The sequence below is a fragment of the Macaca thibetana genome, chromosome 12, assembly GCF_024542745.1.
Source record: "Macaca thibetana thibetana isolate TM-01 chromosome 12, ASM2454274v1, whole genome shotgun sequence".
Classification (NCBI taxonomy): domain Eukaryota; kingdom Metazoa; phylum Chordata; class Mammalia; order Primates; family Cercopithecidae; genus Macaca; species Macaca thibetana.
The window spans coordinates 14,863,603-15,003,602 of NC_065589.1; the positions used below are offsets into that span (position 1 = coordinate 14,863,603).

The 140,000-nt window shown below is 42.5% G+C and overlaps 6 protein-coding genes and 1 pseudogene across 13 annotated transcripts in view; 3 read left to right on the forward strand and 4 right to left on the reverse strand.

Annotated features, from left to right (window-relative positions):
• Nucleotides 1-11,802: 11,802 nt before the first annotated feature.
• On the reverse strand, nt 11,803-12,177 carry LOC126932288 (small cysteine and glycine repeat-containing protein 2). The gene has a single exon (XM_050751024.1). It carries the CDS (start codon nt 12,175-12,177, stop codon nt 11,803-11,805), a length of 375 nt encoding a protein of 124 aa, XP_050606981.1.
• Nucleotides 12,178-24,125: 11,948 nt separating this feature from the next.
• Nucleotides 24,126-24,452, reverse strand: LOC126932871 (small cysteine and glycine repeat-containing protein 7-like). The gene has a single exon (XM_050752126.1). The coding sequence runs from the start codon at nt 24,450-24,452 to the stop codon at nt 24,126-24,128; it is 327 nt and encodes a 108-aa protein (XP_050608083.1).
• Nucleotides 24,453-28,122: 3,670 nt separating this feature from the next.
• Nucleotides 28,123-28,452, forward strand: LOC126932870 (small cysteine and glycine repeat-containing protein 3). Its single transcript, XM_050752125.1, has one exon. It carries the CDS (start codon nt 28,123-28,125, stop codon nt 28,450-28,452), a length of 330 nt encoding a protein of 109 aa, XP_050608082.1.
• A 7,022-nt stretch (nt 28,453-35,474) lies between these two features.
• On the forward strand, nt 35,475-62,569 carry SLC19A3 (solute carrier family 19 member 3). Of its 7 annotated transcripts, none has more exons than XM_050752115.1 (7): nt 35,475-39,572; nt 40,227-40,355; nt 47,115-47,266; nt 50,176-51,004; nt 53,217-53,409; nt 61,059-61,200; nt 61,807-62,569. In XM_050752115.1, the coding sequence occupies exons 3-7, from the start codon at nt 47,117-47,119 to the stop codon at nt 61,981-61,983; spliced, it is 1,491 nt and encodes a 496-aa protein (XP_050608072.1). In that variant the 5' UTR covers nt 35,475-39,572; nt 40,227-40,355; nt 47,115-47,116; the 3' UTR covers nt 61,984-62,569. The 7 variants fall into 7 exon arrangements, with proteins under 7 accessions (XP_050608072.1, XP_050608070.1, XP_050608071.1 ...); XM_050752113.1 differs by lacking the exon at nt 40,227-40,355 and having other exon boundaries at nt 35,475-39,027; nt 39,435-39,572; XM_050752114.1 differs by lacking the exon at nt 40,227-40,355 and having other exon boundaries at nt 35,475-35,942; nt 39,435-39,572.
• A 23,192-nt stretch (nt 62,570-85,761) lies between these two features.
• Nucleotides 85,762-86,070, reverse strand: LOC126932876 (small cysteine and glycine repeat-containing protein 7-like). The gene has a single exon (XM_050752130.1). It carries the CDS (start codon nt 86,068-86,070, stop codon nt 85,762-85,764), a length of 309 nt encoding a protein of 102 aa, XP_050608087.1.
• Nucleotides 86,071-106,200: 20,130 nt separating this feature from the next.
• Nucleotides 106,201-140,000, forward strand: part of LOC126932867 (thiamine transporter 2-like) — a 42,214-nt pseudogene continuing 8,414 nt past the window's right edge.
• Nucleotides 109,163-140,000, reverse strand: part of LOC126932880 (COP9 signalosome complex subunit 9-like) — a 249,397-nt gene continuing 218,559 nt past the window's right edge. For both annotated transcript variants that reach the window (XM_050752136.1, XM_050752135.1), the window contains exon 2: nt 109,163-109,500. In XM_050752136.1, the coding sequence (XP_050608093.1) occupies nt 109,310-109,483 (174 nt within the window). In that variant the 5' untranslated portion in view covers nt 109,484-109,500 and the 3' untranslated portion in view covers nt 109,163-109,309. The remainder of the gene's footprint in view (nt 109,501-140,000) is intronic.

Sequence of the window (140,000 nt, forward strand, 5' to 3'; positions counted from 1 at the left end):
TGGAGGCAGAGCTTGCAGTGAGCTGAGCTCCTGCCACTGCACTTCAGCCTGGGTGACAGAGTGAGATTTTGTCTCAAAAAAAAAAAAAAATAGACTGGGCACAGTGGCTCATGCCTGTAATCCCAGCACTTTGGGAGGCGAAGGCAGGCGGATCATTTGAGGTCAGGGGTTCAAGACCAGCCTGACCAACATGCTGAAATCCTGTCTCTACTAAAAATACAAAAATTGTAGGATGAGGTGGCCGAGTGGTTAAGATGATACACCGCTAAAAATATAAAAATTAACCAGGCATGGTGGTGGGTGCCTGTAATCCTAGCTACTTGGGAGCCTGAGGCAGGAGAATCGCTTGAACCTGGGAGGCAGAGATTGCAGTGAGCCGAGATTGCACCACTGCACTCCAGCCTGGGCAATAGAGTGAGACTCAGTCTCAAAAAGAGAGAGAGAGAGAGAGAAGCACAGAAGCCTTCAAATGACCATGAATTCCAAAGGAGAAATGCTGATATCCATATGAAAACTGTTGACCCACTCCTCGTGTCACAGTTAAAGAGGCATGGAACAAAAGCAGACTGAAAATGCACCCAGCAAAGCTGATGGGTAGGTACCCGGCTGGGACCTTATGATGACTGCCCCTTGGAAGAGCTGCATCTGGCTGAGGTCCACGTAGGAATTCAGCGTGGTTAGAGGGAGGCCCAGAGGCATTCAGGCCTGAAACAGTGGCTAAGGCTACCAAGCCCAAACAAGGCAGTTCAGCCAGAAATTGTTGTGCACACATCTAATTGAAGAGACACCCTGCGTCTCATTGAAGAGACAGGTTAAGCCTGAGCAGCAAGGCTGTCTGTTCACTCAGCTGCGAGGAGGCTGAGTCCAAAAAGAGCGTCAGCGGAGGGTGGTGGCATTGCAGTTAGTTTTACAGGTAAAGGGAAAGTAGTGGAAAGTTACAGTTAGCGACAGTTTTTTCAGTCAGGGGAAGAATGTCACAAGGTGCATAGTCACGAGGTGAGGGAAGGTCACAAGGCACAATATCACAAGGTGGATTGATTAGTTAGGGTTGGGCAGGAACAATGGTGGAATGTTGCAAGGTTGGTTAATCAGTTAAGGCAGGAACTAGCTGTTTCTTCTTCTTTAGTGGCTCTCCTATTGCTGCAGGCTTTGGGATTCCAGGACGCCTGTATGTGTGGGTCACAGGGCTCACAATGGCTCGACCATGGTGTAGCCCGTTCAGAGGACCTTACAGAAGTGATCAATTTTTTTTTCTTTAACTCCCAAAGCAAGCCAACTCTTAAATCCTCTGACAAGGGTATCCTCTTAAAAGCATTTGCTTAATTATTTACTTAATTAAAATAAACTCTACTTTCTGAAAGACCTAGCAATTATGAAAGCTTTCCCTGGCTTGGCGCGGTGGCTCACACCTGTAGTCCCAGCGCTTTGGGAGGACGAGGCAAGCAGATCACCTGAAGTCAGGAGTTCAAGACCAACCTGGCCAACATGGTGAAACCTCGTCTCTACTAAAAATACAAAAATTAGCCAGGCGTGGTGGCAGGCATCTGTAATCCCAGCTACTCGGGAGGCTGAGGAAAGAATCACTTGAACCCGGGAGGCGGAGGTTGCAGTGAGCTGAGATCTCACCACTGCACTCCATCCTGGGGGACAAGAGTGAAACTTCGTCTCAAAAAAAAAAAAAAAAAAGAAAAGAAAAAGAAAAGAAAGCATTCCTTGGTCAGCACTGGATTAGAAGAAATAGAATTTGAACAACCTTAACATCTACGAGGATTGAGCCAGATGGGTTCGGATTTATTGCAGAGACGAACCTGGCAAAAAGACCACAGGGTGGAGGCCACCTATGGGTGTGATGGGATCCTGCCACTTGTCGTCCCTCAAACTCTGCTCTCGGCCAATGCCAGGCAGGCCATCCCTCCAATTAATCAGCACATAGTAGGCTGGACTCGGTGGCTTATGCCTGTAATCCCAGCACTTTGAGGGGACCGAGGCAGGCAGATCACGAAGTCAGGAGAAACCCCGTCTCTACTAAAACTACAAAATGTTAGTCGGGCAAGGTGGCGGGCGCCTGTAGTCCCAGCTACTTGAGAGGCTGAGGCAGGAGAATGGCATGAACCCGGCAGGTGGAGCTTGCAGTGAGCCGAGATCACACCACTGCACTCCAGCCTGGGTGACAGAGCGAGTTCGTCTCAAAAAAAAAAAAAAAAAAAAAAAAAAAAAAAAAAATCAGCACATAATAATCACAGGAGTTTTCAACAGCACTAGCACCACCATGCACAGAGTACATCAAACATCCCCTGGGCCTCGGCCAGGCACCTCTCAAAGCTCTCTGCGAGTGACATACACAATTTTCTCTCCAGAACGTTGTTGGAAGATATTACTATCCCCATTTTACAGATGAGGAAAGTAACAGAGGTTCGTTAACTTTGCTTAACACATATGAACAAGCAATTGCCAGAAAAAGGAGCAGTGATGCGGAACTTATGTGAGGAAATGAGCCTGGGATCCCTGACACTCAAGGAAGTGCCTCGTGCTCCTTCCAGATTGGCAAGAGAAATAAATACCCAGTGTTAACAAGAGTGAGAAATGGGCAATTCAGATGCCATTAGCACAAGTTCAAATTGTAGCAACTTAGGTGAGCCTATCAGAATTCAAATTTCAACCTGGGAAATCCATTTTTAGCGTCTATCATAGAGAAATATTCAGGAATCTAAAGCAGAAATTCTTTAACTTCTTTATTTCTTGACCTGGTCCTCTTAGCTCTCAGACCTCATCTCTGGCCATTTGTCACCCTGTCTCTACTAAAGCACCTCTCTGCTTCTTATAGAAGGCAGCATCATAAAACACGTAGTTGGGGTTCGTCCCTTGTTTCTGGCACAGAACTCCTAAAACCTTTAAAATTTGCTGAGTGACAGAAGTGTCTTTTGTGCCTGGGCGAGATGGCTCAGGCTTGCAATCCCAGCGCTTTGGGAGGACAAGGCGGGTGGATCACTTGAAGTCAGGAGTTCTAGACCAGCCTGACCAACATGGTGAAACCCCATCTCTACTAAAAATACAAAAATTAGCCTGGCATGGTGGCGGGTGCCTATAATCCTAGCTACTCAGGAGGCTGAGACAGGAGAATCGCTTGAACCCGGGAGGTGGAGGTTGCAGTGAGTTGAGATCATGCCATTGCACTCCAGCCTGAGCAACAAGAGTGAAACTCCATCTCAAAAAAACCAAAAGAAAAGAAAAAGATATTCTATACATATACAGACCCCTGTGGTAACTGAGTATACCATTCTGTTTCTTACCTTGATTTTCTCATCAATAAAATAAAATAAAAATAATACATAGGCAGCTGCCTCCTTCTCATTTGTTACTATATTTTATTTCTTTTTACACATGTACCAAGCTTAACTAAGTCTTCCTTTGTTGGGCCATTAGGTAGTTTCAAACTCTTTTCTTCTATAAACAATACAACAAATATTCTTGCTCACAGGTATCGTGCCCATGTAGGAGTAGGTACGGGATTTACACATCATATGTCAACTTTCCCCACTTCTATTCTTAGAGATTAATTAGTCTGGGGATCCCCTAATTCTACGTGTTTTGTTCAAACTACTCCACCTTTGTGGATTTACAATAATGATATGTGCTATGGACTGAAGTGTGACCCCTGCCTCTGACCAAAATTCATATATTGAAGCCCTAACCCCTGATGTGACTGTATTTGGAGATGGGGCCTCTTAGGAGGTAATTCAATTCAATGAGGCCCTTAAGTTGGGACCCTAATTCAATATGGCCAGCGTTCCCATGAGAAGAAAAAGGCAAGCTGGGCGCGGTGGCTCACGCCTGTAGTCCCAGCACTTTGGGAGGCCGAGGCAGGCAGATCAGGAGGTCAGGAGTTCAAGACCAGCCTGGTCAACATGGTGAAACTCCATCTCTACTAAAAATACAAAAATTAGCTGGGCATGGTGGTGGGCCCCTGTAATCCCAGTTACTCAGAAGGCTGAGGCAGAAGAATCATTTGAACTTGGGAGGTGGAGGTTGCATTGAGGCGAGATCACGCCACTGCACTCCAGCCTGAGCGACAGGGCAAGACTCTGTCAAAAAAAAAAAAAAAGAAGGAAGAAAGGAAGGAAGGAGAGAAGGAAGGAAGGAGGGAGGGAAGGAAGGAAGGAAGGAAGGAAGGAAGGAAGGAAGGAAGGAAGGAAGGAAGGAAGAAGAGAGAGAGAGAGAAAGAAAGAAAGAAAGGAAGACAGAAAGAAAGAGAGAGAGAGAAAGAAAGAAAGAAAGAAAGAAAGAAAGAAAGAAAGAAAGAAAGAAACAAAGAGAAAAGAAAGAAAGAAAGAAAGAAAGAAAGAAAGAAAGAAAGAAAGAAAGAAAGAAAGAAAGAAAGAAAGAAAGAAAGAAAGAGGCACCAGAGATGAGTGGACACAGAGAAAACGCTATATGTGGACATGGCAGGAGGGTCATCTGCAAGCCAAGAAGAGAAGATACAAAAAAGACCAACCCTGCTGGTATAACCACCCAATGGGTTTACCTTGCCTGCTGCCTAGACAGAGCCAATTTATCAAGACAGGGGAATTGCAGTGGAGAAAGTAATTTATGCAGAGCCGGCTGTGCGGGAGACCAGAGTTTTATTACTACCCAAATCATTCTCCCAGAGCATTCAAGCATTCAGAGATCAGAGCTTTTAAAGATAATTTGGCAGGTAGGGGCTTGGGAAGTGGGGAGTTCTGATTGGTCAGGTTGGAGATGGAATCATAGGGGGTCGAAGTGAGTTTTTCCTCTTTTTTTTTATTTTGTTTTGTTTTTTTGAGGTGGAATTTCCCTCTTGTTGCCCAGGCGGGAGTGCAATGGTGCAATCTCAGCTCACTGCAATCTCCGCCTCCCAGGTTCAAGCAATTCTCCTGCCTCAACCTCCCAAGTAGCTGGAATTACAAGCTCGCAACACCACACCTGCCTAATATTGTATTTTCATTAGAGACAGGGTTTTGCCATGTTAGTCAGGCTGGTCTCGAACTCCTGACCTCAAGTGATCCACCCATCTTGGCCTCCCAAAGTACTGGGATTACAGATGTGAGCCACCGCGCCTGAACCGAAGTGACTTTTTCTTGCTGTTCTCTGTTCCTGGGTGGGAAGGCAGAACTGGTTTAGCCAGGTTACTGGTCTGGATGGTATCAGCTAATCCATCGAGTGCAGGGTCTGCAAAATATCACAAGCACCGATCTTAGGTTTACAATAGTGGTATTATCCCCAAGAACAATTTGGGGAGGTTCGGACTCTTGGAGCCAGAGGTTGCATGACCCCTTATCTGTAATTTCTAATCTTGTAGCTAATTTGTTAGTCTTGCAAAGGCAGACTGGTCCCCAGGCAAGAAGGGGGTCTTTTAGGGAAAGAGTTATTATCAATTTTATTTCAGAGTCAAACCATGAACTGAAATCCTTCCCAAAGTTAGTTCTGCCTATGCCCAGAAATGAACAAGGACAGCTTAAAGGTTAGAAGCAAGATGGAGTTGGCTTTCACTGCCATAATTTACTCAGTTGTAATTTTACAAAGGTGGTTTCACTGGCATCTTGATCTTATACTTCCAGCCTCCAGACTGTGAGAAAATACATTTCTATTGTTTAAGCCTCAGCAGCCTGTGTGTTTTGTTATGGCAGCCCTAGCAGACAAATACAATATGCTACTGTTGGTAGATAATGTGCTTACAAAAAGTTAGTTAAGAAATTGTTTACTATGTTATACTGTATTTCTGAATAATTGACCTTTGGTTTTTGGGGGTTTGGTTTTTTATTTTTGAGATGGAGTTTCACTCCGTCGCCCAGGCTGGAGTGCAGTGGTGTGATCTCCGCTCATGGCAACCTCTCTGCCTCCTCCAGCCACTTCTTCTTCTATGTGTACTTCATTTGCATAGAATTATAACTTTGTTACTTCACCCTAGCCAACCGATTGGTGCAAAAAAGCAACCAATCAGAGGTTTGCACTGAAGAGTGACCTTTGTAACTTCCCTTCAGCCTCTGGTTGGCTGCTGTCCACAGCCAATCAGACTGGTTGTGGGCTACCACTTCATTTACATGAGGTGAGTATGAAGTGGCCAGTGGGAAACTTCTAGGTGGTATTTGAACCCAAGAAGATTCTGTATCTGGGCCCTTGAGCCACTGCTGGGCCAGAACCCACACTATGGAGTGTACTTTCATTTTCAATCAATCCCTGCTTTCATTCTTTTGTTGCTTCATTCTTTTTTTTTTATTTTTTTATTTTCTTTCTTTGCTGGGCAGTTTGTCCAGTTTTTTGTTCAAAATGACAAGAACCTGGACAACTTGCAGTCATGACCCTCTACTGGTGACAAAACCAACCGTCATTTCTCCATGTGCACCTTCTTACAGCATATACTCACCCTTTTCACAGACAGCTCACTAGCCAGCCAGCACAAACACAAAATTCAAGGATTTTTTTTTATATTTGAGACAGAGTCTTGCTCTGTTGCCCAGGCTGGAGTGCAGTGGCGCGAACTTGGCTCAGCTGACTACAACCTCTGCTTCCTGGGTTCAAGCAATTCTCTTGCCTCAGCCTCCTATGTAGCTGGGATTACAGGCGCCCACCACCACACCCAGTTATTTTCGTAATTTTAGTAGGGACAGGGCTGCACCATGTTGCCCACACTGGTCTCAAACTCCTGACCTCAAGTGATCCGCCCACTTAGACCTCCCAAAGTGCTGGGACTATAGGTGTGAGCCAATGGACATTCTTCATATAAGTACATACAGCAGATCTTGATGCCTTTGCTTTGTCTGGATTGAAGTGCCTAAAGGACTTTTGGATGGTAATACTCTGACCTGTGAGAACCTCTGGTAGAAGCCGCGGAGCATAAAGTAAACACAAGGGTGAAGTCCCTGCAATCACAGTTGACCCAAAGATCAGAAAGGAACAGACACAGTGAGGTGGAGGCAAGCCTTAACAATGGAAACAATGTATTCGAGAACGTATGTTCCGAAAATTACTAGATTTTACAAAATCACGTGTTAAGTCACAAAGTTTAGACTCTGAGAACATATATGTGTTATACATACACACATATGTATATACATATAACATGTGGATGTGTAAAAAATTGTGTGTAACATGTACAATCTGAGGTATATATATCTGTTATATATAAGTAACATATGTATAACATATATATGAATTTCATATATAACATAAGTATACTATAATGAATACAAGTAACATATACAAACACATATATAATCTATATTATATATATATATCATATATATGGTTTTATTTTATTTTATTTTATTGAGATAGAGTCTTGCTCTGTTCCCAGGCTGGAGTGCAGTGGCATAATCTCGGCTCACTGCAACCTCTGCCTCCAGGTGTTCAAGCGATTCTCCTGCCTCAGCCTCCCAAGTAGCTGGGATTACAGGCACATACCACCATGCTGAGCTACCTTTTGTATTTTTAGTAGAGATGGGGTTTCACCATGTTGGCCTGGCTGGTCTCAAACTCCTGACCTCAAGTGATCCTCCTGCCTCAGCCTCCCGAAGTGCTGGGATTACAAGCGTGAGGCACCACACCTGACCTACATGTAGATATAATGTATATAATATATATAACATTTGCTCATTCTAACAATATTTAGTGGCAAACTATACATGTGCCAAGCCCTGTGATCCCTATATGTGTGTTATTAGTCTACAACCTGCATCCGAACATTCTTAAAATGAATGCAAAAGATCAACATTCAATAAGTAGGAGGTGGCTGACACCTGTAATTACAGCACTTTGGGAGGATAAGGTAGGAAAATTGTTTGAGGCCATGATGTTGAGACCAGCCTGGACAACAGAGCAGGACCCTGTCTCGACAAAAAAAAATTTTTTAATTAGGCGGGTGTGGTGGTGCATGCCTGTAGTTCCAGCTACTTGGGAGGCTAAAGTAGAAGGATTGCTTGAGCCTAGGAGGTCAAGGTTGCACTCCAGCCTGGGTGACAGTGAGACCCTGTCTTGAAAGGAAAGAAAGAAGGAAAAAAAAGGAGAAAAGCTTAGGAAGAAAGGAAGGAAGGAGGGAGGCAGGGGGGAGGGAGGGAGGGAGGGAGGGAGGGAAGGAAGGAAGGAAGGAAGGAAGGAAGGAAGGAAGGAAGGAAGGAAGGAAGGAAGGAAGGAAGGAAGGAAGGATTCATTTAAGTAGACTAAAAAAGCAATTTTTGGCTGAGTGTGGTGGCTCATGCCTGTAATCCCAGCACTTTGGGAGGCCAAGATGGGTGGATCACTTGAGGTCAGGAGCTCGAGACCAGCCTGGCCAATATGTTGAAACCTCATCTCTACTAAAAATACAAAAATTAGTCAGGTATGGTAGCATATGACTAGTCTCAGCTACTTGGGAGGCTGAGATGAGAGAATCACCTAAACCTGGGAGGTGGAGGTTGCAGTGAGCTGAGATCCCGTCACTGCATTCCAGCCTGAGCAAAAGAGGAAGACTTTGTCTCAAAAAATAAATTAAAAATAAATAAATAAATAAAATAAAAAAGCAGGCCAGGCACAGTGGCTCGTGCCTGTAATCCCAGCACTTTGGGAGGCCGAGGCAGGCAGATCATTTGAGGTCAGGAGTTCGAGACCAGCCTGGCCAACATGGTGAAACTCCTGTCTCTACTAAAAATATAAAAATTAGCCAGGCGTGGTGGCGCATGCCTGTAATCCCAGCTACTCAGGAGGCTGAGACAGGAGAACTGCTTGAGCCCAGGAGGCAGAGGTTGCAGTGAGCAGAGATCGCGCCATTGCACTTCAGCCTGGGTGACAGCACAGGACTCCATCTCAAAAAACAAAAAAAAAAGAAAGGCAATTTTTTTCAAGCCTAGATCTTTTCAGATCAGCCCAATGTAGCCAGTCAAGCAGACCTGCCTTTTCTCCAAATAACTATTTCACACTGCATCTGCGATAGAATGAACACGCCAAGATCGGGATCAGTGATATGTAAGGGAGTTGTCATGCACATGTATTAGACAGCATTTTTAGATTATCAGCTCCCTTTCCTGCTACATCTTAACAGAGCGAAAAGAACAACTTTAAAGGAAATGGCCAATTCCTGACCTAATTGATCATATTTGATAAGAATTTTAAAATGGGGGCCAGGCACAGCGGCACACACCTGTAATCCAAGCATTTTAGGAAGATCACTTGAGCCCAATTGTTTGAGACAAGCCTGGGCAACACAGCAAGACCTCAATTCTATCACAAAATGTAAAAAGTGTGGTAGCATGCACCTGTGATCTCAACTACTCAGGAGGCCGAGGTGGGAGGATTGCTTGAGCCCAGGAGGTTGAAGCTTTAGTCGGCCATGATGGTGCCACTGCACTCCAGCCTGGGCAACACAGCAAGAACTTGTTGAAAAAATAAGATAAAATAAAATAAAAATAACAAACTGGGATACCTTGTACAATTTCTCGAATCTCTAATAAAAGAATAGAAGTCCCAGTGCATTGTTAAATCACCATTGTCATCTTGCCTGTTTTGTCATCGCAGAAGTTCCCCTCATTTGTTGGGTTTTGTGTTATGCCTTAACTCCCCACGAATACTCTTATACTCTTGCCATTCCCACTCTTCTGTTGTCTTGGGCCCTCGTTGCTTTGCTCAGGATTGCTGACACTGCTCCGTTCTCCCTGTGAACCGATTAATTCTGCGCATTGCTGTCCAGGTAAGTGTCCCCTCACAAAAGCCTTCCCTAGCCCATAGCATTGCTGTGTGTGCAGCACCCCCGGCAGCAGTTATGTACTTTGAGCAAGTTTCTTAATAACTTCTCTGTGCCATTTCCCTCTCTGTGCAACATGATACATGTATGTGCTTAGAAGAATGCCTGTCCCCTTTTCACTCTATCACCCAGGCTGGAGTACAGTGGCACTATCATGGCTACTGCAGTCTCCACCTCCCAGGCTCAAGTGATCCTCCCACCTCAGCCTTTCAAATAGCTGGGACTAAAGCCACATGGCATCACGCCCAGTTTATTTCTGTATTTTTTGTAGAGACTGGGCCCCGCTATGTTGCCCAGACTGGTCTTGAACTCCTGGGCTCAAGTGATCCTTCCAGCACTTTGGGAGACTGAGGCGGGCAGGTCACTGGAGGCCAAGAGTTCAAGACCACTCTGGCCAACACAGCGAAACCCTGTCTTTACTAAAAATACAAAAATTAGTCAGGTGTGGTGGCGCAGGCCTGTGATCCCAGCTACTTGGGAGGCTGAGGCATGAGAATCACTTGAACCCAGGAGGCAGAGGTTGCAGTGAGCCAAGATCACGCCACTGCACTCCAGCCTGGGTAAGAGATTGAGACTCTATCTAAAACACAAAACAAAACACAAACCAAAGTGCTGAGATTACAGGCATGAGTCACCACGCCTGGCCAGAATACCTGGCTTTTAAGGGCAACGTGAATGCCAGTTACTGTTGCTTTTGTTCTTGCTGTTATTCTTAACCCCTCAGCCTTCCAAATCATAGGACAGCCTTCCTGTCATTGTTGACTTGTAACTATTTATATTAGCCTACTGTAGGTCAGATTCATGATTTGTCCCATGTATGTCTTGAACTTTTCCATTCTCGCATTTTTGCCCTTCTCAAAACATCTGCCCCAACCACCTCCACCTGTCAAAACCTTACTAATTCTTCAAAACACACTCCCAAATGTCCCTTCCTTCTTGAAGTGATCCGAGTTCCTTTGAATGACACCCATTCCCCATCCAGCAATGTGGAGTTGTTCCTGCCCATGATGTGCACATCAACATAGAACTTTTAACACGTTCATTATTTTTCTACCTCATGTTTGTGGTTATTTGTGTATAAATGGAATGTAAACCACGCAAGGGTATAATGATGTGTGTATCCTTGATGGCCTCCAACCCGTGGGAAATCATAATTAATGGAAGTTTAATGGAAAATATCTATAAGAATAAAACTAAGGGAAACTGTTCAGAGTTCACTTTTACATTTTATTATGAAATTTTTCATGAAGAATCGTTGATTAATGAATACAAAAATACAGTTAGAAGAATCAACACCTAGTGTTCAATAAATCAGTAGAGGGACTATAGCAAACAATAATCTATTACCCATTTCAAAACAGCTAGTAGAGAATAATTTGAATGTTCCCAGGATAAAAGAAAAAGATTTAAGGTGATTAATATCCCAATTACCCTGATTTGATTATTACACATTATGCAAATATATTAAAATATCACATGTACCTCCCCCCAAATATCTACATCTATTATCTATCAATTTTTTTCAAGTAAAAAAATAGAGATGGGTTACTACAAAAGGGAAAAAAGATTTTTTGGTGATGTAATCAAAATTATAGCAGTAAAATAAAGACCATGAAGTAGCAAAATTTAAAAACAAAAAAAAGAGAAAATTTTAGAACACCTAGAAAAGACTCTATGGCCACAGAAAAGACAGAGCATATGTGGAACACAGGAGAAGACCTAATGCCTAGAGAGAAACGAGTTCAAAGAAGAAAACACGGTCAAAATCATGATCCCGCTTTGCTGAGCTCAAAACTCAAAATGTCCTGTATCTTCGTGCTTGAATGACATTGTACCAGATGTCCATGTGACTATCTTAACAATAGAAAGAATTCCTTAAACTACAGAGATGAGAACCAAGCAGAAAAGTGCCATGAAGTCCAGGTGACGGGGAGACAGCAGGGAGCACACAGGATGGGATGGAGGAAAGCCACAGCAAGGGGAGCAAGCTGCCTCCCTGTGGCACCTGCAGACCCACAGTCTTGCCAGCAGCATGAGCGCCTGCAGCCCCTGCCCAGAGGCTGGGTTCCCACCTAGCAGCAGCATTGCTTCTGGCAGCAGCACTTCCGCTGACAGCACCCCTTCTGCTGGCAACAGCCCTTCCCACAGCCACAGCCACACGAGCTGCAGGTGCGGTGGCAGCAACAGATCACGGGCGTACTACAGCAGCCCCCACAGCAGCCGCGGCAGCAGGGGCAGCAGCTGGAGCAGCAGCCCACCCGGTAGCACCTGCAGGTGGTGCAGCTGCCACAGCCACCACCACAGCCACCGCAGCCACCACCGCAGCCACCACCGCAGCCACCACCACAGCCACCACAGCCACCACCGCAGCCACCACCGCAGCCACCACCACAGCCACCACAGCCACCACCGCAGCCACCACAACTTCCACAACCACAGCAACCCATGGTGTCAGTAGAGAGGACTCAGGAGAAGTGAGGATGGAGGACTCAGGAGAGATGAAGAGGTCTGATGCCTCCTTCTGTCCGGGGAAGCCCTTATATAGCAACTCCAGCAAGCCAAGCCCAATATGTGGCCCATTTCTTGTTGTTGTTTATCCCATCTCTTGTTGTTGTTTATGAGATCTCGTAAAAGATCTCATGAGTTGTCTTATGCCCTACCTCGTGAACGTCTTAACAAGCTAATAATGCTAAATTTAACTTTTACTCATCTCTTGAGAACACACCTCTAAGACGTTTGTGTTCGTAAGAACTTAAATATGTGTATAGTTTTTGCCCCAAGGCTTAAAATAGTGCCCAACACATTGTAAGTATTCAATAGGTATCTTTTGAATTAAATAAATGCCTAGAACATTTAAGGATAGTCTTCATTTCTTTATAACCATGAGAGACTGAATCCAAAGCCAGGTAAAACTCTTGTGTTTCTGTTGATACTTCTCAGTTGTCACAGGTTAGACAAAACATTGTTTTTCTCTCTATTGGAATTCATCACACAGTCTTAGGATCTATTAGAAAAAAAAAAAAAAAAAACAAAAACTTCTCGGCTGGGCACGGTGGCTCACTCCTGTAATCCCAGCACTTTGGGAGGCCGAGGAGGGCAGATCACCTGAGGTCGGGAGTTCGAGACCAGCCTGACCAACATGGAGAAACCCCGTCTCCACTAAAAGTACAAAATTAGCCAGGCATGGTGGCACATGCCTGTAATCCTAGCTACTTGGGAGGATGAGGCAGGAGAATCGTTTGAACCTCGGAGGCGGAGGTTGCGGTGAGCCAAGATCGCTCCATTGCACTCCAGCCTGGGCAACAAGAGGGAAACTCTGTCTCAAAAAAAAAAAAAAAAAAAAAAAAAAAAAAAGAAACAAAACAACAACAACAACAACAAAACCTTCTTGAAAGAATTAGTGAAAATCAGAATCAAAAGAAAAAAGGCCAGGCGCAGTGGTTCAAGCCTGTAATCCCAGCACTCTGAGAGGCCAAGGTGGGCAGATCACCTGAGGTCAGGAGTTTGAAACAAACCTGGCCAACATGGTGAAACCCTATCTCTACCAAAAAATACAAAAATTGGCTGGATGTGGTGGCACATGCCTGCAGTCCCAGCTACTCAGGAGGTTGAGGCGGGAGAATCCCTTGAACCCAGAAGGCGGAGACTGCAGTGAGCCAAGATCGTGCCACTGCACTCCAGCCTGGGAGACAGAGGGAGACTGTTTTAAAAAAAAAAAAAAAAAAAAAAAAAATTAGACCAGCTACTCGGGAAGCTGAGGCAGGAGAATCACTTGAACCCAGGAGGCAGAGGTTGCAGTGAGCCAAGATTGTGCCATTGTACTCCAGCCTGGGTGACAGAGTGAGACTCCATCTCAGAAAAATAGAAAGAAACAGAGTAGGCATTTCTGAATGTATTATCTTGCACATTATATCTCACCTTAAAACACAAATATTCTCTTTTCTAGCTCCTTGGAATTTTTCATTCACCAGAAGAATTGCTTGATCATTAAACATTCCAAAAACAAATATTGTGCTATGTGAAATCCTAAAAATACAATTATGTAGGGCCTACTCCTAAGTCATCTGCCAAGGGTGAGGTTTCTGTTTGCTGTTTATCTGTTAAATAATTGGGAAAAGCAACAAAGTTTACATTTGGTGGCTGGCCTGCTCTCGTGCCTCTCTCGCATTTAAGACCCATGGAGAGGCTCCAGGCTTAGGCCTGCCCACACACTAATGGAATGTGTATTTGGAATGATCCCCTTCAGTCCACCTGACTCTACCTGTCAGGCCTCCATTTCCTGCCCCAGCTAGCCCGTGGGCGTGAGTAAGTCAGTAGGGTAAGGTTCTTGCCTGACTAAATCCAGAGTTTAAGGTCTGCCCGGCTAATCTCTGTTCTCCAGACAACTCACAGAAGAGGCTCGTGCTGTGGGGACCCTGCAGTCCCTCTTGGAACTTATACTGCAGGTTCTGATCAACAATGACCAGGCTCTGCAGCGGCTGCCTGTCCCCCGGGATGTCACTGTCCATGGTTTTACAACTGGCACCTCTTTCATAAGCTGACTTTTTGAAAGCAGAAGAAAGGCTTAAGACACCCTCCCCTGATACACCTCTCACAGGTGCGGGGCTGCGAGGATTCCTCCTGCTCTCCGTTTTGGCTGCCCAGCGCCCCACTTGAGACATTCATGTAATGTCTATGATGCCCACGTTAGAGACAACAAGGACCAGACTCCCTCAATTGGTTCCTGCTCCTTCCAAACCTGTCTGCCCTGCTGTATGAGACGGCTGTTCTTTTTGTTTTATTTTGTTTCTTAACGTTTTGACACAGGGTCTTGCTCAGTCAGCCAGACTAGAGTGCAGTGGTGCAATCACAGTTCACTGCAACCTCAAGCTTCTTGGGTTCAAGTGCTTCTCCATCCTCAGCCTGCCAATAGCTGGGACTATAGGTCCATGCCACTAGGTTCAGCTACAGACGGCTGACTCCGGACTCTGTTTGGGGACCTTGTTTTTGTGCTCTTCTGTCTTTTTTTTTCAGACAGAATTTCGCTCTGCCACCCACGCTGAAGTGCAGTGGCACAATCTTGGCTTACTACAACCTCTGCCTCCTGGGTTCAAGCAATTCTCATGCCTCAACCTCCCAAGTAGCTGGGATTACAGGCGTGCACCACCACACCTGGCTAATTGTTGTATTTTTAACAGAGACAGGGTTTCACCATGTTGACCAGGCTGGTCTCGAACTCCCGACATCAGGTGATCCACCCGCCTCAGCCTTCCAAAATGTTGGGAGTGTAGGCATGAGCCACCGCGCCCAGCCTGTAGTGTGCTTTTGACATCACAGCTAAGAAGTATTAATGACCTCAGTAACCCCCAACCAGGCAGAGCAGTGCTCCTAATTCTTCTACTTTCCTGGACCTCTGTGTCCTCCAACACACACACAGTAGCTTTGGGGCTGGGCTGGGGGATGTCAGGCAAAAACAGCGGCAGTGACAGCACACAATGGCTGCCCTCCTCTCTCTGTGGAATGCAAATGTCTGATTTTTCAATTGGCCAAAAACCTCAATGTCTCAGGGTGCCTGTAGGTTGAAAGTGAAGTAATTTGGGGGAAATATCAGGGGATTCTTGGGCTCAAGTTTGCTCGAGCCATAGGTTTCAGTAAGTAATTCACCCTAATCTTATTCTCTGCAAGTATTCAGCATTTATTTTTATTATCATTAATTATTATTATTTTCAGACAGAGTCTCACTCTGTTGCCCAGGCTGGAGTGCAGTGGCGTGATTTCTGCTCGCTGTAACCTCCACCTCCCAGATTCAAGTGATTCTTTTGCCTCAATCTCCTGAGTAGCTGGGACCACAGACACGCAATACCACACCTGGTTAATTTTTGTGTTTTTTTTTAGCAGAGACACGGTTTCACTATGTTGGCCAGGCTGGTCTCGAACTCCTGATCTCAGTAATCCACCCACCTCGTCCTCCCAAAGTGCTGGGATGACAGGTGTGAGCCACCTCACCCAGCATGTCTTCAGAATTCTTATAGGTCATGCCCAGAACATCTTTGCTCAGGGAATTAGACCACACCTACAACCATTGCTTAGATTCCCAGGGAAACACAACCTAGACGGGACACCTACCTCAAAACACGTTCACAACAGAGCTGAGGGTTGTTCCAAAATGCACACTGTGGATAGTAACAGCACTTTCCCAAACACCTCAGAAGGTGCCACATCTAGACATCAGCAGTTGCCTCTGCCTCTTTCCCGAGTCCACGTGTTGTCATGTCAGGTTATGGAAATTGACATAGAACATTGAAAAAGAAAAATGGGGAAAATCGAGTGGTTTTTCTCTCCTCTAAGTTTTTTTTCTGAATTTAGAATAATAAATATAAGTTCATTATAAACAATTTTAAAATACAGAAAAACATAAAGGAGAAAAGTAGTAGTGCCTGTAATAACCTCTTTTACCATTTTGTCGTATTTTCTTCCATTATTTTCCTATGCCTTTTAAAAATGGAGATGGGGTCTTGCTATGTTGTCCAGGCTGGTCTTCAACTCCTGAGCTCAAGCAATCCTCCTGTCTTGGCCTCCCAAAACGCTGGGATTACAGACATGAGCCACTTCACATTGCCCATCATTTTTCTATGTTTTGTTTTTTCCCAATATTTTTATTTTGGAGAATCTTAAACCCACATAAAATGTGCAAGAATATTACAGTAAAATCCTGTATACCATTTACTTAAGTTAGCCAGTAGTTAACATTTTGCCATACATTTCATTTTAGTTATCTCTCTTTAATTTAGTTTAATTTTATATTTTTGTAGAGATGAGGTCTGGCTATGTTGCCCACACCGGTCTCGAACTCCTGGCCTCAATTCATCCACTTCAGCCTCCCAAAGGATTGAGATTACAGGAGTGGGCCACTGCACCTAGCCTTCTCTCTCCCATTTGAATGAAAGCAAGCTGCAGAAGTGGCATTTTACCCCTACAAATTTTAGTAAGTGTCTCCCAAAAGGGAGATTTTCCTGTAGAACTACAATACTATTATCACACTAAATTTCCCTAATTATCCCAAGAATGTCCTATAATTCAGAATTGCATTTTTAATAATTTTTCATGTTAGATCCAATCAAATATGTATGTTTATTGAACTTTAATCTAGAATGGTTTTCCAGCATTTTATTTTTGTCCTGGAGAGTTGTTTTGCAAAATAACCCTCAATCGAGATTTGGCTGGTTGTTTCCTCATGGTCAGGTTCTGGTTAAACATTTTTGCAGAAATATTACACAGTCGATGTGTTTTCCTCAGTGCGTCACAACAAGTGTGTGACGTTAATTGATCCCATTTCTAGTGATATTAAATTTTATCACCCAATTAACATGGTGTCCACCAGATTTTGCTGTTACTAATCTACTGTTTTTTCTTTTTTTTTTTTTTAATTAATTTTTTTTTCTTTGAGATGGCGTTTTGCTCTCGTCACTCAGGCTGGAGGGCAATGGTGCCATCTCAGCTCACTGCAACCTCTGCCTCCCAGGTTCAAGTGATTCTCCTGCCTCAGTCTCCCAAGTAGCTGGGATTACAGGCATGCGCCTCCAGCCCAGCTAATTTTTATATTTTCAGTACAGAGGGGATTTCACCATGTTGGCTGGGCTGGTCTCGAACTCCTGACCTCAGGCGATCTGACCACCTCAGCCTCCCAGACCACTGGTTATACAGGCATGAGCCACAGCACTCGGCCTCTTTTTTTCTTTTTCCTTTGATTTTTTAATTATTTATTTATTTGTTTATTTATTTAGTTTTTTGAAACAGAGTCTTGCTCTGTCGCACAGGCTAGAGTTCAATGGCGCAGTCTTGGCTCAGCCTCCCGAGTGGCTGGGATTACAGGCACGTGCCACAATGACCAGCTAATTTTTGTATTTTAGTAGAGAGAGGGTTTCACCATGTTGGCCAGGCTGATCTTGAATTCCTGACCTCAGGTGATCTGCCCACCTTGGCCTCCCAAAGTGCTAGGATTACAGGCGTGAACCACCGCGCCTGGCTATTTCCTTGGATTTATATGGCAAAATTAAAAGCATTGTGAATCTATAATTTTGTATCCCGGTTTTAAACTTAACATTTAATCATATACAATTACCCTCATTATTAAATATTTGGTTTTCAGAAACTGTTTCTTAATGACCACATAATCGCCAATTACATATATAACTTCTGTAAATTACCTCATATTCAGTACTAAGCTCCCTAAGCAATTAAACATTTAGCTAACCATCTGGAAAAATAAACTTGGATACCAACCACCACGACCACCACAACAACAAAATGACAAAACGGGTTTTTTTCCTTCTTTTTTCTTTTTCTATTGAGACAGGTTGTCACTCTGTCGCCTAGGCTAGAGTGACAGTGGCACCATCATAGCTCACTGTACCCTCGAACTCCTGGGTTCAAGCAATCTTCCTGCCTAATCCTCCCAAGTAGGTAGGACATCAGGCATGAAACACCACACTCAGCTAATTTTTAATTTTGTTTTGTTTTGTTTTGTTTTTTTGTAGAGACAGGGTCTCACTGTGCTGCCCAGGCTGGTCTTGAACTCTTGGCCTCAAGTGATCCTCATGCCTCAGCCTCCCAAAGTGCTGACATTACAGCTGTGAGCCACTATACTCAGTGGGGTTTTGTTTTTTTTTTTACTTATTTTAAAATAATAATAGACTTTTGGTTGCAAACATAGCATAGAGAGGGCCCACGTACTCTTAGTCCAGCTTCCGTCAAGGACATCTTACACAACTATAGTATGACATAAAATGATTTTTTAAGTAAAACCCTTGCATCATGCCAAATCCCCATAAATTCCAAGGATCAAGTATTGAAATATAAAAAAGTAAGGCAACAGGGGTAGTATAAAAAATATGGGAGAATAGTACTATATTCCTGGACTGTGGAATACCTTGCTTAATATGGCAGCAATACCAAAAACCATACAAGCTGATGTCATCAGACCCAACACCAGGTCATGCGGGCGACGAAGTCCGTTGGAGTCAAAGGATTGAGAAAAAGACAGTTTGAGAAGTAAAGTGGGACCAGGGGGCCATCGTGATTGTGGAGGCTGCCGAAGGCCCCGAGCTCTGGGAGCCCACGCTATTTATTGGTAATCCAGCAAAAAAACAGGTGGTGAGAATGTGGGGATCAAAAGGGCAGGTGCATGATCTACAGCTGTGACAGTTTAGCATTTATGAGGAACATGTTCTGCTACTTGAGATAATGGGAATACAATCGATCTAGGAGCCTAGAAGCAAGGAGCCAGCCAGTCCAGATACATTCCAGAGGACATTATGTCACACTTGCAAGCCCTGCCTCGGTTTTTTCCCCAATACTCAGCTTTTTCCCAACAATACGGAAAAAAAATTGAGAGATGTGACTTATAAAATGTTTAAATTTCTGAGAAAAACAAAGCTTCAAAATTTCTAAAACTGGGGAAAATATATATGCATATAGGACAAAAGATTAATACCTTTATATGTAAGGAACTTTTATAAATTCACAAGGGGAAATATGCAAAGGAAAAATCAGGCATTTTAAAAAGAAATATAAATAACAGCTCCTTGAAAAATGAATGATTCCAGGTTGGGCACGGTGGCTCATGTCCCAGCATTTTGGGAGGCCAAGGCGAGCAGATCACTTGGGGTCAGGAGTTCAAGACCAGCCTGAACCACATGGTGAAACCCCACTCTACTAAAAATACAGAAATTAGCCAAGCATGGTGGTGGGCACTTGTAGTCCCAGCTACTTGGGAGGCTGAGGCAGGAGAATTGCTTGAACCTTGGCGGGGCAGAGGTTGCAGTGAGCCAAGATCATACCACTTCACTACATACAGCCTGGGTAACAGAGTGAGACTCCATCTCAAAAAAAAAAAAAAAAAAAAAAAAAAAAAAAAAGAAAGAAAGAAAAGAAAAGAAAAGAAAAATTAATGATTCCAGGCCAGGCATAGTGGCTCACACCTGTAATCCCAGCACTTTAGGAAACCAAGGTGGGCAGATCACTTGAGGTCAGGAGCTTGAGGCCAGCCTGAGCAACACGGTGAAACCCCGTCTCTAACTAAAAATATAAAAAATTAACCAGATGTGGTAGCCTGTGCCTGAAGTCCCCAGCTACTTGAGAGGCTGAGGCATGAGAATTGCTTGAATCCAGGGGGCAGAGGTTGCAATGAGCCAAGATTGTGCCTCTATACTCCAGTTTGGGTGACACAGCGAGACTCTGTTTCAAAATTAAAAAAAAAAGATAAAGAGATTCCAGATTTGGGGCATAAAATGTATGGGACAAGCCTGGAATATCTTGTCACGACAGAAAACAAGGAAGCTACCAAAGGGTAATGGGTTCATATCGAGACAACAATTTAAGCATCAAAGAGAAAAATGGCTGCAATGAGCTAAAGCTTGTGTTTGTTATTCCTTTGCATTTCTTTGGACATGGTTTTACTACATCTACTTGCATTCCATTTCTGTTCATTTACTATCCAGATGATAGGAAGTCCCGTTGTTTCCAGGTTTTTGCTATTTTTGACAGTGCTACTGTGAGCATTCTTATATGTATCTATAGAATTTACACACACTTAGGATGAAATTTCTGAGTCTGTGGAAATAAATGACAACCCACCAAATGAGTCCAGGTAAAAGCTATTTAATTATGCTTGCCATAGCAAAGTGATGGTTTGCCACAGCATCACTTGTGTTTTTGTGGACACTCGAAAGCAGGCAGAGGAGTGGGAAAGCTTCATACCGGAAGAAGGGAAGGTTTCAGGTATGCCCAGATGCGAGGCTTTTGGTATAGAACATTGTAGACAGACAGACTAGAAGTGGGGCATCTTATGTGATTCGTTAGGAGTGCATATTCGACTCTCTCTAATTGGTCCTAAATTGGAAAAAGGGGATAAGAATTAGGGAAACTGCCAGTTATTAATTAAGTCCTGGCCATTTGGGGCTGATTGCCCTCGTTTGGCTTGCTGGACTGTTTTTAAGAGATAGTGGTCTGACTTCCTACAAGTCTGATTGTAGCGAGTAGGCTGGATGCATGGACTGGTTAGGATAGATAATAGGTTGGTTTCCTGGGATGTTTGCTGCAGTTTACAGGTGAGAGATCTATTTCTATGTATGATCTGGCCACTGTTCATTTGTATGTTCTGTCTCTCCATCTCTAACATGCCATATAATATACTTATTTATGATGTGTGTTGTCTACCTCCCATGACTAGGTTACTAGTTCCATGAGGACAGATTTTTTTTTAATACTCTTTTTTTTTTTTTGAGACAAGATCTCGCCCCTGTGGTCCAGGTTGGAGTGCAGTGGTGCAATCTTGGCTCACAGAAGCCTCAACCTCCCAGGCTCAAGCGATCCCCACCTCAACCTCCCCAGTAGCTGGGACCACAGGCATGTACCACCATGCCTGATTACTTATTAGTAGTAGTAGTAGTAGTAGTAGTAGTAATAGTAGTGGTAGTAGTAGTACTGTAGAGATGGGTTTCACCATGTTACCCAGGCTGGTCTTGAACTCCTGAGCTCAAGCAATCGGCCCTCCTCAGTCTCCCAAAATGCTGAGATTACAGGCATGAGCCACTGTGCCTGGCCCATGAGGGCAGACATTTGTATCCATTTTGTTCATTAAAGCATTCTTGATTCCTAGAAAAGTGCCTAGTGCATCATAGATACTCAATAAATATTTGTAAAATGAGTGAATATCATGTATCTATAAAAATATTATGCTACTGATGCATATTTTTGGTTTTGCTGTTATCCTCACACTAAAGACTGTATCACTCGGATCCAATCCCCCCCATTAGTGCAGATGTGGTCCCAGCCCTTTCTCATTTTCGCGTGTCTTATTTTGCCCACCACAGTGTCTGATGCAAAGTTTGTGATTGCCAGATATATGCTGAAGCAAATTCATCTACTTTATATTATTACCTGGTTCTTTTGATCCACATATTGATGCTGAAGCTGACAGGCAAGAACAAGAAATAACCGCCGAGTCAGCACTGTAGCTCTTCATCTTTTAGGTCCATATGGAAACACACTTGAGTCAGGCAAGAAGTGCCCATTTTTCCTGGAGCCTTGTGAAACCCTTGTAACAGCCTCTTTTTGGAAGCATCCGTGGTGTTACTATTTACTGTAGACTTTGAACTTGCCCCTGGACTAGCATCTTCTACAGTTCTTTTCACTGTAGCATTTCTCAAGTATCTACTTTCTGTGAGTGCTTCCAAGAATGGAAGAGAAAGAGAAGAGACCTCGTGGTCCAGAAGCAAGAAGCAGTAAATCACCTTTCTCAGGCCCAGGGTAGCTGCCAACCCCACGGAGAAGTCTTCTGCCCCTTTCCCCATCTCTTGCTTTCAACAGGGAACAGAGTTAGGATCAAAATTATAATGGATATCTCATTTAAAAAAGGGCACTACATTCTGTAGATGGGTTTTTCAACATACACCATATGTGGCTTCACTTTCAGGGGACTCACAGATGTGGTCTGAAAGGCGCCCCTTGTGAACTCTGTATTTTTTTGTTCTTATAATATTCTTACTTACTTGTGATAGAATATAATTAAAGTGGGGTTGAGTGCAGTAGCTCACACCTGTAATCCCAACACTTTGGGACCCCAAGGCCAACTCACCTGAGGTTGGGAGTTCGAGACCAGCCTGGCCAACATGGTGAAACCCCATCTCTACTAAACATACAAAAATTAGCCAGGTGTGGTAGTAGGCGCTGGTAATCCCAGCGACTCGGGAGGCTGAGGCAGAGAATTGCTTGAACCTAGGAGGCAGAGGTGGCAGTCAGCCGAGATCGTGCCACTGCACTCCAGCCTGGGCAACAGAGTGAGACTCCATCTCAAAAAAATATATATATATTTAAAGTGGATATAGTGTTTTAGTAGGTCACAACTTTTATGAATAATTTATTCAAATATGACCACATTAGTATTTTGTGACCATAATCTGCCAGAAAGACAATTAACTAGTACTGATGATAATTTTTTTAAATTTCATTGAGCTGTAATTAAATTTTAGTCTGTTAATAGAACTGAAACCAAAATAACCAAGACCTAAATAGCTTTAGGTGTTGAATTTCATCTGGCTATAGATGCTGAGGTTAAAATCTGTTAGAAAAGTTGAATCTAAGGGTAGAGAAAAAGTGATGAAATAAAATCTTGTTGATACAGTTTTCTGAATGTTTTCTAATTCAGATAAGAGGATAATAGAAGCCAACAAACTTTACCCCTGTGTGAAAACCTGTTAGGAACAGATTGTTCATGATTTCTTTTCTTTTTTTATTTTTTATTTTTTATTTTTTTTAGACAGAGTCTCACTCTGTTGCCCAGGCTGGAGTGCAGTAGCATGATCTCAGCTCACTGCAACCACCGCCTCCCAGGTTCAAAGTGATTCTCCTGCCTCGGTCTCCCAAGCAGCTGGGACCACAGGTGCCCACCACCACACTCAGCTAATTTTTTGTATTTTTAGTAGAGACGGGGTTTCACCATGTTGACCAGGCTGGTCTCGAAGTCCTGGCCTTAACCTCAGCCTCCCAAAGTGCTGGGATTACAGGTGTGAGCCACTGCACCCAGTTTATTAGTGACTATTCTTTTTTTTTTTTTTTTTTTTTTTTGATGGAGTCTTGCTCTGTCGCACAGGCTGGAGTGTAGTGGTGACATCTTGGCTCACTGCAATCTCCTCCTCCCGGGTTCAAGTGATTCTCCTGCCTCAGTCTCTCAAGTAGCTGGGACTACAGGCACCCGCCACCACACCCAGCTACTTTTTGTATTTTTAGTAGAGACGGAGTTTCAACATATTGGCCAGGCTGGTCTCGAACTCCTGACCTCGAACTCCTGAACTCCGCTCGCATCGGCCTCCCAAAGTGCTTTGAATACAGGTGTGAGCCACCGCGCCTGGTCTATTAGTGATTATTCTAAATCCATCACAAACAAACATAGGGAGTATTAGTTTTCTAGATTTAATTGCATCTTTCCTTTAAACACATTAGAATAACAAAAGAAAGAAGGAGATGTCCATGAGCCTTTAATGCCAGTTTTATGTGGTTTATTGGGAAAATATTGTCTCAGGTTTACAGAAACAGAAAGCAGGAGCAGACATGCAGAATACAGAAACTACAGAATGAAGGAAAAAGGAATAGAGGCAAACATTTCAATAGTAAAATTTCAAGAAAACATAGCATGAAAAATATCCCTCTGTTTTGTTGGACTCATACTTTGATTGGTGCTTGATAGAGAAGGTTTGTGTTGGTGGTTTTCATGTGCAGGCAGGATCTCAGAGACCAGGGAATGTGGATAAAACTTCTTGTGACTTTCATATCAGAGAAGACTGGCAGGAGGGAGAGAACATTTTACCAACAGGACAGTTAGTTACCTGCAGCATCTTCCCGGAGGCCTGGGACCTGCCTAGCAGCAGCATTGCTTCTGGCAGCAGCACTTCTGCTGGCAACAGCCCTTCTGCTGGCAACAGCCCTTCCCACAGCCACAGCCACACGAGCTGCAGGTGCGGCGGCAGCAGCAGATCACGGGCGTGCTACAGCAGCCCCCACAGCAGCCGCGGCAGCAGGGGCAGCAGCTGGAGCAGCAGCCCACCCGGTAGCACCTGCAGGTGGTGCAGCTGCCACAGCCACCACCACAGCCACCACAGCCACCACCGCAGCCACCACAGCCACCACCACAGCCACCACCACAGCCACCACAGCCACCACAACTTCCACAACCACAGCAACCCATGGTGTCAGTAGAGAGGACTCAGGAGAAGTGAGGAAGGAGGACTTGAGAGGTGAGCAGGTCTGATGCCTCCTTCTGCTGGGGGAGGCCCTTATGTACCAACTCTGGGGAGAGGAGGGGGAAGACACATGACCACTTCCTTATTATGGTTTGGGTCAATTGTCATGGGAGAATCTCATAATATATTATTTACTGCCCTTTGGAATGGGAGCTAGATTTATGAGATTACTTGTTTTGTTTATTTTCTGAGTCGAATGTCCTAAAAATTCCAGTAAGACCTCCTGAGAGTCATGGGAAAGCGGGTATTATCAACAGCCTTGGGCACACTCAGAAAGCCCGTATAGTACAACAGCAATGCTTGACTGGACGGTCCAACATTCGAACAACAAATAAACATTATTAGGAGGCTATTCCTGTACAGTGCCCAGAAATTATCTTACCAAAGTCTGGAGAAATGACAGGTATCTCCAGCACAAATGTCACTGCCAACTGCAGAAGCAGCCGGATACTCTCACTGGAGATTGTCCACCCGAGAATGTAAGATTTGGTCCCCACCACACAGTTACAAAGCCTGGCTCTATGTTTCATTTTTCAATATATTTAACATTGTGTTGGCCAGGTGTGGTGGCTCATGCCTGTAATCCCAGCACTTTGGGAGACCAAGGCGAGTGGATCACCTGAGGTTGGGAGTTCGAGACCAGCCTGGCCAACATGGTGAAACCCCATCTCCACTAGAAAAAACACAAAAAGTTAGCCGGGCATGGTGGTGCCCTGACCCCCCAAGCCTTACTTCCTGCTCTAACTCACAGGCCAAATCATGGCTCAAAATGTTCTGCTACAGGAACTTCCAGCACAGCACAGGCTTCTTTTTTTGTTTTTGTTTTGTTTTTGTTTTTTGACACAGTGCCTCACTCTGTCACACAGATTGGAGTGCAGTGGCATGATCATGGCTCACTGCAGCCTCAACCTCTTGGGCTCAAGTGATCTTCCCACCTCAGCCTCCCAAGTAGCTAAGACTAGAGGTGCACACCACCACACCTGGCTAATTTTTTATTTTTTGTAGAGATAAGGGTGTCGCTATATTGCCCAGGTTCATCTCAAATTCCTGGACTCATGTGATCCTCCTGCCTCAGCCTCCCAAAAGTGCTGGGATTACAGGTGTAATCACCATGCCTGGCCCCAGCCCAGAATATTTTACCTGACATGGGCATGATGCATCTTTGTTAACTAATTGAATAATAATTTTTTAAGGTAAATCTCAGGCAATAACATTGTTTCAAAATAATGGAGGCGAAAATGCTTTAGAAAGGGAAAACACTAAATATGACAAGATTTGTCAACTTTGGCACTACCGACATTTTCAGCCGGACAATTCCTTGTGTGAGGTCTGTCCTGCACAATGTAGAATGTTGAGCAGCATCTCTGGCCTCAAGCCACTAGTTATGACAACGTCTCTGCCAGTTATAACAAGCAAAAATGTCAGGCCAGGAGCAGTGACTCACGTCTGTAATCCCAGTAATCCCAGCACTTTGGGAGGCCAAGGTGGGAGGATCACGAGGTCAGGAGATCGAGATCATCCTGGCTAACACGGTGAAACCCCGTCTCTACTAAAAATACAAAAAATTAGCCAGGCACTGTGGCAGGCGCCTGTATCCCAGCTACTTGGGAGGCTGAGGCAGGAGAATGGCATCAACCCAGGATGCAGAGCTTGCAGTGAGCTGAGATTGCGCCACTGCACTCCAGCCTGGGTGACAGAGCGAGACTCTGTCTCAAAACAACAAAACAAAATAAAACAAAACAAAACGAAACGAAAAGAAGCAAAAATGTCTTCAGATGTTGCTAAGTGTCTCCTGGGGCAAAATTGCCCCTCATTGAGATCCACTGCTCTACAGAAATATAAGGGAGAATACCCCACATCATAGCACTCAGGAAAAGAGGCCAATTTAGGAATAGCTTTTGAAGGCTGCAAAAGGGCTTTACATGAAGTTCTTCTTTTCTTTTAATTTTTTGGAGACAATTTCTAGGACATACGATTCTTTTTTTCTTCTTCGAGACCAAGTCTCACTCTGATGCCCAGGCTGTTGAACCTCTGCCTCCCGTATTCAAGTCATTCTCATGCCTCAGCCTTCCGCATAGCTGGGACTACAGGCGTGAGCCACCACCCGGTTAATTTTTATATTTTTAGTAGAGACAGGGTTTCCCCATGTTAGCCAGGCTGGTCTCAAACTCCTGACCTCAGGTGATCTGCCTGCCTCAGCCTCCCAAAGTGCTGGGATTACAGGCATAAGCCACCACGCCCAGCGGGACATATGATTCTGAAGGGGTTAAGTACCTGGGGTGGTGAAAGAAGGCAAGAGTGAGCCTTGATGAAAGCTGTGGACTTTGGGTGATTATGATGTCTCACTGTAGGTTCACCAGTTGTAACAAATATACCACCCTGGCATGTGATGTCAGTAGTGAAGGAGGCTGTGTTGGGGAGGACAGGGGGTATAAGGGAACTCTGTACTTTTGGCTCTATTATTATTATTATTATTATTATTATTATTATTTTTTAAGATGGAGTCTCACTCTGTCACCCAGGCTGGAGTGCAGTGGCTCGATCTTGGCTCATTGCAACCTCCGTCTGCCGGGTTCAAGCAATTCTCTTGCCTCAGTCTCCCAAGTAGCTGGGACTACAGGTGCCCACTACCACTCCCAGCTAATTTTTATATTTTTTAGTAGAGACGGGGGTTGACCAGGCTGGTCTGGAACTCCTGACCTCAAGTGATCCACCTGCCTCAGCCTCCCAAAGTGCTGGGATTACAGGGGTGAGCCACCGCACCTGGCCCTCAGCTCAATTTTGATGTGAACCAAAAATTGCTCTAAAAAATAAGGTCTTTTAAAAGAGTATACATTATTTACCCTAAGCTAAGGAAACTGGGTCACATAGGGACCATGGCTTTTTAAGGGACATGAAACCTGCTGGTGGCAGAGGCTCTTGGCTACCTCATCCACTACTCCATGTGTATAGGACAAGAGGGGAACATGAGCCAGTGTGGGAAGCTTACTTTGAAATACACCGTGACTATCAACCCAAGATGGATATCTTTCCCATATTTTGACTTGTGAATCCACAGCAAAAGTAAGTCTGAAAACAGGTGAGAAAGTCTTCTGAGATGTTAGCCAAGGGACCTTATGACACGTGAAGCTTTGCGTGTTTGCTTCTCCATGTGGGATCTCACGTTCTCTTGCATTCTACAGACAGCACCTAAAGGCTTCCTTTAGAGGAGGGGGAACCAAGGAAAGATCCTCTCGGGGCCAAGGAATTCTGATGCATGGAATATAGGAGATGGGCTTTCATCAAATGAGACTCATAGATTACACTTGCAAACTGCTAGGTTAAAACGAGACTCAATATTTAAGAAACATGTTGTTTTTATGAGAAACATAACTTGAGGAAGAAGTAAATGTGAAAATAAGCAATTCTATGAAGTCAGAGGTGTCCAGTGAGGAAATACACTCAGGGTCTTGTGAAATTCCTCCAGGGAAGCTGGAGGAAACAAGGAAGTGGCTGCCTGCCGCGTGTTAGGCCTGGAAGGGGTATTTAAGAGCCCCTGTAGCAAAGAACATCAGACCTCTTCACCCCTGCTGAGTCCTCCCTCCTCACGTCACCTGAGTCCTCTCTACTGACACCATGGGTTGCTGTGGTTGTGGAAGTTGTGGTGGCTGTGGTGGCTGCGGTGGTGGCTGTGGTGGCTGTGGTGGTGGCTGCGGTGGTGGCTGTGGCGGTGGCTGTGGTGGTGGCTGTGGCAGCTGCACCACCTGCAGGTGCTACCGGGTGGGCTGCTGCTCCAGCTGCTGCCCCTGCTGCCGCGGCTGCTGTGGGGGCTGCTGCAGCACGCCCGTGATCTGTTGCTGCCGCCGCACCTGCAGCTCATGTGGCTGTGGCTGTGGGAAGGGCTGTTACCAGCAGAAGTGCTGCTGTCAGCAGAAGTGCTGCTGCAAGAAGCAATGCTGCTGCTAGGCGGGCCAGCCTGGCTCTGCCTCTAGCCTAAGAAACGCTGAGGCTTTGCTCACAGAATTTGGTGCATCTTTCCTCCACCCTTCCTTTCTGCTTCTGTCCTGCCTCATCTACCTGTATGTATTAGAACCACTCATGCTGTCCCTTGCAGTCTGAAGTCTCAGGTTGTTTTTCTTCCTTTGTGGTGGTATGACTACTTCAATTTCTTCTCCCTGTATCTTCCAAGACTTAGCATTATGCTATTATGCTATTGTGCTATTATGCTATTATTCTCTGTCGTTTTCGTAATCTTGTCTTCATTTGGAAAAAAAGATAAAAGATTAGCATATATTATCAACATAAGGGGTGGAAGCACAACCACTCATGTCAAAAATCTGTTTGTATTCTGAACTTAACAAAATAAAATCGTGAAAACTAATATTTTATTCTTTTGAAAAATATTTCTTATGATGGATTTATTGTTGTTTCATATTGTACATTCACTAACTTCTTTCCTGTTTCTGTGACCCTGTTAAAAAAAAAAAAAAAAGGCTACTCTTCCTTAATAAAAATAACAATCTCTTCATATTCTCAGGCGTCTCTCTGTTCTATAAGATGTGCACCTTGCATTGGTGAAGCCAACAAAGCAAAAGACAACGGGTGATATGTAAACATTTGGGATGGGTTTCAGTTAGTGGATGCCAGGTCCCATACTATCCTGTAGCAGATTTTACAATAAAGATAAAAATTGGGGAGTAAATTCCAACCTTTGGTCATCAGTGTCACTGACAGAAATTCCTGTGCTCCTCTACACATCCTTCCATGCTGTGGGTCCGTGTTGGGGTCAACGCAGTTTCCCCTTCACCCTCCAAAGGTTCACTGAAAACCAACTCACAAAAAAGGTAAATATGGCTGGGTACGGTGGCTCACACCTGTAATCCCAGCACTTTGGGAGGCTGAGGCAGGCGGATCACGAGGTCAGAAGATCGAGACCATCCTGGCTAAACATGGTGAAACCCCATCTCTACTAAAAATACAAAAAAAAAAAAAAAAAAAAAAAAATTTGCCGGGCATGGTGGAGGGCACCGGTAGTCCCAGCTACTCAGGAGGCTGAAGCAGGAGAATGGCGTGAACCCGGGAGGCAGAGCTTGCAGTGAGCAGAGATCACGCCACTGCACTCCAGCCTGGGCGACAGAGTAAGACTCCGTCTCAAAAAAAAAATAAAGAGTAAATTCATTAGAGAAAAGGCATACACCCAGAACTTTGGGAGGCTGAGGCTGGCGGATCACTTGAGGCCAGGAGTTCAAAACCATCCTGGCCAACAAGGTGAAACCCCATCTCTACTAAAAAGACAAAAATTAACTGGGTGGGTGTGATGGCATATGTCTGTAATCCCAGCTACTCGGGAGACTGAGACACAAGAATTGCTTGAACCCGGGAGGTGGAGGTTGCAGTGAGCTGAGATGGCATCACCGTACTCCACCCTGGATGATTTAAAAAAAGGTAAAAGCATAGAAATATATTAATATTTGCACAGGGAGAACCACACAGTGTATCCACCTCCCAACAGGGTTCAGAAGCTTATATACTGTGGGAGAAAGAAAGAAAGATCAGACTGTTACTTCGTCTATGTAGAAAAAGGAAGACATAAGAAACTCCATTTTGTTCTGTACTAAGAAAAATTCTTCTGCCTTGAGATGCTGTTAATCTGTAACCCTAGCCCCAACCCTGTGCTCCCAGAAACATGTGCTGTATTGACTCAAGGTTTAATGGATTTAGGGCTGTGCAGGATGTGCTTCGGTAAAAATGTGTTTGCAGGCAGCATGCTTGGTAAAAGTCATCGCTATTCTCCAGTCTCAAATACCCAGGGACACAGTGCACTGCGGAAAGCCGCAGGGACCTCTGCCCAAGAAAGCCTGGGTGTTGTCCAAGGTTTCTCCCCACTGAGACAGCCTGAGATATGGCCTCGTGGGAAGGGAAAGACCTGGCCATCCCCCAGCCCGACACCCGTAAAGGGTCTGTGCTGAGGAAGGCCTCTTTGCAGTTGAGAGAAGAGAAAGGCATCTGTCTCCCGCTCGTTCCTGGGAATGGAATGTCTCGATGTACCACTCGATCGTGCATTCTATTTACTGAGATAGGAGAAAACTGCCTTACGGCTGGAGGTGAGACATGCTGGCGGCAATACTGCTCTTTTTTTTTTTTTTTTTTTTTTGAGACGGAGTCTCGGAGTCTCGCTCTGTCGCCCAGGCTGGAGTGCAGTTGCGCGATCTCAGCTCACTGCAAGCTCCGCCTCCCGGGTTTACGCCATTCTCCTGCCTCAGCCTCCCGAGTAGCTGGGACTACAGGCACCCGCCACCTCGCCCGGCTAGTTTTTTGTATTTTTTAGTAGAGACGGGGTTTCACCGTGTTAGCCAGGATGGTCTGGATCTCCTGACCTGGTGATCCGCCCATCTCGGCCTCCCAAAGTGCTGGGATTACAGGCTTGAGCCACCGCGCCCGGCCAAGACTTCAACTTCTTCGGAAGAGACCTTGTCGGGGAGATCAAAGAGATCTTTAGGCTTCTGCAGTTCGGTATCCCAAGGCACTGTATTTTGCGGTATCGGTTTATGAGCTCCAACATCTGCAACTGAATTATGATTGGGAGCGCTGGATGGTCCCAGCATGGCAGGTCACAGCTTCACTCCAACTCTCCACGCGTTTTTCACTCATTCACTCAGCAAATATGTAACTACTCTATTAGGCCAGGTATCCAGCCGAGATAGAAATCTAAAGATAAGACCAGGTGCAGTGGCTCACACCTGTAATCCCAACACTTTGGGAGATCGAGCGGGGGCGGATCACCTGAGGTCAGGAGTTCAAGACTAGCCTGACTAACATGGTGAAACCTTCTCTCTACTAAAAATACAAAAATTAGCTGGGTGTAGTGGCAGGTGCCTGTAATCCCAGCTAATCAGAAGGCTGAGGCAGGAGAATCCCTTGAACCCAGGAGGCGGAGGTTGCAATGAGCCAAGATCGCTCCATTGCACTCCAGCCTGGGCAACAGAGTGAGACTCCATCTCAAAAAAAAAAAAAAAAAAAAAAAAAAAAAAAACTAAAGATAAACAAATCTTTGCCTTCAAAGAGTTAACATTTAAGAGTGAAACAGCTAAATTAGCATACTTACAGTAATCCTAATGTGAGATTTTCTTTGCCTGGCCTCCTTTTCTCCATTCCTATATCAACTATTCAAATAGCTTTTTTTTTTTTTTTTTTTTTTTTTTTTTCTGAGACAATGTCTTGCTCTGTCACCCAGGCTGGAGTGCAGTAGCGCGATCTCGGCTCACTGCAAGCTCCGCCTCCCGGGTTCAAGTTATTCTTCTGCCTCAGCCTCCCAAGTAGCTGGGATTACAGCGGTGCGCCGCCACGTGCTGGCTAATATTTGAATTTTTAGTAGAGGTGGGGTTTCACCATGTTCGCCAGGCTGGTCTCGAATTCCTGACCTCAGGTGATCTGCCTACCTCGACCTCCTGAAGTGCAGAGATTACAGGTGTGAGTCACCATGCCTGGCCTTGTATAGATTTTCATGGACATAATTGCAGTCACATTTTTGAGTAATAAGGAAGTATAATAGGGAGGTACACAGTGTTGAGCAACTCCCTAATACACTGTGGCTCCCTCTCCTACTGTTCTCATTCAGCCTTCCTGTAGGTTCTTTCCCAAGTTGGAGCCCCAAGCCTCAGGCTTAGTCCCCTTGTCCATCCTCTTCTCAATGGAATCCACAGCACTTATCACTTTCTAACACACTATAAAATTCACTAACTCATCATGTTTACTATTCACGTTCCTTCTACATACCCCATTCCAAGCTAGAATGTAAGTTACAAGGCAAGAGATTTTTAACTTTGTTCACAAATGCATCGCAAGCACCCAGGACAGTGTCTGGCACATAGTAGTTACTCAATAAATAAATTCTTAATGAACAAATGATTTTTTTTCTTTTTTGTGTGTGGGTTTATTTGAGACAGGGTCTGGCTCTGTCACCCAGGCTGGAGTGCAATGGCGTGATCTCAGTTCATTGCAACCTCCACCTCTTTAGGCTCAAGCCAACCTCCCACTTCAGCCTCCCAAGTTACTGAGACTACAGATGCAGGCTACCATGCCTGGGTAATTTTTGTATTTTTGTAGAGACAGAGTCTCACTATGTTGCCCAGGCTGATCTTGAACTCCTGGGCTCAAGCGATCCACCCACCTCAGCTTCCCAAAGTGCTGTATTACAGGCATTAGCCACTGTGCCCAGTCAGAACAAATGATTTTAAAACTATTTTGTATTATGGAAAACAACAAACATATACAAAAGTGGAAAACAGTACAATCCATTTCTAAGAACTACCGCCCAAGTTAACAATAATCAACACATGGCCAATCTTTTGTCATCTATGACCCCATCCACACCTTTCTCCCCACACGATCATATGGGATCAAACTCAAATGTCATGTCATGTAATCTGCAAATGTGTCATTTATGTTTCTACGCATGAATGCATTCAATCTCTCTCTCTGACTTAGACTATGGCTATGAGATATTAGAGAATCAGAGTAAACTTCTCAAGATCCAATTTGAACTCATCTTCTTCAAGAGGTGTGGAGAAAATCATGACACCTTCAGCCTTTAAGAAAATTTCACAACATTCTCTGGAAGAACCCAGCTATTTGCAAGGTTGCACAATGAGCAGGGCACTCCTACACCTAAGGTTCAGCTCCGGACTTTTCACAAACCAGGAAGATGAAAATAGAAAACCCAGAGCCACAGGACAGAGAACCAAGCCACCTTGGGGTCTTTTAATCCATTTCACTTCTGCTGGTAGCCCTTAGAAGCCATGCAGTATTCATCTTTAGGGAGGGTTTTTCAATTCTACCAGGAGATGAACAAAAATAAAATTTTTTTCCATTTTAACCAATAAGAACCTTGTAATGCTTTTCTTAAAAATCTTCTGTTTAATAAGAAATTTCACTTTAGTATATAAACTCTTTGTAGGTTGAGCGTAGTGGCTCACGCCTGTAATCCCAACACTTTGGGAGGCCAAGGCAGGAGGATCCTTTGAGGCCAGGAGTTCAAGACCAGCCTGGGCAAGATAGTGAGACTCTGTCTCTACCAAAAAAAAAAAAAAATTAATGTGATGTGGTGGCACCCACCTGCAAGCCCAGCTACTTGGGAGGCTGAGGCAGGAGGATCACTGAGTCTGGAGATCGAGGTTGCAGTGAGCTCGGGTTGCACCACTGCACTCCAGCCTGGGAGACAAAGTGAGACCCTGTCAAAAAAAAAGAAAAAGAAACAAAAGAAAAGAAAGAGGCCGGGTGGCCAGGTGCTGTGGCTCACGCCTGCAATCCCAGCACTTTGGGAGGCTGAGGCAGGTGGATCGCCTGAGGTCAGGAGTTTGAGACCAGCCTGGACAACATGGTGAAAGCCCATCTCTAATAAAAATGCAAAAATTAGCCGGGCGTGGTGACGGGCGCCTGTAATCCCAGCTACTCGGGAGGCTGAGGCAGGAGAATTGCTGGAACCCGGAAGGTGGAGGTTGCAGTGAGCCGAGATCGTGCCATTGCACTCCAGCCCGGGGCCAACAACAGCGAAGCTCCATCAAAAAAGAAAGAAAGAAAGAAAAAAAAAAAAAAGGCCAGGCGCGGTGGCTCATGCCTGTAATCCCAGCACTTTGAGAAGCCAAGGCAGGCGGATCATGAGGTTAGGAGTTCGAGATGAGCCTGGCCAATATGGTGAAACCCCGTGGCTACTAAAAATACAAAAAATTAACTGGGCATGGTGTCGCGCACCTGTAGTCCTAGCTACTCTGGAGGCTGAGGCTGGAGAATGACTTGAACCCGGAAGGCGGAGCTTGCAGTGAGCCGAGATCGCGCCACTGCACTCCATCCAGCCTGGGCGACAGAGCCAGATTCCGTCTCAAGAAAAAAGAAAGAAGGAAGGAAGGAAGGAAGGAAAGAAGGAAGGAAGGAAGGAAGGAAGGAAGGAAGGAAGGAAGGAAGGAAGGAAGGAAGGAAGGAAGGAAGGAAGGAAGGGAGGGAGGGAGGGAAAGAGGCAGGGTGGGAGAGAGAGAGAGAGAAAGAAGGAAGGAAAGAAAGAAAGAAAGAAAGAAAGAAAGAAAGAAAGAAAGAAAGAAAGAAAGAAAGAAAGAAAGAAAGAAAGAAAGAAAGAAAGAAAGAAAGAAGGAAAAAATAGTTTGTATCAGAAGATTTTCAAAGTGCCAGGAAACCATCCCACTCCACCTCCTTTAAAAAAAAAAAAAATAGGCCGGGCGCGGTGGCTCACGCCTGTAATCCCAGCACTTTGGGAGGCCGAGGCGGGCGGATCACAAGGTCAGGAGATCGAGACCATGGTGAAACCCCGTCTCTACTAAAAATAGAAAAAATTAGCCGGGCGCAGTGGCGGGCGCCTGTAGTCCCAGCTACTCGGGAGGCTGAGGCAGGAGAATGGCGTGAACCCGGGAGGCGGAGCTTGCAGTGAGCCGAGATTGCGCCACTGCACTCCAGCTTGGGCGACAGAGCAAGACTCCGTCTCAAAATAATAATAATAATAATAATAATAATAATAATAATAATAATAATAATGCAGCGTGATGACAAACACCGGCTCTGGAGCCAGAAGCCACAACTAAAACCCAGGCTTCTCTATTTACTAGGCCTGCTTTCTTCCTCCTCACTTTCTTCATGTGTAGAGTAGGGGTCACAGCCAGCCAGCCAGCCTGCCTTCTCTCCTAAGCTTTTGGGGAGAAATAAATGGATTCAGAAGAAACGACATATTTGTAAATAAAGCAAACGATCGACGTCGAATTCAGGCCCTCTAGCTTTATTATGCTAAATGTCAGTGTACTACTTAAGTTGCTCCTTTCAGCGGAGTTCACTGTTTCTGCCCAGAAAACCGGCCCTGGCCCGGGAAAACCTGGGCTTCCACACTGGGATGAAAGGTATGGACGCGCGGATTCACATATGCAAAACGTGGGGGCGTGGCCCCGGGGCTCCCGGCCAGGCAGGCTCCGCCCCCTTCCCATCAAGAGCGCTTGGATCCACCCGGCAGCCGCGGGTGAGTGGTCGTCCAGCAAGTGAGCGATTTGGTGAATAGACACCTCCTTCTGTAAGTAAGAACATCTCGGGGGGAGAATTAATGGAAACAGCACTGTCATCCCTCGGCCTCAGCAGTGTCGCCTCTCTCTTCCCGGGTTCGGAGAGCTGGGGGCGGGGTCCTGGCTCCGCGGACCTGGGCTACACTCCCAGCTGCGTGAGGAGCTCTCCCGCCGCGCCGCAGCCCGCGTGCTGGGACTCACCCAAGTGGGTTTGTCTGGAATTCCCATTTGCAGCCTTCTGGAAAAGCAGATTAAATAAAATCACCATTCTCGTAAAGTGCCAGCACCTCCTATGGTTACACCCCGCGTTCACAGATTTTAACTGCAAAGGCGTTTTAGCACAGAATTCCAAATTCCAATCCAAGGATGGAGAAAAGGTCCTTCCTAGTGAGAAAAAGGAAGGTGAGTTTGAATTTAAGAGAGCAGGGACTTTTTTGGGAACCACTTCAAATTTAGTTAATTGAAACTAAAAGAAAACACAACTGCGCTTTACAAAAACACTGCTGGGAAGAATACCTAAGTCATCAAATAATAAATAAATAGTGTGACATCTATTTACCAAATCAATGTCACCTCCGCAAATGTGCAAAAGGTTGGTACTTTCCGAGTGCTTCAAGTTTGAAAAGGGTAAAGATATAATGTTCTCTAAAAGTACTCTCAGGCCGGGGGTGGTGGCTCATACCTGTAATCCCAGCACTTTGGGAGGCTGAGAGGGGTGGATCACTTGGGGTCAGGAGTTCGAGATCAGCCCGGCCCTGCCTCTACTAAAAAGGCAAAAATTAGCCTGGCATGGTGGCGGGCACCTGTAATCCCAGCTACTCGGGAGGCTGAGGCTGAAGAATGGCTTGAACTTGGGAGGTGAAAGTTGCAGTGAGCCAGGATTGTGCCACTGCACTCCAACCTGGGCGACAGAGCAAGACTCTGCCTCAAAAAAAAAAAAAAAAGTACTATCATGTGTTTTGCTCCTATCAATATTGAAACATTGGTGTCTGCTGTGGCAAAAGGTGTTTTTCATCGAGGCACATATATTAAATAGACCAAAACATAACTTCCCAAATATCTTATAAGATTATCCTAGTAGTAGCTGAAATGCACAAAAATACCAATTTCCTTCAGTCATTATTGGTAAAACACCAACAAGACTCATAAGGTTGTATAATGGTAAATGCATACACATTTATTTAACATGCACACAGGGAGACTCAGAGTGATGGATTACCCACCTTGCAACATGTCTGGGAAGCTTATAGACTACCCTGGCAAATAAGGTTATGGGAGGGAGGAGAAGAGCAGTTCTGTTGAGGGGCCTGCTAGGGAGAATGAATGGGCCAGGGGAGAGAATAAGCTACAGTATCCTGTGAAAGGGTCTGTTCAGGTGTGGGGTATATTCTTGGTCTACCAGGGAGGGGAAAAGAAACAATTGCTCCTTTTGGTGGGTCTGGATCTTTGGCAGATAAAGGCTTTGTTGAGCTGGGAGCAGGGAAGGTCAGAGAGACATGAGAGTCTCTAGCATGTTAAAGCCCCATATTTTGGGGTATCGGCTTCTGAGTCCCACCACTTAATAGTGATGAAACTGGTGAGTCTGTAATAGCCAGATCAAAGAAGAATCCAAAGAATGGGTATGTTTGTAGATCAGGAATATTGAATAATGAAATATATAGAGATCAGGAATATTGAAACTGGTTTTCCATGGGGGAAAGGAAGACTGTTGTCCTTCACAGGATAAACCTTATTTGCATGTCTATAGACAATAATTATTTAACATTGCCGTCAGTTGTTAAAATTTACAGAGTTGTCAAATAGCTCCAATGACCTCTAATTTTTCTTTAATCCAATTTTTTCCCTACAATCCCACCTTCTCTCAGTGCATTTAATCAGATACTTCCACCGCATCTCAATGACTAGATGGTCAGTTGACTTTCCTTTTATGTTTTGTTTGGGGTTTTCGAAGTTTTTTTTTTTTTTTTTTTTTTTTGAGATGGAGCCTCGCTCTTGTTGCCCAGGCTGGAGTGCAGTGGCTGGGATCTCGGCTTACCGCAGCCTTGACCTTTCCAGTTCAAGCAATCCTCCCACCTCAGTCCCCCAAGTACCTGGCACTACAGGCACACGCCACCACACCTGGCTAATTTTTGTATTTTTTTATAGAGATGAGGTCTCGCTACTTTGCCCAGGCTGGGGTCAGTTGACTTTCTAAGCTGCTCCCATCAGTTTCATGGTTTTCTTAGGTATATTCCTCCTGCTCTACCTACGACTAGATTGATCTGAACATAGACATAACAGAATACACAGAATTTGGAAGGGAATGATTAATTTACCAGCAAATACCTCATGCAAATTAAAAGGAATGATACCATATATGATAAAATAAAAGCTGAAGCATCTTAAAGATCACTTGGGCTGGGCACAGTGGCTCATACCTGTAATCCCAGCACTTTGGGAGGCCGAGGCAGGCCAATTGCTTGAGGCCAGGAGTTCAAGAGCAGCCTGGCCAACATGGGAAAGCCCCATCTTTACTAAAAATAAAATTTTAAAAATATCACGTTTCTGCTCTTACAAAAATAAACAACAGAACTATTCTGGCCCACATATTGAATATCTGGGTCTAGTTCATGTCTTTGGAAGTTGTGTGGAGTGCTTTATTTCAGCAAAGATTTTTTTTTTTTTTTGGTGGGGAGTATGGGGATTTACATAAAGGATTATAAATGGATGATAGGGCTGCTTTGTAGTTTTTTAAGAGTCTAGGTCACTTAGCACAAAATTCTATAGATGCTAAATTAGGTGACTTTAGTAAGAATAGTCAGGGGCAGGCCGGGTATGGTGGCTCACACCTGTAATCCCAGCACTTTGGGAGGCTGAGGGAGGCGGAGCACTTGAGGTCAGGAGTTCAAGACCAGCCTGACCAACATGGCAAAACCTTGTCTCTACTAAAAATCCAAAAATAGCCAGGCCTGGTGGCAGGTGCCTGTGGTCTCAGCTACTCAGGAGGCTGAGGTGGGAGAATCTCTTGAACCCAGGAGGCAGAGGTTGCGGTGAGCAGAGATTGTACCACTACACTCCAGACTCCAGACTCCAGCCGGGACGACAGAGGGAGACTCCATCTCAAAAAAAAAAAAAAAAAAAAAAAAGAATAGTCAGGGGAAGGTGTTATTCATTTGTCATTTGTTTATCTCTCTAATAACTTGTGTTTCAGAAAGATCTGAATCTGGGTGTCCGCTTTTTTTTTTTTTTTTTTTTTAATGGGATTTCAAATGGCATTGGCTGCAGAAGAGGGTGGGCCCCGGTACATAAAGCCACCAGAAGCGGATGGGCTTCTGCGTATAAAGCTATTGCTCTTGGCAGCTCTGTCTGAAGGAGGAGGACAAGAGACTCCAAGGAGAGGAAAGCGATTTTCATAGTGGCAGGCAGCAGAAGGAGCAAAAGTTGGATCTGAAGGCAGGAAGCCAGCTTGGTTCTAGAAAGAAAGAAACCGTGGGCACAGAAAAAACAGGTAACTCAAGGGGTCCTCCTGCCTCGGCTTCTCAGATTCAGATTCCATTTGTATTAATTGAAGAATGTTATATGTGGCCAGACTTACAAGGTTGATTAGCCTGTCCTAGTTTTGCTTTATAGGCACTGTTTTCATCAGCAATTTTCTGGGACAGACTCATGTTCAAAGAACCTGTTCGGTTTTCCTATTATATGGAGGCCTTGCCCTGATGTGGAATTTAAATTTAAAATAGTCATTGCACCACTAGAAAAAGTCCAGAGCTACAGAGAGTTGTGCACAGTAAAATGCTTTGAAGGCGGAGAGTAGGATGCATTTCTTTAAATTGAGGTATAATCTACATACAAACAAAGATTTTAAGTTTCAGTGTTTATAATTGTATACCACCCGTGTAACTATATCCCATCAAGATACAGGATATTTCATCAACCCAGAAAGTTGCCTCCTGCCCTTTCACCGTCAATTCTCCAAGATGACCGCAATTGTGATTTCTATCAGCATGAAGTAGTTTTGCCTGTTTTGGACCTGGAGTAAATGAAATCTTCATGGTACGTCCTTTTTGTGTCTGGATTCTTGTACACAGGATAATGTTCGAGTTTGGTTTATTTTCTTCCGTGTATCAGTGATTTGTTTTTGTTTTTGTTTTTCAAATTTCAAATCATCTTTATTGAAGTTCATCTTTTTCTTTTAATCTGTTTTCTGTTGCTTATAACAATACCTGAACGTGGGAAATTTAGAAATAAAAGAGCTTAGTTCTTACAGTTATGGAGGCTGGGAAGTCCAAGGTTTAAGGGGCACTTCTTTCTCATATGGACTCTAAAGAATCCCAAGGGGGGCACAGGTATCACATGGTCAGATGGCTAAGGCTGCTAGCTCAGGGCTTTCTCTTAGAAAACCACCAGTTCCCCTCCCATGGTAACCCATTAATACATTAACCTTTGACTCCATTAATTCATGAATGAGCTAATTCATTCATGAGCACAGAGCCCTTATGATCACTTCTGAAAAACCCCACCCACCCCCACCTTTTTTTTACAACAGGGTCTCACTCTGCAGCCCAACCTGGAATGCAATGGTGCAGTCATGGCTCACTGCAACCTTGATATCCTGGGCTCAGGGGATCTGCCTGCTTCAGCTTCTCAGTAGCTTGGACCACAGGCATGTACCACCATGCCCAGCCAATTTACTTAATTTTTTTGTAGAACCATGTTCTCGCTATCTTGACCAGTCTGATCTTGAACTCCTGACCTCAAGCAATCCTGCCTCAGCCTCTCAAAGTGCTGGGATTATAGGTGTGAGCCACTGCACCCGGCCTGGGATTAAGATTTAACGTGAGTTTTGAAGAGGACAGATATTCAAATCCTAGCAGTATGGTTTACAAATAAGAAAATGTATATCGTAAGTGTATAGTATTAATACATGAGTTTGGACAAATGTTTGTAATCATCACCACAATCAAGGTGTAGAGTGTTTTGGTCACCCCAGGAAGTTCCCGTGTGCTCTATTGCAGTCACTCTCTTCCCTAACTCCCACCCCAGGCAACCCCCAATCCAATTTCCATCACTACAGGTAAGTTTTGCTTGTTTTAGGACTTTATATGTTAATGGAATCATACATTTTTGTGGCTGGATTCCTTGACACAGCAAATTTTTTTTTTTTATATTCATTCAAGTATTTGCAATAGTTCACTCCTTTTTATTGCTAATTAGTATTGGTTGCCAAAGTTTATGATTGTTTATTCATTCCTCATTTAATGGACGTTTAGTTGCTTTTCGTTTTTTCACTAATATGAATATATGAACATTCTTAGATAGACTGCCAAATGATTTTCCAAAGGGTTGGTACCATTTTACATTCGTACAAGCAATGTATATGGATTCACTTGCTCTAAATCTTTGCCAACATTTGGTATGCTGGTCTCTGTAGCCATTCCAGTGCTAGTTTTCTCTCCTAGTTTTAACTTAGGATTTCTGATTACTTATGTTGAGTATCTTTGCATTTGCTCTTGGCCTGCTACATCTTTTGCAAAGTATTTAAATCTTTTGTTCATCTATTCTTATTGAGTTGCAGGAGTTCTTTATTTTGGAGACAACTCCTTTATCAGATATTGCTTTTATGACTATTTTCTCTTAAGTCTGTGGCTTCCCTTTCTAATGTATTTGCCTTTGTGTGTGTGTGGGGGGGGGGGGTATTTTTCTGTACAGACAAAAAAAAAAAATGTTGTCCAGGCTGGTCTTGAACTCCCAGGCTCAAGTGACCCTCCTGCTTCAGCTTCCCAAAGTGCTGGGATTACAATCGTGAGCCACTGCACCTGGTCTCTTTACAGTTTCTTAACAGTACCTCTTGAGAAGCAGATGTGGCTTTTTTTTTCTTTTTTTGAGACAGAATTTCATTCTGTCGCCCAGGCTGGAGTGCCATAGCGCGATCTCGGCTCAATGCAACCTCCACCTCCTGGGTTCAAACGATTCTTCTACCTCAGCCTCCCGAGTAGCTGGGATTACAGGCTTGTGCCACCATGCCTGGGTAATTTTTGTATTTTTAATAGAGACAAGGTTTCGCCATGTTGGTCAGAGTGGTCTCAAACTCCTGACCTTAAGTAATCCACCTACCTCGACCTCCCAAAGTGCTCGAACTATAGGCATGAGCCACGGCGCCCGGCCTCCTTTCCATTCAGTTTCTTAACCGTACCTCTTGATAAGCAGATGTGGCTTTTTGATGAAATCCAATTTATCATTTTTTTCTTTTAAGATTCTTTTTATCATTTCAAATATGTGCCAGTCCCTAGGTAACAAAGATCTGTTTCCTTCTGGATGGCATGCTGTGGGATTAGTATTTGTTATGTCAAATTAGTTTTTGTGTGTGGAGTGAGGTAGTGATCAGTAAGATGCATTTCAAGTAAGATGAAGTTACAGCCAGAATACAATAACTCCCTAGAAGTTGGTGGAAGCACCTTCCAATTTTTTTGTTTTTGTTTTTGTTTTTGTTTTTGAGACAGAGTCTCACTCTGTCACCCAGGCCGGAGTGCAGTGGCACGATCTTGGCTTACTGCAGCCTCCACCTCCTGGGCTCAAGAGATTCTTGTGCCTCAGCCTCCCAAGCAGCTGGGATTATAGGAACCCGCCACCATGCCCAGCTAATTCTTTTGTATTTTTATTAGAGATGGGTTTTCACCATGTTGGCCAAAGTCAAAAGTGCTGGCTGAATCAACACCTCTGTGTATCCCCACAGTGTCCATGGCCGTTTTCTTCAGGGCTCATGTGGTGTGCTGCAACAGGGTTAGGGGGCAGGTGCACGCTGGTTTGTTGTACCGGTGCAGCAGGGAGACCTGCCCAGGGTCACCGTGGCTCCGGAGTGGAGCAAAGGTCAAAGCTCAGGGTTCACCTCCTCAATCTGCTGTTGTAACTAACACTGTGCCTCTGCAAACTCTCCTGTGCGTCCAAGTCCACCAAGGTAAGGTCTGTTGTGGATTTAGCTGCTCTGAGTCTCTGCTAAAAGGAGCAGCTGATGAATTGACTCTTTCTTTCTACTTTCAGCATCTTCACTGCATGTTTCAAATCGTGAGAGCCTGATAGGCTGAGTTTTGTTTGGGGAAAGTGCCTTTTTTTCCTGTTGTTGTTATTAACACAGTCATTCTCTGTTGTCCAGGTTGGGGTGCAGTGGCGTGATCTCCACTCACTGCAACCTCCACCTCCCGGGTTCAAGTGATTCTCCTGCCTCGGCCACCCAAGTAGCTGGGATTACAGGCACCCACCACCACAACTGACTAATTTTTGTGTTATTAGTAGAGATGGGGTTTCGCTATGTTGGCCAGACTAGTCTTGAACTCCTGACCTCAGATGATCCACCTGCCTTAGCCTCCCAAAGCACTGGGATTACAAGCATGAGCCACTTAAAAAAATTTTAATCTACTTTTAAAAAAATTTTAAAAATTTTTTAATCTACTGTTTACACAGTGTTCTTGTACCTTTTTAAAAAGTGATGGAGCTTATAGTAATGGGTGAGGATTACTGCTACAGCAGCAACTTTTAAAAGGACTATCTTGTGATTTGGAATGCATAGAAAATGAAGGGGAAAGGTAAACATCTGGCTTTCACAGGTATGAACTCAGAAAATCGAGTCAATTCACGTCCTCACCTTAGAAGCAGTGGAAGCAAAGGGACGTTTAGAGTGCTTTTTAGAGACCGATAATATTACGAGGTCAAAATGGAACGACAAATGGAAAAAGGACAAAAGGACAGTCTATTCCAGAATAGTACTTTCTTGTGGAGGATGTGATCCTCCGAGACAGCACAGGTGGTTACTGTGTTTATAAGGGACATGTGTTCACATTTAGTCCATTTTTTTCCTCTGCATTTTTTTTTTTTTCCAGACAGGGTCTCACCCTGTCGCAGAGACTGGAGTGCAGCGGCATGATTATAGCTCACTGCAGCCTCGAACTCCTGGGCTAAAGTGATCCTTTCACCTCAGCCTCCCAAGTAGCTAGGATTATAGGCATGCTCCACCACACCAGGCTAAATCTTTGTTTGTTTGTTTGTTTCATCAACTTTATTTTAAGTTCCAGGGTACATGTGCACGATGTGCAGGTTTGTTACATAGATGAACGTTTGCCATGGTGGTTTGCTGCACAAATCAACCCATCACCTCTGTACAAGCCAAGCATCCATTAGCCATTCTTACTCCCCCTGCCTCCTCGTTCCCCTGGCAGACCCCAGGGCATGCTGTTCACCCCCATGTGTCCATGTGTTCTCATTGTTCCGTTCCCACTGGCCAGGTTGCCGAGAAGAAGAAATGCTTTTACATTGTTGGTAGGAATGTAAATGAGTTCAACCACTGTGGAAGACGGTGTGGCGATTTCTCAAAGATTTAGAAGCAGAAATACCATTTGACCCATCATTCCTGTTACTGGGTATATACCCCAAGAAATAGAAATCATTGTATTATGAAGATACATGAATGTGTATATCTTTTTTTTTTTAAAAGAGATTGGGCCTCGCTATGTTGTCCAGGCTGGTCTCAAACCCCTGACCTCAAACAATCATCCTGCCCTGGCCTCCCAAAGTGTTGAGATTATAGGCATGAGCCACTGAGCCCAGTCTTCCTCTACAACTTCTAACTTAGTGCCATGTCCCATAGTAAGATAGTGTACATTATGATTATGTATTTGTATTTATATATTGCTGACCTAAACAGAAGTTTCAGAAAAAAAGCTTAGCCTTTCTCTGCAATGCATTCTGATAGTTAACATTTTTTGTACCATTAAAAAAATCCCAACACTTTGGGAGGCTGAGGTGGGCGGATCACCCGAGGTCAGGAGTTTGAGACCAGCCTGGTCAACATGGCGAAACCCCATCTCTACTAAAAATACAAAACTTAGCCGGGCATGGTGGGTGCCTTTAGTCCCAGCTACTCTGGAGGCTGAGGAAGGGAAATCACTTGAACCTGGGAGGAGGAGGTTGCAGTGAGCTGAAATCGTGCCACTGTGCTCCAGCCTGGGCGAAAGAGTGAGACTCCATCTCAAATAATAATGATAATAATAATGATAATAATAATAATAATAATCCTGTTTGCAACCCCATACTAAATTTCCTTGACACCACAATATGAAAATCACTGTTTTAAAATAAACTGAAATTGGATTTTTGTTTTTATTTTTGAGACAAGATCTCACTCTTGCCCAGACTGGAGTGCAGTGGTGCGATCACCACTCACTAACACCTTGATCTCCTGGCCTCAAGTGACCCTCCTGCCTCAGCCTCCCAAAGTGCCGGGTACCATGCTCAGCTTAGAACGGGGATTTTGAGGATATAGCCAGGCTCTCTCAAACAGAAGGTAAGAGGAAAGATAGCTGAACTTGGAATTAGGAAACTGAGGCCAAATCCAGGCTCTGATGTTTGTTAAAGGTGAAAATCAGCACAAACCTTACTACCTCTAGCCCTCCATTTGTCCCCATCTATCCGGTGACAACCATCCCGCCTCCATGTGCCTCATAGAATGCTCAAGGAAAAATTAAATCATTTTCAAAATGTAAAAGTTATTTTAAAAGATTGTGTAAGTAATTCAATTATCATAGTCCTAGTCATAAATGGTAAAGCACTCGTAGAGCTGAGGACCTTTCTGTCCTTTAAGGGATGCAGCTAGGAAGTGAGATGCACTCAGGAAAACCAGGCAGCACTTGAATTTATTCTCAGTGGTGAGGCGTGACTCATGCCCTTCCCTCTGTAAGACTGCCTTCCCTAACTCCTGGATTCTTGCCTGTTCCTGACACTTCTTTTCACCCTTACCCTTCTTCAGGTAGGCTGTAATTGTTTATTTATTCAATTCATTCAGCATCTTCCTGCTATGTATTAGGTGCTAAGTTAGGCACTTAAGACAGAGCGGTGAACCAGGCAATATGATCTGCTCTTCTGGGCTGGCGCTTTAGTAGGGCATGTATTAGATAGGTTTTTTTTCTGCTTGACTGTCCCAACTAAATTGATTTGGACAGCAGTATTAGAACCCTAAAGAGACAAAAAGATAGATCATCCAGCAGGCTTTCAGCAGCCTGTGGATCACTGTAGCAAAGTCATAGGTCTCAGATGCATGGAGAAGATGATGACCTGGATTTAGTGAACAAATCCATGGTCAGCAAAGGTGGAGAGGAGGCTCTGGATATAGAGGCAGCAGATGCCACCGCAGCAAAACCACTCTTCAGAAGATGACCAAGCCTCCGTGATTACCTGTCCCGGACAGCCGTTTCTATAAGATCATTAACAACAAAGAAAGCAAGCACCAGCAAACCCAGCAGCGCTCCAGGAAGAAGAGAAAGCCCTGTTTTCGGGACTAAGGGAGTAGGTGAACAATCACTCTAATTTGCCTTTGGCAAAATTTTCACATCGTCAGCATTGCTCACTGATGCTGTAATGCTAGTTTCAAAATCTGATCGCCCTTGTCTCTCTACTGCTTACTCAAGGGCTTTGTTGACATAAACAGCATTTACCCTGTTAAACTTAAGAGAGGAATTATGCAGCTGTCTGGGGTCACCTTGGGAAAGGGTAGGGTGAGTGGCAAGCCGTAATGATGTGACCTAGTAGGTCCTTCCTACCTCCCCAACCCCTAGTAAAGCTCCTCACCCACTGGATACCTGGAATTCCACCCGGGTGACTTGCTATTCTGGAATGAGAATGCTTTTCCTTCTCTCTAGCCTGCTTTCAAACTGTAATTGACCCTAAAAGCTCTATACATGAAACCATAATCTTTAGTATGAATGTGTTTATAAATACACATTTTTCCCCTCACTGTGGTTGTCATTAGGTTAATACCAGCAGCTGAGGGGGCCTCCGGAATGTGGGAGACTGGAGTGGGTGAAAGGTTCCTGACGGGAGTAGGGAGACCTGGATTCAGATCTTGATCATGTGGTTTGAAGCCAGTGTTTAGGCATCTTCCATATGCTCCTCTGGGAATGTGGGGAAATGATATCTATTTTACAGTTATCATGTAGATTTAAGGAGATAGTATGCAGAAAAGCATCATACAACAAATTAGATTCCTTCCTATAAATTTATCTCAGAGGAGTTAACCACATACAGGACCGTCAAAAATCTATAAAAGAGTTACAACAAGGCAAAGCTTGAGCTAAAATGTGGAGGAATTAGTGAATTTCCCTGTGCACATGATAATTCACATGAGATAGCAAGATGTTTTCAAATATAGCCACCATACTATGACTGTTTTTTGTTTTTTCTATGCAGTGACAAATGAGATCCTCTGTTGGGCTTTATGTCTAAAGCTTGAATTTCAAGCAATTTCCTCACTTAAGATCAGGAGTTCAAGACCAGCCTGGCCAACACGGTGAAACCCCATTTCTACTAAAACTATAAAATTATCCAGTCATGGTGGCGGGCACCTGTAATCCCAGCTACTTGGGAGGCTGAAGCAGGAGAATCGCTTGAGCCAGGAGGCGCAGCTTGCAGTGGGCTGAGACCATGCCACTGCACTTCAGCCTGGGCAACAGAGCAAGACTCCATCTCAAAAAAAAATCAGGTTTTCATCACATCAAAGATGCTAAAAAGAATAAGCATCACTTAATTTTCTCTTTGTTTCCATTTGATCAGCCATGGATTGTTACAGAACTTCACCAAGCAATTCCTGGATTTACCCCACTGTGATCCTCTGCATATTTGGTTTTTTCTCCATGATGAGACCCTCAGAACCATTCCTTATCCCATATTTATCTGGACCAGATAAAAACCTGACCAGTGAAGAGGTAAGTTAACATACATACGTATCTTAATGTGGTTTTTTAAATTTTACAGGACTTGAACAAGGATACGGGGCTTCCCTCAACTTGAAATAAGATGAACACATTAAACTCAGTGAGCCCGATTTTCATAATATGTGTCACATAAAGAACTTTTCAAACTATTTCCTCCTCATACTTGCAGAAAATTGCAGCCAAAACACATTACATGTGTTAACAAATTTTTAACTCGCATAGAGTGCTAACATTTGTGTTAATGATAGGAGCCTTTCAGGTCTCCATTGATTCTATTATACTAATCCTAAAACAGCATCACTGGCAGGCACAGGATCTAAATCTAAATAAACTCTCAGGCTGCTGAGGGATAAGCAGGATCTCATAAAGAATTGTGGTATTTCTTTATGACACTGTTTACCAGCAGGTGAGCCATTAACAGCTTTATCTCCCAGCCCTTGCCTCCTTCTCTGGAATGCCAGATTCTTTTACTTAAAAGAGCAACGTCTTTCTTTTTTGTTGTTGTTTCAGATGGAGTCTCACTCTGTCGTGCAGGCTGGAGTGAAGTGGTGTGATTTTGGCTCACTGCAACCTATGCCTCCCAGGTTCAAACAATTCTCCTGCCTCAGCCTCCTGAGTAGCTGGGACTACAGGCATGAGCCACCATGCCTGGCTAATTTTTGTATTTTTAGTAGAGACAGGGTTTCACCATGTTGGCCAGGCTGGTCTTGAACTTCTAGCCTCAAGAGATTCACCCTCCTCGGCCTCCCAAAGTGCTGGGATTACAGACATGAGCCACTGCCCCCAGCCTCGCATTTCTTTATAAGAAGTACAACAAGAAAATGCACTGACCTAACTGTAACATTACCCTGGGCTGATTTTACAATCTCCAGCCTCAGCCTTGAAAACACTATGTAAAGTGTGTGGCTTCACCTGCAAGGCTAATTGGTGCCTCGGGTGGTGAGGTGGCAAGGACAGAAAGGCAAGCTTGTTCTGTAGTATCAGATCACTTAGGGACAACCGTGTTTCCGAGTTGCTCAGGTTGAAGCATGCCACAATGAAGACAACAAAGGACAGATGCAGGGTCAGAAGCAACTCAATGAGTCCACTGGGGTCTGCTTCTGCAGCCACTATGGACCAGTTAATAGACCCTCCTTCCAAGGAGCAGCTCAGTTGTGTGGTCTTTGCTCTGTGGTCTCCTGCTTTCTCCAGCAACCTCAGTGATCCAGGTGTCAAGGTGGGTAAGTTCAGTGATTTGAGAGGTTGCGGCACTCACCCATCATGCCCCACAGATCAGCAACTCCAGTCCTTCCTATTATGAAAATTGATATCCTATGCATTTCTGACTAAATCCGTGAGATGATATATATTAAATTGAGGCATAGACAAATCAGCAGAATGGTTAGGGGGAGACGGGGAAAGGTTGGGAACCTAGCAAATTTGCCCAGGAAGGAAAATGAGATGCATTACTTGCTTCCACTCTATAATGTGGCAAAGTTATTTACTCTTTCCCTATCTTCCCATATCTTTCCAGATGTTGGAAGGACTGAAATATTTGACATCGTGATAGATCACATGAAAATAAAGGCTGTTGGATTCTTTTTGTTGTTGTTGCTGAGATGGAGTCTTGCTCTGTTGCCCAGGCTGGAGTGCAGTGGCACGATCTCGGCTCTCTGCAACCTCTGCCTCCCAGGTTCGACCGATTCTCCTGCCTCAGCCCCCCGAGTAGCAGGGATTACAGGTGTCTGCCACCATGCCTGGCTAATTTTTGTATTTTTAGTAGAGACAGGGTTTCATCCTGTTGGCCAGGCTGGTCTCGAACTCCTGACATCGTGATTCACCTGCCTCCGCCTCCCAAAATGCTGGGATTACAGGCTTGAGCCACCACGCCCAGCCTGGATTCTTTTAACATTATAGTCTACTTGTCTAATGTTAGTATTTGAACAAGAAGGAAATGGTATTTTTTAAGAATCTTGGGCCGGGTGTGGTGGCTCACGCCTGTAATCCTAGCACTTTGGGAGGCTGAGGCGGGTGGATCACCTGAAGTCAGGATTTCATGACCAACCTGATCAACATGGTGAAACCCCATTTCTTCTAAAATACAAAAATTAGCCGGGCATGATGGCGGGTGCCTGTAATCCCAGCTACTCGGGAGGCTGAAACAGGAGAATGGCCTGAACCCAGGAGATGGTGGTTGCAGTGAGCCAAGATCGGGCCACTGCACTCCAGCCTGGCTGGCTGAGCAAGACTCTATCTCAAAAAAAAAAAAAAAAAAAAAGAATCTGAAAAACTTAGAAGTGTCCAAACGCTTTTTAACTCATCTACTCAACTGTACCTACTATTTAAACTTAATATATAATTCAGATTGCACAATAAGCCAATATATTCTTCTACCGGGGTTTATCTAAGTGTATAAGTTGGTTGGTTTTTACCAGTGGGAAAGGAGACTACCTTTTCTTAGTGATTTCCTTGAAAATGAGTTTTCTCGGCCGGGCGTGGTGGCTCAAGCCTGTAATCCCAGCACGTTGGGAGGCCGAGACGGGAGGATCGTGAGGTCAGGAGATCGAGACCATCCTGGCTAACCCGGTGAAACCCCGTCTGTACTAAAAAAATACAAAAAACTAGCTGGGCGAGGTGTCGGGCGCCTGTAGTCCCAGCTACTCGGGAGGCTGAGGCAGGAGAATGGTGTAAACCCGGGAGGCGGAGCTTGCAGTGAGCTGAGATCCGGCCACTGCACTCCAGCCTGGGCCACAAAGCGAGACTCCGCCTCAGAAAAAAAAAGAAAAAGAACATGAGTTTTCTCATTATGTTTCTCCATAACGTGAATAATTTCCAATTGGATGCAGAATTTGAGGTACAAACCACAGGTAGCTTAGTAAAGTACCAGTGCTTCACCGTCATGCAGTGTACTAACTTTGCAGATGACAAATGAGATCTTCCCCGTTTGGACATACTCCTACCTGGTGCTGCTGCTGCCTGTGTTTGTCCTCACCGATTACGTCCTCTACAAGCCGGTCATCATCTTGCAAGGTATCAGTTTCATCATTACCTGGCTGCTGCTCTTGTTTGGCCAAGGAGTGAAGACCATGCAGGTTGTAGAGTTCTTCTACGGGATGGTGACCGCCACCGAGGTGGCCTACTACGCCTACATATACAGCGTGGTCAGCCCCGAGCACTACCAGAGAGTGAGCGGCTACTGCAGGAGCGTCACGCTGGTCGCCTACACAGCAGGGTCCGTGCTGGCCCAACTCTTGGTATCCCTGGCGAACCTGTCATACTTTTACCTCAACGTCATATCCTTGGCCTCTGTCTCCGTAGCCTTCCTTTTCTCACTTTTCCTACCAATGCCCAAGAAAAGCATGTTTTTTCATGCAAAACCCAGCAGAGAAATAAAGAAGTCATCGAGTGTGAATCCAGTATTAGAGGAAACTCACGAAGGTGAAGCGCCAGACTGTGAAAAGCAGAAACCCACATCAGAAATACCCAGCACTTCAGGGAAGCTGCATAAGGGCCAGCTGAACAGCCTGGAACCCAGGAATGTGACTGTGGAAGTTTTTGTGCAGTGGTTCCAAGATCTGAAGGAGTGCTACTCCTCAAAACGTCTTTTCTACTGGTCTCTGTGGTGGGCTTTTGCCACAGCAGGTTTTAACCAGATTTTGAACTATGTTCAAATCCTGTGGGATTACAAGTCACCTTCCCAAGATTCTTCCATCTATAATGGGGCCGTAGAAGCTACTGCGACCTTTGGAGGTAAGCAAATGTCACTTAATCTTCCTTTGTTGGCTTTTCCCCCTTAAGACCGTTTCTCCAGGTACCGAACTTCATGGTGCGAATTAGCTCTGTTCAGAAGGCAGCATAATTTTTTTCAATCAAGAATGAAAGTCACTGGAAAAACAAGAATACCATGATTTTCTACCATATTGTAGTTCCAACAAGTAACTCTTTTTTTTTTTTTTTTTTTTTTTGAGACAGAGTCTCGCTCTGTCACCCAGGCTGGAGTGCAGTGGTGCGATCTCAGCTCACTGCAACCTCCACCTCCCAGGTTCAAGCTATTCTCCTGCCTCACCCTCCCAAGTAGCTGGGACTACAGGCGTGTGCCACCACGCCCAGCTAAGTTTTTCTGTATTTTTAGTAGATACGGGGTTTCACCATGTTGCCCAGGATGGTCTCGATCTCTTGACCTCATGATCTGCCCGCCTCAGCCTCCCAAAGTGCTGGGATTACAGGCATGAGCCACTGCACCCAGGCACAACAGGTAACTCTTAGGAGCTCAGGGCTTAGCACCAAACAATGAAATTCTAGTTGAATCCCTAAGATTCCAATTCATCATTAGCACAAAGGTTAATAACGTGCCCTGTTCTTTTAGGATTATTTTTAATATCAAAATATATACATATATGTGTGTATGTTTTTATTATTTTAGAAAATAAATTAAGGATTCCAAATTCTCACTGAGGGTTTCGTTAATACAGGCTTTGAACTAAGTAGCATGCACCTAAAACAGTTCTAGGCTATATACCAACAACTTGCAAAAGCAGCTTTCTCATGATATTTAAATGAGGGGTGAAGGAGATGTGAAAGGCAGGATTTTAATATCAGAGGGAAATCTGTCTTTGAAGTTTAATCTACAATAAATGTTTATTTCCTAATAACTGGAAGCTTAAATGTCAAATGAGACTTTGAAGGTATTTTTTAGGAAGTGAGATTTTGCCCCACCCTCATTTACAAAAGGTTTTAGAAAACTCATGTGACCTCTATTTTATTATTATCTCCCTTTTGGGAAGCTTCAAGTTTAACTCCTGGAAACTAGGACTGTGCCAGAATTGCTTCACTGAAATTGTTGCTCCTACATTCCAAATCCATGGGGGGAAAATAATTATTTTTTTTTCCTCTGTAGTCATGATCATATGTAGGAAAGTTAGTCATATGTCTGTGCAGTACTTTGAAATCTAAATACCTTTTGTTTATTTATTTATTTTAGACAGAGTCTTACTCTGTTACCCAGACTGGACTGCAGTGGCATGATTTCAGCTCATTGCAACCTCTGCCTCCCGGGTTCAAGCGATTCTCCTGCCTCAGCCTCCTGAGTAGCTGGGCTTGCAGGCACCCGCCACCATGCTGGCTAATGATTGTATTTTTAGTAGAGACGGGGTTTCACCATGTTGGCCAGGCAGGTCTCTAACTCCTGACCTCAAGTGATCCACGCCCTTCGGCCTCCCAAAGTGCTGGGATTACAGGAGTGTGCCACTGTCCCCAGCCCTAAATACCTTTTACTTTTGTTGAAGAGAACCACACACAAGTACTAACCCTAATTACTGTCAATTATTCAATTTCTTGAACTCTGTCAGTCTATACCGATGTTTTCACCCAAAGCTTCTCAAGTAAATTATGTCAGATGTTGAAGACTTTAGAGTGGAGATTGGAAATAAGACTAAGATTACTAAAGATTCATAATAAAGACTAACACTGGGTGGGGCAAGAAAAAAGACTAAAGCTATCCGTGTAACACATCTGATACTCATCGCTGAAAAAGACTTACAGCAAAAACCGAGAAAAGAAGGGCAAATAGAGAGGCCGCATGTGTTCCCAGAGAATTGATTTCATCCTTTTCCATCCCTGCATGTTGTGTTGAGTGACTAGGTTAACGTATCATTTCTCCTTACACTGCCGTGGTTAGGAACCTTTCTGGCCCCTCTGGAGAGTACAGTGCCTGGTGTATAGTTGATACTAATTAAAAGTGTGATGACTAAGTGACCGAAAGAATAGCAAGTGAAAAGAAAAGCCAGAAGACGACGTGGTTGAGAAAAGGATAGATCCACATTCATGTCGATCACACAATTTTGTGAGAGCAATATATTTATCTTTCAGAATTACCCAAGACCTGGGTTTTTAAGAGAGGGCGTTGATGTTTTCTTGCATGCAAAGTCATTGTGTTTGATTGCCTTCAATGTTTTGTTTTCAGGGGCTGTGGCTGCCTTTGCAGTGGGTTATGTGAAAGTCAACTGGGACCTTCTAGGAGAGCTGGCTCTGGCGGTCTTCTCAGTTGTCAATGCAGGTTCTCTATTTCTCATGCATTACACAGCCAACATCTGGGCGTGCTATGCTGGCTATTTGATATTCAAGTCCAGCTATATGCTTCTTATAACCATAGCAGTGTAAGTTTTACCAACCACTCCTAAAACTGAACTGTATTACTCTCTCTTCTGTCTTCCTAAGCTTTCTCTAAGAACTTCAGAAGGATTTTAGTCAATTGCAATATTAAATGTTGACTACTTTATATTAAATTAGACACAACTAAGCCAACTTTTCGTTTAACTATTTGCTCTCTGAATATTGCTACAATATACCTTTAGTCATCAAGGGAAAAAACTCTGCAGGTTTATAAACCAAAAGCAATGATACATTGTCAGGTTTTTCTTTTTGTTTGGTTTGGTTTGAGAGATGGTCTGGCTCTCTTGCCCAGGCTGGAGTGTAGTGGTGTGGTCACGATCACGGCTCAATGCAGCCTTGACTTCCCAGGCTCAGGTGAGTCTCCAACCTCAACCTCCTGAGCAGTTGGGACGACAAGCATGTGCCACCATACCTAGCTAATTTTTCACATTTTGTAAAGATGGGGTTTCACCATGTTGCTCAGGCTGGTCTCAAACTCCTGGGCTCAAGTGATCCACCTACCTTGGCCTCCCAAAGTGCTGGAATTACAGGTGCGAGCCACTACATCTAGCAACATTGTCAGGTTTTGATTTGTTTATCTCCAGCAACTTTCCACATAAGGTGTGATGTGATCTGCTTTTAAATGGTTAGGTTTAGATTTCATTCCTACTTTCATTTGGTTGCTGGAGAAATTCTAGGCACATACTTTTGTGACACAAAAGATTCTCAGGAAAGTTATTACAAAGTTGGAGACTAAAAAAAGTAGATGCAAAGATAACAAGAAACCTTTAGCTGCAGTCATATATGGAACCAAGTAGTTTTTCTTTTCTTTCTTTCTTTTTGAGACAGGGTCTCACCTGGGCAGGAGTGCAGTAGTGCAAACATAGCACACCACAACCTTGATCTCCTGGGCTCAAGCAGTCCTCCCAACTCAGCCTCCTGAGTAACTGAAACCACTGGTGCACACTACCATGCCTGGCTAAATTTTCAATGTTCATTTTTGTAAAGACAGAGTGTCGCTATGTTCCCCAGGCTGGTCTCGAACCCCCGGGCTCAAGTAATCCTCTGGCCTCAGCTTCCCAAAATGGTAGGATTACAGGTATGACCCACCTTGCCAGGTCTAGTTCTTAATCATTTTCTAAAAATGATTTCTGGGATTTAGAGTTTCCTATCATTTTTGCTTCTCAGAGATCTCTTTAAGAAAGAGATCTTTAAGAAAGAGATCTCAGCTCTTTAAGAAAGAGATCTTTCTTTAAGATCTTTAAGAGATCTCTTTGTTTCTCAGAGATCTCTTTAAGAAAATGATTAAAAAACCATTTGGTTTCATATAAAAGTACAGCTAAAGCTGACTGCAGAAAATATGCTTTGCTATTAACCAAAAGAGATGAGAAACATTTGAATTTCAAATTGCATGAAAGAAGTGGAGACAACAGCTTCATCGAGTTTTGGTTTTAATTTGTGAAAAAAGTGTTTTATAAACAATTTACCACACAGAAATATGAGCACTCCGGGGAAAAAATCATCAAAGGAAAAAAAAATTAGTTGGTATGTTTATTTTCTTCATGGAAATGTCTTAGTTTAATCAGAATCATGCATCTTAGGTTGCTTTTTTTTTTAATGTGAGGATTTTGTTAAATGATAAATGATTATATCATTTCTTTGCATTAAAAAAGAAATATTCATGGCTGGGCACAGTGGCTCACATCTGTAATCCCAGCACTTTGGGAGGCCAAAGCAGGTGGATCACCTGAGGTCAGGAGTTCGAGACCAGCCTGGCCAATATGGTTAAACCCCGTATCTACTAAAAATACAAAAATTAGCTGGGCATGGTAGTGAGCACCTGTAATCCCTGCTACTGGGAAGGCTGAGGCAGAAGAATCACTTGAACCTGGGAGGCGGAGGTTGCACATTCTCATCAGCATTTATTGCTTGTCTTTTGGATAATTCTAATTGAAGTGAGATAATATCTCATTGTAGTTTTGATTTCCATTTCTCTGATCAATGATGTCGAGCACCTTTTCATATATCTGTTTGCCATTTGCATGTCTTTAAAGAGACGTCTATTCAGATTTTTGCCCATTTTTCATCTGATTATTAGACTTTTTTTCCCTATAGAGTTGTTTGAACTCCTTCTATAGTCTGGTTTTTAACCCCTTGTCTCGTGGGTAGTTTGCAGATTCGTTTTTCCATTCTGTGGGTTGCCTCTTTCCTTGGCTGTGCAGGAGCTTTTTAACTTGATGTGATCCCATTTGTCCATTTTTGCTTTGGTTGCCTGCATTTGTGGGGTACTCAAGAAATATTTACCTACTCCAATGTCCCAGAGAATTTCCCCAATGTTTTCTTGTAGTTGTTTCATAATTTGTTTTCTTGTAGTTGTTTCATAATTTGAGGTCTTAGATTTAAGTCATTAATCCATTTGGACTTGATTTTGTATATGGTGAGAAATAGGGGTCTACTTTCATTCATTCTTCTGCATATGGATATTCAGTTTTCCCAGCACCATTTACTGAAGAGACTGTCTTTTCCCCAATGTATGTTCCTGGCATCTTTGTTGAAAATGAGTTTACTGTAGATGTGTGGGTTCACTACTGGGTTTCTGGGTTCACTCTTCTGTTCCATTGGTCTACATGTCTGCTTTTATGTCAGAACTATGCTGTTTTGGTTACTATAGCTCTATAGTATAATTCAAAGTCAGGTAATGTGAGTCTTCCAGTTTTTTGTTGTTGTTGTTGTTGTTTCATTTTGTTTTGTTTTGCTTAGGATAGCTTTGACTATTCTGGGTCTTCTGTGGTTTCACATAAATTTTAGAATTGTTTTTTCTATTTCTTTGAAGAATATCCTTGGCATTTTTATAGGGATTGCATTGAATCTGTAGATTGCTTTGGATAATATGGGCATTTTAACAATACTGATTCCTCCAGTCCACAAATATGGAATATCATTCCATTTTGTGTGTGTGTGTCCTCTTCAATTTCTTGTATCAGTGTTTTATAGTTTTCATTGCAAAGATATTTCACTTCTTTAGTTAATTCTTAGGTATTTTATTTTATCTGTAGCTATTGTAAATAGGATTACTTTTTTGATTTCTTTTTCAGATTGTTCTCTGTTTGCATATAGAAATGTTATGGAGTTTTGTATGTTGATTTTATGTCCTGCAAATATACTGAACTTATTTATCAGCTCTAATACTTTATTGGTAAGAGTCTAAGTTTTCCTAAATGTAAGATCATATCGTCTGCAAGCAAGGATAATTTGACTTGATCCTTTCCAATGTGGATGCCCTTTATTTCTTTCTCTTGTCTGATTGTTCTAGATAGGACTTCCAGTGCTATGTTGAATAGTGGTGGTAAAAGTAGGCATCCTTGTCAGTTTTCTCCCATTCAGTCTGATACTAGCTGTATGTCTGTCATATATAGCTTTTATTATATGGAGTACGTTCCTTCTATACCCAGTTTTTTAAGGGTGTTTATCAGGAAGGGATGTTGAATTGTATCACATGCTTTATTTAGCATCAATTGAATGATCATAGTTTTTGTCCTTCATTCTGTTGATGTGACTTATCACATTGATTGATTTGCATACGTTAAATGATCCTTGCATCCCTGGGATAAATCCCACTTAGTCATGATAGATTATCTTTCTCATGTATTGTTGAATTCAGTTTGCTAGTATTTTGTTGAGAATTTTTGCATTGATATTCATCAGAGATTGGCCTGTAGTTGTTTTTTGTTTTTAATGTGCCTTTGTCTGGTTTTGCCGTTAGGGTAATACTGGCCTGGTAGAATTAGTTTGGAAGTGTTCCCTCCTCTGTTTTTTAGAATAATTTGGATAGGATTGGAATTAGTTCTTTTATAGAATTCAGAAGTGAAGCCATTGGGTCCTGGGCTTTCCTTTAGTGGGAGGCTTTTTATTATGTCTTCAATCTCATTACTTGTTATTGGTCTGCTCAGGTTTTGGATTTCTTCATGGTTCAATCTGCGTAGGTTGTTTGTATCTAGGAATTTATCCATTTCTTCTAGATTTTCCAATTTATTGGCATATACTTGATCACAGTAGCCACTGATGATTCTTTGAATTTCTGCAGTATTGGTTTTAATGTCTCCTTTTACATCTCTAGTTTTATTTACTAGGGCCTTCTCTCTTTTTCTTAGTCTGGCTAAAGGTTTGTCAATTTTATCTTTTCTAAAATCCAACTTTTTGTTTCATTGACCTTTTGTATTGTTTTCTTCATTTCAATTTCATTTCTTTCTGCTCTGATGTTTATTATTTCTTTTCTTCTACTAATTTTGGGTTACGTTTACTCTTGCTTTTCTAGTTCTTTAAGATGCATTATTAGGTTATTTATTTGAGGTGTCTCTTCTTCTTCTTTTTTTTTTTTTTTAAGAGACAGGGTCTTACTGTGTTGCCCAGGCTGGAGTGCACTGGCATGATCATCTCTACTCACTGCAACCTCTGCCTCCTGGGCTCAAGTGATCCTCCTGCCTCAGACTCCTGAGAAGCTGGGACCACAAACGTGCACCACCACGCCTGGCTAATTTTTTGTATTTTTGGTAGGGACGGAGTTTCACTATATTGACTAGGCTGGTCTAGAACTCTGGAGCTCAAGTGATTCATCTGCCTCAGCCTTGCAGAATGCTGGAATTACACACATGGGCCACCACACTCGGCCTCTCTTCTTTTTTTATGTAGGCACTTGTAACTATAAACTTCCCTCTTAGTACTGTTTTCACTGTGTCCTATAGGTTTTGGCGTGTTGTGTTTCTGTTATCATTTGTTTCAAGAAATTTTTCAATTTCTCTCAATTTCTCAATTTCTTCATTGACCCACTGGTCATTCAGGGGCATATTGTTTAATTTCCATGTGTTTCTATAGTTTCCAAAATCCCTCTTGTTGATTTCTAGTTTTATTCTATTGTGGTCAGAGACAATGTTTGATATTAATTATTTCAAATTTTTGAATATGTTTTAAGAGTTGTTTTGTGACCTAACATGGTTTATCCTTGACAATGATCCATATGCTGAAAACAGTATGTATTCTGTGGCCAATGAAAAGTTCTGTAAATATCTATTAGGTCCATTTTTCCTATAGTACAGATTAAGTCTGATGTTTCTTTATTGATTTTCTATCTGGAAAATCTATCCAGTGCTGAAAGTGGGGTTTTAAAGTCTCTAGCTATTATTGTATTGCATTCTCTTATCTCTTTCTAGTTCTAATATTTGCTTTATATATGGGTGCTCCAGTGTTGGGTGCATATATATTTACAATTTTTATATCCTCTTGCTGAATTGACCCTTTTATCATTGTATAATGACCTTTGTCTCTAGTTTCTGTCTTGAAATCTATTCTCTCTGCTATAAGTATAGCTACAAACCCTGTTTTTCTGTTTATTTCCATTGGCATGGCATACCTTTGTCCATCACTCCATTTTCAGTCTATGTATGTCTTTATAGGTAAAATGTATTTCTTGTAGGCAACAGATCATTGGGTCTTTCTAAAAATCCATTCAACCACTCTCTTTTGAAGAGTTTAAACTGATACGTAAGGACTTACTCCTGTTATTTTGTTATTTCTTTTCTGGTTTTGTGGCCTTTTTCCTTTTCTTTCTTCCTTTTAGTGAAGGTGGTTTTCTCTGGTGATATAATTTAATTTCTTTTTTACTTTTTGGGTATCCATTGTATGTTTTTCAATTTGAGATTACCGTGAGGCTTGCAAATACTATCTTATAACCCATGATTTTAAGCTGGTAACAACTTAAGACTATTTGCATAAACAAACAAGCAAAAAGAAAACTAATAAAAACTCTACAGTATAACTTTGTCCTCCTGCTTTTTAACTTTTTGTTGTTTCTCTTTATATCTTATTGTACTGTCTTGAAAATTTGTAGTTACTATTTTTGATTGGTTCATCTTTTAGTCTTTCTACTTACAAGAGTAGTTTATACACCTGTTGCAGTGTGATAATATTCTGTGTTGTTCTATGTGCTTATTATCACAAGTGAGTTTTGTGCCTTTACATGTTTTCTTATTGCTCATGAACGTCCTTTTCTTAGAGATGGAAGTACTCCCTTTAGCATTTCTTGTAGGACAGGTCTGGTGTTGATGAAATCCCTCAGCTTCTATTTGTTTGGGATGGTCTTTATTTCTCCTTCAGGTTTGATATTTTCACTGGATATACCATTCTAGGGTAAAGGTTTTTCGCCTTCAGCACTTTAAATATGTCATGCCACTCCCTGGTTCTAAGTCTTTTCTAAGACTGAAAAGTGTGCTGCCAGACATGGGGCCTCTATTGTATGTTATTTATTTCCTTTCTCTTGCTCCTTTTAAAATCCTTTTTTTTTTTTTTTTTTTTTTTGAGAAGGAGTCTTGCTCTGCAATCCTGGCTCACTGCAACCTCCACCTCCTGGGTTCAAGTGATTCTCCTGCCTCAGCCTCCTGAGTAGCTGAGATTACAGGCACACACCACCACGCCTGGCTAATTTTTGTATTTTTAGTAGTGATGGGGTTTCACCATGTTGGCCAGGATGGTCTTGATCTCTTGACCTTGTGATCCACCTGCCTTGGCCTCCCAAAGTGCTAGGATTACAGGTGTGAGCCACAACGCCCAGCCTAGAATCCTTTCTTTATCCTTAACCTTTAGGAGTTTGATTATTAAATGCATTTAAGTAGTCTTCTTTGGGTTAAATTTGCTTGATGTTCTGTAACCTTGTCCTCGGATATTGATATCTTTCTCTAGTTTTGGGAAGTTCTCTGATATTATCCCTTTGAATTAACTTTCTACCTCATCTGTTTCTTTACCTCCTCTTTAAGGCCAATAACTTAGATTTTCCCTTTTGAGGCTATTTTCTAGATATTGTAGGTGTGCCTCATTCTTCTTTTTTCTGTTGTCTCCTGACTGTATTTTTAAATAGCTTGTCTTCAAGCTTGCTAATTATTTCTTCTGCTTGATCAGTTCTGCTGGTATGAGATTCTGATGCATTCTTCAGTATGTCAATTGCATTTTTCAACCCCAGCATTTCTGCTTGATTCTTTTTAATTATTTCAATCTCTTTATTCAGTTTATCTGACAGAATTCTCAATTCCTTGTTTGTGTTATCTTGAATTTCTTTGAGTTTTCTTAACACAGCTATTTTGAATTCTGTGTCTGAAAGGTCGTATATCGGTTTCTCCAGGATTGGTCCCTGGTGCCTTATTTAGTTTGTTTACTGAGAACATGTTTTCCTGGATGATCTTGATGCTTATGGATGTCCATCAGTGTCAGGGTATTGAAGAGTTGTATTTATTGTAGTCTTTGCTCTCTGGGCTTTTTTGTACCTGTCCTCCTTGGGAAGGCTTTCTAGGTATTCAGAAGGTTTTGGGTGTTATGATCTAAACTTTGTCTGCATTAGGGAGCACCCCAAGCCCAGTAACACTGTGGTTCTAGCAGACTCTAAGAGGTACTGCTTTGGTGATCTTGGATAAGATCCAGAAGAATTTTCTGGATTACCAGACAGAGACGCTTGTTATTTTCCCTCACTTTCTCCTAGATAGTCTCTCTCTTTCTCTTTGCTGGACTACCTGGAGCTGGAGGTGGGTGACACAGGCCCCCCACTAATTTCTATCTTTTGAAGACTTCCACCCATGTTATGGTTAAAATGCTTATTTATGTTTAATGATAGATTTCAGATTGCAGTTAATCTGAGTGTGGAACGCTATGCCCTGGTATTTGGAATCAACACCTTTATTGCCTTGGTGATTCAGACCATCATAACTGTGATTGTAGTAGATCAGAGAGGGCTCAACTTGCCAATCAGCATTCAGGTAAGCTGTAATACTTCTGTTTTCAACTAGGTAACCTCAAAGGTTTCTCAACCTTGCAACAAGCAATATTTAAATTTCTTGAGTTCCTTGGTTAAGCAAATTTTAATATATACAACTCCTTAATTATCATACTGTAACACACCAAGTATGTTTTGAGCAATAATTGTAACTAGGACAACATTTACCTGGATAATGCAGGTAAGAAGTAACTTCAGTGCTTAAATTTATTCTTGGAGACATTGAATGTAACATTGCACCAGCCTCCAAACAAAGACATAGAGACAAATTAATGAATTTTAGTGTTTTTTTGTTTTGTTTTGTTTTTTACTATTGATGATAGTAGCTATGATTTTAACCCAAGCAACCTGCTCTGAAGCCAAGACTCTTAGTCACTGTATTGCTTACATCTTCTTACTTGATCTTGATTTCTTACTTGATCTTGATTTCTTACTTGATAGGACAGTATTGTTCAACCTAAATGACCCCACATTAAAAACCTGGGTCTCAGTTAACCCATAATCCAAGCAAACCAACAGTATTATGTTGTATTATCATTGACATAGATGGTCATATTTTATATGTGGCTAATTATTTGTTTTTCTCCAGTTTTTAGTTTATGGGAGCTATTTTGCAGTAATTGCTGGAATTTTCCTAATGAGAAGCATGTATATTATCTATTCAACCAAATCCCAGAAGGATGTACAGAGCCCTGCTCCAAGCGAGAATCCAGATATGTCTCACCCAGAGGAAGAGAGTAATGCCATCATGTCAACAAAACTCTAACCTCATTGCAATAATTGCAGCAGTGGCTTTTAAAGCTATGCAATAATAAGGAAGGATTTTAAGATGGGTGGCATATGTTTTGCCATAACTTGACATGCTTTTTGCAAATCGGGATTCCAATGGACCTTTCAAAACCACAATGAAACCTCAGCTTTAGACGAGTTCTCTATCTGCCCAATTTTACTGGATGCAATTGACAGAACCCATCGTCATAATTAAACAACCTATATTGGGGACCCCCCTGTGACCAGTAGCAGCTGGAAAATTCTGGTTTTTCTCACTTGTACGGACATGCAGATGGTGTGGAACCAAACCATGAGAAAACTCCAGCCATCCTGGAGTTGGTATTCACCATTTGTGGGGAGAAACACTAACTGGACGGACCCTATTGCTTGGCTTAAATACTTGTTTGATCTTACCAAAGAAGTCAACGCATGGGACCTTTTTGTCAAAAGATCCATTTTCTTTCTTCTTCTAATAAGTGTATTTCTGTTTAAGTTATAGTTCTCCAAGAGAATTACAAGGTTTATCCCATTTCTAAGGGCTTGTCTTCAACTCTGATAACAGCATTATTCACAAGTTATGATTTGATAGTATTATTATTTAATTTTTTATGATTATTTTCCATGTTGTGCTCTGAGTTTTGCTGTTGAAAGTCTACCTCAAGAATAGCTCCAGACCCTCTTGTGTATTTGCAGAATGACACTCAGGTCATTTCCCAGTGGCCTGGGAGAGGCAGGGAGCCTTCTCTCCACCACCATATAGAGGTGTTAATGCATCTATGGGCCAGGTGCAGTGGCTCACTCCTGTAATCCCAGCAATTTGGGAGGCCAAGGTGGGAGTTTTGCTTGAGGCCAGAGGTTCAAGACCAGCCTGGGCAACACAGTGAGACCTGACTCTACTAAAAAATTAAAAAATTAGCTGGGCAGCATGGTGTGTGCCTGTAGTCTCAGCTACTTGGGAGGTCATGGGGGGAGGATGGGTTGAGCACAGGAGTCAGAGGCCGCAGTGAGCTATAATTGCACCACTGCACTCCAGCCTGGGCAACAGAGTAAGACTCTCATCCCCCTCTCCCAATAAACAGCACCTGTGTGATGTCTGTCTAAAATAGGAACACTTAAAGGAGGTTTCTAGAAGTATTAGAAATAAGAAAACACTGATGGAGGGAGTGGAATGAAACACCTGTTTTTTGTTTGTTTGTTTGTTTGTTTGTTTTGAGACAGAGTCTCGCTCTCTCACCCAGCCTGGAATGCAGTGGCGTGATCTTGGCTCACTGCAAACTCCGCCTCCTGGGTTCAAGCCATTCTCCTGCCTCAGGCTCCTGAATAGGTGGGACTATGGGTGCGCACCACCATGCCTGGTTAATTTTTATATTTTTAGTAGAGATGGGGTTTCACCATATTGGCCAGGCTGGTCTCAAATTCTTGACTTCAGGTGATCTGCCTGCCTCGGCCTCCCAAAGAGCTGAGATTACAGATGTGAACCATCATGCCGACCAAAACACCTAATTTTTAAATGGCAGCAATTGTGCTACATAAAATGTGTCAACATTTTAAAGAGTTTTTTTAACATTTTTTTGATGAATTCTGCTGAAAATTATCTGAACATACCTGTTTTTCGAAACTTCAAGAAGGGATGCATTGAGCAGTCTGACAGTGAGAATAAAGAATGTTGAGTCAAGATTTATATCAGGGCTGGCAGCTGTGGCTCACACCTGTCATCCCAGCAATTTGGGAAGCTGAGGTGAGAGGATAATTTGAGGGTCGGAGTATGAGACCATCTTGGCCAACATAGCAAGACCCTGTCTCTAAAACAAATCAAAAAAATCTTTAATTGCATTTTGATATGGTTTGGATCTGTGTCCCCACCAAATCTCATGTTGAAGTGTAATCCCCAGTGTTAGAGGTGGGGCCGGCTGGCAGGTGACTGGATCATGGGAGTGAATCCTTCATGAATGGTTTAGCACCATCCCCTCAGTGCTGTTCTCATGACAGCGAGTTATCGCAAGATCTGGTTGTTTAAAAGTGGGTAGCACCTCCTCGCTCTCTCTTTCTCCTGCTTTGGCCATGTGAAGATGCCTGCTCCCACTTTGCCTTCTGCCATGAGTAAAAGCTCCCTGAGGACTCCCAGAAGCAGATGCTGCCATGCTTCCTATATAGCCTGTGAGCCAAGTAAACGCCTTTTCTTACAAATTACCTAGTCTTAGGTGTTTCTTCATAGCAATGTGATAATGGACTAATATGTTTCTCAACTATACTTCTCTCCAAATCCCCAAATTCATTCACTGGACTAAGATCCAGCCCAAGAACCAATGCACTCACTTAGTGGAGAAAACGGGTAACATTCCTACTTACATTGAAGGCAAGGAAGGAATGGCTGCTATTCTTCTTTTTTTTGATAGAATCTTGCTCTGTCACCCAGGCTGGGGTGCAATGATACAATCTCAGCTCTCTGCAACCTCTGCCTCCCTGGTTCAAGCAATTCTCCTGCCTTAGCCTCCTGAGTAGCTGGGATTATAGGCGCCCGCCACCCTGCCCAGCTAATTTTTGTATGTTTAGTAGAGACAGGGTTTCACCATGTTGGTCAGGCTGGTCTCGAACTCCTGGTCTCAGGTCATCCGCCTGTCTCAGCCTCCCAAAGTGTTGGGATTACAGGCGTGAACCACCTCGCACTCAGTCCATTATCCTTCTTTTTTAACGTATTATACTGGAGGTGTTAGGCATCACAATTCGACAAACAAGAAAAATCAGAAGTCAAAAATTGGAAAGGAGGCCAGGTGCAGGGGCTCACGCCTGTAATCCCAACACTTTGGGAGGCTGAGGCGGACAGATCACATGAGGCCAGGAATTGTAGGCAAGCCTGGGAAACATGGTGAAACCCCGTATGTACTAAAACCAACAAAATTAGCCGAGTGTGGTGCATGCCTGTAATCCCAGTCACTCGGTGGCTGAAGCATAAGAATCACTTAACCCGGGAGGCAGAGGTTGCAGTGAGTTGAGATTGTGCCACTGCACTCCTGCCTGAGCGACAGAGTGAGACCCAAAGGGGACAAAAAAATGCATTATGATTCATTCCCATATTCACCTGTAACAAAATTAACTGCTAAAAAATGAGGAAGATCTTTAGTGACACAGAACTCTAAGAGCTCTATTATCAAGTGGAAAAAAGTCAAGCACCAAAGTAATAATGAATGCAGCAACTCGGCATTTGTATAAAAAGGAGAAAAATATCTGTATTGGCTTACATATGCATATAACTTTTCTAAAAAGACAAATGAGGCCAGGCACGGTGGCTCATGCCTGTAATCCTAGCACTTTGGGAGGCTGAGGCAGGTGGATTGCTTGAGTTCAGGTATTCGAGACCAGTCTGGGCAACATGGTAAAACCCTGTCTCTACAAAAAATACAAAAATTAGCTGGACATGGTGGCTTGCACCTGTACTCCCAGCTACTTGAGGAGGATGAGAAAGGAGGATCGCTTGAGCCTGGAGGTGGAGGTTGCAGTGAGTTGAGATCGCACCACTGCACTCCAGCCTGGGTGACAGAGTGAGACCCTGTCTAGAACAAACGAACCAACAATCAAACAAATAAATCAATAAACAAATGAAACTCATACCAATGATTGTCCGCTGTGGAGTAATGGGAAATGGGAGGGAGACATCACATTCTCTGGCATCTGATGCTTGCACCAAATGAATAACCCACCAGTAAATTAAAATACTACTTTTACAAAAAAAGCATTTAACCTCTTGGGAAATAAATCTGCATTGAAGAATAAGGAGCTGGAGATTTGCTATGCAACCATTATAGTGGTTTTATATTTTTGGTAATGTGAATGAATTACTGAATGTGCATTTATAATTAAAAGGAACAAACAACAGAAGAAAAAAATAAGTAGGCCTGGTCAGGCACCATGGCTTATGCCTGAAATCCCAGCACTTTGGGAGGCTAAGGTGGGAGGATCGCTTGAGCTCAGGAGTTCAAGACCACCCTGGGCAACATAGTGAGACTCTGTCTCAAAAAAATTAATAATAATAATTAGACCTGATACTGAAAAATTAAATTAAAATTTTTTATTTGGTATCTCATTAATGAAAAAAAATTTTTTAAATAACGACCCCTCATATAAGCACCAGTCACTTTGGGGTGTCATTTGATGATCAATCCCAACTGTGATTCCTCAGTCAGGAAAGAGCCTCATAGGCATATGAAACTGGTTCAAAGTCAAGCACGCAGGAAATAGTGAAGGTGCAATTTGAATTCAAGTATGTCTGACCACTGTGGTCTTTCTATGATACCACCCTGCTCTATACTCAACACAGGAGAGTATTGTATCCATTCATGAAAGATAAAATCCAGAGCGGGGTCCCTATTTCCCCAGTCCATGGACTGGTACTGGTCGGTGGCCTGTTAGGAACTGGGCCGCACAGCAGGAGGTGAGCGGCAGGTGAGTGAGCAAAGCTTCATCTGTATTTACAGCTGCTCCCCATCGCTCACATTACCACTTGAGCTCTGCCTCCTGTCAGATCAGCGGAGGCATTAGATTCTCATAGGAGTGGGAACGCTGCTGTGAGCAGTGCGTGCTGGGATCTAGGTTGCATGCTCCTTATGAGAATCTAATATCTGATGTCTGTCACTGTCTCCTATCACTCCCAGATGGTACCATTTAGTTGCAGGAAAACAAGCTCAGGGCTCCCACTAATTCTACATTATGGTGAATTCCATAATTATTTCATTATATATTACAATGAAATAGTAATAGAAATACAGTGCCCAAGGCCAGGCACAGTGGCTTACGCCTGTAATCCCAGCACTTTGGGAGGCCGAGGCAGACAGATCACTTGAGGTCAGGAGTTTGAGGCCAGCCTGCCCAACGTGGTGAAACACCATCTCTACTAAAAATACAAAAATTAGCCTAACATGGTGGCGGGCACCTGTAATCCCAGCTACTCGGGAGGCTGAGGTACGAGAATTGCTTGAACCTGGGAGGCAGAGGTTGCAGTGAGCCAAGATCGTGCCACTGCACTCTAGCCTGGGTGACAGAGTGAGACTCTCTGAAAAAAAAGAAAAAAGAAAAGAAATACAGTGCACATTAAATGCAATGTGCTTGAATCATCCTGAAACCATCCCCTCTACCCAGTCTGTGGAAAAATTGTCCTCCACAAAACCAGTCCCTGGTGCCAAAAAGTTTGGGGACCACTAACCAGCAAAATGTCAACTTATAGGATTGCAGGGAAATTAAGTGTTGTGAATTTTAAAGTATATTTTAGAATAACTCAGGAGTAGCTAGAAAACATTTTGATCTAAAGGATTTTTATATTTCAAAAGTTTCTTACATAACTGCCCTTTACTGGGCACCATAAAATCAGTGACAGTTGGCGAGGTGTGGTGGTTCATGCCTGCAATCCCAGCACTTTGAGAGGCGAAGGCAGTAGGGTTGCTTGAGGCCAGGAAGTCAAGACCAGCCTGGACAACATAGTGAGACCAGGTCTCTACAAAAAACTTTTTAAAAATTTTGCTGGGTGTGAGTCTGTAGTCTTGACTACTCAGGAGGCTGAGGCAGGAGGACCATTTGAGCCCAGGAGTTTGAGGCTGCAGTGACATATGATTTTGCCACTGCTCTTCAGCCTGGGTGACAGAGACCCCATATTCTAAAGAAAAAATAATCAGTGAATTTAAAGTAAAAAGGATGGCATGGTCCCTCTTTTAAGGATTAGCAGACTAGCAGTAAGATAAATACGATCAGTAGCCAAACACATGCTCTTCCAGAGAGAGGTTAAGGCCAAAAGAGCAGATTCCCAGATGCATGCTAGGAGGGCCAATCAACTCCACCTGCTCAGGGCAAGAAACTCATGACAGAAAGAAACTACTGATCACTGAGCTGAGTCCTGAGTGTGAGCTGTTGAGAACTTTCAGAACATTTAAGATTATCTGCGTACTTGTATTTTTTCAGATGCAGTAGGTTTTATACATTGTTCCAATGTGATTTATAACTCTGAACAGCAACCCTTCCCTTTTAGTATTTAAATTATAAATAGGGATGGTTTTTACTTTATTATTTTTTTAAGGATGTGATGCTTGGCTCTGTGTCCCCACCCAAATCTCACCTTGAATTCTAATCCCCATAATTCCCACGTGTCAAGGGCAGGACCAGGTGGAAGCTATTGAATCATGGCGGTGATTTCCCCCATGCTATTCTCATGGAAGTGACTGAGTTCTCATGAGATCTGATGGTTTTATAAGCATATGGCATTTCCGCTGCCTGCAGTCACTCTGTCCTGCCGCCTTGTGAAGAAGATGCTTAGCCTTCTGCCATGATTGTAAGTTTCCTGAGGCCTCCCAAGCCATGCTGAACTGTGAGTCGATTAAACCTCTTTCCTTTATAAATTACCCAGTCTCAAGTATTTCTTCATAGCAGTGTGAGAACAGACCAATACAGGTTGGTTTTTAAATGGAGATATATTTTGAACCTAAGGAAAAAAGTTAATTTTCAATTATTTCTTTCTCGATATGGCCTTTTGTGGTTGCTATGCTTCTTTTCTAAAAATAAAACAATGATTATCTGAATACAAAACTATTCCAAGTAAGAGACATGGCCGGGTGCAGTAGCTCATGCCTGTAATCCTAGCACTTTGGGAAGCTGAGGTGGATGGATCACCTGAGGTCAGGAGTTCGAGACCAGCCTGACCAACATGGAGAAACCCCGTCTCTACTAAAACTACAGAATTAAACAGATGTGGTTGTGCATAGCTGTAATCGGGAGACTGAGGCAGGAGAATCGCTTGAACTTAAGAGGCAGAGGCTACAGTGAGCCGAGATCGTGCCATTGCACTCCAGCCTGGGTGACAGAGTGAGACTCCATCTCAAAAAAACAAACAAAAAAAAACATAATCCTATGGCCAGGCACGGTGGCTCATGCCTGTATTCTCAGCACATTGGGAGGCCAAGACGGGTGAATCACAAGGTCAGGAGTTCGAGACCAGTCTGGCCAACATAGTAAAACCCTGTCTCTACTAAAAATACAACAATTAGCCAGGTGTGGTGGCATGCACCTGTAGTCCCAGCTACTCAGGAGGCTGAGGCAGAAGAATCGCTTAAACACGGGAGGCAAAGGTTGCAGTGAGCTGAGATCACACCATTGCACTCCAGGCTGGGTGACACAGTGAGACTCCGTCTCAAAAAAAAAAAAAAAAAGAGAGACACAATCCTGTGGATCCTGTGGTCCACCTATATTCACTTTAACTGTAATGCTCTAGAAGAAACTTTTGCCATGTCTGTATCTTTTTCTTTTTCTTTTTTTTTTAAATATTGAGTCTCACTTTGTTGCCCAGACTAGAGTGCAGTGGTGTCATCTCGGCCTCATCGCCACCTCCTCCTTCCGGGTTCATGCAATTCTCCTGCCTCAGCCTCTTGAGTTGCCAGGAATTCAGGTGTTTGCCACCATACCCTGCTAATTTTTTGTTTTTTCTTTTTTTTTTTTTTTTTTTTTTTTTTTGAGACGGAGTCTCGCTCTGTCGCCCAGGCTGGAGTGCAGTGGCTGGATCTCAGCTCACTGCAAGCTCCGCCTCCTGGGTTTACGCCATTCTCCTGCCTCAGCCTCCCGAGTAGCGGGGACTACAGGCGCCCGCCACCTCGCCCGGCTAGTTTTTTGTAGTTTTTAGTAGAAATGGGGTTTCACCGTGTTAGCCAGACTGGTCTCAAACTCCTGACCTCGAGTGATCTGCCTGCCTCAGCCTCCCAAAGTGCTGGGATTATAGGTGTGAGCCACTGTGCCTAGCCCATCATGTCTGTATCTATTATCTTTTTCTCCACCAGTAATTTGACCAACCTTAAAACACATTTTAAAGAATGTGTGTATCTGAATACCTGTTTTCAATTTATCAATAGCTACAGACTATGTGTACATTTTACTGACAAGAATGGAAAGTCTCCTTCAGGGTTTAACACTTAAGAGACCTCATGACTACTAGCTTCCTTCCCTTCCTAGCAAAATTCTGTGGACTCTAGTTTGTCATTTTCATTCCCTGCTAGGAGACTGTCATGGATGCACTATGCAAAACATTATCCTGGAGTGATTATTTATTAGTGATCCCTCCATTTCACTTGTAGGTCGACAAAACTTAATCTTGACCTATAAACTGTTTCAAAATAATCATTGATTTTTTTCATGAAGAAAAAGACACACGAAGAGTTACCAGTCAGATTAGTACTATGAAAAATCAACCTGAAACCATGATCTAAACTAGGAAAGAGTTTGGAAAGGTAATTCCAGTTTTATCAAATACACTCAAGTTAGTTGTTGTTGTTGTTGTTGTTGTTGTTGTTGTTTTGAGATGGAGTCTTGCTCTGTTGCCCAGGCTGGAGGGCAGTGGTGCAATCTTGGCTCACTGCAAGCTCTACCTCCTGGGTTCACGCCATTCTCCTGCCTCAGCCTCCCGAGTAGCTGGGACTACAGGCGCCCACCACCACTCCTGGCTAATTTTTTTTTTTCCTGTATTTTTAGTACAGATGGGGTTTCGCCATGTTAGCCAGGATGGTCTCAATCTCCTGACCTTGTGATCCACCAGCCTCGGCCTCCCAAAGTGCTGGGATTACAGGTGTGAGCCACTGCGCCTGGCCCACTCAGTTTAGTTTTTAATAAGGATATTCCAGTGGCCGATCTGCTTACCTGCTTTTGACTTTGTTTCAGTCATGGATCACTGCCAAAATTTATTGAGCCAATCTGGGGTTGTTCCTACAGTAATCATCTGTGTATATAGATTTTTCTCTCTACAGGGTGGACAGAAGAGTTTTTCTTCTCTAATACCAGAACCAGAGAGAAATGTGGCCTCAAAGAAGAATACATGCTTAGTTTACGTTTACACTCACAGACAGACATTTATGATTCTTGGAGAATAAATAACAAAGATTTACATTTTTGTATTCACCTTAACCGGGATTCATTTCAGTGAAGCTTACTTAGTGTCACCTGTTTGCTTTTCCACACACACAAAAGTAGTGGAGGAAGGCTGGGATTCAGAACACTCAAATGCTTTATTTATACAGTATCTCAAATTGTAAATTCTGACCAGATGATCCTATTGCCCTGGACCTAAAATTAAAGTCTTACAAGGTAAAGGAAGACTTGAACAAATATTTCTCCAAAGGGAGTATTTATTCTTCTTTGAGGTCATCTCACCATTTTTTTAAGCAGTTCCTAGAAGGTACATCATCTGCTCCCAGGATTTATCCCAATATATCTGCAGGTCATGGAAATACAAGCAGGAGAAGATAAGAGGCTGCAGCATTTCACTTGCTTTGGGATAGAAATGTCACTTAAATCAGAAATTTACCCTGTTCCAAGAACCATTTTCCTCCCCACAATCACCTTCCCTCATTTAAAGAATCCACCACTTGTCCTTGTTAAAACAAAATGAGAAATTTTGTCTGTCCTAAATGAAGACTTGAACCATTGGGCTAGTTTTATATTCTCCAAGTAAAGCCAAGAAAAGGGTGCATGGAGAATGACACTGATTGGAAGCCTAAACACCGCTACTTTTCGTGGCTAGACTAAACGCAAAATAGGGGAGGAATGCAGTTTGCCTCAGAAACAGAAACAGGGCAGATACAGTCACATCTCAGACAGCTCTAGGGTGAGAAGGATCAAGTCAAAACAAAAGACAAGCTCTACATCCATGTATCTACGTTATTTAGCTCTTTCTTATAAGTGAGAACATGCCATATTTGTCTTTCTGTATCTGAAGTATTTCACTTAAGATAATGGCTTCCAGTTCCATCCATCTTGTTGCAAAAGACATGATTTCATTCTTTATTGTGCCTGAATTGCATTTCAGGAAGGGTGGGGGTCCTGGGAGGGGTGGATTATGAGAAATTACTTAAGATGTATAATGTATATCATTCTCGTGATGGACACACTAAAAGCCTTGACTTCACCACTGGACTATCTATTCATGTAACAAAATTACACTGTGTCCCATAAATTTACACACACACACACACACACACGGGAATAACAAGCACAGCCCAAATTCAGCCCAGAAGATCCTCTGGAGCATCAATTCAACTACTCTTTTTTTAAATTTTATATTGGTAAATAGAGATGGAGGTCTCCCTGAGTTGCCCAGACTGGCCTTGAACTCCTGGGCTCAAGTGGTCCTCCTACCTAGGCCTTCCAAAGTGCTGGAATTATGGGCGTGAGCCATTGTGCCCAGCCAGTTCACCTGCTCTTAAAGGAAGACATTAGTAGACTATTGCCAGTAGCTCCTTCACTGCTCTGCCTTCTCTGTGGCTCTGCATGTGGCTTCTATTCCCCCAAGTTCAGATGGAAGGAAAGGAGCAGCCATTTGGGATGGACATCTGCACCTTCCTCTATGCCTTCTTCTGTCCATTATCTTTCTCTTTGCTAGAAATTGAGATTCAGAGAACCAAAACTCTTCTGAATCTCTTAGGCATTCCATGTTATATTGTGACCAGAGTTGACTGAAACCAGAACAGTATTATGTGGGGGAAAAGAGGGGATGTTCCCTTTGTATCTACCCAGCATATTATAATTCAAGTTTTATGGAATCATAAGACATCATCGTATAATTTTCACATATATAACAAGGCAAGAGAAGCTATTGAAGTGTAAGGTGTTTTTACTTTACCTTGTCAAAGTAAACATTCTTTAAGTCAATTTCACAAAATGGCAGTGCTATCTGTGCACATTCAGAGATCACTGTCAAGAACACGGTTTTTTTGTTTTGTTTTGTTTTGTTTTTTGAGATGGAGTCTTGCTCTGTCGCCCAGGCTGGAGTCAGTGGCACGATCTCAGGTCACTGCAACCTCCACCCCTGGGTTCAAGTGATTCTCCTGCTTCAGCCTCCTGAGTAGCTGGAATTACAGGCATGTGCCACCATGTCCAGCTAATTTTTAAATTTTAGTAGAGATGGGTTTCACCACGTTGGCCAGGCTTGTCTTGAACTCCTGACCTCAGGTGATCCACCCACCTCGGCCTCCCAAAGTGCTGGGATTACAGGCATGGGCCACTGTGCCCAACCAAGAATACTTCTGATTAAGAAAGGATTGATTAGAAAGCAGGGAACCCAACAATTCTACTTTTGTTGTATCCTTTATCAAGGGACCATGTGATTAAACCTTAATTGGATGGACTAATTCTCAATCATATTCTATTCCTTACAAAGTGTGTAAGTTATATAATACTCTTTGAGGCTCCATTTAATCAGTGTAAAATTAAGAGATACCATCTATTCCATATATCCTGCTTATGTTTTATGTTTGTTTGTTTGTTTGTTTAAGACAGGGTCTCACTCCCATCACCCAGGCTGTAGTGCAGTGGCATAATCTCTGCTCACTGCAGCCTCTGCCTCTGGGGCTCAAGCAATTCTCCCACCTCAGCCTCCCAAGTGGCTGGGACTACAGGTGTACACTACCATGCCTGGCTGATTTTTGTATTTTTTTGTAGTGATGAGGTTTCTCCATGTTGCCCAGGCTGGTCTCAAACTCCTGGGCTCAAGCAGTCCAACTGCCTCAGCCTCCTAAAGTGCTGAGAATACAGGCATGAGCGACTGTGCCGGGCATCAGAACATATTACTTTTTAACAAACACCATTTGATTATGGAGATGACAGCAGAGAAAAAGATGAATACAGAGAAAGAAAATGAAAAGGTTGAATTGATGGTGGCAACGTGGTCTTAGCCAGCATTGGGACCTGGAGAAACTGCAGAAGGAAGTTCTAAAGAACGGTGGCCAGGTGCGGTGGCTCATGCCTGTAATCCCAGTACTTTGGGAGGCCGAGTCAGGTGGATCACCTGAGGTCAGGAGTTTGAGACTAGCCTGGGCAACATGACGAAATCCCATCTCTACTAAAACTATAAAAATTAGCCAGGTGTGGTGGCTGCTGCCTGTAATACCAGCTGCTTCTGAGGCTGAGGCAGGAGAATCACTTGAACCTGGGAGGCGGAGGTTACAGTGAGCCAAGATCCCACCATTGCACTCCAGCCTGAGCAACAGAGTGAGACTCAGTCTCAAAACAAACAAACAAAAACAAGAATGGATGTGAGGGTCTCCAATTTTCATCATGGTTTCCCCATTAGGGGGCTTCCTTCCTGCCTGTTGTATCCTCCCTCTCAGCTGAAGAGTTAAAATTGGCATGAGGTTGACAGGACCTTGGTCACACTCTTGCCTTTTCCTCCTGAGGCAGCTTGTGACCCTTCTCACATTTCCTTCAGAGGGCAGAGGGAAGCACATGATAAGAGTCAGAGGTTAATCTAACTATCTGCATTTATTTTCTGATAATTCTGTTTTTGAAGACATTTTCTAAGAAACTGGAGTGTTCTACACTCATGTTTGTTGACATTTTGCAAGAAAAGCTTGGGCTTACTTTCTCATTGCCTCCTGCTTGTGAAATTCCAGTCTAGCTCTAGAATCTGGCATTACTCTGGGATTTTTGTTGTTGTTGTTGTTGTTCCTACATGCAAGTTTGAAATAGGAGGTAAATATTTATTTTTATTCCTTTTTAAATTTATTTATTTTTTATTCTTTAAATGTATTTCATGTCATTCTCAATTTATTTTATTTTTTAATTTTTTTGAGACAGATTCTCACTGTGTTGCACAGGCTGGTCTCAAACTCCTGACCTCAAACAATCCTCCCACCTTAGCCTTCCAAAGTGCTGGAATTACAGGTATGAGCCACTGCACCCAGACTTTTTTTTTTTAAATGTACCATTTTAGCTATTTCATTATATGTTTATTTATTTATGTTTTTAGAGACAAGGTCTCAGTCTATTGCCCAGGCTAGAGTGCAATGGTGCAGTCACGAGTCACTGCAGCTCTGATCTGGGCTCAAGTTATCCTCCTGCCTCAGCTTCCCAAGTCTCTGGGACTACAGTGTGTGCCACCACACCTGTTGTATTAGTTTGTTCTCACACCGTTACAAAGACATACCTGAGTCTGGGTAACTTATAAAGAAAAGAGGCTTAATTGGCTCACGATTCTGCAGCCTGTACAGGAAGCATGGCTGGGGAGGCCTCAGGAAACTTACAATCATGGCGGAAGGTGAAGGGGAAAGGGGCACGACTTACATGGTAGGAGTAGGAGGAAGAGAGCCAAGGGGAAAGTGCTACACACTTTTCAACAACCACATCTCGTGAGAACACACGAGTATCATGAGTAAACTCCGCCCCATGATTCAATCACCTCCCACCTGGCCCCTCCTCCAACGGTGGGGATTACAATTTGACATGAGATTTGGGTGAGGACACAGAGCCAAACCATATCACCCAGGTAATTTATTTTATTTTATTTTATTTTATTTTATTTTATTTTATTTATATTTCGAGACAGAGGCTCACTCCATCACCCAGGTTGGAGTGCAGTGGCACAGTCTCAGCTCACTGCAGCCTCCACCTCTCAGGTTCAAGTGATTCTTGTGCCTCAGCCTCCCAAGTAGCTGGGATTACAGGCACATGCCACCACACCTGCCTAATTTTTATATTTTTAGTAGAGGTGGGGGTTTCACCATGTTGGCCAGGTTGATCTTGAACTCCTGGCCTCAAGTGATCTGCCCACCTCAGCTTCCCAAAGTGCTAGGATTATAGGCATGAGCCACCATGCCCAGCCTTATTTTTGTTTATGGAGACAGAGTCTTTCTATATTGCCCACGTTGGTCTTGAACTCCTGGCCTCACATCATCTCTCACCTCTTTCTCCCAAAGCACTGGGATTATAGATGTAAGCCACAGTGCTCAGAAAATCAGTTTTTATTTTAAACACAAATACATTCTCATCACATTTTTAAAAAAAAAGCCCTAATTGTAGTAAATGTCTTTATTAAATCAATTCAGAGAATAGATACGTGGTTTTAGCACTTCTAGTAAGTTAAAGCAGACCTACAAGGAATTGGGCTGAGGACCAATAAGCAAAGTAAAGTGTGACTGCTGTGTCATAGACACAGGCTTCCTCAGGAACTTAGGCCACTGAGGACCTGGCTACACGTTCTCTGCCAGGCTGTGTACTTCTGCTGGAGCTCGAAGTGCGCAGATCAAGAAGTGAGGACAGAAAAATGGATATAAGGGGAGGAGAGGAAGAACTAGCTGAGGCTCACCGTTATGAGCTGGAGCCCAGGAGGACAGACAGCCCCCTTTGTCAATTCCTGTTGCCCGTGACCTTGGCAGCATGGGTGTCCTGCAGGAAAAGGAACCCTTTGTTATGGAGCTAACCATGTATGTAGCTGACCAAAAGGTCGCAGAAGCCGAAGGAAGATCCAGGAGAACACAGAGCCATTGCAGGCCTTGGCTGCTGCCTCACGCCAATGATTAAGGAAAAGGAGAAGAAAAAAAGAAGTAAAGGAAAAGGTTATTAACATCCGGTAGAACTGAATCAAGTTCCTTTTCTTTCTTTCTTTTCTTTTTTCTTTTTTTTTTTTTCTCAGACTTGTCTCTGACACAAGGTTGCTTTTCATCAAATCAAAATTCAAGCAAAAAAATCTGTGTTTTGCTGTAGTATGGGTATTGACAATAATGGATGTAGCCATTTCACACACTGGCTAGCAAGATACAGGTATGTTTCTTCTTTCCTTTCAGGGAACACGACTATATCTTCACAGTGGGCCACATGAAAGTTCACAGGGATCTTCTGGGAGAGTGGGCTTTGGGGAATCTTACCAGCTGTTACCCCCAGAAGTGGGCAAGCTTTGTTGGTTATTTAATATTCATTCAGGTTACAGTTACATATGCATCATCGTCCATTTAGTTACAGCCCCTAATTATATCATATTATTTTATCTTAGTAATTTCAGTTCCAAGAATAGCATTTTATAAGATATTTATGGTACGGTATTAAATACTTCATGCTAGATACCATACTGCTTCTGAATATTGCTAGATACCATAATGCTGTCTGAATATAGGAATAGGAAACTTATATTGATGCTTATGATCACTGAGCAGTGATACTGTCTCCAGTCTTAATATATCTTTCCTGTTTACCATCACACCCAGTTTTTCTTATCTACTTTAGTAATTCCTGCACAACTATTTCTTTGAAAAACAAATTACAACATGTTCTCAGGGAAGATACAAAAAAACAAAAACAAAAAACAAAAAAAAAACTTAAATGCAAAGATTACAAGAAATGCTAAATTCCGTGAAAGTTTACAAAGTTCAAAAGAACACTTGTACCCACAAAGTAAAGATAAAGTCAAGTCTGAGTTAGGTAAGTAAGCTGAAGAATTAAGGGGCCCTTAGCCCACTTGGAAAGCACATGAAAGCAAAGAAGTGCCCCTTTTCTGTTAGATCCTATATTCGTAGATTAATGATCAAGCTGATTAGTAATAAAGCAACATATCTGGAAAAGTATCCTCAGTCTAACACTACAGGACCCAATCATATAGTCATGATCTGGTGCCTTTAGTTAGGAAATGAGTCCGATATTTATTGAACCCTACAATAAATGTAGGGTTCTGCTGTGTGCAGAAAGCTCAATTATTTTAATCAGCTTATTTTAATTCTGCAGCAGTGAGGGAGAAAACTCTTAAATCATCTGATTTCTTTAGAAAGTACTATAAAGACACATGCACACATGTTTATTGCAGCACTATTCACAATAGCAAAGACTTGGAACCAACCCAAATGTTCATCAATGATAGACTGGATTAGGAAAATGTGGCACATATACACTGTGGAATACTATGCAGCCATAAAGAAGGATGAGTTCATGTTCTTTGCAGGGACATGGATGCAGCTGGAAACCATCGTTCTCAGCAAACTATCGCAAGAACAGAAAACCAAACACTGCGTGTTCTCACTTATAGGTGGGAACTGAACAATGAGATCACTTGGACACAGGAAGGGGAACGTCACACACCGGGGCCTGTCATGGGGTGGGGGAAGTGGGGAGGGATAGCATTAGGAGATATATCTAATGTAAATGACGAGTTAATGGGTGCAGCACACCAACATGGCACATGTATACATATGTAACAAACCTGCACATTGTGCACATGTACCCTAGAACTTAAAGTATAATAAAAATTTTTTAAAAAAAGAATAACACTCCCCTAGCTTTTTGGGTTCCAGTTTTTTATTAGCCTTCACCCCTCCTTATTGCCAACCTAGTTGTTTCCTATCAAATAAATATTCCTACCGTGTAAATCCTATAATCTGGATCAACTCAAGCACTTCTCCTACCTCATCAAGTTATGGAGAGTAACAACTTTCATTCACGTGTTTAATACAGAGATTTAATGATGATTGGCTGATGCTACATTTTAAGAAATTCTTGCCTATCATAAAATATGCCTTCAGTCTGAAACAGGCATCACATATTTCACTTGACACCTTATCAGTGCCATGCTGTGAATTGTATCAAAAAGGACTTCTGAAGCTGACAGTACTGCATAGGACTTCACAGTGAAATCAGATTTCTGCTATACTAGAAGTTTCTTTAAATGTCATCATAGGTTCAAAAATTCTATTTTAGTGATATTAGTAAAGTAATATATGCTGGAGATATAAACATTTTATTCTTTCCCTTATTGTCTCAGTTTCTTTATTTGCTTTAAATTTTATATAAATATCTTTTTTTTCTTTTTTTTTTTTTTGAGACTAAGTTTCACTTTTGTCCCCCAGGCTGGAGTGCAATGGTGCGATCTCGGCTCACTGCAACCTCCGCCTCCTGAGTTCAAGAGATTCTTTTGCCTCAGCCTCCCGAGTAGCTGGAATTACAGGCACCTGCCACCACACCCGGCTTATTTTTGTATTTTTAGTAGAGACGGGATTTCACCATGTTGTTCAGGCTGGTCTTGAACTCCTAACCTCAGGTGATCCACCCACCTCGGCCTCCCAAAGTGCTGGGATTACAGGCATGAGCCACTGTGCCGGCCGTATAAATATCTTATAAAAGATTCAAGTGAGTGAAACAACTTTCTATGTAAATCTAGAACTAACTCCAGCTCCCTCTAGGATTACTTAGATCTTTCCTGTTTTTAAAAGAAACTTTTACTTATTTGATATTTAACATTTGCTGTTGTATATTTTGTTGCCTCTTAGTAACTTGATTAGAGCTTAGGAGGAAGAAAGTTAAGAAATAAAGTGAAAGTCTTATCTTTTTTTTGAGATGGAGTCTCATCTGTTGCCCAGGCTGGAGTGCAGTAGTGCGATCTCGACTCATTGCAACCTCAGCCTCCCAGATTCAAGGGATTCTCCTGCCTCAGCCTCTGAAGCAGCTGGGATTACAGGCAGGTGCCACCACGCCCAGCCAATTTTTGTATTTTTAGTAGAGACGGGGTTTCACCATGTTGGGCAGGCTGGTCTCAAACTCCTGACCTCAAGTGATCCACCGCCTAACCCTCCCAAAGTGCTGGGATTACAGGCGTGAGCCACTGCACCTGGCTGTGAAAATCGTATCTACCCATTTTGGTATTAAGTGGAACCATTTTATGAAAAAGTAGAAACTAATATTTAAAGTGGAGTGTGATTTCCCTGACTTTCGCTTTAGCTTCGCCCTTACCACACTTAACTATAGAGTTAAAATGGCCTTCTTCATTCCTCAGTGTTTGCAGTGGAAACCCATTACAATCAGCTCTCATTTCTACGGCATTCTGATCCTGAGCCAAGTCAACACCTTTGTTCCTAATGAGTGAACAAAGAAACAACTAGAAATGTTTATACTAGAATGTTAGACCACTTCTGATATAAAAATACATACCATGCTCAGAATGTATGCACTTTCATACATACACATATTCAGGAGGTGCAGAGCTAGGCCGTAATTTATAATCAGATACAGTGATTCTAAGTCAGTAGGATTTTACTAGAAACCCTGCTGCTCATTTTAGTCAGATGATGAGTCAAAGATGCGGTTATATTTAAAATATATCAGTCTCTATTACTGCCAATGTGAGTATGCATAAATGAAAAATTTAAAAATAAAATAAATCAGTCAAAATGGAGCTCCTTTGAAAATCAGTAAGCAGTTTTTAAGTGTTCTCGCTACAAAAAATAAGTATAAAAGGTAATGCGTATGTTGAATAGACCGATTTAGACCTTCCACAATGTATATTTCTTTTCTCTTTTCTTGTTTTGGTTGTTGGTTTTTGCGTTTTTCTGTTTTTGTTTTTGTTTTTGTTTTTTTTGAGACTGAGTTTTGCTCTTGTCACCCACGCCGGAGTGCAACGGCACTATCTCAGCTCACTGCAACCTCTGCCTCCCAGGTTCAAGCAATTCTCCTGCCTCAGCCTCCCGAGTAGCTGGGATTACAGGTGCCCGCCACCACGCCCAGCTACTTTTTATATTTTTTAGTAGAGACAGGATTTCAACATGTTGGCTGGGCTGGTCTTGACTCCTGACCTCAGGTGATCATCCCATGTCGGCCTCCCAAAGTGTTGGGATTACAGGTGTGAGCCACTGAGCCTGGCTGATTTGTTGGTATTGTAGTATTAAATTGTCTCACTTCTATAAGTGGAAACACCTAAAAACCTAAAACATACATAATGTGCCCTTTTATGAGAGGAAGTTAAATAATTTCACACTAACCTATTCCCCCATATGGCTTCAGCACCTATTCTCACATATTTTTAAAAACCAGAAGTATAAAAGGCTTTGGATTATTTACATGATTACCACCCTACATTTACTCTTGGCCTGGATGATTACTAACAGGATTTGAAAATCTACAAATTGTGTTTACAATCGTACTACAAATGTTTCCAGTATATTAACAAAAATAAATTTGCCAGCAGTAAAATTTGGAGTATTCTAGACATTACCTACCAAATGCTGAAAATGCCCATTTTAAAAACTAACCTCAAAATGAATAAGTGAATCAAACTGAGCAATGCTTTCATTTACTACTTTTTAATGACTACCAAGCAGCATCTGAAATCAGATGACAGCAAAATACATTTTTCAAGTTACACTGAGTGTTTGGAACATCAGTGATTAGTTGAAGCAATTGTTAAAATATTTCTCCAGAAATTGTACAGTTATATACTATATCCATGGAGATGCTAAAAAAAAAAAAAAAAAAAAAAAAAAACAGAGAAACAATTACTATTGGATTATATCCCTTTCATATTGTGTCTACTGCAAAAGACTTAATAGAGAAGATGTAGCATCAATAAAAACCTTGCAATAAGGTAGCTCATCACACTACTTATCACTTCTGTTTTTTAATTGGGAAGCCTTGCTTCCACCATATGAGGACACAGTAAGAAGGCACCACCTGTGGCAAAGCAGGCCTTCACCAGATACCACATCTGCTGATATCTTGATTTTAGATTTCCCAGCCTCCAGAACTGTAAGAAATAAAGTTTGTTGTTTATAAGACCCAGTTTGTGTATTTTGTCATAGCAGACCAAACTAAGACACCAGCAATTCCACACTGACACTTAACCTCAAGAAACATTCATCCTCCTGATGGCAAGTAACAAAAAAGGAGGAACAAGAGATTAGAACCAATGCTAAATGCCCATTAACAGGGAGTTGATTAAATTTAAACACAGTGTTTTTATGCCAATGAATACTTTGCAGCGATTAGTAAGAATAAAGTAGACCTTATACGAACATGGAATGATCTCCAAGACACTGCAGAGCAATAAGTGTCATACGGTGCTACTTAAGATAATAGTCACAAAAGTAAAGCCTGTGTTTCTGCAGGTACATGCATATACCTGGGAAGAGGTATGGAAAGTGACACACCAAACTGACAATACTGATTTCCTCAGGGGAGCATACTGGAATTGATGAGATACTTGTAAGGAGAAACTTAGTAGCTTTGTCTACATCATTTGAAAATTTTAAAAGAATGTTTTCATGTATGACTTTTAGAAAGAAAAATAAATGTAGAAAAATAAATAAGAGAAATCATAAATGTTCTTTGATAAGATTTAAGCTTTTGAGCAATGTCAGATCTCAGATTGCAGGAAGCCATAGCATGAAATGCTGTGTCCTGGTGTCAGGAAACAGTTATTTCACCACTGATCCAGCTGGTCATCACTTAGACTGCTTGACCAGTGAGGACAGAACTGAGAATCTCGGCTCAGGTGAGCCTCATGACCTCTGGTCTCCTGCTGTGCCTCTTTTAAAAATCTAAAGCTACAAAGCAATTACTAAGATATTGTTAAGGTGTAATTGTTATTGCTTAAAAAAATAGATAGGGAACTTTTATGGAAGCACATGAATGCCTAGGCAAGGTAGAGTAATTCTTTTGTACATGCTTCTTGTATGCAATCGCTTTAGGAAAAGATATTTTTCTGAGCCTCAGTTTTCACATCTATAATTTTTTTTTTTTTTTTTTTTTTTTTTTTTTGACACGGGCTCTCACTCACTGTGTGGCCCATGCTGGAGTGCAGTGGCACAATCTCTGCTCACTGCAACCTCCGCTTCCCTGCGGAGATGGATAATTTGAAAAAAAAAAAATGAGAGACGACTTCCTGCAACTAGATATAAAAGCCTATTACAGAGCTAAAATAATGAAGGCAGTGTGCCCCTGGCATAAAAAATACACAGAAAGAGCAATGTAACATACTGTTAATAGAAGACCTGAAACTAATCTACTATAACTAATTCAAATGCCTAAGAAATTTGGAATAAGCAAAAATATTACTGGGTATCTCCAGCTGAGGACTACGCATCGTTTATAGTACATCTTTCTGGGTTTTCTGATGTTAGCCTTCCACTGCCTATTTCATAACTCTGTTATAGAGAACCGAAAACCATGCAGAGAACTAATGGGAACACCAAGAAATGATGATAATGCAGTTGATTCTTGTCTATGGACATGCAAGTAAATTCTGTTTTGCAGAGGGACAATCAATGACATGATTTGCTGAAATGAAGGACCATGCTTGGTAAAATTCCCAACCAACCAGAATGCAATCTTCTCTTAATTTACATAGCTATTGCTTTCCTAGAAACTTCACTGTACAGTAAGCTAATGGGAAAAATACTCTGTTTATATGTAGAGTGGAGTTAATTATGGGTTCCAATAATTATACACAGGAGCTTCATTTATTTGAATGCCAAAGAGACTTTTGAAAATCATATGCGTCACAAAACAAGTCTTTGTTGTGGAGATATCCTGTATATGGCAGGATCTACTATCCCTGCACCTGCCCAACAGATACCAGTAGTGTACTCCTGATTGTGACAACGAAAAACCACCTCTACAAATTCCCAAGCACCCCACGGGGGCAGTACCACCTCCTGGAAAGTCCTAGTTTATTTTATTTTATTTTATTTTATTTTACTTTATTTTATTTTATTTTATTTTATTTATTTTTTTGAGATAGAGTCTCACTCTATCACCCAGGCTGGAGTGCAGTGCCGTGATCTTGGCTCACTGCAACCTCAGTTTCCTGGTTTCAAGCGCTTCTTGTGCCTCAGCCTCCCAAGTCGCTGGGATTACAGGTGCACACCACCACACCTGGCTAATATTTGTATTTTAGTGGAGACTGGGTCTCACCATGTTGCCCAGGATGGTCTTGAACTCCTGACCTCAGATGATTCGCCTGCCTCGGCCTCCCAAAGTGCTAGGATTACAGGTATAAGCCACAGTACCCGGCCTACAGCCACTAGTTTAAATAAGGAGGTATTGACTCCAAAGTTTCCGTGTATATTTATGCTAGTAAAGCATAGGGTCCTAGAAAAATTGGCTAATGGGGCTCACAATTCTTAAGAGTGACACTGAACATGTCACTCATATTAATTATTTGCCCTTAGAGGTCATGTAGGTGCTCTTGGTTTCTGTGTTCATATTTGTTAACCAACTATACAACATAACAAAGGTTGCTTTGTTGTTAATATAATAACAGTCACAAATGCTTTGGTCAACTCACTTGGTATTCAAAGTCAATGTAAGTAAAAGATTGAGTAGTCAACCTTGGTCACTCCCAGTGAAAGATGCCTCATATCGCATCTTGGCTTAATTTACTAAATAAACTGATTGTAGTTCCTTTCCTCTTTGGAATACACTAGTAGAGGGAAACATGCCTTTGAAAAAGCACTAAAAACATTCTTTGTTCTATTGACTACAAGTTTTTAGGCATTTGCAGTTCTTTCACTTTTAATAAAGTTAGAAGATACTGGGCACTGTGGCTCAAGCTTGCAATCACAGCACTTTGGGAGGCTGAGGCAGGAGGATCACTTGAGCCCAGGAGTTCAAGACCAGCCTCAGCAACATAGTAAGGCCTGTGTCCGGAAAAAATCAGAAGAAATTAGCTGAGCCTGGTGGCATGCACCTGTAGTCCCAGCTATTTGGGAGGTTGAGGAGGGAGGATGACTTTAGCCCACAAGTTCAAGCCTGCAGTGAGCCGTGATCACGACACTGCACTCCAGCCTGGGTGACGGAGTGAGACTCAGTCTCAAAAATAAATAAAGAAAAGAAAAGAAAAATATAGATAGAAATAAAAAATAAGGTAAAAAAATATGAGAATGTAGGTTTGCTTTATAAGAGATAGCAATTTTGTGGCTCATAGGAATACCCCATGGAGAAACATTTTAAGGACTTTAGTTGGTACACAGAACAACTCGGGGACAACAATCACAAACACAAGAGTTTACAGACAAAGAACAGAAATAAGGGAATAGAAAAGGCAAGAGAATAACTATCCTTAGAAAAAACGACAGGCCATTTTTGTAGCTTGTTTAGGCCTGCCTTTTGTTTACAGTTCGATGTGGACTTACGTGAAGTATTTAGATTTGTTTTGAGGAAGCTGCATCTGGAGAGGTGCATGGTTACTTTTTGACAAGTAAGCTGGTTCTTGGGGTCTTTAGAAGAACAGGGGTACGTGGCAGCAGGTGTGGAAATACCTGAGGGAAGTGCCAATCTCAAGAGATGGAGAAAGGGCAGGTGGCAGGGAGGCCAGGTCCCCAGAGGCCTGGTGGTGGCACTGCGGTCTGGTCATGGTGCCTCTGTCACTCAATTTGTTCAAGGAGATAGAAATCTCTTTTTATTTATTTATTTTTTATTTATTTATTTTTTCGAGACAGAGTCTCACTCTTTTTGCTCAGGCTGTAGTGCAGTGGTGCTATCTCGGCTCACTGCAACTTCTGCCTCCCGGGTTCAATCAATTCTCCTGCCTCCGCCTCCCAATTAGCTGGAAATACAGGCGTGCACTATCACATCTGGCTAATTTTTGTATTTGTAGTAGAGATGGAGTTTCACTACGTTGGCCAGGCTGATCTTGAACTCCTGACCTCAAGTGATCCACCCGCCTCGGCCTCCCAAAGTGCTGGGATTACAGGTGTGAGCCACCACACCCAGCAAGATAGAAACATCTTATGTTCCCCCTGTTGACATGGCAGAATAAACACAGAAGCACTCGGGGTTGTTGACATTGTTTTATTAGGGAAATAAGCAGTAGCTATGTGGTGACTGGAAACAGAACTCATAGAAAAGGTGGGAAACAGTGCCCATACAGGTGTAGAGAAGTAGAAACACGAAGGTGGAGACCACCTGAATACCCAGGAAACAGAACACTTGGGATCATGACCCTCTTGGCTGGGCTCAGCAAGGCAGACTGATCTGTAAGGATGAGTCTGGGGTTGTATTTTGGTAATGGCCATTTCCTATTTGGATTTGTTTTTTTAATAAAAAGATTTTAAACCACTACATTCAAAGAGGGGGTTATAGAATCCAAAGGAGCAAGTCCCTGGACACCCAGGTGATACCAGATAGGGAGGTCTGGGAGAGAAGCAGGCAGGGGCATGGGGGAAAGTCTCATTACCTGGAGAAAGCAGGACCCAGCATCTCAGTCTAGAAGCAGAGCCAGGCCAGCCGCCTAGCAGCAGCATTGCTTCTGGCAGCAGCCCTTCTGCTGGCAACAGCCCTTCCCACAGCCGCAGCCACACGAGCTGCAGGTGCGGCGGCAGCAGCAGATCACGGGCGTGCTACAGCAGCCCCCACAGCAGCCGCGGCAGCAGGGGCAGCAGCTGGAGCAGCAGCCCACCCGGTAGCACCTGCAGGTGGTGCAGCTGCCACAGCCACCGCCACAGCCACCGCCACAGCCACCGCAGCCACCACTGCAGCCACCGCAGCCACCACCGCAGCCACCACAGCCACCACAACTTCCACAACCACAGCAACCCATGGTGTCAGTAGCGAGGACTCGAGTAAAGTGAGGAAGGAGGACTCAGGAGAGGTGAGGAAGTCTGATGCCTCCTTCTGCTGGGGGAGGCCCTTATGTACCATCCTGAGGAGGATGCTGGTGGAGTGACCCAGGGCACATGACAAATAGCTACTTCCTTGTCACTATTTATCCCAGTATGTGTAAAGGAAATGAATAAAGGAATCTAGAGTTCTTTCTCATCTATATCCACTCTGGAAACATTTGGCTTTAAAAAAGAGTTACAGTTTAGAAGAAATTTTTCTAAAATTTTAAAGCTCCTGTTTACATATTAAGAACCAGCCTTCAAAGATTAAAACAGAAAAAAACTCAGAAGGTGTGATATACAAGGAAGGGGGATATGAATGCCTTCTGACTCAGTAGGATATGGGGACAAGAAGAGAAAGAAAAATAGAGGTAGAAGAAATATGTTGATGTGTATCTTCTCCTCTTCCTGGGATGGTCTGCTCAACTTCAGAGAGTGACCCCCAAGCCTCCCTCAGATCCCATGTGGAACGGAAGAGACCCAGAACATCTCCTTGCACAACGGAACAGAGAGGACAGCCGAGGAAGCTGGCAGATGAGGTGCCAGGATGTCACCATGGCAGGAGTGAAATGATCAAGGAACCAAGGGCCTCTGGGCAGCCAGGCAGCACTAGGATCAATGGGGAATGCAGCCCATCTTCCAGGCTATTGGCAGCACCGGAGAGAACCAGATGGAGACTGTGTTCTCAAGGAAGGACCACAAGGTCTTGACTGGGGCCAGAGAAGAAATTCTACTGCTCTGTGGACCACTTAGCTATATTCCATTATCATATCCACAGATTGTACCTAAATATCCCTGTTGTCTTCTGTACCATTGTTTGGCAGATTGACTGGATAGGGAAATGCGTATTACTCAAAGCAAATTATCACCACCTTTAGACACACAGTTGAAAGTACATGTCCTTCTGACTGTGAGTAACATGGAAACATCATTCATTACACATTATATAATGCATACCTGACGTATTAACTTGCAAAGAAAAAGATGGTTCCATGGATGGATAAAATAGAACTCTAGAAATTACAGAAAAGACTTATGTAATTGAAATACATTTTGTGGTGTACCAACTAGATTTTCCTTTGAATTTTGAATTCTGTTACAGTTACCATCCATTATGGACTGAATTGTGTCCTTCCAAAACTCGTATGTGAACGCCCCAACTCCCAATGTGATTGTGTTTGGAGACAGGGCCCTTAAGGACATAATTAAGGTTAAATAAGGTCATAAGGGTGGTGCCCTAGTCCTATAGGACTGGTGTTCCTATGAACAGAGGAGAAGATTCCAGAGCTCTTTCTATCTGACAGAGAAAGGATAAGCTGAAGACACAGTAAGAAGGCAGCTGTCTATAAGACTGGAAGAGAAGTCTCACCAGAACCGAATCCTGATGGCATCTTGATCTCAGACTCCAGTTTCCAGAACTTTAAGAAAATCAATTTTTGTGTGTGTGTTTAAGCCACCCAATCTGTTGTATTTTGTTACAGCAGTGCAAGCTAATACGCTGTCTCCCTGGATTCTCCTAAAGCATAAGCCTTGATTCAGATTATAGGGAAATCTCAAGAAAAAGTGCTAGATCTTTAATCAGTTTCTGAAGATGGACAAGACTTTGTCTGTGCCCTCAAGGTATTGAATGAAAAGAAAAAAATATTACTCTACAGCAGGAGACTATAGGAACGCTTGTCTGTTAAAAAGAGATCCTGGTATCTTTCTTAGTGACACATAAGAGTGAAGTTTCTTTTTCTTTCTTTTTTTTTTTTCTATTGCCCAGGCTGGAGTGCAATGGTGTGATCTCACCTCCCTGCAATCTCCGACTCCCAGGTTCAAGTGATTCTCCTGCCTCAGCCTCCTGAGTAGCTGGGATTACAGGCACACACCACCACGCCCGGCTAATTTTTTTTTTTGTATTTTAATAGAGATGGGGTGTTTCACCATGTTGACCAGGCTGGTCTTAAACTCCTGACCTTGTGATCCGCTAGCCTCGGCCTGCCAAAGTGCTAGGATTATAGGCGTGCGCCACTGCGCCCGGCCTACGAAGTTTCTTATATAGTCAATGACATATTGAGTTCAAAAAAATAAAAGAAGATAATGTAAATATGGCAAAGGAACACAAGACTATCAATGGTGACCAAACAAATCTGCAAAGGGACCAAATTTCCCTAATTTGAAGAAATAAAAAACGAAACAATTGAAGGTAAAAACTCAATGGCCAGGTTAAACAGATTATTAGACACAGCTGAACAGAAATTTGGTGATGGAAAACAGCTTAATAAGTTACTCAGAATTCAGCACAGAGAGGCAAAGAGTTTTAAAAATATGAAAGGTAAAAAAACATAGTTGAAAAAGGGAAGATTTCTCAGAGTGGTTCTCAAGCAGAGGTGTTGCTCCTTATCTTGGGGGCATTTGGAAAAGTATGAAGTCACTTTCATCTGAATGACATTTAGTATCTGGGAACCAGGAATATAAAATATCCTGTAATGCAAGAAATAGTCTCAACAATAAAGAATTTTCCCATTGAAATGTGCAACAGCGCTTCTGTGGAGGAACGTTAACCAATGTCTAACTGAAACTACAGAAGAAGATAATGCAATGGAGAAGATGTAATATTCAAAGATAATGGTCAGTAATTTTTCAAAGTGATGTAAGATACCAATGTTCAAATTCAAGTGTCTCAAAAAAATCAAGTTGCATAAAAATCAAGGAAATTCAAACCACACACCTTCTGGTAAAACTAAAGAACAACAATAACAATAAGAAAAATCTACAACTAGCCAGAAGGAAAAGGAAGACTACCTACAAAGGAATGAGCATTAAACCAAAAGTAGATGTCTCAGCCCAGTGGAAGTCAGAAGACAGTGGGATAGAAATATCAACCTAGAATTGTATCCAAAAGAAAGTCTCTTTCAAAGTTTTTGGGGAAATGAAAATGTGTTCAGACAAACAAAAATGGAGCATTTACCACTAACAGACCTTCTCTGAAGGAATTTCCATCAAAAGATGTACTTCAGGAAGAAAGAAATGATTCCAGAGGAAAGGTCTGAGACCTTCAGAAGGATGGTATTGAACAAAGTAACTAGTAAACCCGGTGATCTAGAAAGTCAAATAACCACAAAACAACAGTAATTTCTCATCCATGGGGTAAAGAAAAAATAGCACTAAAATACAGGACAACCACTGCATTTCATCTTCATCGCCTGAGATGAAGCATACTAAGATCTTTGAATTATTTGGCAGGAGAATAAGCACACTGACTAACTTCAGACTTTAATAGTTAAACTTGCCTGGCCATTGGCTCACGCCTGTAATCCCAGCACTTCGGGAGGCTGAGGCAGGAGGATCACTTGAAACTAAGGTTTGAGACCAGCCTGAGAGACATAGTGAGATCCCAACTCTACAAATAATTTAAAAAATAACTTAATGAAATTGACAGGAAGAAACAGAAAGCATTAATCGTTGTGTAACTATTATAGAAATCACATCAGAAGCTTAAAATCTTTTCACACACACATGCAAAAGACAAGAAAAATGGACCTGGAAAGGAATAAAAACAAGCAGTAATCAGAAAGGATAGTTTGTTCAATTTACCAGCCTTCTGATCTCCTCACTGACTGAAGAGGGAATGGGACGGTTTGACACGGTATTTTGTTGGAGCTACAGGTGGATGTGTTTCGTCTGTGCCACTTATTTAAGAGGTATGGACTAGTGGTTCAGACTCTCCTGTCAGCCTTTCCAGCTTCAAATCCCTGCACCATACATGACTTTCCCTGCCTGACCTCGAGAAACTTACTTAACATCTTTTTTCCTCAATTTTCTGGGCTATAAAACGGGTGGTCCTACTCCCCAGAATTGTTGTGAAGATTAAAAGAGTATCTAAAAGAATACCTAGCAAAAGGCCAGGTACGGTGTCTCACTCCTGTAATCCCAGCACTTTGGGAGGCCGAGATGGGCAGATCACTAGAGTCCAGGAGTTCGAGACCAGCCTGGCCAACATGGTGAAACCCCAACTCTACTAAAAATATGAAAATTATCTAGGTGTGGTGGCACGTGCCCGTAGTCCCAGTTACTCAGGAGGCTGAGGCAGGACAATCACTTGAACCCGGGAGGTGGAAGTTGCAGTGAGCAGAGATTGTGCCACTGCATTCCAGCCTGGGTGACAGAGTGAGACTCCATCTCAAAAAAAAAAACAACAAAAAAGAGTATCATATAGATGGTAAGTGAAGCCAGAACAGTGATTAAAACCACCTAGAAAGAAGGTATAAAGTGAAAAAAAGAGGAGAGAACCAAGGATTTTTTTTTTTTTTTTTTTTGAGATGGAGTCTCACTGTGTCACCCAAGCTAGGGTCCAGTGGTGCGATCTCAGCACACTGCAACTTCTGCCTCCTGGGTGCAAGAGATTCTCCTGCCTCAGCCTCCCAAGTAGCTGGGACTGCAGGTGCCCACCACCACACCCAGCTAATTTTTGTATTTTTAGTGGAGATGGGGTTTCACCATGTTGGCCAGGCTGGTCTCGAACTCCTGACCTCAGGTGATCCACCCGCCTTGGCCTCCCAAAGTGCTGAGATTACAGGTGTGAGCCACCGTGCACAGCTCAAGGACAGACTTTTGAAGAAATACAATTATTTAGAGAAGAATGAGCATGCACGGTGGTCTAAGGAAAGGATGGGGGAAAAAGCAGGAAAACAGAAAGGGTTTGGCTGCCCAGGGAAGAGAATGTTTGAAGCAGGAAGAAGTGATCAGTAGTGGCCAATGAAAATGAGAAATCAAGCAGCAGGCTGCTGGAATGTTTTCCCTGCAGTTGCAAACATGGAAGTTATTTTGGACCTCAGCAAGAGATGCTTCTATTTAGGAGACAGGACACCTTCAGGTGAGTTTTAAAATGAGAAGGAGGAGAGCAGACAGAGACAGTCGATGTAGAAAACATGCTCAGGAGGTTTGACTTTGATGAAGGGAAGAGAGGTCAGACTGTCATTGAAGAGCGTTGCTGGGTCAAGAGAGGATTTTCTAAACTGGAAGATGATGAATAAATTTTTAAACAAGAAGGGTCCATTTAAGTAAAAGAAGTGAAATATTTATTTTTGTAAACAAAACAAAAAAAATAAATGTAGTGCAAATGTGCTCAGAGGGGGAAGGAGCGGGAATGCCAGGTCCCGATGAAGGGACTGGCCTTAGTGAGAAGGGACAGCTGCCTCGTGTCACAGAGCAGTGACGTGGTGAGCGGAGGCAGATGGAGAGTAGTTTGCATGTTCCTGAGAGCTTGAGGGAGATGGCATTTGGTGACTTCCTTTTTCTCGATAAAGTAGGTTATGGTCTCCGGGAATGAAGGCAGAGTAGGGGAATTTGAGGACTGGGAAATACAGACACAGTGTAAAATGGCCAAGATAGACTGTAAGAACTAGCCAGCCGGGTGCGGTGGCTCATGCCTGTAATCCCAGCACTTTGGGAGGCCGAGGCGGGTGGATCACGAGGTCAGGAGATCAAGACCATCCTGGCTAACACGGTGAAACCCCATCTCTACTAAAAATACAAAAAATTAGCCGGGTGTGCTGGCACACACCTGTAGTCCCAGCTACTTGGGAGGCTGAGGCAGAAGAATCACTTGAACCTGGGAGGCGGAGGTTGCAGTGAGCCGAGATCTCACCACTGCACTCCAGCCTGGGTAACAGTCTCAAAAAAAAAAAAGAAAAGAAAAGAAAAGAAACTAGCCAACTAGAGAAACCTCGCAGGACTGCCTGGTTAAATCCCACCTGAGGTTGGGAATTGTGAGCTTATAATGGAATTATTTTTGCTTTGTTTTGTGACTTTCTCTAGCAAGCAGATCAAAGATTTTTCCTGGAATTGGTTTTTTTCCCACATAAATGTGACTGAAACACAGGGAGGCCATGGAGCTTTGGGCATTGGTGTGATTGCTGTAGACGAAATAAGGGAAGTGACAAAAGGACAGGCAGAGAGGTTGGGAGGAGAACAAGGATGTCCCGATAACACTGAAGACTGGTCTGGTGGAAGTAGATGATCGAGTAAGCAAGAAGGCGAGATCCCTGTAGACAGAGCCAGGTGACACAGTTCCTTACACTGGAGGGAGGACAGGATGTGGCCACAAGAATGGGGAGCTGAGGTAGAGTGGAAAGGGAGTCTGGAAATGAGGGGACTGAGGAACAGAAAAGACAAGATGTATCACATGTGGATACTGAAAAACTGCAAGATAATGGCAGGACCTAGGATGGAGAATGGATGCCAAAGAGTTTGATGACTGAGGAAGGTGGACCAGGGAGTCAGCCGATGTCAGCGCCGAGGAGACAGAGTTCTAGCTGATTGAGTTTCAAATAGATTGACATTTTCATTTTCTCCCAAGGAGTTGGGAATAATTGTCTGGAGGCAGCAATGAGAAGCAAGGACAATATCAATGACCACATCTAAGTTCTCAAGATCATAGCTAGAAAATGATGATGCTGACATTTGAGCTCAAGAACCTGAAAAAGAGACCGGGTGCAGTGGCTCACACCTGCAATCCCAGTACTTTGGGAGGCTGAGGCAGGTGGGTTGCCTGAGCCCAGGAGTTCAACACCAGCCTGGGAAACATGATGAAACCCTGTCTCTATTACAAAAAATACAAAAAGTAGCCAGCCATGGTGGCGTGTGCCTGTAGTCCCAGCTACTTGGGAGGCTGAGGTGGGAAGATTGCTTGAGCTTGAGGAAATCCAGGCTGCAGTGAGCCGAGCTGTGAATGCACCACTGCACGCCAGCCTGTGCAACAGAGCAAGACCCTGTCTCAAAAAAAAAAAAAAAAAAAAAATCCTGAAAAGGCAGCATTATTACTCTCCTTGTTAGTTGGTTAGTTGTGGGGACTGGCTTCCACCTCCCTTCTCATTTAAGACCACCTACTGCCATGTCTGTATTTTTTCTTCTTCATCACCTCCTCTCTCTAAGGAGACTGTTATTCTGTTTATTCTATGAGATTTATTTCTTCTGACTTTCTCCCACCAAATTCAGAAAACAGAAGTGCTGGAGTAGGCAAAGAGACAAGAAAAGGCAGAGGAATTTCAGCATCTCCAGGTCTCCGAAAAGCATGAGGAAGAAAAGACTGGAAGCTCAGCTCCAAGTTCAGCCTTGGAGTTGTGCAACAGCATGTGGTCAGATGAGACAGAAATATAACGGAAGGAAAAAGAGGGTGAGCTTTCCGGAGCACAGAAAATGACTGACCCCAGCAAGGCTCCTAAGAGACTCCACAGAGAGCTATTTCATCATTTATTTGCACGGGAAAGACCTAGCAAACCTCAGAAGTATCCCACAAAAAAGAGCATCTCCCCATGTTCTGTGAAGTCAAAGTAGATGGGAAGCAGCCGGTGTCAGTTCAACCACTGACAGATTTTTCTCCTTGTCAGCATTGCTCTTTATGGGTATAATTCAGTTTCTGACTGTCATTGCCACCTACTCCACGTAAGCAAGAGTTCAGTTGATATAAATTGGAACAGTAATAACTTTACTTTAAGGAAGACAAGAATTCATCTAATGGGTCGCCAAAAAGGGCTATCTTCACCTGGGTCCACCTTGTGCAGGGCAGAGCGGGGTGACAGCCAGTGTGGTGTGATCTGAAAGGTCATCCCCCTGAAGCTGTCCCCCACTGAGCGCTGGATTCCACCCAAGGCCACTCACTCTCTCCTGATAAGCATCCAACCTTCCTCCAAAGTGACATTACCCAGAGGACTGGCCGATCGTGACCAGAGAGTAAGTGTAAATGCATTTATCAAAACACATTTATTTCTCACTAGAGACAGGACTGCCTGCCATTTAAGAATATCAGAAGGCAGGTGTTTAACACATCAGTTGTTTAGCACATTGCGTTTCTTTTCAGGCTTTTTTTTATATCTAAGGCCACACACACCTCCACTCCCCATTCCCACTGCCTTGAGGTCAGAAGGGGAGGAGGGGCCTTGTGGCTGACGGACAGACAATGAAACCCTGTGATCCTCAGTGGAGGAGGGGAAGGTGGGCCTTATGGAAGGTGTGTGAACTTCAAAACCTCCTTTGAAAGGTCCTGTACTTCATGTCTGTTGGCATCACCACCACCACCACCTTCTAGGGTCTCCTCCTTCCTTTATGGAAGAAGCCTGGGATGATGTTGCCTGGATTCCCTTCCCTGTATGACTGTAGGTCAGTATGACAATGAGAACATGTCCGTGAAATTTGGAGAGTGGAAAATTAAAATGACCAGTACTCTCCAAGGCAGTTACCTTAATTACGGTCCAACCCAGTGTAGAATTCCTTCTCAGAGAGACCTTTGGATAAATATAAATACCCCTTACCTTAACAATATTTAAATTCAAACTCCCTGAAGCCTAGAAGGATATTCTCTAATGTAACCAGAGTATATAAAAATAAAATACCAGCCAGGCATGGTGACTCACGCCTATAATCCCAGCACTTCGGGAGGCAGAAGCAGGCGGATCACCTGAGGTTGGGAGTTGGAGACCAGCCTGACCAACGTGGAGAAATCCCGTCTCTACTAAAAATACAAAATTAGCTGGGCATAGTGGCGCACGCCTGTAATCCCAGCTACTTGGGAGGCTGAGGCAGGAGAATCACTTGACCTGGGAGGTAGATGTTGTAGTGAGCCGAGATCGCACCATGGCACTCCAGTCTGGGCAACAAGAGTGAAACTCCATCTCAAAAAAATAAAATAAATAAAATAAAATAAAATATCATTACATTTAAAAGGCAAAAGATGTACACAATTTGAAGAGAAACCAGAGTATACAATATCATTACATTTAAACAATTACTAGAAAGTCAGATGTTGCACTTTTATTATTTTATTTTATTTTATTTTATTTTATTTTATTTTATTTTATTTTTTGAGACAGGGTCTCACTCTGTCATCCAGGCTGGAGTGCAACGGCCCAATCATGGCTCGATGCAACCTCAACTTCCCAGGCTCAGGTGATCCTCCCACCTCAGCATAGGTGTAGTGTAGGTCTAGGTATAATCCTAGTCCTGTAGCTAGGACCACAGGCGCCCGCCACAATATCCGGCTAGTTTTTGTATTTTTTCATAGAGATGAGGTTTTACCATGTTGCCCAGGCTGGTCTCAAACTCCCGGGCTCAAAAGAGCTGCCTGCCCTGACCTCCCAAAGTGCTACGGTTACAGGTGTGAGCCACTGTGCCTGGTCAGATATTGCACTTTTAAACCCAGAAGTGCAAGTGGAAATTTTTCTGTAAATGTATATAATGTTCAGATTATCTGGGTACTGTTAGAACCATTTAATAAAAGATACCAATTTTTACCATTTTAACATATTTAACATTATATATATGTATAATGTGTTATGTATACTTACATATCAACATGCTGGTTCCATTTCTCTGGAGAACTCTGGCTGATAGAATAACCAATCTTATGTTATATACTTTGAAAATATTAATTCATCCAGTATATGTTCATTGAGCACCTACAAAGTACTAGGAATATAGCAGACATTAAGTTGGATAAAGTCCCTTCTGCTCTAGCTCTATTTTAGAGAGAAGAAGCAAACAAAAAATAATTAAGCATATAATAGGTGGTGACAAAGAAAGGTACGAAAATAGAGAGTGACCCAAGGAGGCCCATTCTGGAGAGTGGTCTGGGAGGTCATCTTTGGTAAGGTGGCATTTGAGCAGTCTGCGTGCAGTGAGGCGGCAAGGCTGCAGGTGCCTGGAGTAAGGGCGTTCTAACAGGTGGAATAGGAAGACCCAAGGCCTGAAGACGGAGTGCATTTGACTGGCCTGGGGATTGTCATTGCACACACAACTCCAGGTAATAATATTTTGGTCCTACGGAAAGTACCTTGGGCTACAGTCCGGAGAAAGGTCCTGTCACTACATAGCAGTCATTTTTCTCTTCCAGTTTTTAATTCTTTATGGAAAAGATGAAGAATCAGGACCAGGTAGGTGTTTCCTATCCAAAGTACCCAAAAGGCATTCCTCCCACAGCAGTCCTGCCTTCCGCACCCTCCTCCCAGTGGTTTCCAATGTACGAATACAGGTTCTAAGAACATTTTAATAAAGGAGTCTGTGTAACTTTAACTCAGTGTTTCCAGCTTTATTTGGTCTCAGACCCTATTTCTATATTAACAAAACTGGAGTCACTGAAAACACGTTTAGAAATAGTGAGCTCAAAGAGCAAATTTATCTCTAATGTTCTCTGAATAATGGAAAATAAAATTGTACACCACAACAGCCTCAGCTCTCCAGCTAATGAATATATATGATGTTAAAATTAAAAGGCTGGACGTGGTGGCTCACGCTTGTAACCCCAGCACTTAGGGAGGTTGAGGCAGGCGGACCACCCAAGGTCAGGAGATCAAGACCGGCCTGGCCAACATGGTGAAACCCCATCTCTACCAAAAATATGAAATTAGCCAAGAGTGGTGGTGCATGCCTGTAACCCCAGCTACTCGGGAGGCTGAGGCAAGAGAATCTCTTGAACCCAGGAGGCAGAGGCTGCAGTGAGCCGAGATCGTGCCATTGCACTCCAGCCTGGGCAAAAAGAGAGAAACTCCATCTCAAAAAAATAAGTAAATAAAATAAAAAGACAGGAGAGAGAGAGAGCAAACTTTTAACTTGTTTTTAGCAGCAGTACCTTTTCTACCTATAAATGCCTACATGAAACATCCGTAAACAAAATAAAAAACCTCGGTCTGGATTCAGCGTGAAGTCAATCCGCTCTCCATCGCAGTAGCTGTAATCACACTGCCCTCTAGTGTAACCCTCAGGGGAATTACAGCTAAAAAGACTGCAGAAATCTCTCAAACTTTCAGCCTGAGAGCTGGCCAAGACGGCTGTGAGGCCCGCAGTGGTTCTCAAGGTGAGGTCCACAACCAGCAGCAGCAGCAGTGGCAACACCTGGGAATTTGTTAGAAATAAAAAATTTTGGTTTCACACCCTCCTAACAAGTCCCACTGAGTCAATAACTGGGGATGGGCTTAGCCAAGCAGTCCTTAATCCCTCCAAATGAGAAACAAAATTATCGCTCTGCCCAGCACCCACAGGTAATTTTTTTTTTCTTTTTTCTTTTTATTTTTTAGACGGAGTCTCACTGTGTCTCCCAGGCTGAAGTGCAGTGGCACGATCTCAGCCCATTACAACCTCCGTCTCCCGGGTTCAAGTGATTCTCCTGCCTCAGCCTCCTGAGTAGCTGGGACTACAGGAGTGCGCCACTATGCCCAGCTAATTTTTGTAATTTTTAGTAGAGACAGGGTTTCACTGTGTTGGCCAGGCTGGTCTCGAAGTCCTGACCTTGTGATCCGCCCGCCTCGGCCTCCCAAAGTGCTGGGATTATAGGCGTGAGCCACTGCACCCGGCCAGGGGTAGTAATTTTTTGTACCACGTTGTATTCAATTAAGAACAAAAAAGCAGACTCAGGGCAGCCTATTGAAAACCAAAAAGTTCATAAACAGAAGCGTTTCTATGCTTAGCATTTGTTCAGCAGTTTTCACTTGATGCTGTGCTTTCAGATTCAATAGGAGTTACATCCACCCCAACAATAAATCCCACTAGACCCAATTTCATTGTAGCACTGCCAGGAATAACAAAAGGTTCTAGAATAGACTGAGTCATCTTTTCTTTGAAAATTTCTGCGGATGGAAGTAATGCTAGTTATGAAAAACAGGTTTTGTATTGAGCAGTAGAGGTGAAAATTCTGTAAAACTAACCTGTGTCGAACATATATAGAGGTTGGTATTTCCAGCTCAAGTGTTTGTTCTGGCCAGCCGTGCAGCAATTATGCTCTGTTCATGACCGGGCAGGCTGAGTAAAAGTGTGGATCAGTGAAATCTCCTCACAGCTGCAAAAAAAAAAAAAAAAAAAAAAAAAAAAAAAAGTAACTTTCTTCCTTCCAGTCATCCCTCTTCCTTCTCCAAATGCTGCCTGAGCACTTAGGGTAGATGAAGCCTGTGTTAGCTGAAAGCATGGATCCTGCCCAAGGTTCCCTTGGAACATCAGCCTCCCGCGCACGAGACATCTTCATTTCTATCATGTTACACTTGCTCCCAAATATGATAACTTGACAAAGAAGAGAGACCTGTAAAAAAGACAGCAATGGTTACAAACATTTGAATCTCAGAGGGGAAAATCCATATAAAATAAATTACAAATCGAGTAATGACTAAACTATTTAAAAATGTATACATTTGTATATGAAAATTGCCATTTTCTTAAAAAGACAGGTCATCTAAAAGGGTTAAGCACCCCTTTATCATGTCAGCATTTCATATAGTATCTAGCTTTACAAAATAACACTGTAGGTCAGGCGTGGTAGCTCATGCCTGTAATCCCAGCACCTTGGGAGGTCAAGGTGGGAGGTCAGGAGTTCGAGACCAGCCTGGCCAACATGATGAAACCCCGCCTCTACTAAAAATACAAAAATTAGCCAGGCGTGGTGGCATACACCTGTAATCCCAGCTATTTGGGAGGCTGAGGCAGGAGATTCGCTTGAACCTGGGAGGCGGAGGTTGCAGTGAGCCGAGATCGCACCATTGCACTCCAGCCTGGGTGACAGGGCAAGACTCTGTCTCAAAATAAATAAATAAATAAATACATACATAACATTGTAGTCTTTTATGTGAACATCTAAGTTTTCAAACAACCACCATATGGGATGTAACTAACATTTATTACCTAGCTAAAGATAACAAAAACAAACTGGAAAATTTCACTCCACATGTAAATACAGATTCATTTGTCCTATTTGTATTTAACAATAATGAAAGTATTGATACATGGAAAATCAGAACAGAGTAGATTTAAATGAAATATTTTTAATGTGGCATTAATCCCACATTTTGTGCAAATGATTAAAAATTCAAATTAGGTGCACCAGAATCTGTGTCGGCTTCCTAGGGTGGCTTTAACGACGTACCATAAACGCTGGTTGGATTAAAACAACATAAGTTTATTGTCTCCCAGTTTTGGAGGCTAGAAGTCTGAATTCACGATGTCAACAGGGCCATGTACCCTCTGAAACCTATCGGGGAGAGCCCTTCCTTGCATCTTTCAGCTCCTGGTGTTTACCAGCAATTCTCAGTGTTCCATGGCGTGTAGATCCATCATTCCAGTCTCTGCCTTGGTCTTCACATGGCTGTCTTCTCGCTGTCAGGTCTGTCTCTGTGTCTCTTTTCCCTTTCTTATAAGGACACCAAGTCATTGCATTAAGAACACACCCTACTCCACCATGACTTCACCATAACCGAACTAATTACATCTACAGCAACCCTATTTTCAAATAAAGTCACATTCTGAGCTGCTGGGGGTTAGGACTTCAACGTGTCTTTCTGGGGGACACAAGCAATTCATAACAGTCTTCCCCTTTGCCCCAAAATTCATGTCTTTCCCATATGCAAAACATATCCACCCCTTCCAAATGTCCCCAAAAGTCTTAACCATTCCAGTATCAACTCCGAGTCCAAAATTTCATCTAAATATCATCAACTCGACGTCCCAAATGTTGTCATCTACATCATCAATGGCGAGACTCAGAGTATGAATCACCCTGGGGCAAACTCCTCTTCATCTGTGAACCCGTGAAGTCAGACAATGAGTTATCTGCTTACACAATACAGTATCTAGGCATAGGACAGACATTTTCATTCCAAAAGGGAGAAATTGGAAAGACAAAAGGGGTCATGGGTCCCAAACAAGTTTGAAACCTACGAAGGCACGTTCCATTAGATTTCAAGGCCTGATACCTTCTGAGCCTGAAGAAAACTTAAAATTAAAAAAGAAAAAAAGAGATTTCAGGACCTGAGCATAATCCTCTATGGCCTGATGGTCTTTTACACCCATATGGTGGTTGTTTAAAAACTTAGATGTTCTCATAAAAGACTACAATGTTTTTATTTGTTTATTTAGATGGAGTTTCACTCTTGTCACCCAGGCTGGAGTGCAGTGGCGTGATCTTGGCTCACTGCAACCTGTGCCTCCTGGGTTCAAGTGATTCTCCTGTCTCAGCCTCCTGAGTAGCTGGGATTACAGGTGCCTGCCACCACATCTGGCTAGTTTTTGTATTTTTAGTAGAGATGGGGTTTCACCACATTGGCTAGGCTGATCTTGAACTGGTCAGGAGTTTGAGACTCGCCTCTGCATCCAACACTCCAGCCTTTAAGTCATTCTTCTTAATTTTATTGTCTCTTTCAGTCAAGAATGGCAATGTTTCTTCTGGTATAAAATTCTCAAAAGCCTTGTCAGCCTCCCAAGAAATTCATGGTGATCTAAGCCATCGGACAAGAGGGCCCTGCACAGATCTTTCTTGAACAACTACATCTCTATTCCTGGCTTCCAATGAGATAACTGATTGGATCCATAAGCCACACACCTCATTTATTTAGCAAACACTTATTGAGCCATATTTGTGATGTTTCTACAGTATTCTATTTGGACAGTTGGAGAATTTTCCAAATCAGACACTGCTTCCTTTTTGCTTAGCAGTTCCTTCTTCAATTTATCTCTTTCTTCTCACATTTTATTACAAGCAACAAGGAGACATCAGGCTTGCCCTTTGCACACTTTGCTCGGGATTCTCCTCAGCTAAATATCCAAGTGCATCATCACTTACAAGTTCTACTTTCCTTCCAACAGCACAACATAATACAGCCAAGTTCTCTGCTGCTTTATAACACAGATCAATCACCTTTCCTTCAGTGTCCAATAAAAGCTTCTCTTTTCCATCTGAGACCTCACCAGAAACACCTTGTAATGTTTCTTAATTTTAGGAACATTCCATACATGGTGGTACATGTATTCTCTAAGACAATAGAAGCTTTCTCTGTAGCTCTCCTCTCTTCCTTCTGGGCTCTCATCAGAACTGTTTTTCCCCCCGCCCACCCCCACTCTGCCAGGAGGAGTCTTGCTCTGTCGCACAGACTGGAGTACAGTGGCATGATCTCTGCTCACTGCAACCTCTGCCTCCTAGGTTCAGGCAATTCTCCCTCCTCAGCCTCCTGAGTAGCTGGGATTACAGGCACGCACCACCACGCCCAACTAATTTTTGTATTTTTAGTAGAGATGGAGTTTCACCGTTTTGGTCAGGCTGGTCTCGAACTCCTGACTTCGTGATCCACCCGCCTCGGTCTCCCAAAGTACTGGAATTAAGGCATAAGCCACTGCACCCGGCCCAGAGTTGCCTTTAATGTCTGTATTTCTACCAATAATTTTGGACATGTGATTTAGGCTTTTACTATGAAGTGCTTCAAAACACTTCTAGCCTCTACCTATTACAGAATTCCAAAGGCACTTCCACACTTTTACATATTTGGTATAGCCACGCCCTACTTTTTAGTACCAAAATTGCTATCAGCAATTCATTGAGCCTTGTGATTTCTTGGGTGACAGAGAAACAGGTCATTGAAATGAGTCCCTAGTCCTAGCTCATGGCATCCAAATAACAAGATCAGTGACATAGACTATTAAATGTGAGAACTAGGAGGAAATCTACCTCATCACCATTAAAAATGATGAAACTACATGGTCATTGGGTGTTAACCAACATTGCCAGGAAAAATGGGCAGGCCAAGCTTCAGGCCAAGGTTCAGATGGGAAATGTTGGGGTGGAATGTTGATTTAAGTAATCTGGATAAAAAAATACTTTTAATGCTGAAACATGAGTCATGAGACACTAGAATATAGGGATCATTTCCTTTCAACTCTTCAAAAAGTACGTATGGTAAATATTTGCTGATTTAGACTATGTAGAGAAGAATCAAAATGAATTAGTAAAACATCCAAATAGGGGAAGTATGCATGTGGAAAGCATGTATTTTGAGCAGAATTTAATGAAGCTGACCGACGGTTCCCTATGGAAGGAACTATGGAATGAAGGACTGAAAATCTGATTAAAGAGCAGATAAGAATGATTTATTACTATTCTTACATAAGTCAGTATCTACAAAGTGCTTTCAGACAATGTAATTCCTTAAAGAAATAGTTCTCCTTGCAACCTTAGTTAAGCCATAAATTTACTTTTTCAATCTCTCCTTATTCTTACAGCACAGCCTTGAAATTGATTTCGTAAACGTTTACATTGATTTTTGTACAGATGATCAACAATCTATATTAGCTGGGTCTGACATTATGGGCTTTTATTTTATCACCAGTTCGTTGGTCCTTGTGATCTTCCGGGTGACTGGGACTAGACCAGATTTTCAAAGAAAAGCAAGGGAAAGACAGCTGTATTTATTATATCAGGTGCTGCTTGGATTCCTCCCCTATTGATCTTCTTTACTCCTTACAAACAAGACAGTGGATAATTTTTATCTTCTCTTAATCAGTGGGACTCAGAAAGGTTAAGGAATCTGAGTAAGGTCACCTAGCTGTGATTAAGTACAACAGAAAAAATATCTGATGACCACATCCCAGTAATACCTGGGTTGTTTATGAAATACCACGCTGCTCAGAGCACCCACCAGCTCTGCAGTAAGCCAGAGCCCCTAAGTTCCAGGATTGCTGTCTATAGCAACACCAGGATAGACCAGTGGCCCAGACCAGAAGTCCACTGCTTTCTCTGCACCCATCTCCCTTGCAAAGGTTAGAAATTTGCATTCTAACATAATTAGGAGCAAATCAGAGCATTTCTTCGGTGACATTTTAACCAGTGACCTGGAAGTAGAGGTTAAACATCAAATAAAAATTAACACCTGCTTGATATATTAAAAAGTATGCCACCGGGATAACATGGGATTGTAAATTCACTGTTTGTCTTTTTTTTTTTCCCCCATAGTTATAACTGTGCCTTTAATTGTACAAGTAGAAGAATGCCTTGAAGTTAGAAAAATAGTCCTAAGGAAGGAGTGTTTGAGTCTTTCCCGCTGAGTTTTTTGCTCCCTTCCACCTCAGAGAGACCATATAATCAAGGAATACTGTATTCTTTATGTTTTCAAAGTTTTTCCTCGGTAGACATTCGTTTTCTGTAGTCCATAAGGAAAAGCATTCAGTTCAGAGGGGCCGTGCAAGCAGAATGCTGACAGATAAAACACCATTCACCATCTTTTTACAATAAATGAAGATACTAGCAGGGGGCAAAGTTGGTGCCCATCCTAATCAGAGTTGTGGAAATCTCACACTGAGGAGGATTTGTTGTAGCTATTTCTCCATGTGATCACTCATATTCTTTGAGTCTTTTCACTGTGCTGGTAATGGACTTCCTAATTTAATTGAACCAACCCATCCAACCATCTTGAGTTAAACATTCTGCTGCTAACATCAGGGGAGGAATCGGGAGTTATTTCCAATGTAAAAACCTGAAGTCATGATCTCTCCTGGTCCTCGAAAATGGTGAGTGATGTCTGGTCCATGCCTGATTCAGAAAGAGGTTTTGAGATTTCCTGGCTAATTTGGGGGGTTTTATTTGAGACAAGGTCTCACACTATTACTCAGGCTGGAGTGCAGTGGCATGATCTTTCCTCCCTGCAGCCTCAGTCTCCTGGGTTCAAGTGATCCTCCTGCCTTGGCCTCCCAAAACTCTGGGATGATAGGTGTGAGCCACTGTGCCTGGCCCTAGAAATCGTTTCTACTCTGTATTTTATTAGTAGTAACCCAGGAATTAATGTTCTCCAAAATACACTTGTAAAACTGCAGTGGATCTGGTGACAAGAAATTATGCATTTTTCTAAAGTGTGCAATTATTTAATATCTCACTTTCCAGAGGATTATTTCTAATGAATACAAGTCTCCCCTGGCTATTCCCCCTAATTGCCAGTGGGACTGATCAGTGTAAATAACAATCTCAACTGCTAAACTCACTTCAAACTTAGTGGTTTCAGGCTCCAGCACCTGCCTGTGGCTTATATGAGCTGGATGATGACCAGTGTCTCCACTCTCTGTAAAGATGATCCTTCTCTCCTCCCTGGTCACGGAAGCTAGATGTGGATTCCTACGTAGAGGTGGCATAATGTGGAATGTAACCCACGTTATGCACCTGCTACCATGAAAGCATTAGGCCAGGAAATTTCTTCACAACTACACCTGTATGATGTGCATTACCATCTCCCTCTTCAGGTAAGGAAAACTGAGGCCCCAAGACACAAAAAAACTTGGACAGGATCACACGACTTGAAAGAGTGGATCAGAGACTTAAATTTACTCAACTACAATGCCCATGTTCTTCCCACCAGGAAATCCTCTTTTCCTTATTCCAGAGCTGTTTTAGGAGTAAGTAACCAGCATATCCTTGAGAATCAAATGGTGGCTTGTAGTTCTCACTCCAGAGAACAACTTTAAATATGGCAAATGCTTGGAAAATTTATTATTACTTGAATTTTTATGGTCAGTTAGAAAAGTCTGGTTTGACAACTGTACTTTCAACATGCACTTCTAGGATTTTTTTTTTTTTTTTTTTTTTTTTTTTTTTTTTTTTAAAGATGGAGTCTTACTCTGTTGCCCAGGCTGGAGTACAGTGGTGAGATCATGGCTCGCTGCAACCTCTGCCTCCCAGGCTCAGGCGATTCTTGTGCCTCAGCCTCCAGAGTAGCTGGGACTATAGGCACGTGCCACCATGCCTGGCTAATTTTTGCATTTTTAGTAGAGACAGAGTTTTTCCATGTTGGTCGGGCAGGTCTCAAACTCCTGGCCTCAAGTGATCCGCCTGCCTCTACCTCCCACAGTGCCAGGATTATAGGTATGAGCCACTGCTCCCAGCTTGATACCTTTGATGGGTCAGACACGGGGCTAGACTCTAAGGTGATAAAGCTGAATCCCTGCTCTCAAGGAGATCCCAGGCTAGTGGTGAGATGTGTGTGTCAACACATCAATACCTTTCAAAGCCATCAGTACTGCAAATTGTATAGCTTATGATTGATGACTGCGTAGTGTGTGCCAGGCATTGTTTCAACATGTACTAGCGAATGGAATCCTCAAAACATATTATCATCCCCACTTTACAGATGAGGAATCTGAGGTATAAAGAGGTCCAGTAATTTACCAAAGGTCACAGGTTTGTAAGCAGCAGAGAAGGATTTGGAGCTGATTGTCTGACGGCAGAGTCCATGGTCTTCAATGGCATGCCAGAGCTGGACTGAGATGAGGTCTAATGGAAGGATGGGGAGGAGACGGAGAGGGTCAGGGAGCCTTCAGGAAGGAAGTGGTGAACAACTGAGGGGGTGAGACCCCACCTGGTGCTGCTGGAGACTTTCTATAATAAAAGGTGCCCTGATCCCGCCTGCCATCAGCCAACCCGGAGGCTTCTCATTCTGACCATAAATTCTTACTTTTCAATATGGTTACAGAAGTGGGAAAAGAATCATAACGGGGGCTAAAATATCAACTCAGAAAAGTACTTCTAAGTGTCGTATTTGAATTTTATCCATGCTGTGATCTTGTTTAGGTGTCACATAATTCTTCTTCTAGAAATAAGTACTAAAAACACATGAAATCGCCCGGATGGACAACAATTCAAATTAATTTAGGCTACTTATGCTAAGCCGATGTTCACTTTGAGTTTGATGCTTAGAAAAAGCGAAGAGTCTATCTGCTTTATAAATCCTATCTCCCAAAGGCTTTTTTATTCACTATGTATAAATACTCATTAAAATTAGTTTCCAGCTTATTAATAGCTATATGTTTTAGGATGCTGGGGGAAGGGGCACGAAGCAGATGTTTGCTTAGTATCTCATGGTAACTCTCTTTCCTGTCTAAAGTCTGCCAATGTCACTGTCTCTTCTTCTGCCCAAGATTTCTGCTTCAGAAGAAAGTCCCTGATGTTTTTCTAACTCTAAAAGATGAAAAGAGAATTTGGCTGATTTACCTAAATGAAACTTAAGAGTGGTTTTCCATCAGTGACCCCATCATTCCAGCCGAACTGAAACATAATCCTTTACTGTTTTCAAGTAGTTATTACTTTTCTCTTTCGACAAGAAATCCAAAAGCAAAGACTCAAGCCTTGTGTTTTGACCTGTGACATATTTTCAATCACAATGTTTTTTATTTTTTCATTTTTAAGACTGAAGGACAAAAGGAACATAGGGAAGAGAATGCAAGTTTCATTAAAAAAAAAAACAACTAGATTGATGACCAGTCTCCTTCCTTGCTTTTTTTTCCCTGTGACAGTTTAACCAATCATGAATTGTAACCAAATTTCACTGAGCTGTTCTTGGGTTTTTCCCACTATAATTCTCCATTTATTTGGATTTTTCTCCATGATGAAACCATCAGATCCATTTTTTGTACCTTATTTGTTGGGACCAGATAAAAATTTGAGCCTCAGCATGGTAAGTTAACTAACATGCTTATCTTAGATTTAACTCTAGCTAGAACTATCTCTAATGCCTTGGGTAGAAGCCAAATACTAATACTTCTTACACCCTCTAATGTGAACAGATGGGCCTTAATGATTTTTATGTATTTGACATATAAAAATATAAACTCTTTTTTTTTTTTTTTGAGATAGGATCTCGCTCTGTTGCCCAAGCTGGAGTACCATGGTACTATCATGGCTCACTGCAGCCTCGATCTCTCAGACTCAAGCAATCTTTTGGTCCATCTTAGCCTCCTGAGTAGCTGAAACTATAGGCGTGTGCCACCACGCCTGGCTAATTTTCTATTTTTTGTAGAGACAGGGTCTCACTATGTTACCCAGGCTGGTCTCAAACTCCTGGGCCCAAGCAATCCCCCCACCTTGGCCTCCCAAAGTGCTAGAATTATATTCATGAGCCACTGCGCCCTGTCAAAAATATAAACTCTTTATGGTGGAAAACAGCCTTACCTAATCTTTCAGTTGTGCAAAAACAATACTCCAGGACTTCAATGCATATTATCATTAACCTAAAATGAAGCCATCCCCACTAAAGAGTGTAAGTCTGGCTGGGTGCGGTGGCCCACATCTGTAATCCCAGCAATTTGGGAGGCCGAGGCGGGCAGACAGCCTGAGGTCAGGAGTTCAAGACCAGCCTGGCAACATGGTGAAATCCCACCTCTACTAAAAATACAAAAATTAGCTGGGCATGGTGGCCGGCACTTGTAGTCCCAGCTACTCGGGAGGCTGAGGCAGGAGAATCACTTGAACTCGCAAGGCAGAGGTTTCAGTGAGCCAAGATCGTGCCACTGCACTCCAGCCTGGGCAACAGAACAAGACTCCATCTCAAATAAATAAATAGATAAATAAATAAATAAATAGTATTAAGTCTTAGAGGATAAAATGAAATTTGGTGGTGAGGGTGGGGCAGGAGAAAAGTTACTGACAACCATGTGAAAAATCCTCACAAGATTTTCCCCTCTTTATTTACAAATATTAAGGCTGTTTTTAACTTTTACTACAGTCACAGGAATAACAGTCCTAAGAAGCCTCTAAGCCAGTGCTTCTCAAAGTGTTGTCTCTGAACCAGCATATCAGCATCATCCGGAAATTTGTTGGAAACGTAAATACTCAGACCCCGCCCCAGACTTATTGAATCTGAATGTCTGTTTGTGGTGGTGGTGGTGGTGGTGTTTGAGACGGAGTTTCGCTTTCGTTGCCCAGGCTGCAGTGCAATGGCACGATCATAGCTCACTGCAGCCTGGAACTCCTGGGCTCAAGTAATCCTCCTGCCTCAGCCTCCCAAGTTGCTAAGACTACAGATGCCAGGCTAATATTTACTTTTTTTGTAAAGAGAGGGTGTCACTGTGTTGCCCAGACTGGTCTGGAACTCCCAGGCTCAAGCAATCCTCCCACCTCGGCCTTTCAAAGTGCTGGGATTACAGGCATGAGCCATTGCACCCAACAATTTTATCTTATTTTGCCTCTCTTTCCTAGCTACCATCTACATTCACCCACCTCACACCAAGTAGATTTTGCCTCCTAAACCAATCCACCATTTTCTTCACAATAAACACCAGTACATCCCATGAGGTACAAACTGGTTTAGCTGGAAGCTATGAATGGGCTGGATTCAAACACCAGACATTGTCACAAAAAGCATATCTGGCATACAGCTTTTCCCATGTTGGTGACTATACCCAAAAGCCCAAAACAGCAAGAATAAAGTTCTACCAAACTTCAAGAGTGCTTGGGTAAAAGTCTACTTGGGAACCCAAAGCATAAGGACACAGATTAGGTCATAGCAAAGGGCATTCTCAGGCTCAGTAAATCTATGGGTTTATTTTGGTTGTCTAGAAATTCAGAGGACAGGAATTTGAGAAGGTCTACCCCAACTGCCTTTATGTCATCCTCCACCCACTGTACATTCCCCTTATAGAAAATGAAATAATCACTTACTACAGATGGGCTCAGATAATTGGCCAATGCCACCAGTTCCAAGAGAAACTGTGGCCAAAATTGACTTGAACGAGAGAGCTACTAAGTAGTTTCTTATGATTCCTCCAGGGCAGTCCAAAAAAGTAAAGCGAAGAAAACAGAAGAGTAGAAAATAAACTCACACATGTCTCTTTCTCTGACATTCAGTCTCAAACTGGTCATTTGTTCCATATTTTCCTGATCACCGAGATGGTATCGCAATGGGCTCCTCATTTTTGTACTGATGGGTATGAAAGGGAAAGAAGGCAGTCAGGTTCTTCCAGTACTGAAACATCCTTTTTGACCTTTTGGTTCTGACAGTGAAGAAGAATAAACTATTTTGTTACATGCTAGCAAGCAGCAGTGTCTGAGCAGCCCTAGCTTGTTCTGGAAATCCTGTCAAGTGTAAAAAGATTAATTTATCCATTATGGCCTCTTTTCCTAGCCTCCATAGCTTATTGCAGATCAAATTACATTTATAAAGTTTAAAAGGTAGATAACTAAGATAATAGCTGCTGTGGTTTTTACACCGGGAAGTATAAATTCACACCTTATGAATATCTGTCATTCAATTTTTTTTCCCTGAATTTCAGTTTCCCATTGCTTTCCAATGTATTGTTAGAAATTCATGTAAACCATGAAACTAGACCCACTTTGGCAAAGGCCAAGCAGTGCATCCTGGGGTTGATTCATGTCATCTTTTTTTTTTTTTTTTTTTTTTTTTTTTTTTTTTTTTGACGTTGCTTTCTTTTAATTGGAGTGAGGACACAACGTGGTCATGTTCAAAGACGAACAGCCTCATCTAGGTGGTGAAGAACACTCTTATCTTTCTTGGTTAACCAGGTCCTAAATTCAAGGGATTTCCAAGTGTTCTTTAAAACCACCTGAAACTGTCCTGCGCAGGCTCACACTGCGACTCTGTACCAAGGGCCTGGCCCCGCCTGCAGCCAGAGGTCATCTCACTGGATGTCATCATCATCGAAAAGATCTTCAAAATCATTTAAAAAGTCTGCATGAACGGCCTTTTCATTGGCTGCCAAGTCCATCAAGAGCCCAGTGCTGCCTCCCGCCTCGTCCAGGTCCACGTAAGGCCGGGCGCCCTCGGGGAACATCTCGTCCACGGCCGGCTTCATCTCGGGCCCGCGGCGCTCTCCATGTCATCTTGATAATGGTAAGTGTCAGAGGCCCAGGGTGTATTTCACGTCCTGATTTTTTTTGTCTTTGTACTCTCCCCACTTAATCTTGCAGATGACAGATGAGATCTTCCCCATTTGGACATACTCCTACCTGGTGCTGCTGCTGCCTGTGTTTGTCCTCACTAATTACGTCCGCTACAAGCCGGTCATCATCTTGCAGGGTATTAGTTTCATCATTACCTGGCTGCTGCTTTCGTTTGGCCAAGGAGTGAAGACCATGCAGGTTGTAGAGTTCCTCTACGGGATGGTGACCGCCACCGAGGTGGCCTACTACCCCTACATATACAGCGTGGTCAGCCCCGAGCACTACCTGAGAGTGAGCGGCTACTGCAGGAGCGTCACCCTGGCCGCCTACACAGCAGGGTCCGTGCTGGCCCAACTCTTGATACCCCTGGCGAACCTGTTGTACTTTTACCTCAACATCATATCCTTGGCCTCTGTCTCCGTGGCCTTCCTTTTCTCACTTTTTCAACCAATGCCCAAGAAGGGCATGTTTTTTTCATGCAAAACCCAAAACAGAAACTCCTCAGAAGCCACCGGGAGAGGACGCCATCTTAGCGGGATCTCACAAGGATCACAAAGCAGTTCACGGAATTATCCACTGTGTCAGGGGACCTGGATGCCAGCAGTGGGGCACCCCAAAGCCAAGCAATGTGGCTTTGAGAGATTTCGTGCAGTGGTCCCGGGATTTGCAGGAGTGCTACGCCTCAACGCATCTTTTTTACTGGCCCCTGTGGTGGGCTTTTTCCACAGCAGGTTTTCACCAGATGTTAAACTATATTCAAATCCTATGGGATTACCAGGCACCATCTCAAAGTTTCACAAAACATGTATTAGTCGATGTTCGTGCTGCTGATAAAGACATACCCAAGACTGGGTAATTTATAAAGGAAAGGGTTTTAATTGACTCACAGTTCAGCATGGCTGGGGAGGCCTCACAATCATGGCGGAAGGCAAAGGAGAAGCAGAGTCACTGCTTTGCTGGCAAGAGAGAATGAGAGCCAAGCAAAAGGGGAAACCCCTTATAAAACTGTCAGATCTCGTGAGAGTTATTTACTACCATGAGAACACTATGGGGGAAACTGCCCCTGTGATTCAATTATCTCCCACCAGGCCCCTCCCACAACACGTGGGAATTATGGGAGCTGCAATTCAAGAAGAGATTTGGATGGGCATACAGTCAAACCCTATAAATATATAATGGAGCAGTAGAAGCCCTTGAAACCTTTGGGTCTAGGTATATAAGACTTTATCTCATTAATGTGCAGAAAATGTGCTGCTCCATGTTTTTAAGATACTCCACGGTAAAAAAAAAAAAAAATTAGGCCTGTTTGGAAGTAACTCCAATCAATGCATTTCAGTGCAATAGAGCCCTGAAAAAAGTAAGATAGTAAGAACTGATATTACAAGACCTAAGCTACGTCAACTATACAACATATATTTAACTGACATTTTTGCTGTTTATAAAGAAGCTAGTGAGTATATTTAAAACACACACACACACAGGGCTCAATCTTTATTTATTTATTTATTTGTTTGTTTGTTTGTTTGTTTATTTTGAGAAGGAGTCTCGCTCTGTTGCCCAGGAGGGAGTGCAGTGGCACCATCTCAGCTCACTGCAACCTCTGCCTCCCAGGTTCACGCAATTCTCCTGCCTCAGCCTCCTAAGTAGCTGGGATTACAGGTACATGTTACCACGCGTGACTAATTTTTTGTATTTTTAGTAGAGACGGGGTTTCACTATGTTGGCCATACTGGTCTCGAACTCCTGACCTCGTGATCCACCCACCTCAGCCTCCCAAAGTGCTGGGATTACAGGCGTGAGCCACCATGCCCGGCCCCTGGGCTCAATTTTTTATCTATGTTCTATCATTTGCCAAGTAGGCAAATCAATGAACATTCTAGCAATCCGTTTTCTCTTCTCTTTTTGAAGGCCAGAACAATATCTACTAGTTTATTTCACAGGATTGCTTTTTTTTTTTTTTTTTGGGACGGGGTCTCACTCTGTCACCAGGCTGGAGTGTGCAGTGGCTCACTGCAGCCTCCAACTCCCTGGTTCCAGCAATTCTCCTGCCTCAGCCTCCTGGGTAACTACAGGATTGCTTTAAAGATCAAAATATATCATGCATTGGGAAGTATTTGTGTAATGTAGTATCTTAGGTAAAAATTAGTTGTTTTTATTTAATTTTCCTGAACGTAAAATAAATAGTACAACTTTCAAATTTGTATTCTTCAATAATCCTGCTGTAGTGATTTCAACACCAACTACCATAGTTTGAAAAAGAAGAGTTTTGTCACAAATTTAAAAGAGGCAACTAATGTAATAAAACTTTGAAAAAGATATACGTGGAAGATAAAGTTACACTCATCCCTAAAAACAGGAGCTACAAACTGGTGTCCTGCTGGTCAAATATGGTTGGACCATGCAGAGTTAGACAGTTTAAGGTTAAACTATCAAAACTCTTTTCAGGCTGGCATGGTGGCTCATGCCTGTAATCCCAGAGTTTTGGGAGGCTAAGGTGGGGAGGCCAGGAGACCAGCCGAGCCAACATAGTGAGACCCTGTTTCTATAAATTTTTTTTTTTTTTTTTAGTTAGCTGGGCATGGTGGTGTGTGCATGTAGTCCTAGCAACTGGGGAAGCTGAAGTAGGAGGGTCACTTGGGCCCAGGAGTTCTAGGCTTCAGCGAGCTATGATTGTGCCACTGCTCTCCAGCCTAGGTGACAGAGTGAGACGGTCTCATAAAACAAACAGGCTGGGCAAGGTGGTTCATGCCTGTAATCCTAGCACTTTGGGAAGCCAAGGTGGATGGAGCACGAGGTCAGGAGTTCAAGACTAGCCTGGCCAACATGGTGAAACCCCATCTCCACAAAAAATGCAAAAATTAGCCAGGCATGTTGGTATGCACCTGTAATCTCAGCTACTCAGGAGGCACAAGAATTGCTTGAACCTGGGAGGCGTAGGTTGCAGTGAGCCGAGATCTCACCACTGCACTCCAGCCTGGGCAACAGAGCAAGACTCTATCTTGGAAAAAAAAATAGAAAAAAAGTCTTTTTTCTTTCTGGAATCTTTCAATAACTCTAGTCTTTAAAATGTGGTTTGAAAGGCCAGGTGTGGAGGCTCATGCCTTTAATCCTAACACTTTGGGAGGCCAAGGCAGGTGGACCAGCCTGGGTAATATGATGAAATCCCATCTCTACAAAAAAATGCAAAAAAATTAGCCGGGTGTGGTGGCGTTCACCTGTAGTCCCAGCTACTCGGGAGACTGAGGCAAGAGAATCACTTGAGCCCAGGAGGTTAAGGCTGCAGAGAGCCGCGATTGGACCACTGCACTCCATCCTGGATGACAAAGTGAGACCCTGTCTCAAAAAATAATAGTAATAATAAAATGTGGTTTGCAGACCACATTACCATGAGGTGGGCACACTCAGGTAATGGTCTGCAGACCTGATATGCATAAACTGACCTAAGCCATCGGTGACCGCAGCTCATAGTTTTACCTTTTTAAGGGATTGTAGAAAAAAAAAATACAACAAGAGTTGTAAAAAAGGATATGTGGCTCATAAGCTATAAATATTCACTATCTGGCCCTTTAGAAATTGTGGATCTTGAACTCAATATAGTGGGTTGCTGACCAGCATTTTTAAAACAGAGTAGACTAGTCTAATACAGAATAGGGAGTATATCAGCTTGTAAGGATACACTTTGTTTTGCAAAAATTCTGTTCACACATATATATATGCACTAATTAATATATAAAATATATTTTCCTCAGGCTATGGTCAAAGAAGTTTGAAAGCTTCTGCTTTTGGAGCTATCTTATACATATCAGGGTTCCCAGCAAGACAAATAACGTACTTGCATATTTCCTTAACTGTACATACGGGGATTTGCCAAAGCTTGTTGCCCTCTGATTTCAGACTGTTCTCTACACCCAGCTTCCTCATTCTCTACCATATCCAGATATTTATTTGTTCAAACAACAGTTAACCCCAGAATGAATTCTTTTTTTGTTTTGTTTTGTTTTTTTTTTTGAGACAGAGTCTTGCTCTGTCGCCCAGGCTGGAGTGCAGTGGCGGGATCTTGGCTCACTGCAACCTCCACCTCCCACGTTCAATCCATTCTCCTGCCTCAGCCTCCTGAGTAGCTAGGACTACAGGCGCCTGCCACCACACCTGGCTAATTTTTTTTTTTTTTTTTTAAGTAGAGACAGGGTTTCACCGTGTTAACCAGGATGGTCTCGATCTCCTGACCTTGTCATCCACCCACCTCAGCCTCTCAACGTGCTGGGATTACAGGCGTGAGCCACCACGCACCCAGCCCAGAATGAATTCTTATAACTGCTCATTCTATCTTCTCTCCACAACCAAGTTATTGTGTTATCCTGTATAATTTTCTGTCTGGCCTTGTATGCATATTATGTTTTTATTCCATTGTCCTTAATAAAAACCTCAGACACAGCACCCCTTAACAAGTAGGAATCCTCAATTATGGTGATAATGACAGCAGGAAACAAGTGCCCTATGAGAAAGGCAAGGTGGGAGGTGGTGGATGAGGCTGGCCCTCCCAGTGGGTGTGTGTGTGCCTGAGCATCATTGCTGTCCCTTGAGTTGGCTGGTGTCTCCTTCCTCCTTATCTAAAGATGAATTTCTGATATTGTGTGTTGTCTGACAGGAAAAAGGTAGGAAGACTGAGCAACAAAGAGAAATCTTGGGAAGGTCTCTGGGGAATTGAGGGTTTTCAGCTCCCACTACTGGGTTCACCCTTCAAGACCCCTCCTGGGCCTTCTGCTTGGGCAAAACCTTCCTCCTGGCTCAGAAGCTACAGTAGTTTGGAGAGGTTTAGATAATTGTCCAGGCACTCCTCGTCTCTCACTGAATATACTTTGTGAGGTTTAAAACACTCTTCCAAAGACAATGTGGTGCAAGGAGGGAGAGGTGGGCTGACACGGGCATTAATACTCCAGGGGACAAAGGGCAGGCCCCAGAGCCGTCTTTGAAGTTAGCCCAACAATCTGCATGTACTTTCCTGACAAAACAAAATTTTCACATCAAATGAGACTTTGAAGCTATTTATTCTAAAGCCAAGTTGTTCCACACCCACCTGTTTATTGAACAAAGCGGGGCCTATTGTTGAGCTCACATTCTTCTCACTTCCCTCCCTGAAAATTCCTAACGTTTGATTGGTTAGGTCAGGGCTTGGATTGGTGTTTCATCCTCTGCGCTGCTGGCCTCTTGGGCTGGGCAATTCTTTGTCCAGGGGGACTGTTCTGAGCTCTGTAGGATGTTCAGCAACATCGTATGCCTCTAAGCCACTAGTTGCCAGGATGCACCCCATTGTGATAACCAAAAATGTCTTCAAATATTGCCACTTGTCCACTAGAAGGCAAAAATACCCCTGGTTGACAACCACTAGATAAGATTTGGATAAGGGTCGGAGCTTTTTTTTGTGGGGGAGGGATTGGGGGGGATGGAATCTCGCTTTGTCACCCAGGCTGGAGTACAATGGCGTGATCTCAGCTCACTGCAACCTTCACCTCCCGGGTTCAAGCAATTCTCCTGCCTCAGTCCCCCTAATTTTTGTATTTTTAGTATAGATGGGGTTTCACCATGTTGGTCAGGCTGGTCTCGAACTCCTGACCTCGGGTGATCCACCTGCCTCGGCCTCCCAACAGAGCTCTTTAATAATCCTCATCACACTGTATTTTTTAATTTATTTATTAACTTAAATTTATTTATCTAATTTTCCCACTAGGCTGTATTGTTTTCAAAGCAAGGACCCAAAGTTTACCACTATATCGTTCCACAGAGAAGCTCAAAAGTACTTGCGGGTTTAACAAATGAAGGAAAGAAGGAAGGCAGAAAAGAAGGAAGGAAGGAACAAATAAAGAAGGGCATGATCAGGCCAGGCACAGTGGCTCACATCTGTAATCCTAATATTTGGGAGGCCCAGATGGGAAGATTGCTTGAGGCCAGGAGTTTGAGACCAGCCTGGTCAATATAGCGAGACCCCATCTCTACAAATAAATATATATATTTATAGATATATATATATAGAGAGAGAGAGAGAAATATATATATAGAAAAGTTTGGCATCTGTCAGGCATCTTGAGGAAAATTTTTTTAATGGTGTTACAGAAACGAAAGAAAAAACAGAGACAAGGGCAAAGAGAGAGAGGCCATCCTTCCTAAGGCATTGGTAATAGGCTCACAGAAAGGGCGTGGGAGAAAAGAGCGGCACCACACATTAGGAAACTTTAGACTGCAGACCATGTGCACCTCAGTCCGATGACCGGGCATTCACAGTTCCCCATTTCTTACCCTCTGTTTGTCTTGACCAGACTTTAGTCAGGCTCCTGGCTTTCCCACAGGCCCCTAAATGTTGCTTACTCCAAACCCTGAGCAAACACAAAAAAATGTGGAATGTGTCCCCCTTATCAGCTCCAAACGGGAATTGGCTGACCACAGTGGGATATTTTCCTGTCAAACTCCACTGACCATTTCCCCCTGGGAATCCAGCTTCCTTTACAGAGATTCTGCTTATCTCTGCTTGTACCCTCTTTACCCTATAAAAGAAAATCCTTTTTCTGTTTGATCTTGAATCATGCAGATTTCTGCAATCAGAGAGTTCTTTTTATTGCAATAGCCTTTCTTCTAAATAAAGCCTCTCCTATCTAAGTCACATATTTTTTTTTTATTTGACACCAGGTTTCTAAGCCTGAGTTTTAACATCTGCAAAGGGAAGAGGAAAGAAAAAAATGGCCCTCTCCATGGGTCCTCTCCAGTCTATGATTTATGGAAGCCTAAATTCGGCTGGTCTATTTCAACCCTTAAGAGAAAATGATATGTACAGTTCACAGAGGTGGATCAAGCAATTTTTCATTCAAAGTACACAATAAGTCAGCATTTTTTTTTTTTATAGTCTGAAAATGCTTCAGTGCTTCTGTAACTGTGGATTTTAACAAAACTGTGTGCTATTTTACTATACATGGATTAACAAGATGTAGTTTATCTTTTTATTTTATTTTATTTTATTTTAGGGGCCATGGCAGCCTTCACAGTGGCTACATCAAAGTCAACTGGGATCTTCTGGGCGAATTATCCTTGGTGATCTTCTCAGGAGCAGATGCAGGTTCTCTATTTCTCATGCATTTCACAACTAATATTTAGGTGTGCTATGCTGGTCTCTTGACATTCAAGTCAAGTTTTATGTTCCTTACAACCATAGCTGTGTAAGTATTTACCATCTATTTCTTTTAACTACTTAAACTACTTAAAGCAACAAAACATGTTTATTTATTCTTCCAGCTCCTTTGAATAGCATTTTGCAATGTTATACCTAAGGCTTCCTACAAGAGACAATGAAACTATATTCCCATTTGAATCAACTTTCTCTTACGACTTGACTAAGATTCCTAATCAGGAGGATAAATGAAGTTGTTACAATTCATAAGCAATAATATGTTGTTAGGCTTCGATTTTGTCTGATTTAGCAACATAGTATAAGATACGATTCTAATTTTGACTAAGTTTAGTTTTCACTCCCATTTTTCCTGCTTGAATAGTCAGAGCGTATCTATTTCTTTTTGAAACAACTTATCAAATGTTCTCAGGGCTGTTACAGAAGTGAAGCTGTTCCATTAAACTACATATAAATACTATATCACACAGTAGTTTAAAAATATGAGGTATTTGATTTAGATTAATCATAAAGTAAAGAAAATGAGCTAAGGAGGTGGTAGATACTGGTTGGAGAACACTTCAAGGAATTAAATGCTACTTCTCATTTCCTGTGTAATAATGTGTTTCATTCTATACACCAAGTTAATCAGAAATAAACATCTGAAAATATTTTCGTTGGCTGAACATTATTGGCAGCATTACTGCCCTGTGGCCTTAAAATTTTGTAGTCTATTTGTCTATAAAATGAAGATGAGATGCATTTCTTTCTAAGGAGTATTAGTAATAATGACATGTGAATTTTCAACAGAAATACTGGAAGCCAGAAAACAATGAAACAACATTTTAATTTTTATTTCTATTTATTTATTTATTTTGAGACGGAGTCTCGCTCCATTGTTCAGGCTAGAGTGCAGTGCACGATCTCAGCTCACTGCAACCTCTGCCTCCCGGGTTCAAGTGATTCTTTGCCTCAGACTCCTAAGTAGCTGGGACTGACTACAGGTGCATGCCACCACGCCTGGATAATTTTTGTATTTTTAGTAGAAATGGGGTTTCACCATGTTGGCCAGGCTGGTCTCGAACTCCTGACCTCGTGATCCGCCCACCTTGGCCTCCCAAAGTGCTGGGATTACAGGCGTGAGCCACCACGCCCAGCCCATTATTTTTATCATTTAAAAATAATTGCACCTTTTAGTTTAGATTCAGGGCGTACATGTGCAGGTTTGTTACGTGGGTATATTGCATGATGCTGAGGTTTGGGATACAATTGATCCCATCGCTCAGCTAGTGAGCTTAGTACCCAATTGGTAGTTTTTCAACTTTTGCCCTCTGCCCAAGAACATTTTTAAAGTGCGAAAACTAAAAAGCTGCTAGCCTAGAATTTTATACTCGGCAAAAATATTCATCAAAAATTAAGTCAAAATAAAGATATTTTTAAGACAAAAATTAAGCAAAATTATTGTGGTGTACACTAAAAGAAATATAAAGGGAATTCTTTAGGCAGAATGAAAATGATCACCATTAGTATTGCAATAATATAGGAAAAATAATACTGGAAAAAATAAATATGTAACTAAATCTAAGCAAATCTTGGTTTTTGAGACAGAGTCGCACAGGCTGGAGTGAAGGGGTGCAATCTCAGCTCACTGCAACCTCTGCCTCCCAGGTTCAAGCAATTCTCGAGCCTCAGTCACCCAAGTAGCTGGGATGACAGGTGTGCACCACCATACTCGGCTAATTTTTTTGTATTTTTTGTAGAGAAGGAGTTTCACCATGTTGGTCAGCCTGGTCTCCAACTCCTGGCCTCAAGTGATCCACCCGCCTCAGCCTCCCAAAGTGCTGGAATTAGAGATGTGAGCCACCGCACCTGGCCTAACGTTTCTAGTTTTAAAAATGTATGTAGAGGCCAGGCGCAGTGGTTCATATCTGTAATCCCAGCACTTTGGGAGGCCAAGGCAGGCGGATCACTTGAGGTCAGGAGTTGGAGACCAGCCTGGCCAACATGATGAAACCCTTTCTCTACTAAAATACAAAAATTAGCTGGGCGTGGTGGCAGGTGCCTGTAATCCCAGCTACTAGAGAGGCTGAGGCAGGAGAATCACGTGAGCCCGGGAGAGGGAGATTGCAGTGAGCCGAGATCCCACTATTGCATTCCAGCCTGGGCGACGGAACAAGACTCCATCTCAAAAAAATAAATAAATAAAAATATACATAGAGTTAAAATTTATGATGGTAATAGCACAAAAGGAAGGGGAAATAATAGATTTAAAGTATTGCAAAATCCTTATATTGTCAAAGAAGTGGTGAAAATACTATTTTAGGCTAGATTCTGCTAGGTCAAAACTTCATGCTGTAATATATATGGTAACTACTAAAAGAATAATACAGTAAGATAGTACTAACAAGCTAATGAAGGGAGGGAAAGTGTTTTTAAACTTAATGCAACAAAAGACAAGAAACAGATCAAGGAACATAAATCAGGCAGGACAAATAAATGGTAAATTTAAAATCCCATATAGCAGCAAAATCATTAAAATGTGCCTGAACTAATTACTCCAATTATAAGATAAAAGTCAGCTGAACGGATTTTAAAACTCAAAACCTAATTATGTTGCTTTCAAGACACACTTCTTGAAAATAAGGGCTCCAAAGTTTGAAAGTTAAAAAATGGGAAAAAATATACTGTACAAACGCTAATACAAGGAAAGCTAATTTAGTTATCCCAGTATCAGATGAAATAAGCAACAACACCAGAGTGATTTGTCTTTTCATTATAAGTTTCATAGTCATTTCATAATGATAAAAGTGTTAATTAACAACTAGGTAAATAAGCTATTCTTTTTTTTTTTTTTTTTTTTTTTGAGATGGAGTCTTGTTTTGTCACCCAGGCTGGAGTGCAGTGGCATGATCTCAGCTCACCGCAACCTCCACTTCCCGGATTCAAGCAATTCTCCTGCCTTGGCCTCCCGAGTAGCTGAGATTACAGGCGTGTGCCAACACACCTGACTAATTTTTGTATTTTTAGAAGAGATGGGGTTTTGCCATGTTGGCCAGGCTGGTCTCAAACTCCTGACTTCAAGTGATCCCACCCACCTCGGCCTCCCAAATTTCTGGGTTTACAGGCGTGAGCCACCGTGCCCGGCCAATAAAGCTATTCTGAATTTGTATGCACAAAAATCATAGCCTTAAAATGTATTGAGCAAAATGCCAAAAAAAATTTAGAGAAATAAAAAAGTCCACCCTCACAGTTGCAAATGTGAACACAGCTTTCTCAATAACAAGCAGACAAAAAACATCAGTGAGGATTAGGAAGATTCAAACTACATGTCGAATAAAGTTGCAATGATGGATATGTGGAAACTGTACACACTGCAGGATAAAGACTATTTTCAAGTGAACATAGAAGAGTGACCAAAAACAGGCTTGAACTGGGCCAAAAAGTAGCCCTCAATAAATACCAAAAGATTGAAATCATACGGAAAAAGTATTCTGACAACCATAATTAAGCTAAAATCATTAGCAAAATTGTAATTTAAAAATACACAAATGTTTTATAATTAAAGAAAGAACATGGTCAAAAAATTATACTTGGAGTTAGAAAATAATTTGAACTGAATGACAATGAAAATATGAAAAATCACAACTTATAGGATGCAGTTAAGCAGTGCAGGGAGAGAAACATACAGTCTCCAATGCATTTATTTTTTAAACAGAGAAAGGACACAAATTAAGTTATTTAAACATTCATCTTCAGAAGCTAGAAGAGAACAGCAAATGAAACTCAAAGAAGAAAATGTTAGAGATAACAAAAAATAAAATCAATGGAATAGAAAACAGTACAATAGGAAAAATTACCAAAGCCAAATTAGTCATTTGAAAAGTCTAATAAATGTGAGAGAGAGTGCTCATGCATAGAATGGAAAAAATACAAGTTATCAATATCAGAAATGAAAAAGGGGAGATGATTACGTATCTTTCTCAGTTCACTGCAACTTCTGCCCCCAGTGGTCAAGTGATTCTCTCCCCTCAGCCTCCCAAATAGCTGGGACCACAGGTGCGTGCCACCACACCCAGCTGATCTTTTTTATTTTGTAGAGACAGGGTTTCATCATGTTGCCCAGGCAGGTCTCGAACTCCTGAGCTCAAGCAAGCTGCCTGCCTCAGCCTCCCAAAGTGCTAGAATTACAGGTGTGAGCCACCATGCCTCGCCTCTTTTGCCCACTTTTTAATCAGGTTCTTTGATTTTGGCTCATGAATTTGTGTAAGTTCCTTATAGATTCTGGATATTAGATTTTTGTTGGATGCATAGTTTGCAAATATTTTCTCCCATTTTGTAGGTTGCCTGTTTACTCCATTGATAGTTTCTTTTGCTGTACAGATGCTCTTTAGTTTAATTAGGTCCCATTTGTCAATTTTTGTTTTTGTTGCAATTGCTTTTATTTTTATTTTAATTTTTGTTATTTTTATTTTTATTTTTATTTTGAGACAGAGTCTCACTCTGTCGCTGGAGCTGGAGTGCAGGGGCACGATCTCAGCTCACTGCAACCTCCACCTCCCGGGTTCAAGCAATTCTCCTGCCTCAGCCTCCCATGTTAAGTGGGATTACAGGCACCCGCCACTATGCCCAGCTAATTTTTTGTATTTTTAGTAGAGACGGGGTTTCACCATGTTGGCCAGGCTGGTCTCGAGCTCCTGACCTCGTGATTCGCCCATCTTGGCCTCCCAAAGTGCTGGGATTACAGGAGTGAGCCACCACTCCCAGCCTATTTATTTATTTTTTTGAGACCCAGTCTCACTCTGTCTCCCAGACTGGAGTGCAGTGGCACAATCTTGGCTCACTGCAACCTCTGCCTCTCAGATTCAAGCGATTCTCCTGCCTCAGCCTCCTGAGTAGCTGGGACTACAGGTGCGAGACACCACACGGTCTCCCCAAGTGTTGGGATTACAGGTGTGAGCCACTGTACCCAGCCTGCAATTGCTTTTAGATTTTCTGTTTTTATTTGATTTTCACCAGTTTATGCCTATTTTTTCTTTATGGAAAAATATGATTTTTAGCTTACCTTGCTATTTTCTTACTGTAACAGGAAATAAATCTCTATCTTCCCCTAGTATTCATGCTAAATATTTTGTTTTCTCTTAGCAATCTCTTGATTAGGAAAAAATAATTCTAGCCAAACCTAAATCAGTTTCGTTTCATGGTCAATGGCTATACTTAGGAAGGAGAACCTGAAAGTTAGTAAAAATAATAATAATGATTTTTCAGTCACTTTTACTATTCCTGACTATAACTTCCACGTTGTGAAAAGATAAATGTATATTAGTCTTGAGTATTTCAGAACATATTGGTTCACAGCCATATTGCATTTCTACTGCATGTTAACCTCATTCTACTGATGGATGCAACTTAACATCATTCTACTGAGGAAACAAATAGGGAAATTAGAAAAATATTAATAATTAACTGTCAGGATGTGAGATATTTAGAAAAAACAAAATCCTTTGATGAATTAAGAAATGCTCAGAATGTTTTGTTATGGGCATGAAAGTTTAAGCCACATGAATAGTGAGAATTCTGAGATTCTAAGAGGCCGTAAAATGAGACTCGTTATCTAACTGTTAGGGTTCTCCCAGAGAAAATGTTCAGAGTTTTCTACCAAAGGCCTGCACAGCCATCTTTTATCTAATTTGTCAATTCACTCAGATGGTCAGTAAGTTTAGTGAAGAGAAAAATCATTTCAGACATAATTAATTTGGGATACATTTTTAAAAGTAATTACTGGGCAAGGATTGAATAAACCTAGTATTTTAGTGTCTGGAGACATACTCAGTAGAGGAACAAAAGGAACTTGACCAAATAGATGTGTGAACTTTGGCACTAAATAAAATGATCATTTACATATCTAACTCAACATACTGACAAAATATCATTTTCTACATATGTGAATTCAATTTCTGTAAGTTCATTTACATCTAATTACTGCTCCAACTTCTAGGCAACTTACAAATTTAGCAAGTGTAGAATAAATTTATCTCATGCAAATGGTTAGTATTCAGGTTTAGAAGAAAAGTCTAAGACTGTTGACCATGCATGATTTCAATCATTGTGTGATAGAAGTTTACATAAAATAATTTGTGATTTCTTGATTTTTATTTATTTATTTATTTATTTTGGAGTCTGGTTCCATCGTCCAGGCTGGAGTGCAGTGGTGTGATTTCAGCTCACTGCAACCTCCACCTCCCGGGTTCAAGTGATTCTTGTGCCTCAGCCTCCTGAATAGGTGGGATTACAGGCATGCGCCACCATGCCTGGCTAATTTTGTATTTTTAGTAGAGATAGGGTTTCACCATGTTGCTTTCGCCATGTTGGTCAGGCTGGTCTCAAACGCCTGACCTCAAGTGAGCCGCCCGCCTCTGCCTTCTTAACTGCTGGGATTACAGGCGTGAGCCACTGCGCCTGGCCTAATTTGTGATTATTATATAAAAAGACACTTACTTTGCATTTTTTTCATGACATAAAAACTGATCAATTTAATTAAAAATTAATCAAAGCAGTTATCTGGTACTAATTTATTCCCTGATGGGGTGCAATCTCCGTGGGTGTCCTCATTGTCTAGCTTGTTCCCTGTTATGCCTCTGCTGTTTCCTCTAGTTCTCGCTTTATGTAGGCACTTGGTTAGTATTTCCTCCAAAAAAAAAATACATACATACAATATGAAAATAAAACTTTGAGCTATTGAAATTTTGTGTGTGTGTGTGGTGGAGTCTCTCTCTGTTACCAGGTTGGAGTGCAGTGGCATGATCTCGGCTCGCTGCAACCTCCGCCTCCTGGGTTCAAGCCATTCTCCTGCCTCAGCCTCCCTAGTAGGTGGGACTATAGGCATGTGCCACCACACCCAGCTAATTTTTGTATTTTTAGTAGAGACCGGGTTTCACCATGTTGGCCAGAATGATCTTGATCTCTTGACCTCGTAATCTGCCCGCCTCGGCCTCCCAAAGTGCTGGGATTATAGGTATTAGCCACCGAACCCAGTCTGAAATTTTTTTAATTTAACCATTTCATTGTTATACAGGCACAACCTAATTTTTTTATGCTTTAGCATATGTTCCTATTACTTTCCTTTAAGTTATAGAGTAAATTGGGAAATGCTAATCTCATACTTCCGTAATATACAATACATAAATGATTGAATACAGCTTCAAGGTAGTTCCATTTTTTAAATTACAGACAATACTCCAGAGACTCACCTGTACTTAGTGCCAAATACGCAATGGAAGAACATAAATACAACAATTATTTTCTAAGAACTTGCTAGTCCTAGGCAGTGTTCTCTGCATGGTAGCTCAATGTCTCCACAGCAACCAAGTGGAGGCCACCGTGAAATAACCCAGCCAGAGGTTCAAGATAAGATTTTAGATAGTATGATTACATGTAATTTCAGGTATCTTGAAAATAATTTGGGGTTTGCACTAAAAATCTTAGGATTCAAAGCCACTCTGAGCCCACCATCAGAACTGTGTTTTTTTCTAATCCATCACATGTAGAGGTCTTATCCAAAACCAAATAAATCACTGTCAAGCTGCTTAGGCATCTGAACAGATTAAATCAAGATTCCAACATGAAATAATTTGCATACTAAAAGGAGGAAATCTGCCATTTGATTTCATCTAAGTTTTAAAAGCGTCAATGCAGTTCCACATTTGTTCAAGGGAAAAATTGTTAGCTGAACAAGAAAGACCTGAAGTTACAAGTCCCATTTGGACCACCTGTCATGTTCACTGTGTGGGACCTAGGGTCATTTATGGGGTTTGCTATGTTTAGTTAGTAGTATCTTGCAGGGAAATAATGCCTTTTCATTAAATCACACAGTTTTAAAATGCTTCTATTTTTTTTTTATGTAAAGAATTTTGGAAGGGACACAAAAATAGTTCACATTTTTCATTTGGTTCATTTTGTAAATAGATTCACATTACAAATGTTTTAGCTAAATTGCATGGAAGAACTTTAACTATGTATGTCAATCTTGACGGACTAAATTTAACATCCCAGTACAATTATTTAAAATGAATTAATTACCAGATTGAATAAACTATGAAAGGAAATAATTTGTGGATTTTGCAGAAAAATATTGACTAATTAGACTCTGAAATTGCTAACTCAGACAATCAATAATCCAGTGATTAAATCTTTAAAAAAGTAAAAAATTCATCATGCTGACCTGTTTTCACATATTGATAAACTTAGTTTTTGGTTTTTTTTTAACAGAGTCTTCCTCTGTCTCCCAGGCTGGAGTGCAGTGGCATGATCTCGGCTCACTGCAACCTCCGCCTCCCGGGTTCAAGGGATTCTCCGCCTTAGCCTCCTGAGTAGCTAGGACTACAGGCATGCGCCACCACGCCCAGCCAATTTTTGTGTTTTTTGGTAGAGACAGGTTTCACCATGTTGGCTAGGCTGGTTTCAAACTCCTGACTTCAAGTGATCCGCCTGCCTCGGCCTCACAAAGTGCTAGGATTAAAGGCACGAGCCACTGTGCCCGGCCTGATACGTCTAATTTTAAAAGTGACTTGCTAAGCCGTATTTATCTCAAATAACGTTCAATGTTTTCTAGTTGCAGAGTATTTTGAAAATTTGGTTTAATTTTAGAATTGGTTAACTAGTTTTAAACTCTTAGCATACTATATCCCATCCCACGGAATGTTAAAATACATTGCACCATCCCATTTGTCTATTTCTTCAGGCTCTCTCTGCTAAAAGAGCTTTTAGAAAGAAACTGTCAATAGAAACCTGGGCTTCCTCAGCAGAGCAAAGCCTTGCGAAGAACACCATTTGCTGTTTTGTATTTGAATGCGCATGTGTGCATCCTTTTAAAACTCTTTCCATTTGTACAATGACAGATTTCAGATTGGAGTTAATCTGAGCATGGAAGACTATGCCCTGGCATTTGGAATTAAACCCTTCATTGCCTTGATGATTCAACCCATCATGACTATGACTGTGGTTGACAACCAAGGACTGGGGCTTCCCTTTGACATTCAGGTAAGTTCATGGCCACTGTGCTCTCATGGACAAAGAGGCATATTTTCAAAAGTATATATCTATATCTATTTATCTTTATCCTTTTAAAAATCAGATTTGTTGATAAATAATATATATGCAGTAACTTCACACTTTTTATGTACAGTTTCATGAATTTGGGCAAATGTACAGCTGTGTGACCACCACCACAATGAAGATAAAGCAGAATTCCATCAGCCCAAACAGTGCCCTTATGTTTCTCTGCCACCAATCCCCTGTCCCCACTCCTCGTCCCTGGCAACCACTGATTGGTTTTCTACCCATATAGTTTGTCATTGGTTTTCTATCCATATAGTTTGTCATTATAGAATGCCAAATCAATGGAATTATTTTTTTATATAGCCTTTTGCTTCTGGTTTCTTTCCTTTAGCACGATGTCTTCAATAGAATAATTTTGTATTGAGAAATGGAAATACGGTGTAGTTAAGGTTCTATTTCTTCAGAAACATTTTCATTGAACAGGTGACCTTTTCACTAAACAGGTGAAGGAATGAAAGACCTGTGTAAAATTAAAGCCATGAGGTCATTCCAGTGGAAGTGGTTCTCATTAGCTACCGCTAGAGGTTTTTCCTTGCCCTAGCTAAAGTTCAATCTTATTAGAGCTTAGTGCACAAATTCTGTAAATCTACTCTGTCTCATGGGAAAAATTGTCATTCTCACCTATCTATAAATAGATAAGAATTCCTACAAAATATTTAGAAGCTATCTTCTTTAAAAGCAAAAAGGCAAAAAGAAATCATTTCAGAATACAAAATTAAATGAAGTAATGCCAGGACATTTTTTTAAAATCTATTTTGTAGTCACACTTGTTCAACAGAGGAAAGGATTGCTTCCATTTAAGAAATGTTAGCACTAAGATTCATATAGATTCAGTACTACACACTTGTTCAATACAATATGCTTGTTTGAGGCTATTCAGTGTGCAAGCATTACTTTCTAAAATAAAATTTAAATTCCTCATTTACTATCTGGTTGGCAAATTGCTCTTCAGTTTTTCAGAAATTATTCTCTGTATCATATGTTAGCAAGAGAACAAGCTTGAAATCAGCAAAATCTGGTTTTGAATCTTGATGTTTATAGTGATGTGCTAAAAACTTTTCATTTTGGAAAACTTCAAATACATACATCATTTTGAAAAAATAGTATAATGAAACCTCATTTTCTCCTTACTCAACTTTAACAAGTATCAATTTATGGCCAATCTTGTTTCATCTGTACCCCACTCCCCATGAAATTTCTCACCCCTGCTTCTAGATTATTTTAAAGTAAACCCTAAAGATGTAATCTTTTCTTAATATCTCAATTTTCTTATGAATAAAATGACTATAAGAATATAAATGAATATAAGACTTACTGTATGAGTTCTTACACAGGTTAAGTGCTGGCCTCTAAACCACACTATTCCTGGCCTTTAGTGTTGTCAATATACAAACATCTCTCTCTCTTTTCCTAATTGAAAAAATAACATCTATTTACATTAATCAACATGGTTAGGAGGCACTTACCTTTTCGAAGGACTTTTACGTTAATCAGCTCCAGATATTTCCGTTACTTTTCGACAAATGCATTATATCCTAAGTTGAAATGAATGAATTCCTATAACTGAATTAGTTAAAATATGACTAGAAATAAAAATGACCCATCAATCCTTCTATTCTCTTTTCTGCCACTATTTTGTGTATCCTAATTTAAAATTTAAGTGTCTTCTTTGTTGGCAAATCAATACCTTTTGCTCTTTCTTCAAAAGGCAGGGGGCCACACAACCATTAAAACCTGAAAACAAGTCTAAAATTTGGCAGAAAAATTCAAGTTTTACGTTTTGTATCCCTTGATACTTCAATATTTCCGAATCCTTTTATCTTCTTGGCCAAGAGGAATATATTTAAGTCACTCCTTTAAAATATTTGTATTGCCACCATATCTCCTCTGCTAGTCTCTGCTGACATCCTCAATGCTGGAACAACTTTCAGTTTGGTTCTTCCATGGAAAGCTATTTTTAAGCTCAGTTGCTAAAGAAGAAACCAGTTTACCCAGGTACAGAGCAGGATGAGCAAAAACATACAGCTCAAAGGCATAACAGAAGACAAACCCTATTCCTATATACAAAGAAGAAAAGATGTTATTACGAATGGCGGGTCTTGAAAACTGTGCTTCTTAAAAATTGATTTTTTGGTAGGAATCTAATTAAATATGCTTTCACTAAGTTTTTAAGAGCCAGTAATATGGAAGTGCATTGATTAGTAACTCCCAAATCTCAATCATAATTGTCCATTTATCATTGACTCTGTCTGCACTCATGATATTCCACTAATAGGATGCCAAATGCCATTTTTAAAAATTGGGATATAAAAGGTAGAAAGTGCAAACTGAATCAGCATTTTTCTCTGACACAGAGATTCAGCAAAGAGTAGGATGCAGCAAGACTTCCAGAAGCGATTCCTTCATTTTCCCAGCATCTCTCAAACTGCTATCACAACATGAACTATTTATGGATTTTAAAAGATCTTAATGGATTTATGAAGATCTTAAAAAGAGGTTTTAAGACACATCTTTGAAGATGACTGAAAGACTAGGGGAAGAGGCCCATGAGAAAAGCTAAAAGAAGCATTTTTATCTCAACTAGAAAAAGCTGAAGAGTAATTTAATAATAATCACCAAGCCGGTTATGGAGAGAGTGGTAGATATAATCATCTTTACTGAGGGCGTAAGAATATACTGTGGTTAACTAATGATATAAAATGATTTTCTGGCAGAATCTTATTTCCAAAAACAGATGAAATTCACAAGTTTGAATATAAGAGGGATTTGGAGGGGATGGGTAAATAACCATACAACATCTCGAATAAGGTTAATTTTTTAAAGTAAGCCTTTAATTAGGTAAACGAAGTAATAACAACCCACAAGTTTTACACCAGAACACCCACCTCTTGGTTACCTGTTACCAGACCTCTTCATCCCTCTCATCAGCCCCCACTTCCCCACTTCCACCCCCCAGTTTGCAGAGATAACTTTTGGAATGAGAAACAGAATGAGTAAGCGCCATTTCTTCTTGATCAAGGGAGTTGAAAGTAAGACGCCTCCGTCATTCACTAATTTCTTTGCCTTCACCCTTCTCCTCCCTGGATGGTCTTGAGGCTTAAGACGTGAAAAGCAACTCTTATCACCAAGTCTGGGGAGTATACACAAAAAGAAAAGGGAAAGGCCAGTGGCCCCAAGTGCCCCCTTGATATCACAGACACCACAGCTGCTGTGCTGCTCTGCCTTCATTTTCCTCACTGGCAAATACACAGAGACCCCGCCCAGTGCTCACAACCAGCAGCCGTTGCACTCAGCCACTCTGGGACCAGCTGATGGCCTCTGATTGCACCCTCCATTAGATTAACCAGCTAGCATAACTGGTACTTTAATCTACCTTTAATTAAATAAAAGTTAGAATCATGAAAACGCATTTTTAGTTGCAACCTCAAAGGGATTAGTAAGGAGAGGGGCACTCTGCGTAGAAAGATTACCTCCCAAAAAGTCAAATACAGTGGTGACATTATTTTAAGTGCATGAAATGGGGATTCGTCTGGATTTGGAATAGGCTCACATATATCAAAATGGATATTTTTCAGTGTGTGTGGAATATGTGGTATTTGACAGTCCAGATAGCCCAGATGAGTGTTCTCACTTCATATTCATGGACTCAAATGCAGGATGTGTGTGGTCCATCAGCCTTAGGTTCCACTATTTCATAAACTATTTTTTGGTGTCTTAACTCAAAGGACAGCTGAAGTCAAAGGCCAGATTTTCTTTCTTTTCTTTTCTTTTTTGAAACAGTCTTGCTTTGTTGCCTATGCTGGAGTGTGATCTCGGCTCACTGCTACCTCAGCCTCCCAAGTAGCTGGGATTGCAGGCACACGCAACCACACCCAGCTAATTTTTGTATTTTTAGTAGAGACGGGGTTTCGCCATGTTGGCCAGGCTGGTCTCGAACTCCTGATCTCAGGTGATCTACCCCCACCTCAGCCTCCCAAAGTGCTGCGATTACAGGCCTGAGCCACCGTACCTGGCCCACATTATCATTATCAAACAAAATAAACTCCTTAAATGGATTTTCAGTGAGTTTGGGTCCTGATCATTTAGACATTGCCTTGTTTTCTTACTTTTCTATCCTAATGGAGATGGTCTCCATGCAATTACCTTAGGGGGAATGGGATTGAGGGGTTGAACTTAAAGGAGAAAGGGGTGCCATGGCTGGAATACGACACCAAATCTCGTGCTGAGGCTTGGTCCCTAATGTGGCAGTGTTGAGAAGTGGTGTCTTTAAGAGGTGACTGGGTCATTCAAGAGGGATCAATGCCTTTCTCCTGAAAGGAAGCTCTTGCTCGCTTGGGAATGGATTAGTCACCACTCCAGTGAGTTGTTATAAGCAAGGCTGCCTCCCATGTTTGGTCTCTGCACATGCGCTTCTCCTTCTCCTTCCTTAATGGATTTATGCGCTGTGTTATGACACGGCACAAAGCAAGGCCCTCGCCAAAAGCCAGCCAGATACTGCCCCCTGATCTTGGATCTCCCAGCTTCCAGAACTGTGAGCTAAATAAGCGTCATTTTTTAACAAATGTTTTAGTCTCAGGTATTCTCAGTCAACAGAAAATGGACTAAGAGGGGGACTTTAGGGTTGTTTGAAGTTTAAACAAATTTCAGTCAATGTTTTTAAATTTTTTTATTAAGAAAAGCTTATTTATTAAAGGCAACAGACTTTTTAAAAAACATTAAAGTAAGAAAGGCTTACTTGCATTAGGCAACAACAGACTGGATATCAGAAAAATCTTTACACCACAAAACCCTTGGATTTCATGGATATACATTTAATTTTAAAAAAAATAAATGGCTGAACTGGTAAGAAACTAAGAAAAATCCTCAGATGCCAAAGCAAGAACAGGAGGCCAGATAGCTAAGGAAGCATTGACTCTGCTGTGTGCTCAGGGCATCTGCTGGTTCCCCCAGAACCTAAAGTTTTGGTTCTAGTGACAACCCCAAAGGGCCACATCCTCAGTGAATGATGAATCAGAACAAAATACAAAATGACAGGGGGAAATCCCTCAGGAAGAAGACTAATCTGGGTGGAGTCTGGAGAATATGCCCTCAGCATTTGTCTTTATAAACCAGCACTCACATAATTCTGGAGTCCTACTCCTACAGGCTACACTTTTCTCTTTTAAGCTGAAAATTTAGTTTAAAGTGGTCCTGATTGGCAATGTCTCCAGGCACCTATATGTAACAAAGGCAAATGATTTCTGAAAGAATGTACCTCAATACAGGAATCAAAATATTGCCACACATAAAATTCCATCAAATATGAGATTATGAATTTTAAAAATTCAGAATCATACAAGGATATAAAGTTTCAGGAACAAGCCAACTGAAGTAATAGATAGCAAAATCAGACTAACAACGATTTGACATAGAAGAATGATCAGTATTTGAATATAAAATGTTCAGTATGTTTACACGTGGAGGAAAATAACATCATAAGAATAGAACAAGATACATAAATAGAACATCCTAAGAATAGAACAAAATAATCAGGAATTTGGGGAAAAATAGAACTACAGTCATGGGAAGCATAAGTATGTTTTGGTTAATGATGGACCGTGTATATCAGCAGTCCCCACCCTTTTTGACACCAGGGACTGGTTTCGTTGAAAACAATTTTTCCACAAACCAAGGTGGGGGAATGGTTTCAGGATTTCAAATGCATTATATTTTTGTACATTTTATTTCTATTATTATTGCATTGTAATATATAATGAAGTAATTTTACAACTCACCATAATGTAGAATCGGTGGGAGCCCTGAGTTTGTTTTCCTGGGAGCCAGTGACAGATCATAAGGCATTAGATTCTCATACGGAGTGCACAACCTAGATCCCTCACATGCAAAGTTCACAATAGGGTTCACGCTCCCATGAGAATTTCATGCCGCTGCTGATCTGACAGGAAGCAGAGCTCAAGCAGCAATGCGAGCAGTGGGGAGTGGCTGTAAATACCGATGAAGCTTCTTTTTTGTTTTGTTTTGTTTTTGTTTTTGAGATGGAGTCTGGCTCTGTCTCCCAGGCTGGAGCGCAGTGGCCGGATCTCAGCTCACTGCAAGCTCCGCCTCCCGGGTTCACGCCATTCTCCTGCCTCAGCCTCCCGAGTAGCTGGGACTACAGGCGCCCGCCACCTCGCCCGGCTAGTTTTCTGTATTTTTTAGTAGAGACGGGGTTTCACCGTGTTAGCCAGGATGGTCTCGATCTCCTGACCCCGTGATTCGCCCGTCTCGGCCTCCCAAAGTGCTGGGATTACAGGCTTGAGCCACCGCGCCCGGCCTGATGAAGCTTCTCTTGCTCACCCGCCACTCACCTCCTGCTGGCGGCCTGGTTCCTAACAGGCCATGGACCCTGGTACAGGCCCTTGGACTGGAGGTTGAGAACCCCTGACGTATATGACAGTGGTCCCATAAGATCGTAGTGGAACTGAAAAATTCCTATCACTGGCCGGGCGCGGTGGCTCATCCCACCACTTTGGGAGGCCGAGACGGGTGGATCACGAGGTCAGGAGATCGAGACCATCCTGGCTAACACGGTGAAACCCCGTCTCTACTAAAAATACAAAAAAAAAATTATCCGGGCGTGGTGGCAGGTGCCTGTGGTCCCAGCTACATGGGAGGCTGAGGCAGGAGAATGGCATGAACCCGGGAGGCGGAGCTTGCAGTGAGCTGAGATCCGGCCACTGCACTCCAGCCTGGGTGACACAGCGAGACTCCGTCTCAAAAAAAAAAAAAAATTCCTATCACCTAGTGACATCGTAGCCATCATGATGTTGTATAGCAAAGCATTACTCATGTGTTTTTGTTGATGCCAATGTAAACCAAACTACTGCACTGCAAGTATTATAAAAGTCTAGCACGTGCAATTACGTACGGCATATAACACTTGATAATTATAATAAGTGGCCAGGCACGGTGGTTCACACCTGTAAAATCCCAACACTTTGGGAGGCCGAGGTGGGCAGGGCAGATCACCCGAGTTCAGGAGTTCGAGACCAGTGTGGCCAACACGGTGAAACCCCGTCACTACTAAAAATACAAAACTAGCCAGTCGTGGTGGCAGGTGCCTGTAATCCCAGCTACTCAGAGACTGAGGCAGGAGAATTGCCTGAACCCGGGAGGTGGAGGTTGCAGTGAACCGAGACTGTGCCACTGCACTCCAGCCTGGGTGACAGAGCAAGATCCTAAAAGAGCAACTTCCAGCCCTGGAGCTCTGTTCACGTAAGTGCCCTGTACGGGTGTACCATGTTTTATCCCTTATATGTATTTTTACTGTATCTTTTCTATGTGTAAATACGTTTAGATACACAAATGCTTACCATTGTGTTACAATTGTCTACAGCATTCAGTACAGTAACAGGCTGTATAAGTTTATAGCCTAGGAACAATAGGCTATGCCATTTAGCCTAAGTATGTAGCAGGCTATGCCATCTAGGTTTGTATAAGTCTACCATATGATGTTTGCACAATGACACAATCACCTGGCAGTGCATTTCTCAAGAAATATCCCTGTTATTAAGGATGCATGACTGTAGTCAAGAATAGAAGCTTAATAAACAAGAGCTATGGAGAAGGTAAGAGCAATAAAGAAGAAAATATTAAACTGGAAGAGCTCATTTAGAATACAGCACAGAGATGAAAGTGAAAAAATTATTAAAACATATGGAGATTAGAGTGAGAAAGTTCCACAAAGGTCTATTTGAAGTTCCTTGGGGAGATAATAAGATAGAAATGACAGACAGACAAAGAAATATCCATGGAGAATTTTGCAGACGAGATGAAAGGCATGAATTAGATTTAGGAAGCCTAACAGCTCTCCAAAGGAGTAAATGAAAAGAAATTCAAATCTAAACACACCATAGTGAAACTACAGAATACCAAAGAAAAAGAAATCTTATAAACAGTCAGAAGAATAAAAAGAGCATCGCCGACAGAAAAATGATAATTAGATTGACAAATGACTTCTCAATGGCACACAATGGAAGCCAGAAAGGTAGTGGAATAATGCCTTCAAAGTGCTGGAGAAAATAATTGCCAGCTTAGGGTTGTACACAGAGAGGAAAACGTTTCAAAAAATGAGAGTAAAATAAAGACATTTTCAGACAAACAGAAATGGAGTGAGTGAGACACACTCACTCAGTAAGGGTGTAACAGACTCTTCCAAAAGCAGCTGCTAAAGGATGCACTCGAGGAAGAAGGAAAATTACCCCAAAAGAAGGCATATGATGCAAGAGGGAGTGTGAAACAGAAAACACGTGAGTAAATCTCAACACTGGCCATGTCAAACAGTAGTTAACTTTTTATATCTTGAAGAGTTTTCAAAAACATGAGACTAACATTCTGGACAGTAATAAATTAGAGATTAGAAGAATGTTCAAAACCAAAGATTTTTGTGCTGTTCTGGAAAAGGTAAAGGTGATTAGTTAGACACTGCCAGGGTGGCATGCCAAGCCGGGAGGAGTAGCAGCCCACCTGGTGGGGAGCATACTTTATCACCATCATTATTTAGAATTGCTGGTACATGGCAACAATAAAATACAGACAGGCCCTTCATCAGTTTTACTATTGCTTTTAAATTCTCTACAGGTAATTCTCCTCCTTACTGCCTGTACCTAGGGAAGACCACTTGGTCACCACCACTGTGGTCCTAGCTAGTTGGGAGGCTGAGACAGGAGGCTCACTTGAGCCTAGGAGTTCAAGGCTGCAATGAGCTATGGTTGTCATAAGGAGTGTGCAACCTAGATCTGTCACACGCACAGTTCACTATAGGGTTCATGCAGCCTGGGCAACAGAGCAAGACCCTGTTTCTAAAATATATGTATATATGTGTTTATACACATAGACATACATAAAAATATTTTATATGAATATAGTTGGGCATTCTTACATCGATTGTTTTGCTTAACATTATGTTTGTGAGATTAAGTCATCTCTTTGCTTCCCTTTAAGGCAAAAATTTATGAAAGTGTAGTCTATTTCCTGTCTCTCTAATTCCTCTCCTCATACTTTTTCTTAAATCCATTCATATCCATCTTTTGTCTTCAATACTTCACCAAAACCATTCCTGTCCAGATCACCGGTATCGATCCAGCAGTCATTCGCCAGTGCTCACCTCACTTCACGCATCTCGCTTTACCCGTTGGTAACGTTGTCACCATTGTCACTCTCTGCCCCTTGAAACAGTTCCATACTCACTTCCAGGACACCATGCACTCTTAATTTTACTCTTTCTTCACTGGGTGCTCCTTTCGGTCTCCTTTGCTGGTGTCTCCTCTTTTTTCAGAGGTGTTAACCCTAGAGCTCCTAAGGTTAAGTGCTTAGAAACTCTTTTCTCTATACAGTCTTTGATGGTTTCATGCAATCTCTATATTTGTATACTGATGATGCCAAAAATGATAGCTCAGACCTTGACTTTTCCCCCTGATCTTCAGACCGCTGTATTCAGCTGCCTACTACTCAGCATTTCCATTGGGATGTCTAGTGGACATCTGCAGTTCAGCCTGCTCCAGGTGGAATCCTCATCTTGCTCAAAACGGTGCTATCTGCCATTTTTCCCCATCTTTCAAGTTGCTTAGGCCCAAAACCTTGAAGTCATTTTTGACTCCTCCTAGTCTCTCTCATCTCAAATGTAACGTGTCAGAAAATATTCTTTTCTTTATTTTCAAACTAAATCTAGGAGATAGTTACTTCTCACCACCTCCATGGCTACTGCTCTGGTCTGAGTTGTCACTATCTCATCCACGTGGTTTATTGCAAGACCTTCTAACTCATCTCTGCTTTAATCCTTTGCCCTCTTCAACCTAGCCTCAAAATAGCAGTCAGAGCTCTCTTTATACAATATACAGGAGATCATGTCACTTTTCTGCTCTGAACTCTCCAATGGCTTTCCAGTTCATACACAGTAAAAAACCACAGGCCTGAGGGTAATCTGCAAACCTTACCTGGTCTTCCTGCCCTCCCCTTTACCTATCTGGTCTCATTTTCTACTCTTCTTCCTCTCACTCAGTTCAGCTACCCTGGGCTCCTTGAGCATCTTTAAATATTTCAGAAACCATCTTTGGACTTTAGCTTCCTTTCCCCGGAATACTCTTTCCCCCAGATATCCACATGGCTCGCTCTGCGACTCACTTCCTTTAAGTCTTTGTTCAAATGTCTCCTTTTCAATGAGGCCTGCCATGATGATCGTATTTAAATTTACATCTCTTCCCACCTTGTAATACACTCTTTCTGAATCTTTATTTCTACATTCTGGGTCCTTATTTTTAAAAATACAAACTGAAATATTTATTAAATATTAAACATTAAATTAAAAACTAGTATTAAATTATATGATACGGGATTCAAATTAACTCATGGGGGGAAGGGTAAATGGTTGGGGCATGGATGAAACAAGATTGGCCATGAGTTGATAATTGATGAAACTGGGTGCCTTGAAAGACTGGACCATCATGAGCCCCTTCAAGACCACATCCATTGGCCAGTGAACTGGGTACCATCAAATTATTTAATTGAACAGATTGAAACAAACCATCTACATGGCCTCAGTGAGCAACTGAAACCCAAAATGCTGTTTCAACACATTCAAGTCCACCCCCAGAACAACATGGAAACCGAAAGAGTGGGACATGTAAGGGCACGAACCTCGGCGTTGCTGTGAAGCGTTTTACAGATGTGATTGAAGTCCATAATCAGTTGATTTTCAATACAATCCTGGCTGGGCACGGTGGCTCATGCCTGTAATCCCAGCACTTTGGGAGGCCGAGGCGGGCAGATCACGAGGTCAGGAGATCGAGACCATTCTGGCTAACATGGTGAAACCCTGTCTCTACTGAAAATACAAAAAAAAATTAGCTGGGCGTGGTGGCGAGCGCCTGTAGTCCCAGCTACTCGGGAGGCTGAGGCAGGAGAATGGCGTGAACCCGGGAAGTGGAGCTTGCAGTGAGCCAAGATTGCGCCACTGCACACCAGCCTGGGCAATAGAGCAAGATTCCGTCTCAAAAAAAAAAAAAAATACAATCCTAGAGGAACTGATTCAATAATCCGGGTAGACCCGATTCAGTCAGGGGAAAGGCCTTACCAGCAGTGCTGAGGTTCCTCTGGAGACGGAGAGTCAGTCTGTGTTCAGGAGCTTCAGCCTATGCCTGTGAGTCCTAGCCCACCCCTTCTGATGGCCTGTCCTGTGGATTTTGGACTGCCTTATCAGCCTCCAACACCATGGAAGCCAACTTTTTAAAATTAGTTTCTTAATTTATATCTCCTATTTGTTCTGTCTCTCAGGTTGAACCCTGACTGATGCAGATTTAAACAAGTAATATACTTTTTTCTCTTAGTTGTAGTACTGCTTTTGTTGAATAACCCATCAGGTTTGGGAGCTTAGGTAGCCAGCAGCAGTGGATATGTTCCACTATTACAGCTCAGATTCTTAGCTGTAGGAGACCGTACCCCCTCAGGTCACAGTGATGGTCTGTGCCACAAGCAGCCTACGTTAGTGCATATAATACACTAAGTGGTAGGAACCGTGGTCTCCAGCACCCAAAATGGCCCGAGGGCGCCACCTGGAAACAGATAAGCACCACAGGTCACCATGTTTGTCCTCAAACCTCCCAACGTCACCAGGTTAATTTTTCCCCTAAGGGGACCTGGAAATATTGCCATATGGATTCCAGTAGCCAAGAACCCCAGAAATGTCTGAATTCCCCTTCTTTCCCTTTCTGTATGGACAGGAGTATAGTGCCACTGACCTCCAGTGGAGACCCAGAGACGTTGGCCTCATTCCAACCACACCGTTCGGCCCGAGACATTGGGTCTGCAATGTCTTTTTATCAAACAAACACATCAACCAGGCCACATAAGGCATCTCTGAACCATTTCCATACCTGTCCTTTAGCTAGAAAGTCTCCCTTTCTGTGGCAGCCTGCATTGCATAGTTGGTTCCTGCTCAGATGCCTCAGGACCTGAATACCTCTTTCCTCATCCTTTTCAGGTGCTTCAGGGTCCATCTGAGCATTCTGTTCCTGAGCTTTCCAGCCGCAGGAATGAAGGATCGCATCAGTGCCCAACAATCAGGGGCCTGTGCGCCACGATCTCGTTTCCACATTCCTTTCTGGCAGCCTTAGTCCATGGCCAGCTCACTCACATCCAGGAGTCCCACATATAACCCCTCCTGACCCATAAGATGTCCAGCAGTACCGTCCAGCTCTTGTGCCCCCAGGCTGACGTCTCCACCTTCAACCAGGTACTGGGAGGTTTTGCCCCTTGCTTCACCAATGAGCCATGATTCTGTCAGACTGGACCCTGCCTGCTGTGTCAGTTTTGGGGAACAGATTCACTGTGCACTGATTACCAATTTGTCTGAGTCCAGGGAGGCTCACACCCACACACACAACGAATGACATGAAGCAGGTTGATTACTTACAGGTAGGCAGCGAGGGGCATCAGAAGCCTGAGATTCACCATGATCAAGAAGCCGGGCTCAGGAAGCCATGCGGGGCCGATGAAGTCCGTCAGTGTCATAATTTTCAGTGCAAGGTGTTTTTGTTTCCACTGCTGTCACTTTCTCTCCTCATCCCACTCACACACACACCCTGATCCAGCACCACCTGCCTCCACCTGTCTAGCAGTTTTGCAGTTGTCTTTTCCTGTCCCATCCCCAGGCCCCATCCCGTAGTGTTAATGGGGATAATAATAGGTTATTCTCAAGCCTGCAGAGGATTTAGGTCAATCTGTAGTCTAAAGACTGTGTCTGGGCTGGGCATGTTGGCTCATGTTTGTAATTCCAGCACTTTGGGAGGCCAAGGCAGGCGGATGACCAGAGATCAGGAGTTCGAGACCAGCCTGTCCAACATGGTGAAACCCCAACTCTACTAAAAATACGGGAAAAAAAAAAAGTTAGCCAGGTGTGGTGGCAGGAACCTATAATTTTACCCCAGCTACTCAGGAGACTGAGACAGGAGAATCACTTGAACCCAGGAAGCAGAGGATACAGTGAGCTGAGATCCCACCACTGCACTCCAGCCTGGGTGACAGAGCGAGACTCTGTCCCAAAAAATAAAAAATAAAAAAGACTGTCTGTATCCTCCAGTCTCTCTAAGGCAGTGGTCCCCAACTTTTTGGCATCAGGGACTGGTTTTGTAGAAGACAGTTTTTCCATGGGAAGTGGGGAGATGGTTTCAGGATGATTCAAGCACATTACACTTACAATGCATTTTATTTCTATTATTATTATACTGTAATATATCATGAAATAATTGTACAACTCATAATTGTAGAATTAGTGGGAGCCCTGAGCTTGTTTTCCTGCAAATAGATGGTCCCATCTGAGGGTGATGAGAGACAGTGACAGATCAACAAGCATTAGATTCTCATAAAGTATGTACAACCTAGATCCCTCACATGTGGAGTTCACAATAGGGTTTGTGCTCCTATGAGAAGCTAATGCTGTGGCTGCTAATCTGACAGGAGGCGGAGCTTGGGTGGTAATGTGAGCGATGGGGAGTGGCTGCGGCTGTAAATACAAATGAAGTTTTGCACGCTTGCCCACCGCTCACCTCCTGCTGTGAGTCCTGGTCTGTGGTCTGGTGTTTGGGGACACCTGGTATAAGGGGTTAGCAGTTCAGAAGCCACAGCCCCGGGCAGCAAAGGACAGCAGGTTTATTCCAAGATGAAGGGGGCCCCACTCTGACACGTATCTTCAAAAGCAAGACTGGCTCTGATCCCCACTCTCATGGGGTATTTGGCCTCTCTTGTATCCTACGCACGTCATGTCTGTGACCCAGAACCCAGCAAGCCCACAGCTTCAGCCCCGCATTTTACATTTTCAGTCTGTGGTCCCCAGAGATAGATGTCTTGTTTTTGAGTTCAGCTATGTTGTTATTTTATTTTTATATGTTATATACACATATCTATCCTGTGTATGTAACACAAAAACAAGCTTTCTTTTTCCTGTTTTGAACAGAGAGGCCGCATCAATGTGTGAAAACATGAAACCATCTTGATCCCAAATCTCCTCAGCCTAAAGTCTATAACAAACAAAACCATAGAACCTCAACAGTCAGAAAAAGTGTGGAAGCTGGAGAAAATAATCAACAAGAAAAAAAGAAGGGAAAGGAAAGAGCAACATGCTCTTCATT

What these genes read in the sequence shown, in the direction of transcription:
- LOC126932288 (XM_050751024.1), bottom strand. Translation starts at nt 12,177, where the DNA reads ATGGGTTGCTGTGGTTGTGGAAGTTGTGGTGGCTGCGGTGGTGGCTGT.
- LOC126932876 (XM_050752130.1), bottom strand. Translation starts at nt 86,070, where the DNA reads ATGGGTTGCTGTGGTTGTGGAAGTTGTGGTGGCTGTGGTGGCTGCGGT.
- SLC19A3 (XM_050752112.1), top strand. Translation starts at nt 42,258, where the DNA reads ATGGCCGTTTTCTTCAGGGCTCATGTGGTGTGCTGCAACAGGGTTAGG. An exon ending in AAAACCTGACCAGTGAAGAG is followed by an intron (nt 47,267 to 50,175) that starts GTAAGTTAACAT and finishes CTAACTTTGCAG; the next exon opens with ATGACAAATGAGATCTTCCC. An exon ending in CTTCTTATAACCATAGCAGT is followed by an intron (nt 53,410 to 61,058) that starts GTAAGTTTTACC and finishes GTTTAATGATAG; the next exon opens with ATTTCAGATTGCAGTTAATC.
- LOC126932870 (XM_050752125.1), top strand. Translation starts at nt 28,123, where the DNA reads ATGGGTTGCTGTGGTTGTGGAAGTTGTGGTGGCTGTGGTGGCTGCGGT.
- LOC126932871 (XM_050752126.1), bottom strand. Translation starts at nt 24,452, where the DNA reads ATGGGTTGCTGTGGTTGTGGAAGTTGTGGTGGCTGTGGTGGCTGTGGT.